Here is a 144179-nt window from a genome sequence, read left to right as displayed (position 1 = left end):
ATACAGCAACAGAACACCAAACGGCCATTTTTCCATTACTGAAAATCTGAAGCCTTCTTCTTTGGTACAGTATTTAATGGATGTTACTGAGCTAGTACTAGATTATTTTAACTCATTTTCATGCACAGTGTCATAGTTCAACAAGAGTTTTATTTCTTCTATACATTCTTAAATGTTGCTAAGCACTCTGAGCCACAAAGGAGAAACATATAAAATAAATTATATGTTTTAAGATGTTTTTAAAAATGGTATACCTAATTTATCTCTTGAAAAATCTAGATACGCATGCAGATTTAGAAATCCTGGGAGAAGCAAAATTTAAGCTTCAAGTGCTTCCCTGTTTCCAACCCTTTGCCAACTCTTCCCATCACTTTCCCAAAAACATCTTAGCAGACTTGAGAGCTAAAACATAAGGACACAAATCACTCTGCTGCAACACTGTGCATGAACACACACCCCCAGTGTTTGTTTGTTTTTAAATTCAGTCAGTGGTTATCACATTTCTAACAGACAGCAAGCTATACAAATATACCTCATATGATGATTGTAACTTTTGGAACTTACATAGTCCTTGTTTGTTATAAAAGATTTCAGACTAAGAAGCACCTCAAAATGTAAGATGAAAAGAAATGTTTATAATATGAAGACTTACTTGTCAAATTTGTGTATTTGTTCTTCATTATAAGGAAGTCCTTTAAAAAAGAAAAATTGGAAACTGAACGCTTAGTTGTCACTCATATTAGTAGCACTTATTTTCCTGAAGATATAGTATAAATTAAAAGTTTTTTTAAAAAAATGTGGAGCTAAATGTTTATTTATTTAGAAAATGTTTGTGCCACCTCTTCAGGGAACCCTTCTGAGGTACCTTACAAAAAACATAAAACAATAATTTTTTAAATTAAAACCAGCATTAGAACTCAGCCAGAGATAAAACCATAAATCACTGAGCAACTTTAAATGAGTTTTGCAGCACACTAATAAAAACAGCGTTAAAGGATCAATCCCCTTAATTAAAAGTCTGGGCAAACAGAAACATATCCAGTCTGGCACCTGCAAGACATTAGTGTAGATGCCAAGCGAGTCTTTAGAGGAAAGACATTACACAGTAACAGTACCACTACTCAATAAGGCCCATCTTTGGTTACCATCCACATCATCTTTGAAAATGGGGACATGGGGCACAGGACTTTTCAGATAGGGTGAACAATATGTGATGAAGCCGACGCAAGAGCTGACACAATATGGGATGAAGTGGGGAAGCTGACGCAAGAATGGGGAAGGCCTCTGAGAGTCAAAGTGGGGGGTGCCCAATTTGGTGCCCCCAGGGCCAGCGTCCTAGGCAAATGCCCAATTTGCCTAGTGGAAGGGCCAGCCCTGAACCCAGGAGTGCAAAAGCAAGGCAAGGATCTCCCCCCCACCCTAGCATTGTGCTGCAGCAGAAGCCTGATCCCTCCATTCTATCCTATGGCCCCATAGGATAGAATGGAGGGATCGGGCTGCCGCTGTGGTGTCACACTGCAGAGGCAGCCTGATTCCTCCATTTTATCCTATGGGCTAATAGGATAGAATGGAGGGGGGCACAATTAGTTAAGTTTTGCCTAGGGTGCCAAAGGGTCTAGGGCTGGCCCTGGCAGTGACATACTCCTCGTCACTCTCCTGACAAAGATCATCAGTCAGGGTGACCAAGGCAATTTCCATCCCAACCTAGCCCTGAATCCAGATGAAATGGGTCTAGGTAATCCATCTACTCCAAGATTACCTGAAGCTATGTAGCCACCACCTTCTTAAGAACTTTACTCAAAAAAAACGAATGCTGGCCATCAGGTGGTATTTTATTTGGTCAGTTGGATCCATCGATCTCCTTCAGGAGGGGGTGTCATAACTGTCTCTTTCAAGGCTGCTGGAACTACAACTACCCCACACAGGCATTTACTGTCTCCCAGACCCACTCAGCCAATTCAGCCCGACTTCATAACATCATCCATCCATAAAGGACAAGGGTCAAGTCTAGACACAGTGGGCCATATACTTCTAAGCATCCACTTAATCAGGCCTCAACAACCAAAAATCACCCATACAACTAGAACCACACTGCATCCTAAGATCGAACTGCACCAATTGGAGCATCTAAGTCATAGCAGACACATACAATTTTATTGGCAAAATGCACTGGAAAAATCACAGCAGGCCAGATTCACTTCCATCAAGTTATGCAGAATTTGCTCTAGAATATTTTCTGTTTGTTCCTGTTTGAAATACCCATTCACTGTTTTTGTAGTCTTGTCCCATCAATCTAAAATATTATAAAATCTTCATAGTAACATTAAGCTAAGCCAAAAATAGATTTAAATTACTCACTTCGTTCAGTTTTGTCTTTTTTGAATTGGTAATAAATATCAGATATAGAACTCAGTAGTACTTGTACTCTTTCTGGACTAGATGGGAATAAGTAAAAGAAAATTATATAAACATTAATACATACCAGGACGTATTACATTAAAAAAATAAAACAACATGTATACTAAGCATTCACTGTGGAACAGTCACTTACTTTCTGTCTTTCAGATGTGTACCTTCCTGATTTGCCCAGCCATCAGACAACTGACCACTAGGAGAGAGTTTGCTTTTAATATCCTGAAGACTAGACTCTATGGTTCCCCGTGAACTGGAAAGCTGTGTGAATGCAACAGATTGAGCTGTATACAATAAATATCACATTTACTATACCTATGAAAGAGGTATTAAGCAGGTAGGCCACCTTTAACATATAGGCCACTTTAACATATATAACACATGTACACTAAGATCATGATTATTAGAAAAGATTGGAAATCAGGGGTGCCAGAGAAGGTGCCAAAGCTGACTCAGAGCACATGCATGTGAGTGCTCTTCCTTTGTTCCTGGGCGCTTTCCAGCTCGTCTTTCTTCCTGCTATGGCCCCTCTGGATCTCCCGCCCAGGACAAGAAGCCTTAGGCGGTGCTCTGGAGGTATCGGGGCAGCTGTGGGGCCCTCTCTGTGAAAGCTGGGGAGTAGCTTAGCCGGTCTCTAAAGATCCTGGGCGGGCTTGTGGGGTAGGGTGGGAGTTTTTCCTGTCGGAGGGCTGCTGGCCCCTCTCTGTGAAGATTGGAGGTGGGGTGTGCACGGTGGAGCTAGGCTTGCTGTCCCCAAAATGGAGATGCTCCACTGCCTCAGGTGGATTCCATTGCATTCTCCCCTCCCTCTCTTCACTGTGGGAATTCCAGAATCCCCTTACCCTTCTCTGTAGCAGAGACTGGAAAAGAGACACACAGACACAGGTGTCCCCCCACCCCGAAGTCCCAGGAGAGAGAGGTTTTAAAAAAAATACCTTATAGAAAAAACAGCCCTCAATTGGGCAGTTTTAAGAGTAGGTGGGCTCTACACAACACTGATGTAAAGACCTGCCATCCTACTAGCATCAGTCAGAGCACTGCAGCCTGGTTGAGCCTCTCTTATTCACTGGCCAGCAGATCCTGTTCCACATTTTCAGCGCTCCTATTCTTCTGTGTGCAGCCTGCAGCCTGCAGCAAGCCTCTCTGGACTCCAGGTAAGAGAGTGAGAGCTTGGGGGGGGGGGGGAGCGGGTTGGCTTCAACTAAGTCTCATTAACAGCATGGCATGGAAGGATAACGGTGGCTTGCCTTGTGAAATACTTGTAAGGCAGCATTGCTAGGATATCTGACTGAGAAGCACTCTGACCCCCCCCCCCTGTGTTTCATTGTGGCCTGGTCTGCGTCTTGTGGGGCCTATATGGCATGGTTCCTGGGCCATTTGGAGCAGGATTTGGAAGCAAAAAGGGCATTAAGCCCCTGTGTTTCTTGGAGGGTGGGAGATGGAATGATTTTTTTTTACTGATCTCCCCCCTCCTTCCTTGTGTTTCATTATGGCCTGGTCTGGGCCTTGTGGGGCCTATGTGGCATGGTTCCTGCTTCAGCTCTAGGCCATCTGTTGTTCTCTTTTCTTTTATAATTTTAAAAAATGAAGTTTTATTACCTAGATATGTACATTTTCTATATCGCACACTTGGAACCTGCTCAACGATTCTTAAAGACCCTCTAAATGGGGCAGTGCATAATTAGGATTATTATGCAAGGGCTTTTCTGCTTATCTGTGGTGGCAGATATCACGAAAATTATGAACCAACCTTTTTTTTGCTCATCAGCTATTGTTAGTGTTCATGTATTTTATGCATGATTCAAGACAATTCTTCTTATTCCAATGTGGCCCAGGGAAGCCAAAAGGCTGGACACCCCTGATCTACACGATCCTTCTAACTGGAGATGCCAGGACCACTGATCCACAATGCCACCTGCTTAAGGGACCATGGGATTGGATCTTGCAGATCCTTTCTCCAGTGCAAGAAGCCTTTGTCTGCTACCTTTCACATAAGTAAAAAGCTCCTTAAACAAGCTGGAAGTCTTGCTTTAGCAATTAAATCCCATGGATTCTATAGGAAAATATTCTACAACCACATCAGGAACTTAGCATGAAGGCCCTTATTTTGAGAAATATACAGAAAGATGCTCACCCGTAATAGCTTTGAATGTATGTCTGAAATTTTATCTCCTTCTGATGGTGCAAGATTCATCTGCCTCATATCTTGATATCTGTTCGCAGGAAACAAAAAATAAGATCAGGAATAATCAACAGTGATGCTTTTGGTGACATTCCACTGTAATTTAAACTCAAAATGAGGATTTTATTCTGCATGTAACCAGGCACTTTAAAAATTCTAGATGCGGGAACAGCTGCAGTTCAATTAGACCATCTTCTTCAAACATTCATAAATCTAGATAAGAAATCTCCAGAGATATAAAACCTGCAGATCTTGACAGAAGCACGCTGAAGGGTTGCCAACCATTTAGGACAGCAAATGACATTATTTACTGATGACTCTCTCCCCAGTGACCTGTCCTGCTGGTTCTTACACTTACTACATAGAGGACCCAAAACATATTAAGATGGCTGGATGATGACAGGTGTGTAAATGGCAATCAATGTGCACTAGTGCTGACTGATTATAGTACAGATTTTGAAGGATTATAACAATAATAACACAATTCTTTTCCGTGCCCATAATGTCTGCCAAAATGCTATCCAGAAGAGCTCCATCAAGTTGAAAAGGCTGGAACAAAATAGAGCAGAATGACTTTATAGCAATCACAGCTCTGAAACCACACTAGAGGAGCTATGCTTTCTGTGCAGTTTCGTATAAGACAGGCATGGGGGTCACCATGATGGTCATTATCACAGTATGAAATATATGAATTCACACCAGATTTCTTTTTGAGAACTAATAAACTCCTGTTCACAATTTTTATTAACTTACACTCAATCAGTAAATTGTTAATATTTACTATTGATATTAGAAATGAAGATCTTTATTCCCAAACACAGCCACTACTCACATTTTTCCAGCTTTCTCTAAACTTCTGTTGCAATATTCTAACTTGATGACAACCTCATTCTTTTCATGCATTGTTTCATTGCAGTCGTCCTTCATTATTTCACTGGAAAGAAAATGAGTACCATTTATATATCATTTGAATATACTGACATAGCAACTCTCACTAGTTTACTGAGTTAATTTTTAAAGTCATGATTCTTATGCAAAATGTTACTGAAAGGGAATATGTACCAAGTAAAGGCTGCAATTTTTTGCACACTTATTTGTGAGTAAGTACAGCACAGTATACTGGGGGATAATGTTAGGTTGCAAGAATGTAATCTTAAGCACCTCTATAATAGTACCTCTTCCTCAAACTCAGGAAGAGTTCCCTTTGACTTGCTGTTAGAACTGCAGTGTTAACAAATTATACAAGCATTCATAAGCAGTAATTTTGTGACATTCTTAGCAGATTCTTATTGTTGATCTTTAAAATGCACTTTCTAAGAAAACCTGAGACTAGAAATGGGCATGGAATGCAAAATGGTGGTTTGTTTCCTGATTTGTTTGATTCCTGACCTGGTTTGTGGTTTGTTTGGTTTGGGAGGTAGTAAATTCACCAGGAGTTTCCAGCAGGCTCTCCACCTCCCACCTTGCAGTTTGGTGAAGACTGGATTTGGAACGTCCAAGTTATAGTCCCCCAAAGCAGATGCCCCAAGAAAAGCTCAGTTCAACTCTCACTGACAATTTTTTGTGCTGCAGAATGGGAGCTCTGTGATCGGTTCCCAGAGCTGCCAATCATACTATGGACAACTGCTATAAGTATTTCTAGGACTCCCAGAAGTTGCCTAGCAATTGATTGAATTAGAACCAGGCTGTCTGGGAAAATGAACTACAAAGATGAAAAAAATGAAGCATCACGGTCAGAAGCAGTTTGAAGTGGTCCACGAATCAGCCTGATTCATGCACAAATTGTGATTTGTGGTCTGGTTTGTGTGAAGTGACATCAATCATAGGTGCATTGTATGCTACAGGTTAAAGACCTTCTGGGGCGACACTGATTATCCAGGATCAGCAAAATACATGAACACAGAAATCACAAAGATTAAGAGAAGGAGTGATGGCTCAGAGATAAAGCATGTGCTTTGCCCAAGAAGGTCCCCTCCCCTGTGTAATACCTGATATCTTCAATCAAATGATTTTAGGGAGCAGATGTTAGGAAAGATCTCTAGCTACCTGAAACCCTTGAGAATTGATGCCAGTTGTAGTTGACAATACTGGTTGATTGGACCAGTGGTATGACTCAGTTTTAGACAGGCTGCTATGTTAAAGGTTCAAGCAGACACATTACTCACATTAACCATCGAATTCCCTTTCGCATGAGTTCCTGGTAAAGTAACAAAGCATGGGCAACTCTACAAGCGTAACACACAACACCTGTCACTATCTGAAATAAAAATAAAAGGCATCAATACTATAGTTATTAGTAATAAAATGTAAATATTTTTGAAGATTTAAACATGGAAAAGTAACTTGTTAAGATAGAGAGAAATAGTGATCAACATATTGCTCCAGGACAACATTTAAATAACCTTTTCTAAATTTTAGATTAGCATTTCACAGTGGCTTAGATCTTATGAAGATCTTCCACATATGGGAGAGGTGATTTTCAGCAACTGCCCACCCCACTGCAGACATTTGACTCCCTCCCCCAATGGTGTTCCCAGGGGTCTTCTTTACTCCCAGTAGCACCACCTCGCAAGGAGAGCAAATGAGGAGATGAGCAGCAGGGGAGATGAGGAAGATTCGCATTGAGAATGTCAATATGGAGCCATGGGATTCCAGAGACCCAACTCTGAATTAGTGATGTACATACTTTTGTCTTGTATTGTTTGTATTCAGTACCATAGATATATTTTACTTCTAGGCAATAGTCCAAGTGTTGGTTTTGAATAAATACTTACTTTAGCCATACTTGCATCACTATCCAAATCATAACGTTGATGGACCTTAGGAAGTAAAACTAAAAGAAAGGGTCTAAATTAAAACATCTATATAAAATATACACAATGAAATAGTTAAACTAAGATAGTTAAGGAAGATAAAATAATCTCCCTTTTCCCCAAAGTAATAAATGTACGTTGTCTAAAAATATAATAAAAACTACAGGAATATGGGTAAAATAAAAATTTCAGTGATCTTTCTCAGAACCCTGACATTTTTAAAAACATCAGAACAGGCACACTAGATACCTTATTTGATTTGAAGAGTATTTGCTGTTCTAGTCAATATTTAAAATTTATGTGTAATTTTTTCAGCTGTGGTAAAAAGCTAAATGTTTTCTATATCATAACAGCATAGAAGTCCTAGTTCTGGGTGGGGTGGGGGGGTTGCTCAGATTTAACTACATCCTTAAAAAAAAAAGTTAGATTCCTTTCTGCCCTTGGAATAGAAGACGATTTCTTTTCTTTCATGCAATACAATTGTGATTCAGCAGAAATTAGTCTTCTCTATTTTGTAAAATCAAACTGTCTACAGAAGCAACAAATAACCATGAATGAATGTATAAAACCATGCCCCCCCCCCGCCCCAAGTTAGTTACTCATCGAAGATCTACTTTCCATGAAGACAGTTTCAGAGGGTGGCCATGTTGTTCTCCAGTAGAACTGCAAGATTCGAGTTCAGTAGCATCTTAGAGTCTAAAAAGATTTTTGGGGTATAAACTTTCAAGAGAAGTAAGCTTTGACTCTCAGAAGCTTATCCCCCCCACCCCCCAAAAAAAATCTTGTTGGTCTCTAAGGCGCTACTGAACTTGAATCTTAACATCTACTTACAAATCTATAAAGGCTCTAAAACAGATGAAGGTTGTTCAATTGTGACTGGCCACACATGTCAGAGCTGAAAAATAGATAATTTCCCATCAATAAAAAGATGGATGAGAATTTTAAAAAATTATTTTGCAAACAGTCTCCATCCCAATAACTTTTCAGATGTGAAAAATTAGCTATTTTTAAATGACAAATTTTCTGAATGTCTAATTTTTCAAAGGTACATATCTAAAAAGCTACTACAAGCTCTCATCCAATTAAACTAATTCAAGACTCTACTGAGTCTTGGAAGAACATTAGATTGCAACCAGATTTAAGCAACCTAATGACTTAATCTGGTCAGAAGACACTTAAAGAACTTAACTATGAAAAGTCACAATTCTAAGGTTGATCCAATGAGGTTATAATAGCAAATGTTTAAATGCCTTTTCTTAAAAAAATACCCTTTCATGATTTAAACAGAAGAATTAGTATTATTTTAAACAAAATATATATTTTGAAATATTTAAAACACTTAAGATTTAAGGAGGGGGGAAAAAAGAGACTCCATCATACTTTCTTCATAGAGTAATCCTACGATGCTCACAGGCTCTCTGCTTACTACAATTATAGGATTTTCTTCAGTAGTTCTGGGGAAATGCTGTGCCAATCGATTGGGCTCCAGTAATAAATGCCGGCCTTCATATATCAGTTCTTGGTTTAGCAAAGCAATCTTTGTCTGCTTGTAGACCAGTTCATGAAATATGGCAGCCCTGTTCAGAAGGGGGTGAGGGAAATCAAACCAGTATCACAGTTAGGAAATAATCCTCAACACAATAAAGCACAATTCCCTGATCTCAAGCATAAGCACTTGTTTGCACCTGGCTCAGAAGTAAAAAGAAAGAGCCAGATTAATTTCTCTCTGACCTTGAGGTCTGAGGTGGCCCGGTGGGAAACTACAGAGTCACTGTTCACTGCTGGTCAATGTAAGCATGTTTGACCAGTGCACTTCTCAGTTTTCCACCCTACATTCCATACATTTCTCTTTTTTTCATGTATTTCTTATTTTAGAAAACTGAATAATAGTATAGAGAGGATACAGAAAGGAATCAATGGATTATGTTACAATTGTATATTTCAAGGATTATTATATATAACAGTATAGAAAACAAAAATTATTTCTCCCCAACATCCACTTCATTGTAGTTTTTGAGACATTGTCTATAGAATACAATGGTCCTTACTTCTGTTGGGGTACATTTATATTCAACATTTTAGATTTCAAATTTCATTTCTAATCTGTTTTGCAACTCTATTATTGGTTTCATCATTACTACATATTCAGTATTACATATTTTTGCCGCTTCTACATGCTCACTGTAACTTTGACAGGTAGGTAATATATCAAAGTACAAATGGCAATCTATTATATAGTATTATCTCATAATAAGAAATTAAAAGATGTTTCTCTTCAACATCCTCTTCCTTATACATTTATACAGAAAACTAGGAATAAGACCTGTTTGGGGGAAAATACAACAGACTCTAGAAAGAGGCTCTGGGTGAGTGTCCTCCACACCCTTGCTGTCTTCCCATCCACTCATCCAAGTTAAGACACTCACTCCCCCCAACACTGGTGTCTTCCCACCCACCCAAGATGGCTGTTTTCTGCAAGGGAACTTATCTCCTCCCCTCAGCCTGCAGTCTTTATCTAAGAAAAGTGGTTTTTCTCCACAGTGTGGACCAAAGCAAGTTACAACATTCTCTTCTTTCCTTTTTGATCTTCACAACAATCTTCTGAGGTAGCTCAGACTAGTTTGCAATCACAGTGTGGACCAGAGCAGGAGGGAAGCGATCTCAGCAGGATATAATGACACAGAATTCACCCTGCACAATTTTTTCCAGGGAAGCTGATCTCTGCCATCTAGAGAGCAGTTGTAATTTTGAGTGATCTCCAGTCTTCACCTGGAGATTGGCAACAATGATTCCCCAGGAGTAAATGGCTGATTTGGAGGACTGAGTCTATGGCACTGTACTTGTCTGAGCTCCCACCTCTCCTTAAGCCCTACCCTCTCCAGGCTCCACCCCTCAAATCTTCATGAATTTCCCAACCTGGAGTTGGCAACCCTATCTCCTTCCTAGCAGCAGTTGCAAGCAGCCAGGACTAGGGTAGCCAACCTCCAAATGGAGGTTGGTGAAGATCTCCTGGTATCACAACTGAACTCCAGACAACAAATATCTCTCCTCCTGGAGAAAATAACTGTTTTGGAGGGTGGACTTTGTGGCATTATATTCAGCTGCAGCCTCTCCCTTCCCCAAACTCTGGCTTCAGTAGACTCTACCACAATAATCTTCAGGAATTTTCCACCAACCTGGAACTGGCAGCCCTGGTCAGGACTGGGCCCAATGAATTGTTCCTCAAAGGCCAAAAGGGGCCTGAAAAGGGCCTCCCCCCACACCTTTTACTAACAGAACTAAGACTAGTTGCCTAGCAACAGCTACTGCCTAGCAGTTTTCCCATTGGCCCAATCTTCATGTCCTGGGGCTGGCAGTAGGCAGGAGAGAGGAGTGGACCCAGCCAATGGCACACAAGTTGAGTGGTGAGTGGTGGTTTATGGGCCAATGGCTGATGTGGCATGTATCACAGCCAATAGGAGAGCCAGAAAGTGCTGGCATATAGGAATTTTATATATATATGATATCACATTCGAAACTTATTCTCATTCTGCTTCTATATTGCAACAGATTTATGTAAATTTTTGAACTGTTTCTCATTCTAAATTTGTTTCCTGCTGTTTCTCAAATTAAGTTGTTAATTTCCTCATTACTGGATATTTGGCAAGTTTATTTTCCCATTCTTCTAAGTGTGGACAGACATCTAGTTTCCATTTTGCTGTGTAGATAGTTCTAGCTGGTGTCACCATGTATCTGAATCTCTCTTCCACGATTTTTGATAATTTCTTAGGCAGAATACCTAGTAGTATATTCTTAGCTTCCATGGGGAATTTAAATTTTAGTATGTTCTGCATTTTTATGTATTTCCTTCCAATAGCTTTTTGCTTTTTTACAAGTCCATCACATATGGAACATGGTTCCATCTAGATCTTGACATTTTCCAGTATTTTCCTTTATAGTTTTTGAATGCTTTCTCAACATCCTTTGGGGTTATATACTATCTAAAAAACATTTTATACCATTTTTCTCTTAACACCTGACTGGCTCTAAACTTGATTTCTTTTTCCCATAAAAATCCCACTTAATATATAGATATCTGTTCTCTAAAATTCTACATCCATTTAATCATACATTTTAAATTGTTCTTCTGTTTCTAGCTGAAATATATATCCATTGTAGTAAAAGCTCTTTTTGTTTTATAATCAGCTATTGAACATATGAACATATGAAGCTGCCTTATACTGAGTAAGACCCTGGGTCCATCAAAGTCAGTATTGTCTACTCAGACTGGCAGCAGCTCTCCAGGGTCTCAAGCTGAGGTTTTTCATATCTATTTGCCTGGACCCTTTTAGTTGGAGATGCCGGGGATTGAACCTGGGACCTTCTGTTTACCAAGCAGATGCTCTACCACCGTCCCTCCCCGTTGCATCTCTTAGACCACTATCCAAGTTGATGATCTTGGCTTTTCTTACTGAATGTGCTTCATAATATGGGCTGCCACCCTGAATTCTGGAACTGGATGCAAGGCATATATTTGAATTAACAAGCAAAAGATCTTTAAAAATGGGAAACAAGCAATTTCAATCAAAAAAAGAACACACCAGGGATGTCATCTGTCACCTCTACTACTTATCCTAGCAGTAGAGATTTTATCTACAAAGATCAGACAACACAACAATACAAGACACAAGGATGAAAGGAATAAAAGTGGATGATGCAGAGTTCAAAATGAAAAGCTATGTAGACAATTTGGTTCTAACACAGGAGTGACAAAACTACAGCTCGGGAGCCACATGCAGCTCTTTCATACATATTGTGTGGCTCCCAGAGGTTGAAGAGAAACTTAATGAAGGCTTACTCTCAAGTAAGCATGCACAGCATTGGGACGTCAGTCAGCATCTGAGTGCTGACCCATAGCAGGTGACTATTTCCACCGTGTGTAAAGCAGGGAAGAAGGGAGAAATAGAAAGGCTTGCAAGCTGTTCTGCTCCATCACAGAGGTCGCCCGGAGATCTAGAGCAGAAAAAAGGAGAGCGCAAGAACCAAGTGAGCCACTGAAAAAAGGGATGGAATAAAAGAGGGCTGTGCAGGGTTCCCCCTTAGCTTCATAGCTCTTGAAGGAGCTGTATTCACTAACTCTGTTGTCAAGGTAAAGAGAGATGCATAATGATGCAAACAGTGGTCAGTGATTTCCTTCTCCCTCTGGTGCCAAAAAATAATTCCCTAACATTTCCCTATGCTGATTTTATGGGGGTTGTTATTCCCAGCTTTTGTTTTTTTAAAAAATCTCCTTCTTGCATGGTAGAGTTGTTAAGTGCATACATATGACTTTTCTCTTTCTGTGCAAAGAAAGTATCAAGAGTTTTAATAAAGATGTGTGTGTAATGTTTGTTCATGTCTTGTGGTTCTCAAACATCTGACATTTATTACATGTGGCTCTTATGTTAAGCAAGTTTGACCACCCCTGTTCTAACAGTCATAGATCCCCCCAAATCACTACAGTACATAATGGAAGATATTAAAGAATTTGGATCCTTTTCAGGATATAAAATCAAAAGAAAGAAGACAAATATTATAACAAAAATTTTTAATGCAACAACAAGAAGAAATTATAAAGAGTACAGAATGCAAGGTAGCCACCAATCCTATTAAATATTTGGGATTAAATGGGATTTGGCAAAATTGTAACCTTTTCAAAAACTATCACCAGAAGACTTAGAAATGGATATAGCAGTTTTGTTTAGATGGAAAAAACTAAAGATCTCAAGACTGGGAAGAATCTCTGCAATTAAAATGAATGTACTGCCAAAATTAAATGTTCTATTTCCTATACATATAGAAGAATATTGAAAGAGACACATAAATATATTTGAAATAGCAAGAAACCAAGAATAAATTGTAAAATATTACAAGATGAGAAAAAAGGAGGAAGATTGACAGTTCCAAACATAAAATTGTATTACCAAATGGCAGGTTTGATCTGGATTGCGGATCTGATTAAAACTCTAAGACAAAGAATAGTAACACTTGAATCAGCAGGCCTAGATGAAGGCTCACACAATTATTTATGGATTAAGAAATCAATTAAAACTATCATAACACATGAAAGAAATTATACAATCAGAGATGGACTTTTGAGAATATGGTTTACATGCTGGAATTTACTAAACTCTCCAAATTCTCACTCATGTCCCCAGTAGAAGGCTATTATGATAAGAACACAAGAAATAAAAATTATTTCTTAATGTATGGGAGTATGATAAATGCTCAGGAGAAAATCAAGTTTTGGCATGGTATTAGAGATGAAGGAACAAACATTAAATGGCTGCTATATTATCAATCAACTTCAAGATTAAGGAAGATCTACATTCCATATGCTTCTCTTGAGTCATAACAGTTCACTTGCTATGGACATGTCCACTGCTAGTTTGTACCAGGGAGCATTTTATCATGTCTCCATCTGAGTTTTTGTTTTTCTCACAGTGAGGTAATGCCTGTAAATAAAGTTAGGCAGGATGGTTCTGCTCACTGATTTATCACTAATGGTGCTTGGACAAAGAGGAGAGACTATGACAGGACAGTGAGCAGAGGTAACTCCTCATAATCTTCTAAAAGAGAGACCACCTTAAGAGGGCTTACAACATTCTGTCTGACAATCGCACACTTAGCTAAGTGGCTCTACATTGAGCTCATGTTGTGGTCTTTTCTGCTTTTCCCGGATTAACAACATACACTCAGACCGATTCCTCATTAGCCTTTGTCCCGGTCTCATTCTCAGCTCTTGAGTTTGTGCAGGGCAGGGAGCAAGAAGGGAACATGAAGCCCTGCTCCAGTGATGCCAGTGTGAAATCCATGAAAGAGCCACTGTGAGAAGCTCTGCACAGAAGGGAGGGAAGTTCTCAGTGTGGAATCAGTCTCTGAGATATATCCTATCATTTCATGGACTGACAGAACATCATGCCATCCCACATGCTGAATTTAATGGAAGTCATAATAATAAAGTTGTGGACTGTTTATACACAGGCTAGTGGGGTCTTTTCTTCCCTTCTGGAGATGCAAATATCAAAATGATATGCGCAAAAACATTCAGAGCTAATGAGAAAAGCTATTCTGTCCACAGGCAACAGGCTCCAGTCAGATCACAGTTACGACTGTCAGGTAGGAGTAAACAGGTGAAAATAAAGGAACACTTACGTATTATAGTTGTGAATATAAATTTTGTGCGCAGTCATTTGTTGCAGAGAGAAGACATGAATAATTATTCGGTGGAGTATATCGCTAGTCTCTGCAAAAAACTGATCAAATCCCCAGCATTTCTCTTGATCTGCTTCAAGAATATTTGCAAGAACAGGTGTGAGCAGTACTTGCAGGCCTCTAAAGATACAAGGAGAATAAATATGATTATTTTACATTCTGAGAAGTATGTTCTTGTGTCTTTCCCCTCTTGCCAATACTGAGTGTATTTATTCTATGTGTGACAACATAGTGATATTTGCAACATCTTGCTGGTAGAGCAGGCAGATAAGGAGCCGGTCAATAGGTGTTCCCACTACCCCACATAAAGTGCATTTTACATAATGGAAAGGGTACCCAAGTTACTCTCCCCTGCTGGCCAGCACGGGCATCAGTAGTGATACTGACCAGCCTCTTTCCTTCATTTTACAGCAGGATATATTGCAGAGATACTGTGGAAAGTGCTGCAGTAAATTTGCACTGCAGAGTCAGACTTCATCACACTAGTTTAAGAACCCTAGAAGGATGGTACATTGCAGACCATGCGCCACTGCTAACCTAATGGCAAAGGCATTTTTGTTTGGAACCCTGTATCTGCTGCTGACATAAACACACTTTAATTCCAAGACTGCAATCCCAAAGGAATTTTTTTTCAAGCATATTCTGGTGAAATCTATGGTACTATCAAGTAAATCTTTACATGAATTCTGGCTTGGATTCCAACTACATTTTTAGCTGGCAGAAGGCACTTCCACCAAGAGAAGGTGAAATCAAGCAAGAGGTGAAAGGTTGGAATATTTTCTTCTGTGACTGCTCTTGTGCCACATAATATAGGATCCAAGCCATAATGTTTACCATGGTTTGTTTCCTAGTAGTAGTATGCTGGATCTGTAAGGTTAGCTGCCATTCAGTACATAAAACCATGGCTTGAAGTGGATCAGGGGTTTTTTTGTAGCAGGAACTCCTTTGCATATTAGGACACAAACCCCTGATGTAGTCCTTGGAGGACTGACTACATCAGGAGCGTGTGGCCTAATATGCAAAGGAGTTCCTGCTACAAAAAAAGCCCTTAAGTGGATGTTTACATTCCAACTTACATAAACCAAGGTTGTCTTTATGTGGATTGAGATAATTCTGACTAATGCAGCTTCCTTGACTGTCCAGTTTTCCAATGCAAGGAGTGCTTACTTTTACCTCTCTCTACATGCTCTCAGAACCAGAGCTTAGCTCTGCAGCTCAGCCATGGTTTCACTATTAGGATCTTAACCAGGATTAAGGCACTGAACCAAGTTATTGCTAACCATGTTTACATTTAGCCTTCACTAGGCCAAAATGTACTCAGTGAGGCCAAATGTGTGGGGAAAGCCTGGATTGCTATGCACTGCAGAATTATTCATCTTGATGTGAGAATCATCAAAATATTCCTGTCTACCCATCTCTTACTTACCCAGTTAGGATAAGCAATAACCAAGCAATAACATTTAAATAATGATCATGCAATGAAATAGTATAGAAGTAGTAAAGAAACAGTTCTTATTCTAAATGTTTATAATTATATATTAACAAAAAAGACTGAGCAAAAATCCTGGCATGCAACTAAAGGAAACAAAGGGGAATATTCATTCACTGTCATTTAAGCAAGTCAAGAGTGCAACACAGCTTACTTAGAGAGACTGCAGGAAACTGGCATATCCCGGCTCCATTCGATTGGACCATTTTCTGCTTTTTGTACTCCAGATATTGCACCAGAAGGCTTTCCAGTTATAATTTTATACCTTTGTGATATAAATCAGTACAGAGTCAATATGAAAACTCAAGAACAGTAAATGCTGTAATGCAGTTCTCTAATGGTAAATGTAGATGCTTATTCCAAATTCTTTCACCAGAATATAGTTCAGGAATGGAGTTGTAAGCTATTAATAATTTTCCAGAAGACCACATGTTTACTATTATTGAAAGACAGTACAATCTGTCCTTAGAAAATAGAAGCTCCCTATACTGCAAAAATTCTTTCTAGCCCAATTAAAATTTAACCAAAAAATATGTTTCTGTAAGAAATTAAAATTACTCAGAACTAATTTGTATTTTTGAATTAACTGTTACCACTAGACCAGAATGTTAGTGCCCATGTAAATAAACAATATGGTTAACAAAAGAACGCTTATTTTACAGATAGGCATACACTAAATTCAATTTAAACTGTGCACACATCAAAATAAGTCCTATATAAAAGATTTTTGAATGCAAGTGTTACCAGTGAACATTTTAAATTAAATTGCACTATCAATAAAGCAAAATTCAATTATTCAGAGTCATAATTTTTTTCAGAGTCACATTCAGAATAAATTTGTATGCATGAATGCAGGAAACAGCTAATGTATGAGTTTGGGGGGAAATTTATCAGTGCAAAATTCAGTAGCATTGCATCATGAAGTCTAATCTTTGACGAAATGCTGTTGATGCATTTTCAGAGTCACATTCAGAATAAGTGTGTACATGAACGGTTGCACCTGAAAAACTAGACTAAGATGCACCTGCCCCCTTCAGGAATAAACAGCCACTTCAGCAGAAGAGAACAGACAATTCCAATGGTGTCAGGGGCAGACAAATCCTTGCAAGGTAGCTACTAGGCAGCAGTAGTAGTGGAAGGTGACACTGATAAAAGGATCTTTCATAGACAATGGCAGCACCATTCCAGCAAACTCTGGTTAGTACTGCTCAGAAGTAGACAAATGGTAAGCTACTTCTGATCCTATCATACGCTGAAAACCCTATGATAAATTAATCCAAAACAAAAAAGATATAGTGCTGGAAGACAGCCCCCTAGGTCAGATAGCACTGGGGAAGAGCAAAGGACAACTATGAGTAGCGCTATTCTTAGTGATGCAACTGGATTAAAATTAAAAGGATATTCTGTTGTTGACGTGAATGGATGCCAAAGGAAACCCCAAAGCTGTTCAATGCATATAACAGGAACATGCAACATGAGAAGTATGAATCAAAGTAAACTCAAAACCATAAAACTATAAATGGGACATTTAAACATTGCAATCCTGGGAACAAGTGACTGAATTAGGAGAATTCAGTCAGAAAATTATGAAGTCTTTTACTCAGGAAACAACAAACACAAAACAGAGTTGCTCTAATAATGAGGCAAAATGTAACACAAGCAATCTAGGAGCTATAATGAAAAATCTGACTAAATAATATCAATCAGACTTCATGAAAAGCCTACAAACATAACTATCATTTAAATTTACACCATGACTACAGATGCTGAAGAGAAAGAAATTGAAAGCTTTTTATGCAAGTGTCCAGAAAGAAATTGATCACACACCTAGGCAAGATGTGCTGATGACCACTGGTGACTGGAACACAAAAGTAGGAAACAGGGTAGAATCAAATATTGTTGGAAATTTGGGCTAGGTGCGCAAAATGAAACAGGAGAGTGACTCAGAAAATTGTTCATTATGAACACATGTTTCAGGCAACTGAACAGATAGTTGCACATGTGGACTTGACCAGTGCAGAATCAAACAGATTATATAATCAGATGGAGAAAATGGAGAAGTTCTATTATCTCTGCTGAAACAAGATCAGGACCTGATTATGGCACAGACAATGAATTGTTAATATCAAAAATTAGAATAAAGCTGAAGAAAACACCAGAACAATTATTAGCGCAAAATGCAATCTAAACGTTTCTGAAGAGTTCAAAGACCAAATAAAAAAAAGATTTGCATTATAAGTTCAAGTGAATAGGAACCAGAACAACTATGGGTTGAAACACCTGCACAAAGACTATTCCTGTAGTAAAATGAAATAAGCTTTGATGGATGACTCTTAAAATTGCTAAAGAGACAAAAAGCAAAAGTAAAAGCGACAGAAATACAGTGTTTCAGCAACTTACACGTTGAGATAAAGAGATCTATTATTACTAGTGTAAAGAAATAAAACAGAATGACAAAAAATGAAAAACAAGAAATCAGTTCCACAATATCCAAGAAATCAAGGGGAAATTTAAAGCATAGTCAGGCACGCAAAAAGATCAATATGGAAATACATTAACAGGAAAAGACAAAATAAAAAAGAGATGAGAACAATAAACTGAATAACTATATAGAAGAAGTGAAAAAAATAACAGATTCCTTTCAACACTATCTTTTTGAAGAACCTTCAGTTTTAGAAAGTGGTGTGAAAACTGCACTCAAAACAACTGGTGAGGGGGATCACAAGGAGTAGAAGGGATATCAATAGAACTATTTCAAGCTACTGAAATGGTTGTCCATCAAGATCTTAAGAATATGCCAACATACATGGAAAACAAAACAATTGCCCACAGACTGGAAATGCTCAATCTACATTCCAGTTCCAAGAAAAAGGAGACAAGGATTGCAGCAACATTGGACCATTGCATTAATTTCTCACACAAGTAAAGTGATGCTCCAAATCTTACAACAAAAACAGTTACTACATAAAGAATGATAAATACCAGATGTTCAAGCTCAATTCAGAAAAGGAACTACAGATCAAATTGCAAATTTATGTTTGTTATTGGAGTATCCACCAGAATTTCATAAGAAAATCAGTTTAGGTTTGATGGATTACAGCAAAGCTTTTGACTGTGTGAAACATGAAAAGCTACGGTTGGCTTTAAAGGAAATGAGTATGCCACAACATCTGATTGTTTTGATATGCAACCTATTCTCTGGACAAGAGGCTACTGCTAGGACAGACTGTGAAGAAACAGAATGGTTCCTAATTGCCAAATGATGTATTTTATCTCCCTGTCTCTTCAATCTATAGGCAGAACACATCATAAGGAAAACTGGATTAGATTTAGATGAAAGCAGAGTAAAAACTGGTAAAAGAAAGGAATGTAAGAATTTGAAATACGCAGGTAACGTTACTGGCAAAACACAGTGAAGACTTTAAATGACTACTGCTGAAGGTTAAAGCAGAAAGTGCCAAAGCGAGACAATGAGGAATCACACAACTTTAAGGTAGACAATGAAGACACTGAAATTATTAAAAGGTTTTCTATTCCTTGGCTTAATCATCAACCAAAAGGGAGACTGCAACCAAGTTATCAGAAGGAAATTCAGACTGGGAAGGGCAGCCATGAAGGGGCTAGAAAAAAATCCTTAAGTGTAAGAATATATCACTGGCAGCCAAGATCAAGATAATTCATACTAAAGTATTCTCCATTATTATGTCTGGGGTGTGAAAGTCAGACAGTGAAGAAAGCAGACAGGAAGAAAGTTGATTCATTTTAAATGTGCTGTTGGAAGAGAGTTTTATGGATACCATGGACTGCCAAAAAGACAAGTACTAGATTAAATCAAGCCTGAACTTTCCGTAGAAATTACAATGACTAAATTGAGGCTATTGTCTTCTTATGATATGGCCAAAGTACAAGAGTCACTGGAAAATACAATAATACTAGGAAAACTTGAAGGCAATAGCTTTCAACTAGCACTGAAAATGGTCACCTTCTTACTTATACACAAGTGAATTTTACATAGACATGTCACAGGCTATACCTTTTAACTCCAAGGTTTACAGTTTTTTCCCTTCTGTTCAGTGTATGTATCTGTCATGTATGCATCTGTCAACTGAGGGCACACTATTTAAAATGGGCTATCATTTACAACAATTTATATCATGATAAATCATGATAAAAAAGATTCCTTTTTTTGTTTTGCTGCATCAGACTGAAAGGGCTACAATTCTCAAACATGCATGGTCAATCATGTACCTGAGTTACAAAAGAAAAATGCTTTCGCTTGTATTTTAATTGTTTTTTCAGTTTCTTGGCTTTGGCACTTTTATTCAAAAAAGAAAAATGTATACAGAGAGAATATCTTTCTAGAGTTACCTACATCACTTCCTTGTTTCTGCGAGGTCCTTCAAAAGGCCGAAAGGGTAAACTTCCAGTAGCAGCATGGTAAAAAGTCACCCCTATGCTCCACAAATCAACTGTTGCACCATATTTCTTTTGGTGCTCTTTCCTCAGTACTGCACGTTCATACATATCAGGGTGCTAGAGAATTGGAAGAAGAAAGCTACATAGGAATGTCAATTTATGAACAATTAAAAATACTATAGACAGGGTGTGTTTTTTGTAGAAAAAGCCCAGTAGGAACTCATTTGCATATTAGGCCACACCCCTGATGTCACCATTGTTTCACAGGGCTTTTTTGTAGAAAAGTCCAGCAGGAGGTCATTTGCATATTAAGCCATACCCCTGATGCCAAGCCAGCTGGAACTGTGTTCCTGCTTTAAAAAAGCCCTGGCTAAAGATGGGAAGCAAATGAGCCCATTTTAGCTCAGAAATTGGGTGGTCTTTCACCTAGGAAATTGGAAATATAAAAATAAACTATTCTACCAATTATGAGAAAGGTCACATAAACTTCTTGTGTATACAGATGCAAGATAACTGGTTTAAAAGCTACCTATTATAGCACTATGAAATCTCTTGAGAAAATGCTTACACAAGTATTTATGGAACAATACTCATGACAACTTCCTTTCAGTCATTGTTCTTCAGATAAAAACCCTGTGTGTTCTAGGTAGCTTTATAGTATCCTTTATTATATAATAAAAGCCCTGTGGTGAGGCCAAATCCCGATCTCCTATTGGCTTAGAGATGCACTCCATAAACCATTGGCCCATCAACTACCACTCAAGGTCTGTTGTGTACGATTGGTTGAGGACTGAGGCACTGCTTTGCAGAGAAGATAGAGAAAGCCTTCTCTCATTTGGCTGATGGAGGGAGCAGGAGGGAAATTGCCACAGAAAGCCTTCCCCCAATTGGCTGAGGGCTCTTGGATCTTCCTGGTGAGCATATAAAAGGAAAGGAAGGGAGCAGAGCCCCTCTGTTTGTTTGGAGCTGCTCTGCTTTCATTTTCCTGTAAAGTTTTAAGAAGTTAGTTGAAATACAGTAGATGGTTCTGGTGAGTAAATTGCTCCAGTGAATAATTGCCCCAATGAGATCACAAAAGTGTTTGCTTGCAAACTGTGTTTATTTGGCTGCTTTGTGTGGGTGAGAGTGTGTGTTCACTTTAATTTAGTGGAAGTGCAGGCAGCTGCTGCATGCAAGGAAATGAAGACTATATTCAGGGGAACAACGATGTTGTATTTCTATTTTTTTGCAGGACGGAATGGGAAAGTTTCCTGGATCCATCCCCAAAATCTCCAGGTATTTTCTGAGTTGGACCTGGCAACCCTACAGCCAAAATTGGTTTTGATCCCCATTGTGGAGCAAGGCAGCACAGAAATGAAAGATGAAATATCCTATTCCAAATACCAAACAAAAGGGGCTTAAAAACAGTCCTGAACTATCATACCCAGTGTGGTGTCATGGTTAAAGTGTAGGAAACATAGGTTTAAATCCCACTTCTGCCATGGCAGCTTACTGCGTGACCTTGGGCAAGTCAAATACCCTCAATCAGAGTTCATACAGCTGTTGTGAGGATAAAATGGAAGAGAGAATGATGTAAATTGCTTTGGGTCCCCATTGCAGTGAGAGGAGGGGTGGGTGGGAAGCAGAGAAAGATAATACAGGGGTTGCCAGGAGGAGGGAAAGAGAAAATTACATAGGGAGGGGAAATATGGGGGAAGTGAGATGCCCCTCCCTGCAAGTCCTTCTAGGTTCCCTACTCTGCAACTAGGCTCAGCCCAAGCTTGACTGGTACCATCCAACCCAGTCAGTGTTTTTCACAGAAGAGGCTACCAAGGCCAAAGGGGAAGGAAAAGAGGGAAAGCTGAAGACTAAAAGAGGTAAGCTGGCTGGAGGGTGGGAAGGGGAGAAGGAAGAAGAATACTACAGATTTATACCCCACCCTTCTCTCTGAACCATAGACTCAGAGCAAGTTTACAATCTCATATATCTTCTCCCCTCCACAACAGACACCCTGTGAGGTGGGTGGAGCTCAGAGGGCTTTCACAGCAGCTGCCCTTTCAAGGACAAATCCTGCGTTAGCTATGGCTAACCCAAGGCCATTCCAGCAGCTGTAAGTGGAGGAGTGGGGAAACAAACCCGGTTCTCCCAGATAAAGAGTCCGCACACTGAACCACCACACCAAACTGGCAGGGGGGAATGGGAAAGTCTCCTGGATCCATCCCCAAAGCCCTCAGGTATTTTCTGAGTTGGACCTGGCAACCCTACAGCCACAATTGGTTTTGATCCCCCTTGTGGAGCAAGGCAGCACAGACATGAAGGATGAAATATCCTATGGGGGCCCCAGGGAAGGCTATGGGGGCTCCGAGGGAAGGGAAGAACAAATTCATGAGAGAAGGAAAATGCAAGTCCATGTAGGTCCCCCTCTTGTTTAATCTAATGCTTTTGAGATTAAAAATAAATCTGGTAAATCAGTATGATGGTGCAATCCTATTTTGTTATTCCAATCTGTGCCTTGCTTTTATAATAATGGTGACATAATGTCTTAAGATATCACTACAAGAAAATGTTGGAAGGCTTGTAGTACATACAAGTCATCACCAAAATATATTCCAAACTTCAAGGATTCTAAAATTAAATGAATTGGCTTACCAAGTATTCTTCTGTACCATAGAGGGAGACAAACTGTTCATCATCTTCCAGTTCCCTAGCAGCCCCAAAATCTGTCAATTTGTAAACAGACTGACCATCTTCACCTATAACACGCATTATATTGCCTGGTTTAATGTCACGATGCACTATTCCATTCTCTCGAAGATGATTCATCCCAGCCACTTAAACAAAGGTACAAAGATAAGTATATGAATATTTTCAAAGAAGCAAACAATTAATTATCAAAGATTTCAGGTTTTCACGGCTGGTAACATCATTAGGGTTTGTAGAATCTTTCGGGATCAAGTGCTGTGTTCTACTGGAGAAAGTTTTCCTTCCAGACGTTTCGTTCTCAGCTGCGGAGAACATCCTCAGCTGCAACGCCACTGAGGATGTTCTCCGCAGCTGAGAACGAAACGTCTGGAAGGAAAACTTTCTCCAGTAGAACACGGCACTTGATCCCGAAAGATTCTACAAACCCTAAACAATTAATTAGTTGAAGCTGAATCCATCAAAGACAGAGGTTCTGTGACTGGGGAGGGGGGGTGGGGACAGGATTCAAATTGGATTGCAAACTCCAATAGGAGTGCTTCAAGGATCTGTCCTGGGACCTGTTTTGTTCAACATCTTTATAAATGATTTGGATGAAGGAATAGAGGGAATGCTTATTAAATTTGCAGATTATTCTAAATTGGGAGGAGTAGCAGATACAGTAAAAGACAGATACAAGATAATCTTGACAGGTTGGAAAACTGGGCTAAAAAAATTAAAATGAATTTAAACAGGCATTAATGTAAAGTTCTGCATTTAGGCAAGAAAAATCAAATGCATAATTACAGGATAGGGGAGACTTGTCTTGGCAGTAGTTTGCACGATAAAGATCTAGTGGTCTTAGTGGTTATTCACTGAACTTGAGTCAGCAGTATAATGTGGTAGATAATAAGGCAAATGAGATTTTGGGCTATATCAAGGGAAGTATAGTGTCCAGATTGCGCAAAGTAATGGTATCATTTTACTCAGCTCTGGTTAGACCTCACCGAGGATATTGTGCTGAGTTTTGGGCACCACAATTTAAGGGTATAGACAAGCTGGAACATGTCCAGAGAAGGGAAACAAAGATGGTGAGGGGTCTGGAGACCTATGAGGAAAGTTTGAAGGAGCTGAATATGTTTAGTCTGGAAAGGAGGCCAATGAGAGGTGATATGATCACCATCTTCAAATACCCGAAGGGCTGTCATATAGAGGATGGTGAGAATTATTTTCTGTTGCCCCAGAAGGTCAGATCAGAACCAATGGGTTGAAAATAAATGAAAAATGTTTCTGGCTAAACATCAGGAAGAATTTCCTGACCAAGTGATTCCTCAGTGGAAGAGGTTTCCTTGGGATATGGTGGGCTCTCCTTCCTTGGAGCTTTTTAAACAGAGGCTAGATGACCATCTGACAGCAATGCTGATTCTGTGACTTAGGCAGATCATGAGAAAGAGGGCAGGAAGGATGGCATCAGTGCTTAGTTCTTGTGGCCCTTTCTTACATGCCCAGAGAAATGCTGATTGCTGCTCTGGTGTCAGTCAGCAATTTTTCTTCAGTTTGGCAGGGGATCCTGGAAGTTTTTGCCATCTTCTGGGCATGGAGCAGGGGTCACTGGGGATAGACATGTGGGGGGGGGAAGTATTTATGAATTCCCTGCATTGTGCAGGGGGTTGGACTAGATGACCCTGGAGGTACCTTCCAACTCTTTGATTCTATGATTCTACCAGTTCTTGACGAAGCACCACTAATACCGCCATCGTCTATCAAACGCCTGGGAGTGAAGCTGGCTCCCTCTTGATGGAAATCCAGGTCATGCACATTGCCAAGGTGGCATTTTTCCATCTATGCCAAGCTTGGCAACTGGTTCCCCTATCATGCCCAGACCTAGCCAGAGTAATCCATGCAACAGTCACCTCCAGATTAGACTAACGTATGCTGGCCTACCTGAGACTGACTCATAAGTTTCAGCAGGTCCAAAATACAGCAGTGCAAGTCCTGATGGCAGCACTACAGAAAGCACATATTCAACCAGTGCTGCGCTAGCTGCACTGGTTCCCAGAGGAGTAGCAGTTCAGGTTATGGTTTTGACTTTTAAGGCCTTAAATGCTCTGGGACCAGTTTATCTGTGGGATCTTCTCTGGTATGTCTCTGGAGGAGCATTACACCCTCCTGGTGAAAACACTCTGGTGATCCCTGGCCATAGGGGAGGTCTGTCTTCGACTAGGGACAGAGCCTTCTCAGTCCTGGACCCAACCTGGTGGAACTAGCTGTCGAATGACGTCAAGGCCCTGCAGGACGTTATGTAATTCTGCAGGGCCTGTAAGGCAAAGATGCTTCTCCAGGCCTTCAGTTGAGGGCAGGGATGGTATGTTCTTGACTGGCACCTTTCCTTTTTACTTCCCCTTCAGACGTTCTTTAAGTTTCTCTCCTCCCACTCCTTTTACTTCCCCTTCAGACGTTCTTTAAGTTTCTCTCCTCCCACTCCCAGCATGACATCCTGGTAGTCTAGGATGCAGAAATCTTATAGGATGCCATCTGAGGTTTTAAAAATATTTTTAAAGTAATTTGTTGTGTTATTTTAACTGTATATTGTCTTAATCTATGTCAAGGATGGCCAAACTGCAGCTCAGGAACGGCATGTGGCTCTTTCACACATATTATACAGCTCCTGGAAGTCAAGGAGGAACTTAATGCAGGCTTACACTCAAGTAAGTGTGCTTAGCATCAGGACCTCAATCAGCCTCTAAGCACTGACTCATAGGTCAGTGACTTTCTCTGCAAGTTTGGCCACCACAGATCTATGTTGTACATTGCCCAGAACCCAGTGACAATCCAAGATATGCCAAAGAATCAGGTCTTTAAAAATAAACTATGCAAACTTATGAAATAAGATATATTCAGCAACTGCCTGTAGTTTTAAACTGTTGATATATTCCCAGCATATTAACTCTAAAATGAGCACTTAGTGAACATGTAAATATTTGAACAAAGCAGTAGACAAGTGCACCTTTAAGACCAACTAAGTTTTATTCAGAATGTAAGCTTAAGCTACCCCATCCAAGGCTGGGAATTGGATTTCCCCTCTCAAGTCCGTGCGACTATGCAAACATACATACATACACATACATACATACATTTTTTGTTGTTGTTCAGTTGCACAATTGAGTCCGACTCTTTGCAACTCAGTGGACAAAGTCACTCCAGGCCCTTCTGTCTTCCACCATCCTCCGAAGTCTGCTCAAATTCATGTTAGTTACATCAGTAACGCTGTCCAGCCATCTCATCTTTTGCCATTCCCTTCTTATTTTGCCTTCTATCTTTCCCAGCATCAGGATCTTCTCCAGTGAGTGCTCCCTTCTCATTTGGTGGCCAAAATATTTGAGCTTTAGCTTCAGCATCTGACCTTCCAGGGGTCAGGGTTGATTTCCCTTAGGACTTACTAATTCGATCATATTGCAGTCCAAGGGACTCTCAAGATTCTTCTCCAGCTCGAAAGCATCTATTCTTCTGCGCTCAGCCTTCCTTATGGTCCAACTCTCACAGCCATACACTGGGAATACCACAGCCATACACTGGGAATACCATCACTTTGATTACACAGACTTTTGTTGGCAGGGTGATGTCTCTACTTTTTATTATACTTCCTAGGTTTGTCATAGCTGTCCTCCCAAGGAGCAAACGTCTTTTAATTTCATGGCTACAGTCATCATCTGCAGTGATCTTGGATCCCAGAAATGTGAAGTCTGTCACTACTTCCATGTCTTCCCCTTCCATTTCCCAAGGGGTGATGGGGCTGGATGCCATGATCTTAGTTTTTTTTGATGTTGAGTTTCAAGCCTACTTTTGCGCTCTTCTCTTTCACCCTCAACAAGAGGTTCTTTAGGTCCTCCTCACTTTCTACCATTAGAGTGGCATCGTCTACATATCTGAGGTTGTTGATGTTTTTCCTAAAATCTTAATTCCGGCTTGTGCTTCATCCAGTCTGGCATTCCGAATGATTTACTCTGCATATAAATTAAATAAGCAGGATAACAATATACGTCCTTGTCGAACTCTTTTTCCTATTCTAAACCAATCAGTTGTTTCATATCCTGTCCTGACTGCTGCTTCTTGACCCTTATACAAGTTTCTCAGGAGACATGTGAGGTGGTCTGGTACTCCCATCTCTTTAAGGACTTGCCACCATTTGTTGTGATCCACACAATCAAAGGCTTTAGCATAGTCAATAAAACAGAAATAGATGTTTTTCTGATACTCCCGTGCTTTCTCCATAATCTAGCGAATGTTGGCAATTTGATCTCTAGTTCCTCTTCCTCTCCAAAACCCAGCTTGAACTTCTGGTAGTTCCCGATCTACATACTGCTGAAGCCTAGCTTGTAGGATCTTTAACATGACCTTGCTGGCATGTGAAATGAGTGCAATGGTGCGATAGTTTGAACATTCCTTGGCATTGTCCTTCTTTGGGACTGGAATATAAACTGACTTTTTCCAATCCTGTGGCACTTTCCAAATTTGCTGACATAATGTGTGCATTACTGTAACAGCACTGTCTTTTAGGACTTTGAATAGCTCAACATACATACATACATTTATGGGATTTCTATCCCACCCATCCCACCAAAGCAAGTTCAGGATGGGTTACAATACTCATGCTATGTTTAAATTTTTTGGTAAATTAATTTCATTATTTCATTCACAATGTCATGTTATCCCAGAGGGTTTCTATAAGATTATTTGGGGAAATTTTTCTATTTAGATATTATCACAGATGCCTGGTTTTGTAGTTCTCAAAAATGTGAATTTGTGTCTGCAGTAGGGATGGGCATGAACTGGACCCTGGTTTGAGTACAAACCGGGCTGTTTTGTGGTTCCTGAACCAAAAGTTCAGGAGAATGTGCCTCCCACGAACTTTCCCCAAACTTCACAGGGAGGGTTCATGCAGGCTCCTAACGTATTTAAATATCTTCTAAGCCTCTGAAATTGAGCTCCAAAAGGCATTTAAATGCCATCAAGAGCCCACCACCAACCCCCTGGCTTGACCTGATCTTGATATCTTTGTTAGTGTATCTTCATAGGTGTTCAAGCAAATACAAGAATACACGTTATATGTTATTGTTTTCATCTGCCTGAGCTCCAAAGGCTTTCGAAGGTCATGTTTGCAGTTCAGTTGCGTCAGCTGGCCTGACACAACTGAGCTCTCAGAGTGAACTATGAAGACTTTTATAGGCCTTCAGGGCCCTCCTCTGGGTGCAGTGTGCCCATACAAGGACATATAAGGCATACAAAAGCCTCAGAGCTCTCTCTCTGAGAGCTCAGTCAGGCCAACCCAACCCAGAAGGCATTTAAATGCCTTCAGAGCTAACGTCTGCCTGGGTGGTGTGACCCAGAAGTAAGATCTGAAGGCATTTAAATGCCTTTGGAGCTCACTCAGGAACTCCCAAACTGGATGAAGCATGAACCAGTATGTCCAGTAGAGGTGTTTGTCCGAGCCACAATGCTCCAATGAACCTTCCTTTTTCCCTGTTTATGCCCATCCCAGGCCTGTACAGATAACATGCCTCTTCTTCACAGCAAAAAATGTTATAAAATAAACATCAGGGTCAAGAGACCTCACCTATTGATCCTCTGCAAATCTATGCACACAGAATCAACCCTTTATGTTGCTACGTTGCAAGAAGTTAAATGAATGTAAGGCTGTTTATGGTGAAACAGGTCTGGAAAAGGAAGAGCTGTTAAGAGCTAAGTGTGTGGAGGGAGGGGCAAGCAGTACAAATGAAAGTGAAACTTTTTGAGTAGAAAATGCCAGAAATCTTGAGATATTTGTTAGCATATCCTCACAAATGTTCAAGCAAATACAAGAATACATATCCTTTAGTCATAAAACCGAAGCCACAGTGGCAAATTCCAGGGTCCTGATTTGTTTCAGTCACTGGGACTGTACTGCAGCAAGTATTGGCTGACACTCTGTCTGTCACCACTTTCTACTACCATTGGGTAGCCTATCTGTCACCCGCCCACTGCAGCCTTCCCCACTTTCTTGCAGGATTGGCTTGCAATCCGTCTCTGTCATGCCATTGGCTGATTCTGCTCTCCCCACCCACTGCTGACCCTGTCAAGCAAGAATACCATTAGATGGCCAATGACCTCTGAGGGAGACTGTTGAGGGCTTACTGATCACTACTGCCTCTCCTCAGGGCCCTATCTATCTTCTTCTCATTTTTTTCTCTCACTCCTTTATCCCCCTCTTTTTTCTATCTCCCCCTTCTATTCTTTTTCTCATTCTTTCTCTGTATCTCTGTCTTTCAGTCTTTTTAGTTCATTCTGTCTACCTTCCTGCTTTTAATCCACCTACACAGTAGCAGTTAACATATCTTCAATAAATGTTCATTCACAGCGGGGAGGGGCCACTTCAGAGGGAGCAAAAGAGAGGCTTGTAATGGCTTTCTTCGCAGTGTCAGCTGCTTGATGCTACCAGCCATTTCCTCCAAGGGAACCACTGTTACCAACTTTCAGGTGCTTGGTGTCCCCCCTGCCCCCCACTATGAAGACAAACCATCCTTTTCCCGTGTAGAGGCTGCCAGGTTGCCAACTCCAGGACAGGAAATTCCAGATGGCAGAGATCACCACCCCCTGAGGTGTGTGTGTGGGAGAATTAATACCTTCACTTGGGTGGGTGGGAAGACAGCAAGGCTGGGGGGGCACCTTTAGAGGCCTTTAGTTGTACCTTTCCAGGTTGGTGGGGAATTCCTAAGGTATCAATACAGGCCTCTGAGGGAGAGGCCTTTCCTTCTGGGAATCACTGTTGCCAATCTCCAGGTGATGGCTGGAGATCTCTCAGAATTACAACTGCTATCCAAATGGCAGAGATCAGCTCCTTTTGAGATGAGAGGGGAATGAATGCCTTCACTTGCGTGGGTGGGAAGACAGCAAGACTGGGCGGAGGGCACATGGGTGGGAAGACAGCAAGGCTGGGGGGGGGCACCTTTAGTGGTACCTTTCCAGGTTGGTGGGAAATTCCTGGAGATTCTATAGTGGAGTTTGGGGAGGGCATACAAGTTAGGATATCAGTGTGGGGTCTGCCAGACACAACTTCTTGCTGTGGAAGCTGACTGGGTAAATTCAGACCTGTCACAGACTTCTAGCCTAACCTGCCTCACAGGGTTGTTGTTCAGATCAAAGAAGGGAGAAGAGAATACTGAAATCTGCTTTGGTCTCCCTCATACCATGAAGAAAGACTGTCTTTTTTGTATGTAGAGGCAGCAGGGAAGGGGAAGATTATGGAAACCTGAAGTCAGAGGGGGAGACAGAGGGATGGCTCCACCTGGGGGTAGCTACCCTACACCTGGCTGCTTGCTACTGTTCAGCAGCCGCCACCCTATGGCAGTCACTGTGGCATAAGAATTAGGGTTTCAGAGTGGGATCTGCTAGACCCAGATTCTTGATGTGGGTGATTTTGGACCAGTCACAGACTTCCAGCCTAACCAGCCTCACATGGTTGTTGTTCAGATCACAAGGGGGGAGAGGAGAATGATGTAAACTGCTTTGATCCTCCCCTCCCCGCACTGTGAAGAAAGACTGTCATTTTCCTATCGAGAGGTTGCAGGGAGGGGAGAGGTAATGGAAACTTGAAGTCAGAGGGGTAGATAAAGGGAAGGAAATAGGTTAGGAAATTCCTGGAGATTTAAGGGGTAGGGCCTGCAGAGGGTGTGGTTTGAGGAGGGATAGGACCTCAGGCAGGTACAATGCTATTTCCTCCTCGGGAATCCCTGGAGATCACTCAGATTTCCAATTGCTCTCTAGGTGGCAGAGATCGGCTCCCCTTGAGGTGAGAAGCCTTCACTTGGGTGGGTAGGAAGACAGCAAGGGTGGCCTCCTTCTAGAGCCCGTTGTATTTTTCTTCACAACGGGCCTTACTTCTAGTACTATATAATGTTATTGTTTTAGTTATGTAAAACAATTAAAATGGTTATTGTTAATTATTATTTTTCTTCCAATAAAGTACAGCAGAAAAAAATGTCCAAATATGAATGATGAACCTATTAAAACTGGTTTCATAATAATATATCTGAAGTGCTAAATAACCAATCATAACATTTCTGATGTTACTAAAATTAACCTAAAAAGTTGTTATACTAAAATAAAACTTTAATCTGGGTTTGAAATATTAAGGCCAGCAAGAATGAGTCTATAAGTAGAAAGTCATTATTTAAATCTACCCTGATTTATAAAATTTAGTGTAGTCATACCATTTTTATAGAAAATATTTTATTATCACCACTGTCTATTGCTGGGATTATTACTATGTGACACAGTTATCTTTCCTAGTCTATAATCATCCTTATCTACCTACAACAAGGGGGAAAATACAGCTATGAGGAGTCTTATGGCACCAGTACAATTTGACTATTAAAAGGTAATACAGCTTTAGACACTTTTAAAATTGAAATTACAGCCTAAAAGCTATTAAAATGTTCAGATTTTTTTTTCTAGATTTATATCTCACACACACAAGGCAAGAAGTCTTTAATTTTGCGAGGAATGCTGGAGAAGGAACCACTAGGCAAGCTACACTGCAGACAAAACAGTGATAGTGAGCGGAAAACAGCTCAGATATGTGTAATGGATATGATGAATATATACAGCATCTCTTTTCAAGACAAGACTTACGCTGTCCAAGAGATAAATTTTCCCCTGCATGCTAATAAGTGAAGCCTGGGTGTTTCCCCAAACTTGTAAGTTAACATAGGCTACGCTTGCACAATCACTGATCATTTGGGGGTTTTTTACCCATGTCCCCATGCTAAACTACTTCCTACAGTATTACTTAAATTACTTCCCTGAAAATTTTAGTAGGACATGCATAAACTGCATCAGTTAATCCTGCTGAAAAAGGCAGAAGTGGAGCAGAAAACATCATGAGTGTTATCTGTATCTGTGTGCCTCTGTTATGAGGCAAAGGGAATGTATTGTAAGAGAAAATTCCTAGGGCATTAGAAGGCAGCCAGATAACTCTGTCTCAAGCACAGAAGGACTTGAGGCCAATCAGGCAGCTTAGATCATAGGGGAGAGTGGGATGTGTGTGTACAAACAGTAGGAAATTCTCTCTCCTTCCCTGGAGCAAGCATAGGGATCTGTTGAGGCTGGGTGAGTGGGCGTCAATGTGGCAGATGAGGTTCAATGTGACCAGGTGCAAAGTAATACACATTGGGGCCAAGAATCCCAGCTACAAATACAAGTTGATGGGGTGTGAACTGGCAGAGACTGATCAAGAGAGAGATCTTGGGGTCGTAGTAGATAACTCACTGAAAAATGTCAAGACAGTGTGCGATTGCGATAAAAAAGGCCAACGCCATGCTGGGAATTATTAGGAAGGGAACTGAAAACAAATCAGCCAGTATCATAATGCCCCTCTATAAATCGCTGGTGTGGTCTCATTTGGAATACTGTGTGCAATTCTGGTCACCGCACCTCAAAAAGGATATTATAGCATTGGAAAAAGTGCAGAAAAGAGCAACTAGAAAGATTAAAGGTTTGAAACACTTTCCCTATGAAGAAAGGTTAAAACGCTTGGGGCTCTTTAGCTTGGAGAAACGTCAACTGCGGGGTGACATGATAGAGGTTTACAAGATTATGCATGGGATGGAGAAGGTAGAGAAAGAAGTACTTTTCTCCCTTTCTCACAATACAAGAACTCGTGGGCATTCGATGAAATTGCTGAGCAGTCGGGTTAGAACAGATAAAAGGAGGTACTTCTTCACCCAAAGGGTGATTAACATGTGGAATTCACTGCCACAGGAGGTGGTCGCAGCTACAAGCATAGCCAGCTTCAAGAGGGGGTTAGATAAAAATATGGAGCAGAGGTCTATCAGCGGCTATTAGCCACAGTGTGTGTGTGTGTGTGTATATAATATAAAATTTTTCACCACTGTGTGACACAGAGTGTTGGACTGGATGGGCCATTGGCCTGATCCAACATGGCTTCTCTTATGTCCATATATTGCAAAAACATTGTTTAATCATTCACAATATAAACACAGGGAAGAGATTTCTTCCTTCTGTTTCCCCCAACTTTAAAAAAACTATTAAGCTACTGCTGAAAGCCTTAGTACTAGCATATGCATCCAATGGTAAAATAAGTCAGATCAACACAATGGTTCGGCAGCACAGACGTACAAACTTTTGAATATGGTACCATAACAGTTAGACAAGCCAAAGAGCAGACAATGAACTACAGAAGAAAAGTTTCACATACCAACATCCTTCAACACAATCAAGAATTCTGATTCTGGCAAGCCATAGGCATTAGATGGCTCTTCTAAAACTGTGTACAAACTGCCACATGGACAAAATTCCATAACAAGAACTTTATGTCTAGAAGTTGTCTAAAAAAGAACAAAGGATTTGTAAATTACATGAATCAAATCACCATCTTAGAAGATTGCCTCAATGGTCAAAATTTTGTACACCACTAGTACTTAGGTAAGAGCCCCGTGGATCAGAGTGGTAAAGCTGCAGCACTGCAGTCAGAGCCCTCTGCTCACAACCTGAGTTCTATCCCAGAGGAAGCTGGTTCAGGTAGCCAGCTCAGGTTGACTCAGCCTCCATCTTTCCGAGGTTGGTAAAATGAATACCCAGCTTGCTGGGGTGGGGGGGGAATGTAGATGACTGAGGACGGCAATGGCAAACCACCCCGTAAAAAGTGTGCCATGAAAACGTTTTGAAAGCAATGTCACCCCAGAGTCGAAAACGACTAGTGCTTGCACAGGGGACTAACTTTACCTTTAGTACTTAGGTAAATCATTCTATGACATCTTTCCAGTGGCTTTCAAATTCAAGTACAATTATCTTAAGCTAAGAAAATATAAAGCTGATCATGTTGAAGTTGTTATCCTTCAAATTACCAGATGGGGGAGGAAAAATTGCTTCCAAAAATTCCCTTTAAACAAACAAAAAGTTCCAACTTTCATCTTTGCTGTCAAAGTTGTCAGATTTTTTCCCCCGTGAGTATATCACACACATTACATGAAGTTCTGCTGTGAAATTTCAAGGAAGGATTATTTTAAGTGAGTGATATTACTTCAACTGACTACAAAAAAGAACCTCTTATATGGGAGATAAAAGAGTTATCTTTAAAAAAAGAGGTTAGATCTAAAAAGCAAGTAACATTTTTCATAAATAGCAGAGAGCACACCATATATAATGATGCAGTTTATATGTTACAGTAGAACATATACACAAAACATCTTACACTGTCCCAGTTAATTACCTCTTCCTCAATGGCAAATAATTTTACAATGTTTTTGTGATTCAATTTCTTTAATACTTCAAATTCTCGCATCTGAACATCAACAGGACGAAGGAAGCTGAAGTTATTAAATACTTTGACAGCATACAAGTCACCAGTTTTCTGTAAAACAAATACTGAGATTATTTAAAAAGAAAATGGGAAACATGTCACAAGTATTTTACTTGTAAAACAAATACTGAGATTATTTAAAAAGAAAATGGGAAACATGTCACAAGTATTTTACTAATAAAATCCTAGTTACCATCCTTTATAAATTCTATAATACAAAATTATAATATTAACTGACAATGGGGGAAAAACTTTTTCCATAGAGGTGATCATGATAAAAAATGGCACAATACATAAACACAAATAATATTTACAACACCACTGTTATTTTATAAAAAGGGCTGACTGAAAAAAGAGAGTCAATTGCATTTTGTAAACCCTTCAGTGTGAATATCCATGACCATTATTGTTAAAAATATCAGTCATTTTCTAAAGGAAAGATCAAACATTTAGCAATACAAGGAGACTCAACAGTTAGTCTACATTAACATAAAACATTATCAAGCATATGGATAGGATATACAAACCTTGTGTCGTCCACGGAAAACATTTGCAGTAGCTCCTTGACCCAGGATGTCTGATACAAGCCAGAGATAATTTGGAGTGCTCTGCATGTTTGCTCTTGATTAGGCGATTCTTACTTAATCTTAACAAGCAATTAAAACATTCTTCAGTTGACAAAATTACAACATAAGAAAATCTGTTCTTTTAAAATTATAACATTGACATCTACATGATGATAGCATAAAAGATCTATATATAATACCAGGGCTGAGGTGGTGGGCACCCAATTTTTTGGCATCTCCAAAAAAGGGTCCAGGCAAATAGGCGTGAAAAACCTCAGCTTGAGACCCTGGGGAGCCGTTACCAGTCTGAGTAGACAATACTGACTTTGCTGGACCAAGGGTCTGATTCAGTGTAAGGCAGCTTCATATGTTCATAAGTAAGATACCACAAATATGTACTTCCATGGCTTTTTTTGAGCAAGAATGCAGAGGAACGATTTGATTTTTATCCACTCTGCTTATAACTAACACTGTATGACACTCTGCTTATAACTAACATTTATTTATCCAGCCCATATGTGTCAGTAGAGCAACTGGAAATCAAGCAGCAGAGGCAAGCATGAGGGCCTCTAGTTTGCTATGTGAACAACTCTGGGGCACAAAGTACCTGCAGTGCAATCCCAAACAGCCTTACACCCTTTTAAATCTATTGATTTCAAAATACTTTGAAGGATATAACTATGTCCGGGAGTGCACTGCTAATCTGTCATTTCTAGTAGCAAAGTCATGCTTGCTCAGGACGCTCAGCTCATTTTTGAATGGTGAGGGCTGCGGTTAAAAGCAGAGCTTTTTTCTCCGTACTATTGAACATTTTCACACCACCCAAAGTATTTCATTTTCCGCTTTTTTGATCCCTCAGCTTTCAGTCACCTATACCAAGGTCCCATCACCGCAATTTTAGAAAGCCTGCAGATGATTAAAACTGCAAGTCACATCTACAACATCTACATCTACAACAGCAGGCAGAAGTAATGGCTACTCCAGTCAAGCCAACCCACAAGCTGCCTCTGCCAGAGCTGGACAAATCCATCCATGTACATGGTAGTGCCCTAAAGAGAAGTCATCTCTCCTGCTGGGTGGTCAAACTGGAGAACTAGTCTGGAAGACTAGACATAACCCAGAACTACAGAAATGTACAGGAAGAGGCTGGTCCTGTTTCCACAGAATTTTTTTTTTAAATGTTAAATGTCAAGTAAGCAATCATTCAGTACTTCAAATATTCATTAGGAAACAAAAGGCTTTGAAGATACTGTAGGTTTACAATGCTTCTGTTATACATACGGAGGTGAACTCCACATTTAAAGAGCTTTTCATAGGAAAGGCCTGAATCTGGAAAGCCTCAGTCACATTTACTTCCCCAGGCCTTGTAAGGCACTGATGATACATGTCAGATACCTGAGGTCTAGAAACAAAACTTCTAAGGGGCAAAAAAGTTACACTGTTTACAGCAAGCTTTTATTCCAACAATTTCTTGCAGCCTTTCCAGGAAATTCAAATATATTATTTCAGGCCCTCGCTTCCCACATTTCTGTAGAAACACCTGAAGCCTGCCCAACCATATCCAAAGGAAGATTTCCAGCTCTGTATTCAACGGACTGTACAAGAGCACCTTTTAAAGTAACACAATATCCAAACCTTAAGTATAATAAATGCTGTATGAGGCATTTTCAGTTTTTTAAAAAAGTTATAATCCAGTTGCAGAGACTGCTTATTCCCTTGTCTGACTCTATAATTAATTCCCAATATAGTTCTGCTACTTGCTGTTTTAAAAAGAGCTTTATAAAATTTACATCTCCACAAAGCTATTTCTTAGATTGTTTTATTGCTGCCATTTTATAACTTTTAAATTATTGATATTATCTGTTGTATTGTTTTAACGGAACCTTAATCCACCTGCCCTATGCTGCAGAGCGGTAAACTGCAATACTGCAGTCCAAGGTCTGCTCACAATCTGAGTTCGATCCCAGCAGAAGCTGGGTTCAGGTAGCTGACTCAAGGTTGACTCACCCTTCCATCCATCCAAGGTTGGTAAAATCAGTACCCAGCTTGCTGGAGGTAAAGTATAGATGGGACGGTGTTAGGTGAGCAGTGCTGGCCCAAGGGCATGTGGTGCCCCAGTCGCTGCCCCCCCCCACAACGCTGCAATGCAGTGCCACACTCGGTTGCACCCAAGGGCACTGCGCCAAGGCACCCGCCCACTCTTTCCCTTTCGGTTGCCTCCCCCTGAGCGATCAGATCATCTTATCTTTTGAAGAAAGACTGGAGGCTTCTCTCCCCTCTTTTCCCAAACGGGAGGGAGAGCCAAGCCTTCTCCAGCGCGTCCTTCAAAAGATAATATGCATGCTGTGTTGCGGCCAGTAGGGCCCAGACGCTGCACACTCTGATTGCGCCGGGGTGGAGGCGAAGGGACGGGAAGGGAAAGGAGGGGCAGGTGGTGGTGGCAGGCAAACTAGGCACCTCGAGGGGGGGAAGCACCAACTTGGCACCCCCACCCTCCCAGTGCCCTAGGAAACTGCCTAGTTTGCCTAATGGGCAAGCCGGCCCTGTAGGGGAGGGACGGTGGCTCAGTGGTAGAGCATCTTGTTGGTAAGCAGAAGGTTCAATCCCCGGCATCTCCAACTAAAAAGGGTCTGGGGCACCTCGAGGGGGGGAAGCCCAACTTGGCACCCCCACCCTCCCAGTGCCCTAGGAAACTGCCTAGTTTGCCTAATGGGCAAGCCGGCCCTGTAGGGGAGGGACGGTGGCTCAGTGGTAGAGCATCTTGTTGGTAAGCAGAAGGTTCAATCCCCAGCATCTCCAACTAAAAAGGGTCAAGGCAAGTAGGCGTGAAAAACCTCAGCTTTAGACCCTGGAGAGGCGTTGCCACTCTGAGTAGACAATACTGACTCTGATGGACCGAGGATCTGATTCAGTATAAGGCAGCTTCATATATGTTCATGACTGGGGAAGGCAATGGCAAAGCACCCCATAAAAAGTCTGCCGTGAAAATATCATGATGTAACGTCAACCCAGAGTCAGAAATGACTGGTGCTTGCACAGGGGACTACCTTACCTTTAATCCACCTAAAATATCAGTACATACAAAGGCAGGATTTAAATGTTTTTTTTAAAGGGGGTTCTTCTATGGCAGGTAATTCAAAGTGTTTAGAAGCATACAGTTAGTTAGGATACACTTCCTTCTTCACAGAGATTGTCTTCTACTACTGCAAAGGCTGAAATGCACATTACAAGTTACTACATAGAAGGGCTAATGCGCATCTTTTTAACTACTTTGCCCTGAGTTCAACAGGATTTCCAAAGCACTTTTTTTGCAACCAATGACCGATTTGAGAATTTAACCTCAAGTCTCTCAAACCCAAAATCAACACTTGAAATGGCAATAGAAACCTTAACACGGGGGGGGGGATCCTTAATCAGTGGAAAGTGTGAGCCACACTGCTCAGTCCATAACAGGAATAAGCAGCGGCAGAACGACGGGAATGCCGAGTCATGCATCACTCGGTACGCTACAACTGAGCCCATACACTACCTCCACTGCAAAACACTTGCATTGGAAAACTGGATGTTAACGAAACCTCTATGACGATTCGTGCAGGCTGCCTCTTGCACGCATGTCTGAACGCTCCCTTTAAGGAAGCGTGGAGACCCGATATGCAGAGTAGCCACAGGAAAGTAGCAGAGGAAACAGGTTACTGAGTCTTTTGACAAGCAACAAGAATGCGGCAGTCATCGGTTTCTTCCAAGTCCCTGTCTTGAACAGTCCCGCGGAAGTAAAAAGAGGGAAGGACGACTGGAAAACTTGACCGACTGTACAACATTGACAGATATTCGTGCAGAAACGGGAAGTTTTTGGCCGCTGTAGGCTGGCTTGGGAAAAGCTGCACCTGCCGGGGACTCCTTCCCTCTAAAACGCGGGAGCGTCTGCTCTCCCGTGCCTTTGGTCACTTCCGCGCCGCGCGCACTTCTTGCTTTCCTTCCCTCCACCCACCGCCCATCTCCGGCCCAACAGCTGCCGCTGCCGCCGCTTCAGAGCAGGAGAGCGGGGAATTCCCCCACCTCGGGCCTGCAAAGGCTGACCAGGCAAGCCTCGAGCAGAGAGGCGCATTTCCCTCCCACAGAGAGTCGTCATGCACTGGCTTTATAAGGGAAATTAAACCGGGCGACATGTCTCTTGCGGGCCTCTCGCTCCGCCTTACCCGCTCCGAGCCCCCCTCGACAGCGAAGGCGGGAAAGACCCTTCCCCAGCCCCGCGCCAGCTCCCGCCGTGGCTCGCCAACCACTTTCACCCGCACGGCTCGGCTCCCCTGCCTGCTTCCGGCTTCCTGACGCGTAGGAGGCGGGCCAGCTCCACGCAAGACCGAGGTGGGTCGCCCGGTTTGGTTCACGCCGGCACACCCCTTTCCACAGACTGCCTACCGCGGAGGGGATCGCAAAGAATCGTCACGTAGACACCCCCCCCCCCCAAAAAAGTGGGCTGGTGAGAAGCAAATGGTGGAGGATGAAAGGATCAGAACAAAGTTGCGGTTTGAGCAGTAGATTGCTGACCACCAGAGCAGGACTCCGAATCAACCGACGGAGTCCTAAAAGTTCTCGTAGCAGTTAGGCCCAAACTAGATTATCTGCCCAATTGTTTGTTTCGCCCTTCCTCCGAAGGAGCTCAGACGTATCAGAATGCACCCATCTCCGCTTCACTTGGTCATTTCAACACTGAGGTAGACTGGGCAGAGAGCATTTACTGGCAAAAGGTCACCCAACGAGCTCCGAACTGAATGCCGATGATTTATTCAAGGCAAAAGAATGTACAGTGCGTGGGGATATGCTAAAATGAATGACAGGAATGCCCGTCGGAAACAATGGGGCGGGTCTGAAAGCCCATTGGATATAATGGAAGCCCGGAATGCCAATTTGTTTGCATGGCTCTATTTAAATACATTACAGCACACAAAAGTTGTAATGAAAATGCAGAATGGATTTTGAGAAACTGGCACTGGATCTAGAATCATGCTTTGGGACTGGAATGATAGCCCTTAGAAGGAAATGATAGTCCCTGGGAATAGTTTACATTTACTGGGACTGGAATGATAGTCACAGAGTGGATTGAAGGTCCCTGGGAATGGGATCACTACTCTTTGAGCAATTACAAACCACAACATGTATTAAAATACAGTTCATTTTAATTGGTATTTCTGGCAGTTGTACAATTATTCCTGAATCACCCATGTCTCAAGTTGGTGTCAAATGAAAGGCAGGAAGCAGAGAACTGTTCACCTTGTCAAGATGATCAAATGGCCTGACATGCTGTAAAGAGATTTCAATATTAAAATATTCATATAAGAAAGTATCCATCACCTAGACTATGGGATGGGATTTTCACAGAGACAGTCTGAGATTGGTGCTAATGGTCAATAGAGTAGACAGAAGTACCCGGGGAACTCTGGCAGGGTGTGACACATAACAGGAGCATGGAGGATAGGAAGGAAACAGACCTGGGCACTGGGATTTTAAGGAAGACAAGAAAGTGGGGGAGAGAACAAACTTTATACTTGTCAACAGAGCAGAATGAAGTGGCTGTCCCCAGTATTGTGACTGTGAAAGGAAACTGAACAGCAAACAAGCGGGATAACAGTTGAGCTGATTTAGGAATAACAACACAACCTCCAGAAATATTTATTTAAATGTAAAGTATTTCATTCTACTGTAAAGTTTGATTGCAGTTGCAGAGCACTGATTTTAACAGGGACTGTTGTTCCGCTCTGTGAGCTGTTATTCCAGTCCCAGGACAGTTATGCTACTCCCAGAGACTCCAATTCCAGTCCCATAGCATTTTATCTTGGCCCAAGGTCTGTCATTTTACTCTTGGGTCTGTCATTTCACCCCCAGAATACTTATGCTATTCCCAAGGACTGTCATTCCATTTTTTGAAAACTCATTCCAGTTCAGAGTCCTTCTACTCAGGAGGCTGTCATTCCAGGCCCAGGGCAGATTTCGCAAAATCTGTTTCACATTTTAATTGCAACTAACTTGAATAGCCGGGATTAGCTTGATCTTGTCAGAGCTGGGAAGCCAAGCAAGAATAAGGGAGACCACCAAGGAAGTCACGGGTAGGTAAGCAGGGCAGAGGAAGTCAATGGCAAACCACCTCTGAATGTCTCTTGCCTTGAAAACCCCCTGGGGTCACCATAAGTCAGCTGCAACTTGAAGGCAAAAAAAGTATTTTAGTGGAGCCCATACAAGTCAATTGACATTCCTGGCTCCCATTACATCCAGTGATCTTTCAGGCCTCTCCTGTTGTTTTCAGTGGGTATTTCTGTCATTTGTTTCATTTAGTGCATCCCCAGTGTGTGACCTTGGAAGTGCAACCGCTACTGTGGTCAAGGTTGGCAGATAAAAACGTAGAGATCCAAGAGTGATGAATTTCTGACACTGTTTTCAAATATCTAGTCAAGTCTACTGTAGCAGAAGTCACCGGTAGTCAGCAGAACTAGGTATAGTCCTGGAGAACAGAACTGGATTTTAGCAAACACAGCAGAATGACAAATCTCCTAGATTGCAGTTTTTGGCAAGTACAGATTTTACAAATTCAGTAATTCTTCATCTATAATAAACCAAAAAGTGATCCATCATTCAGCACATATCTGATGGTCTGGTTTGCATCACGTTACATCCCAGATTGACAGTTGGTTTAACTGCTTTTAACAAAATCCACAAAATTAATTACTAATGTAAACACTAATAGGCATTTTGTAGTAGCTTTTGTAGATCTGGCTCCTTTTAGATGAATGAATGAAATAGTATCTAGTGACAGATACCATCTGAATTTATTCTGGCATAAGCTTTCATTATTGAGAGCTCACTTCATCAAATGCATTGAAGTGAGCATTTGACAAAGTGAGCTTCAATAAGAAAATCTTACATTGGAATAAATTCTGTTAGTCTCTCAAGTGCTAGTGGGATCCTGTTTGTTTTATTGCTACAGACTGAGGTGGCTACCCATCATGGTATACTTGGGAAATATATGTGTATAGAGATAAAAATGTATTACTCTGCTGCCTACATTTATTTTTCTTTAAGCAGTTATTTTTCTTTATCCATGCATCTATAATCTGTGTCAAATGACAATTGAGAATGACATTTCGTGCATCTAACAAGATGGCCATAGTATGGGGTGGCCAATGGTAGCTCTACAGATGTTTTTGGCCTACAACTCTCATCAGCCCCAGCCATTGACCATGCTGGCTGAGGCTGATGGGAGTTGTAGGCAAAAAACATCTGGAGAGCTACTGTTGGCTACCCCTGCCATATTGCATGGAAGTTTATGCCACAAGTTTGTATCATAATATTCAAGTATTTTAACTCTTTTTTTCTCACCAATGATGTGTATATTAGTTGCATCACGCCAAGAGGTTTTTTTAAAGTATAATTTTAACTTTTATTAAAAGGAGAATACTAGAAGACATACAAAAAAGTAAAAACTTCCAAAATCATACACCATTTAAAAAAAAAAACTAAAAGGAAAAGAGGAGGGGAATATAAAATATTTCCAATCTTCTCTGTAACAAATATAAATTTGATTTATAAAATGTTCTTTGCTTATAATCACAAACACGAAATCTGTCTTTTCATTCTCCTTAGGAATATTTCTTAGTCAGAGAAATAAATTTGTTTCACCATATTTTAAGTATTTTAACTCTATTTTTTCTCACTGGTGACCTGTATATTAGTTGTGTCAGGCCAGGTTTATGTTATACAAATGTTGATATGGGCTAAGACTTTGTCTGACCATATCAACAAGCTGAAGATTATATCGATAAGCTGAAGAAGAGTTCTAGATAGATACGACTAACATAGATATAAAATATTTAGAACATACCTTCACCAAGGAGAGCATAAAACACAACTAACATACAGGCTACTCTGGAAAAAAGAATTGTTAACAATAATTTAAATATGCTGAAATGCCTAACTTGAAAAATATCATAGCTAGCAAAGCTTATTCCAAATATTAAGATAGTTATTGTTCCATGATGTTGCGTTTTATTATATTCCAGTCTGTGAAACAGCATTTAAAGTGAAATACTGAAGGAACAATAACAAATGATTCCTATGAGAAGGAAAAATGGGAGGAGTTTAAAGAAGCCAAGATGACTCCATGAACAGTTTTCTAAGAACCTGAGAAATTAAAAAGACTCATTTAGGAAACTGAAGCAGGGTCTTTTAACCAAGGATAATCATAAAAAAATAACCAGTGCTTGTAGAGAAAAAGTTAGAAAAGCTAAAGCTCAATATGAACTTAGGCTAGCGAGATATGCTAAAAACAACAACAAAAGGGTTCTGGGGGGCGGATCGTCGCTTGTGCATGGCGGACGCACTTTGATCAGACTTCTGATCATTCCCCCCTATATCGTCAAAATTGAAGTCACCAGGCTTTTATAATAATCCTACTTTCGATGGGACAGCAAACTAGAAATAAAAAGAAGACCGTTTAGAGGGGGGGGAAGTCAGTTGCTGCTTTCTTCAAACCAGATGTCTCGGGAAAGGTCAGTCGGCCCGCAACCCGCTTGGTATTATTAAACACGGCAGCCAATAATACTACTTCACCTAGCTCTAACATGGATGATGAGGACGCTCCGATCAGCAGGAGAGACCTTAACCTCTTAAGATCGGACATTCATCTCTATTTTAATGAGTCAATCGACACCTTCCTTAAGCCCATCCAGTCCAAAGTTCAAGAGCTATTGGAAGAGCTCTCTGTAACTGCGAAAATGGTGGAGCAATTGACTGAAGTGGCCTTGGCGCTTCAAGACAATGTTAAATCACTCGAGATCGGAAGCCCTACTAGACAATAGAATATTGGTCCTGGAGAACCGTTTTCGGGCTTCCAATCTCAAATTTAGGGGTCTGGAAGAGGGCGAGGAAGGGTTCTCTGATATGGCCACTTTCATGACTAAATGGCTAAAGTCAGCTTTGAAAGTGGAAGAGGGGAGTATGTTAGCAACCGCTAAAGCGCAAAGGCTGGGAGCAATGGCGACGGTGAGAAGAGGGAGACCCAGAGACATGCTTGTGCACTTCATCTTTCCTAAAACGCGAGACCTAATCCTAAAGGAGGCAAGAATGAATGGGGCCCTTTCTTATAAAAGCAAAAAGATTTTGGCTGTTTTGGATTTACCTCCTGATGTACTGGACAAACGTAGAAAATTAAGGCCCTTTTTTCTAAGCTACATGCGGCAAACGTTCGTTTTAGGTGGAGCCCTGCATCGGACATTTTAGTCTACAAAAATGGCTACCTGCATAAAGCGTCAGATATGGATTCGGGCAGGGCGCTGCTTAAAGCCTTATCATTGGAACTAACACCTACTGAAGAGGAAGACTTATTAAAAGCTAACCCACCAGTGGAAGATCTATCTGCTTGGGAAGGAGACTAAATTACGTGCTCTGTAGCCATTGTAGTATGACTTTTCAAACTTGTTTTTTTTTCCTAGTTCCAAACCGTTGCTTCAACGCAAAAACTTTTGGCAGTTTTTTTTTTTTCAAAACGTGTTACACACTTCTTGCATCAAAACACTCCAATTTATCCAGATCCTATTCTAGGGAGGTTGCATAGTATAATTTTTAAGAAGTAAATTGGTAATAAGATGGTGTAAACAGTGACTGGGCGATGCTTTGTCTTTATTTGCATTTTTAATTTGGAGTGTATGTGCGTGTGAGGCGGAGAGGCTGGTATGGGTCCAGGGGTGATTGCCTGAATGTGCTTAGATTGCTAATTGATGTGTCAGAAGACTAGGCTGAGAATGGTTGTATAAAATTGGAGTGTAAAATGTATACGTGTTGCTCTCTGTGGTTATATTTAAAGGATGCAAGATTATTATATGATTTTGCTCTTGGGAAAAGTGGTAGTAATGAACTAGGTGGGATTAGTATGATAGGGGGCAAGAGTGTGCAGGTGACTGTCTTTGAGTGCTAGTATGGTAAAGGTGAATGTGGAATTGTTGTTAGGTATGTATGAATTTAGATGGAATGTGATGGGAGTGTTGATGCATTGGTTTATATTATATGTATATGTATATTATATGTATATATGTATATATATACATACACACACTATATATATATACACACAATTGAATAAATTAGACCATTTTTTACACAAATATATTTACTTTAATGAATTGGTTGTGTTTTTAACTATAATCAAATGCTGGGAAATCAATTGTAAAAAAGAGTTCTTAATGTAATGTTACATCTTGTGCAATATGTGCCCTCTCTCTCTCTCTCTCTCTATATATATATATATATATAGTGTTCATGTTTTTTGGTATTTTTTCAGGATTTATTGGAGTTTCTGGAAATGTTAAATACATGGTTAACTATACTAATATGTTTGTACTTGGTATCTACTTTTATACCCTTAGCTGTACCAGGATAAGTCACACTAAAGTGAGTCTGGTTTTCTCCTACCTTTGCGGGAGGAATGGGTGGCTTGTTCCATTTTTCTGATTGAAAGTTTTAGCATCACAGTTCCCCTGGAAGGTGTTCTTAGTTTCGCTCTAAGGGAGTACTTCGTGTATTTCTCCCTTTCCCTCCTAGTGCTAGGAGGGTTGGTGAAACTGGTTCCCAAGACAGGGGTGTTTTTGCTTAGATTTTGTATTTAATATTTTTTAGACGGCCAGAACAAGTTCTAAGTGCTGATGTCTGCTGAGTGTGGGGGGATACTAGTTGAAGAAAAAACTTGATTGTTTAGTATCTTTAGTTTTCTCCAAGCCTCTAAGGAACTATAACCTATACTATGTCACACAGCCTTAAGTTTGCCTCTTGGAACTGTAGAGGGTTTAAAAATCCCAATAAACGTAAACGGATTGCCATCTATCTTGGGAAGAGTAAATTAAATATTGTGTGCCTACAGGAAACGCACTTAAAAGCCACAGCTCCTAATGTACTCAAATCTCGTTGGTTCTCTCAATCTTATCAGGCCCCAGGCTCTTCTAAAGCCAGGGGTATAACTATTTTGATATCAAAGCATACTCTGTTTGTCTCTCAGCAAAGAAAGAAAGATCCAGGCAGATTTCTATTTGTCAAAGGTGAATTGGATAGTGTTAGTACCATATTGCCTCAATCTATGCACCAAATAGTGGACAGCTAAATTTTCTTAGGGAAACATTTTTGGAACTGCAGACTTTTCAGCATGGTAATGTTCTTGTTGGAGGGGACCTAAATTTTGTTTCAGATCTATAGTGTCTCTCGTTGACTTCCAAAGGAGAGACGTTACACCACACTTGGAGGGGGAAGAGCGGCCCGACAAGTGAGAGAACCTGTCGCCATGGTGATTCCGCCCAGGTGCACGCCATTGGCCCGCTGCCAAGGCTGGGGTGGGAGTGGCACAGGCTTGCATGGGACCACGGGATTGGCTAGCCCATTGCACATGACCGGGCGAGGGGGTGGAAAGCCCACGCCTGAGAGGCCGTCAATCCCATTTCCTCCCGCTGTCAGAGACTCTGCCAATGGCAGGCTGGCGGACAGAGACATGCGCAGACAAGCAGGAAGTGCCAAGTGCAGGAGTTCGCTGTCCTAGATAGCTGCTGGAATGTGTGTCTGGGAGCAGCCAGACCAAGTCCGAAAGACACCCCCTGGAGCCCCCCCTGGTGTTGCCCTGCTGCCGCCCCCTGCTATGTGCAAGGAACACATCCCCTGGGGGCCACAGAACTCAGAGTGCGAGCCACTGGGCATGCATCCACTTCAGCGGCCCTCCTCCTAAGTGCCCAGCGCACAACAGCCCTGTGAGGTTGGGTAGCTCGCCAGCCTGGACAGGCTGACGGGCAGCACCTCCCTGTCCAGCCACATGGGGGGCAGCATGGCAACTCATAGCCTATTCCCCCCCACAAGAACCAAGTCTGCCCACCCTCCCAGGCATTCCCTCAGAGAGGCCACTGACAGGGGTGGGGGGTTGCCCTGGGAACGTGCAGCAGATGCCAAGCAGGAGAGACAACACAGGGCACAGCTCAGACTTTATTTTTCCGGAACAGAGTGCAACAGTCTCCCTGGAGCACGTTGGGCAGTCTTGCCGTGTGCGGGGCGCCATTGCGAGCAGCAGGCAGAAGCAGCTGAGGGAGTGGGGGGGGGGGGCGGTGGAGCAACACACGCGGAAGCCTCTGTGTTGGAGTCCCACCTGCAGAACAGAGACAGAGATCAAGAGCACCTGCAGGGGCGGCAGCTGGAAGAGCAGGCTGCATTTCAGCCGGGCGCTCTCTTAAAGGGACAGTCTCTGACCCACCTCCCCACATTGGGGCAACTGCCACACCCCCCCTCCCGTGCCTTCCAGGGGTTGGGAATGCGGCAGAGGGCAGACCAACGGAAGGGAGCAGGCAGCAGCACAGGGAAGTGGGCTCAGCAAATGTCCCCTGCTGGAGCCCACTGCCGGGTTCAAGTGCCAGAGATGCTAGTACACCAAGCAGTTGAGAGCGAGGGAAGGGGAAGGATGGGGGCGGGGACAGTGGAACTTACCCAGCCATGGGCGACAGTCCTTGTATGCAGAGCCTCCGGGAGCCCGGAACCTGTGGAGACCTGGAAACAAGAGCAGTTAGCACCAGAGGAGAGACTTCTCTCTCCCCCTCACAAGTCAAAGATACTGTCAAAGCAACCGCGCGGTGCAAAACCCGTAACCAACGTGCCTGCCTGTCCCTCACTCTAAGTCTATATGGCCGGGAGCTCGCCGGCGGAACTTCCCACCACGCGAACCTGTCCCTAACAACTGAGTTTTGCGAGGCAGAGCGGAAGTATTTCTAGGAGGGGGGGCTGCGATTGGGCACCGGGGACGGGGCTCACCAGGCCAAGGTACAAAGTGATTGGTGAGGCAATCACGCAGCTCCCTAAGGGGTTTGTGAGCTTCTGCAGCGGCGGAGGCGACCTTTCTTTTTGGTTTCGACGAGTGCCTATGGGACACGCTGCTATTTTTGCAGGTGTAACGCTGCGTCTCTCGGGGGGGGGGTGTCATGGGTCAAACTGCTCAGGAAACCGCCTAAGCCTGGCCGCACCCCCAACTCCACCCCCTCCTCTGCCTGAACGCCGTGCTCTGGTACAGCCCTCAGGTGCCGCTGCCCTCGGGGGAACGGCGCTTGGGCAGCCCCCCGCCCACATAACTCCCCTCCACTGTGGTGGCGCCAGTTGTACATCAGCACAAACCCTTCCTGCGCCCGCATAGTGGCTTGTCTGCTCCCAAAAGACTCCCCCCCCCCCGGATTGTGCTGTAAAAGAACTTGTGGGTGTAATTTCTGGGCCTCTAGCCATTATTTTTGAGAATTCTTGGAGAACAGGTGAGGTGCTGGAACACTGGAGGCAGGCAAATATTGTCCCTATCTTCAAAAAGAGGAATAAGGAGGATCCGGGTAACTGCTGACCATCAGCTTGACATCTATACCTGGAAAAGTTTTCAAACAAATCATCAAACAGTCAGTTCTTGATCATTTAGAAAGGATGGCTGTGATTACTAAGAGCCAGCATGGCTTTCTCAAGAACATGTCCTGCCAGACTAACCTTATCTTTTTTTGAGAAAAGGGAATGCTGTAATTTATCTTGATTTCGGTAAGGCTTTTGATAAAGTTCTTCCACATAATATTTTTTGTTGCAAGTTGGTAAAATATTGGATCGTATTACTGTTATGTGGATCTGTAACTGGTTGACAGATCATACCCAAAGTATGCTTGTTAATGGTTCCTCAACCTCTTGGAGAGGAATAACAAGTTCTTCAAGGATATAGCCTGGGTCCTGTTTTGTTTAACATCTTTATAAATGATTTGGATGAAGATAGGAAGAATACTTATTAAATTTGCAATGATACTAAATTGAGAGGGATAGCAAATATAATAGAGGACAGAGTCAGGATCCAGGATGATTTTGACAGGCTGGGAAACTGGGCTAAAACAAATAAAATGAATTTTTATGGGGATAAACGTAAAGTTTTGAATTTAGGCAGGAAAAATCAAATGCATAATTATAGAATGGGGGAGTCTTGTCTTGGTAGTATGTGTGAAAAGGATCTAGGGCAAGGGTGTTGAACTCATTTGTTACAAGGACCAAATCTGATATAAATGGGACTTTGTGGGGCCAAGCCATGCATGTCACAAAATGTAATGCCAGGTAGCGGAGATATAAACTTTATAAAGGACACAGACAAACACAATTAAATATATTATATTTTAACTTAAGATACAGACATGCTTAAAACTTTTGCAATATTTTTTTAAAATGGAAGTAAAACATCAAGAGAAAGCACAAGGATTACAGCAGAATCTAAAATATAAGATGCTCTGAGCCTAAGAAAACAGGAAATTGCGGGGCATGGCAACCTTCTCTGACCCCCCGGCTCTTCTCAGATTGACAATGGCTCTCCCGTGTAATCTTCCTCTTTGGCTGTGAGTTCCCGATTTAAAGTACTCACTAGGCACCAGTTCTCAGGTCCATTCAGCAGAGACAAGCAGACTGTAAGCACCAACCCTTTATTTGCATGGACAAAACTCCAGGAAGCAACAGCTTCAGCTAGCCATAGGAACACCGGAAAGTGAAACTGAGCTCAACTCCATTGAAACGTTGCAGCACAGACAAAGTTACAAGGAAAAAGTGGAATGGATTTTCCTTTAACGTAATTGGACCCAGATAGACTATCTACTTTGGCACAGAGATCTTAATGGAAAATCCATTCAGCATTTTCTTTGCAGCTTTGCAAGCCCAGAAGAGCTTCCTGCTGCAGCTGGCAAAAACAAGCTGGGAACTTCAGCAGCCTTGGAGATTCAAAGAGTAACGACAGGAGGGGAAGAAAAGAGCCATGGACCTTATTAAAGCTTAACAGTCCTGATCTAGGGGTCTTAGTGGACCATACACTGAACATGAGTCAGCAGTGTGATGTGGTAGATCCAAAGGCAAATGCAATTTTAGATACAAAGGCAAATGCAATTTCCAGATCATCTGAAGAGATGGTATCACTTTACTTTGCTCTGGTTAGACCTCACCTATGGTATTGTGTTCAGTTTTGGCATCACAATTTAAGAAGGATATAGACAAACTGGAATGTGTCCAGAGGAGGGCAATGAAGACAGCGAGGGGTCTGGAGAACAAGTCCTCTGAGAAAAGGCTGAAGGAGCTGGGTGTTTTTAGCCTGGAGCAGAGTCGACTGAGAGGTGATATGATCACCATCTTCAAATACTTGAAGGGCTGTCATAGAGAAGATGATGTCGAGTTGTTTTCTCTTGCCCCAGAAGGTCCAACCAGAACCAACGGGTTGAAATTAAATCAAAAGAGTTTCTGGCTAAACATTAGGAAGAATTTCCTGACAGAGCAGTTCTTCAGTGGAATAGGCTTCCTCTGAAGGTGGTAGGCTCTCCTTCCTTGGAGGTTTTTAAACAGAGGCTAGATGACCATCTGCAAGCAATGCTGATTCTATGTCATGAGAAGAAGGGCGGCAGGGATCGCATCAGTGCTTATTTCTTGTGGCCCTTTCTTACACACCCAGGGAAATGCTGATCACCACTTTGTGCTCAAAAAGCAGTTTTTCTCCATGTCAGTTTTGCCAGGAATCCTGAAGGTTTTTTAGTCATCTTCTGGGCATGGAGCAAGAGGGTCACTGGTGGTGTGGGGGGGAGATATTTGTGAATTTCCTGCATTGTGCAGGAGATTGGACTAGATGACCCTGGAGGTTCCTTCCAACTCTATGATTCTAGTTAAAAGAGCTACTAACAAAAGCACCAGCGCTGAAGTCTTACAGTAGAAAAGAATTAGCAATTGTCAATTGGTATCTGTTCTACAGAATTCAGTACTGGGTGCTGTAATCTTAGAGAAAGGTCTCCCTTTTTTAAAAAAGCTGGTAAATGTTTGGATGCACAAGATTTTATTATCTCATCTATATAACTGTGGAAACATACCACAGCCGTTTATGACAACATTTTGTAAAGATGGTAGCAAATACCAGCCTACTGGTCCTGTATTTTGTAGTAGTTAAATTGGTTTAAACACTCTCAGAAATGGTTTCACAAAAAGCCACTTTGCACATTTTAAAAATGTGAGTTTCTGGCTTCTACATGATGGTTGAAGCTGAGTTTGCTCATCCTTGCATCAGTAAGAAAGGAAAGGTGTTCTGTTTAAGGCACAAACAGGAAATATGAGCTCAGTGTGTAAAAACAGGAAACATCTCACACTAGTCAGTGGTAGTTCTTTAATTTTAAGTATCTTGCTTCCTTCAAAATCCTCAAAGAGCCACAACAATATGCAAATTTATTAATAGAAACAGATTAAATAATGTTAATCAGTGTATTGGTTAAGTGTATGGACTCTTATTTGGGAGAACCGGGTTTCATTCCCCACTCCTCCACCTGCAGCTGCTGGAATGGCTTTGGGTCAGCCATAGCTCTTGTACAGTTGTCCTTCAAAGGGCAACTTCTGTGAGAGTTCTCTCAGCCCCACCTACCTCACCGGGTGTTTGTTTTGGAGGAGGAAGCTAAAGCAGATTGTGAGCTGCTCTGAGACTCAGATTCAGAGTGTGGGGCTGGATATAAATCCAGTTTCTTCTTCAAAGCAGTTTATAAATGCCTTTTCTTTCCTCACAACAGGCGCTTTGTGAGGTAGATGGGGCTGAGAGAGCTTTGATACAACTGTGACTAACCCAAGGACACAGCAGGCTTCATCCAAAGGAGTGGGGAATCAGACTCTACACCTCTCCAGTTCACTGGCTGGTAGAGCCCTTTTGCCTGTGCACTCCAATCCCCACACCTGAGAATTGAGATCCCAGCACAAAATTTCTGGTATATTTCTAATCAAAAATTCTTGCTACTGTTATATGTTAGCCACACGGACTTTTGTGTGAATTGGACCTGAGAGATGCCACGTCAAACTGTGACATGACACTGTCAGATTAATGCCACCTAAAATCGACCATATTATTTTCCTCTTAATCTAGAATAATCTACATCCCTTGTCAAGTGTCATATTGCCAATCTCTGCTAATAAATCTCTGTACGTCACCCATAATCAGGACAGGAAATCCACAAACTCATCCCTGCCCACTCCCAGGATATTTCAGCTGCAGTCAGTGAAGGTTTGTAGGGTTTTGTGTTACTTTTGAACATCTGCCCTTAAAAGCACCATTCTCAGTGAAGGATAGCTATTCCACTCTTTGTGTGTGTTAAGTGCTGCCAAGTCACTTCTGACCTATGGTGACTCTATGAACAAATGACCACCAAAACATCCTATTGTTTAACTCAGGAGTGGCCAAACTTGCTTAACGTAAGAGCCATACAGAATAAACAGATGTTTGAGAGCCACAAGACATGAATATCAGATGTTTGAACGCCGCAAAACAACAACATGGAAGGAAGGAAATATATAGGGAGGGAGAGGTGGAAATAAAGCAACTTTAACTTTAAATATATTCTCTATGCTGCCAGCTGGCTTGGAGAAGTGATTTAAAGAGAGAAATGCCTTCTCCAAGCTGGCCAGCAGGGCAATGGGAGCTTCAAGTGCCACACGATATGTGTGAAAGAGTCACATGTGGCTCCCAAGCTGCAGTTTGGCCACTCCTGGTTTAACAGCTTTGATCAAGTCTTGCAAACTAGAGGCTGTGGCTTCCTTGATTGAGTCAATTCATCTCATGTTGGGTCTTCCTCTTTGCCTGCTGCCTTCAGTTTTTCCTAGCATTATTTGTTTTTTCCAGTGACTCTTGTCTTCTCATAATGTGACCAAAGTACGATAGCCTTAGTTAGTCATTTAGTTTCTAGAGAAAGTTCAGACTTGATTTGATCTAGAACCTACTTACTTGTCTTTTTGGTGGTTAACGGTATCTATAAAACTCTCCTCCAACACTACATTTTTCTTGTCTGCTTTCTTCACTGTCCAACTTTCACACCCATAAATAGAACACCATGGTATGAATTATGTTGTTAAATGGAACACTGATAAGGCAAAAGCACTCACCAGGGAGACTTTTAAATTATGCAAATGCAATGTCCTGATATCTGTGCAAAGCAGCTGTATATGTTTAGTCAGACAGAATGCAGCTGAGCTGCCATGCTAATTAAGCATAGGTAGATTCTTTGTTTGAATGGTAGACTGATGCTATGCAGGAACAAAGTCCATGGCTAAGTGCTTCTGCTTTGCCAGAATCATATAAAGCTTGATTTAAGCATATTTGTGAAAGAGGTGTTTGAGGGGTTTTTTTACAGCAATATATTTTCCTGAGTCCAGTTCATTCATCTGCAGCCACCCTGGGATCAGCATGCCTCACTGACAAAGGAAATGTAAGTGCCCCTTAATAGCTATGGGCAAGTTTCTTCAATGGGCCTTCATGGCATTAGCCAAGTTTCCATCAGGTTTGAAAGAAAGGAGCTTAGCTGGAGTGGGAGGGGGAGATGGATGGGTGTCTGTGAAAGAAGCATCTGTGAAAGAAGACTGAAGGACAGAACACACAGAGAAACAGCGATTGTTGTGAAGGGGGACCCCTGAATAATTAATGAATACCCCTATAATAAGGAATAAAAGCATACTTCTACCTTTAAAATTAAGATGTCTGATGCAACCCTTCGTTAGAAGCACACCGCCCCGAGTGGGTGTGGATTTAAGGTTTTAAATTAGATTAGAGACAGTGACTTCATTGAGGCCTCTGGATGTGTATTAGATAACAAAGAGGCCTTAGAGAAGCTTCTTGCTGAAGCTGATAACGCATGGAGACAGGAGGTATGGAAAAGTACTAGAAATTACAAGGGGGTGGAGAATGTTGAGTCATTTGAAGTTATAACATGTGTTATAGAAGAACATCTGTACCCTTCCTTGGGTAAAACTACCCTCTCACTGTGCAGCTTCTCTCTTAAGTCTTGAGAAACTAATACTTTGTTTTACCAGTGATCCAGTTATTCTCAGTGTCGTGTTTCCCACCTTCTCTAGATTTGTTGGTAATTCAGTAGACAGGATTCCTGAAAACTCTTGGTCTTCATTAGAAATCTGGGCTTTAATAATGTTCTGCATTCCTCAAAATGTATATCTTCATTTGCTCTGTCATTTATAGTTATGTTCCATCTATGAACTGTGCATATCAATCTTCCTATTCAGCTATTTGGTGAACCTCTTACCTGTGGAAAGAGGCATCTATATGCTTATCTATCATATTTTATGCCTCCATCTATAGTATCTTGTTAGAGCTTGACCTTTTCTAAGTGTTTTGTTCAGAAAATCCTTTGTATGTTTCATGTTCTTACCATGGTAGGACTCCAATTCTGCTTGATTTTGTGTTTCAATCCAGTCTCCAGTCCTGGCCAGGCTTGCTACTGGTTAACACATTTCCATTTGCTTGTTTTAAGTTTCTGCCTCTCCGTTATTTCAGCCTTCTTTGTCAAGGTGTATTAACCAGAATTTGCTTTCCAGGATTGTTTTGTTATATAAGGGAAACCCGGATCTGCAATTCAAGTTTAGTGCATGCTCATTATTATATAGTAGTATTAAGAATTGCTGATATGTCTGCGAAGAATTGTTTAAGGATTAACTATTATTTGCTTCTAGGATTTTTGTTGTTAAAAGTTTGTTGAAACCCACTCTCACATCTATGTGAGACCCACAGAACAAATTTTGGATGAGCTGACATGGAGGAAAATGGGGTTCAGTGGGACTTGAACACCCCACTGATTTCCAATGGTTTAAATTCTCTAATCCAGTTCTCTAATCATTTTGGGTCTGATTGCTCGCATACATGTATGTTAAAAGCTGGCATTGTTCTATTGAGGCCTGAGTTTTGTTTTGTGTTTGTTTTTGAAGTTTTTCTCCCCTTTTTGTGACCATTTTCATAATCCAGGGGTAACCCCAACTCTGGTAATCTCTTTTTGGAGCTCCTAATCTTGTGCACAGTTTCATGTTTCTTTTTTTTAGATTCATATCTGTTGCAACAAAGTAAAAAGCCTCCCATGAACCTCTAGGTGCTCGCTTTCTATATGGATGTGCACTAGTCTGAATCATGGGAAGAGATGCATAGGTTTATATTGTGGATTTGTGTTCTGCATAATGTATGGTGTATGAAATCTGCCCTTTAACATTGGAAGGGTAGAGACCTTGTCAAACTGAAACTCTATGTGAGGAGGAAGTCTCCTGTCCAAAGCAAGTGTGGCAATTTAGATAATGTGCAACCCTATCTCAACTGGGTTGGGCTCAAGTTATGGCAATTTGTGGACAGCCAAGGAAAGCTTTAAAAGGAAAAAGCACCTATTATTGTTGTTTTGTTTGTTTGTTTCTCCAAGTATGTTTTCCAGGCTCTTCCATATCTACCCAGAGATCCTGAAATTTGGTCATGCCTCACTGATGTTGGAAGGAAGGCCTCCCCCAGAACCCTATCCAAACTGAGTTGTGGAGAAAACTCATTTCCAGGGAGATTCCTCTGCCCCAGCTGATCACAACAGCAGCCCCACTGCCACTTCCAAGTTGTGCTTCCAGGAAAAGGAATTCCTTTTGGCTGCAATAGAAACAGATTTCCCTGTGAAAAGATTGTTATGCATAGAGCATGCAAACACTCCATGAACTCAAGAAAGAAGACTTTTTGTTAGACTAAGGGAGGAAGGGAACAAGGAATTAGTCAGGAAATGGTTTTTGTATTGTAAATAATGTGGCCAAATGTGGACTGCCCACAGCTGGCAATGTTTCCAAGTATGTCTGAATGTGTGTATCTTAATCACCTAGGCTACAACAAGGTGTTTGCCATAAAGGCACATGAGTTGATTCAGTTTATAGCATGTCATTTGCATATGTCCCTTATGCATTTTAGAAACTGAGATGGGTTCTTGTATTCTTGCATCATAGCTAGTAATGTTTTATTGATAAAGAAATAAGTTCTCTAGGATCCTTCCAAGATCTATGTTCACAAATTTAGACTGGACATACGTAATTATTCAATGCATATACCATGAATGGATTATTTTATATTTTTAACTCATGTATAGCCTATTTTTGGTAGTTGACATTCCTAAACCCTTTTTCTTTGTCCCAATTGTGTCTCAACCCTGGTTGTTTGATGTCTGATCAGCAGTGCACCATGAAATGTGGCACACATCCTCCAAGGATTGGGCGGTGCCAAAGGGGGAAAATTGATAACAGAGTGCTGCCAAATAAAGAGGGTAACCTTAAAAGACAAGGGAGGCCCTCTCAAGCTAGTCTGTGTGCCCAGAAAGGCCCCGTGATGGAGACCAGGAAAACTCCATATTGGAAGGCTGGGCTTCATAGCCAAGGCATGCCTTTGAGTGACCTTCTTCCCCACACACACATCTTCTCTAGATATAAAATACTGGGATGTGCCAGTGTGAATGGATAATCCCATCACTGTCTCTCTTCCTCCCGTGACCCATCTATACCCCATCTCTGTCAATATACTATTTCGTTCCTCCATTATAGTGTCATTTCAGTCTTTCCTGGGAATGTCAAAACCAAATTGTCACCTAGCTGCCCTTCTTGAGTGGTCATACAGAATTAATTTGTATGATGATGGTCAGTCTCCTCCAGACTTAAATAAGCTCTCAGAAGACTGAAAGGAGGGAATAAAGGGGGATCCCCTGAATAATTAATGAATATCCCTATAATAATGAATAAAAGCATACTTCTGCCTTTAAAATTAAGATGTCTGATGCAACCCTTTGCTAGAAGCACACAGCCCCAAGTGGGTGTGGATTCAAGGTTTTAAATTAGAGACAGTGACCTCATTGAGGCCTCTGTATGTGTATTAGATAACAAAGAGGCCTTAGAGAAGCTTCTTGCTGAAGCTGATAACGCATGGAGACAGGAGGTATGGAAAAGTACTAGAAGTTGCAAGGGGGTGGAGACTGTTGAATCAGATAAGCCAGCGCCTGTATGAATAAAAACTGGCTTGATGGGGAATGATTTTAATTTAGTCATTTCAGGGGCTTATGGCCGACTAAGTTCTGCTTTGGCACCAAAGTAAATTTCTTTTCATACCAGCAATGTGTGGGGACCTCATTATTTCTCTGCTTCAGTTGCATGAACTGAAGTGCCTGGTGGGTGTAGGATCGCCTGTGTTTATTTCTGATGCAGGTAGCATATACAGGGTTGCCACTAAAATTTTATTTTTCATTTCCCTGACCATCATTCAAATATAACTACAAGTTAAAAAATGAATATGTCATGTTGCATTAATGGAGGCTTAATGAAATGTTCCACTCTACAACAACTGCAAAAATATTTGTCAAAAGTATGAGATTTAATATCAGCTTCTTTCAACATTAACTGCAACATCATCTGTTTTGCAACTGCACCAAAAATTACACCAAAATACAAACTTCAATTCAAGTAAACTTTGAATGCTAACAAGTAGGAACTTTCCAAAGCTGGGAAAGTTTTACTTTCACTTTCTGATTCCAGAAAGTGTAATGAGCAGATGAGCAGCAAGAAAGGAGGTAGAGTTTTTGCAATCTAGAGCAGCATACAACCCTCATTTGCAAGCTTTATGCCTGGGAGAAGTCAGGAAGGAGGGTGAGAAAGCTAGTACTCTGTAAACTCCAGAAGGAACAAGCAATCAAATTGCAAAATTTACTTTGCATGGTGCAAAGTAGAAAGTGCTAGTAGTCTGTGAAATCCCACAGTGGCAAAACTCATTTGCAACTCTGTGCTGGGTTTAGCAGGAGACAAAACATCCATTCCATACACAAACATGACCCAAAAACATGCTTATCTTTATATGTTAGTTAAATGCAGTACTAGCAGGTAGGGATGAAAACAGATGTTTAAAGTTTGTATACTGCTAAATGTTTAAACTAGCCTTGCTTTGCAAATGCTACAGAGACCTTGGAAATCATGCAGGTATAGAGCTTAACAAACACATTAGGCTGGTTGCTGGGGTGGAGATGAGAAAAAGGTGGAGCTGGGAAAGGTCATCATTAAGTTTTACTTGTATTCTGCTACTTCTCTATATTCCAGTTGCTATAGGAATAGATCATGCTCTTGCAGCAGCAGGCCAAAAATCCACGGCTTTAATATATTTTAATCACAATTTCCCTGATTTTCCCTGACTTTCCAGAAAGTGACAACCCTGCTACCTGTTGTGTTCTGCTCCCCTACCTTTGCATTTATAAATTAAGGAAATAGAATAAAAATGCCCTAAGATTCCCATTCTCATATACCCAACCAGTTAATCATGTCCTTAGGATCCTGGCCTGCAAATAACTCCAGTGCCTACTTCCTGTGAATAGCTAAAGACTAGCCCAGTTAGGGAAGGATGATGCTATTGACTTCTATGCACAAAAAACATGTTCTATGGGTACAACAGCATTCATGGAGGAAGTATATTGTACCTGTGGAAGCTAACATAATGATTTCTACAAGCCACTACCAAAATCCTGCCCAAATACCATGTTTCTTTACAGAGTTACACTATCACACACATACTCTTCTACCCCTCGCTGATTTAAAATCAACACCAAGAAAACAATCAAATGATTCAAGACACTGTGGATTTCATTGAATAAATTTATTTTTGTATAAAAATGTGGAATCAGATCCTATTTTCAATCAGATCCATTCATAACTCTGCTAATAGCATACACTTCAGCATTAAGACCTCTTCAGTAAATGACTATCTACAAAATGGAGTTTGATTGGTTTATTTTATATCACCAGACATGAACAAATTGATTTATTTTCTAATCTGCAAATATTTTATTCCGTATTTAAAAATGTACACAATTTATAACTATTGCTAAGGACTTTGAAGGAATTTATACATTGTTAAACTTCAAAATAAAAAGTATTTCATTTCTGCTGTACTACTTACAGCATACAGTTTATCCTACAGTGTTTAAATAGGTATGCAAGCAAGTTGAGTTTTTCACATACCAAGATGTATCAGCCAACACAATACTGATGTAAGCTCAAAGCAACATCATTCAGTCTGAATGGCACAAAAGTGAGCATTCATATTAATTACTGTCTCGAGTTCCTGATTATGGGAAGCAGGCAGATTCCAATGGACTTCTTAGGGTTTTGCTCTTTGAAAGAATACCTGTTTTCATAAAAATATGTATTATATTAGACTTTAAGAAAACCACAGTAACTAGCAGTAAAGCAATGATCAAACAGGCAATTAGGATGTCAGATTCCAGTTCCCTAGATATTTTTGTGATGGGCAGTAATTGTTAAAGGCTCCCTCTAATTGGGTAGGCAGTACCATTACCCCAGCCATTGTACATTGTTCTAAGAGCCAGACTTTAATAGTTCAGATTTGTATGTGGTTGGCAGTTGCATCTAAATATGACCACACAACCTTGGGGAAAAAATGACAATGCCAAAATCCTGCTGTCTCAGCCAAACACTTCAGGGGAGAGAGACAGAAAGAGAGGCACACAGGATGGTCTGAGTTCACACTGTTAGAGTAAGTTTTCTGCAGCCTAAATTGCCTTGACATACTTTGTTCTGGACCAGCTGGTTCCAACTAGTCAAGACAATTTAGGCACTGGTGCTTTGTTATTCACTACAGAAGAGTTACCCTAATAAACCTGAAGCTAGATCATCTTGCTTCTGCATCAAGTTGTGCAGTTTAATTTTATCTCTAGTTTCTGCACCACTGCTACAGCTTACAACTTTTAGTGGCAGCAGAAAGGCAACAAGGAAGACAGGAGGTACCCACAGAACTCTAACGACTAAGCTGTTTATTTATTTATTTAATTTATTTATTACTTTACATTTATATCCCGCCCTCTCCGCAAGCGGACTCAGGGCGGCTGTTAAAATGTATCATTAGAAATCAGCATGCTGAAGGAAGTTAAAGTCAAAATGTATTCACCCATGCATATATACACACTCGCTTAACAGTACATAAATTTACCTTTAAGTAGTTTTTGAAAACTTTAGCATCAGGCTGCTGAAGTGCTTGACAGAACTCCTATAAAAAGACCAAAGTTTATCATTTGGTTAAATTAGTCTAATTGTCTCCTAGATACTAACTACATTCTTGGAAAGCTGAATGCTTCAGAGATGGCTACTCGAGTGACCAAAGTTAGTTATACTAATGACCAAGGTATTCCTGCACTGTTATCTCAGATGTGCCATGAGTTCTTCTAAACTAATTTTCTCTCACATTGACTCCACCAGGGCAGATGATTAATGCACTCATTCTGTCACTCTATAGTATATTTTGTACAAGCAACAAACTGTCCTTTATAAAGCTTGAGGAATAGGGCGGGATATAAATCTAAAAATTAAATTAATTAAAACCTACTTAAGTAGGCTTCAAGGTTTGCTCAAGTAATCCCAGGTATCAGTTAGAACGAATTCCTACCTGTATTATTTCAGGTGCTACCTGCAGTGAAGGCAGATATTCTTGCTGAAGATAATGAATACATTCAAGGCCCTAGAAAACACACATCTGATGTTTTGAAAGTAGTTCAATGTTTTTTCTTATTTTTAATCCTAAACAATATCATTTTTTTGGCTTGAAAAACTAGAGATTAGGATAAACTAGCCAAATCATAACACAAAGGAATATTAAGAAGTAACCTAGAGATAGTCCCCAATGCAAAGCAAGAAAGAAAACCCTAGATCAGGGGTGTCAAACATGTGGCCCATGGGCCAAACCGATCCCCAGAAGACTTCAATCAGGCCCACGGAGCTCTCTTTCCCCCCTCTCCCCATTCCTGTCATCAACTTGCAAAGCTCGGAGGCTTCCAAGGATCCCAGCTCCTTCTGCCTTCTCTTTGCAGCAGCTAAACAGAAGCAAAGCTGCAATGAAAATGTGGAATGGATTTCACACTCAGGTCTATCGGCAGAGCAGACTGGAATGGGAAATCCACTCCACATTTTCTTTGTAGCTTTGTTTCAATAGAGAGGTTTAACTTACACTAGAGAGTTACTGCTAATCTGAGAAGATGTGGGGGGGGGGAGAAGCTTGCAATGCCTTGCCATTTCATGTTTTCCTAGGCTGAGAGCATTTTATTATTTTTTTGTTTTCTACTGTGTGATCCTTGTGCTTTTTCTTGATGTTTTATTTTTAAAATTGCATTGCAAAATCCCACTATTCCCCTACCTTTCTGTTTTAAACAAAATTTTGCAAGAGTAAGCATGTTTGTATATTAAGTTAAAAATAATATCTTTAATTGTGTTTGCCTGTGTCCTTTATAAAGTGTACATCTCTCTCTGGCATTACATTTTAGGACATGCATGGCTCGGCCCCACAAAGTCCCATTTATGTCAGATCTGGCCCTCCTAACAAATGAGTTTGACACCCCTGCCCTAGATTATATAGGATTTCTTTGCAAAGTTGGTTACAGTTAAAAACTACATACCACCCACACTGTCATCATCTGATTATCTGTCACTTCAAACATTAATATTTGTCAACTCCTCCATAACTAGTAGTCTCACCCCATCCTTCTTGCTTTTTCCAAAGTCTGGAATGCCCACTTCCTACTTATCTGCCTTCTCTTTTTTTGTAACCTTCATGAACTGTTGCTTCAACAAAGCTTTTCTAAGTGACTAGCACTGCCCCTCTCCTGCTCCCCTGACATGCAGTCTTCATCCCCCTCTCCAGCTAATATTCTCTAATTTTTGTCACTGTAGACTACTTTTATGAGCTGCAGAGAACCTCGGACTGTAGTGTTAAATACATGATAATTATGTAGCTTTGTATGCTTCCCTATGCTCAGTTCACTATCATTGCATATGTCCCTTCCTAGCTCTTTCATAGATTATCATAAAGGTGAAGAATTTTAATTCTTCAGGAAGCTTAGATAATTTAGCAACCAATCAATTTATTGATGCATGTATCCAGGTCATATGAATTCTTTCAAGAGTCTGAATTCAAGAAGTTGGGATACAGAAGTCTGACAATGAGTTTGTAGACAAAGCAAAACCAACAGGTCCATCTTTGCTTCCAATAAGGTGTATGAGGTAGTGATCCAAACAGCTGCAGTTGCCAGCCCAAGCTCCATGGATAGATTTTAAGTAAAACAGCCAGCTTTGTACTATCCTTACCCTTTTGAGATGAATTGTTTTTAATGTCACTGCACACTCTGACAAAGCCTATAAAAATGGAACAAAATACCATAGCATGAACCAAGATTATTAGATGCAACATTTCTGCTTTACAAAGTCACTGTTATATAGGCTAGATCCACAAGATTCCTCTTCTAAATTGCAAACATCTCCCATAAGCATAATTTAGTCTGTATGCATTTAGCATGTATCTCAATACAATGTTTCAGAAAACATACCAATACTGTCTGTGCATCTGCTAAGTCAAAAGTTTGCTTTAAAGGTGCTAAGAAACATGCAGGGACAATGTGTTTGTAGACAAAGTCAGCAAAGCCAACAGGTCCATCTTTGCCTCCTATAAAAAAACAGAAACAGACAGCAAACATCAAAGGTCTCTACTCATGTTCTTATCACAAAAGTCCACTCACACATAGGAAAGCCTTGCAACTGGAGTACCATATGTACCAGCAGCAAATACTATAATGTTTGAAGGGGGGAAATAATCAGCAAATAAAGCACTTCATCCATAAAGCCATCATCAGCCTAAGCAAGGACAGTGTGAAGACAAAACTTACCCCAAAGTTCCACCAATTTTGAAAGAATAATAAAGCAAATTTTCTGAGCAATAGGGTCCGGGTAGTCCACAGCACCTTGGATAATTGTGAATAATATATGTTCAACATTCTCTGCACCTAGAATAAAGAAAGTTCAGTGGTAAATCTTATTTGAAGCAAAGGAACAATGAAGAATGAATTCTTCTGACTGTTTGTCTATATTTGACAACAGAAGCTAAATGCAAAGTTGGCCATAGATGTATATATGGAGAAAGTTCCAACCTTATACTTTCAAGTGGTACATAAATAATCATTTTATAGCAAGACTTATATGGTTTTCATCTAATACCAAATCACTGTAATGATTTCCTGCAAGCAAATCTTTTGAGCTACCAAATCTGTTGTGATTTGCACTAGTGCATACTCTTTATGATGGAAACCATGGCAGCCAGCTGAGAAAAGAAGCTCAAACGGATGAACATACAGGGGCCACTCTCACAGTTCACTCTCTAAAACATAGTCTCCACTCACCCCCCCCCCCACTTCTAACCCTCCCTAAGCTCTGCCCCCTCATACCACTGAGGTGCCTGCTCATGCCATGTGACTTATACCCGGTACCTTGGGGAGGCTTCCCTCTTTCCCCCAAGAGGGGAAAAGAGAAAAGTAGATGGGGTGGGAAGAGAAAGTGGGAAGAAAGGGAAACGGGGTGAGAAGGATTGGGAAGCTGGGACACAACCAATACCTTAAAATGTTACAGTTACTATGTACACCTCTCTAGCTAGCCACAGTGTTCTGTTTGCCTCCAGCCAGGGGAACACAGTGGGGAAAAGCGGGAGGGGGCTTTCTGAAGGCAAACAGAAAGCTTCCTGACTGGCTGGAGAAGTGTATAGGAACCCAAGTCAGCTGACACAATGCTAATTGCAGGGGAACTACTCTGAAGCAGAGTGAATACAGCAAGGTCAAGCACAGCAGCTTGCTTATAGACTTATGCTATTAGCAGCTTTGGTTTCCTGCACACCTTTCCCAGTTTTTTATTTTAAGAAGTTTTCAGCATCCTATCCATTTTCCAGGGATATTAGAGTAATAGGCTGGGCAGCTGTTTTGTCAAACAGAGCTTGCTTTTCAGGACAAATGACTAGCTTCACAAGGTGACAGGTTTGACACTCCTGCTATGAAGAATCTAGCTGTATTAAAGAAGTAATACTAAAAGCATTTAAATTCAACTTTAAAATTACTTTGCTTTACAGTCCTTCACATTAGTGGCACATCCAAGCCGAAGAAACCTGCAAATAGGCATTGCTGGGGGGAAAAATCTCTGTGATCATATCAAAATTATTTCCATTTGGGTTTGTAGAATCTTTCGGGATCAAGTGCCGTGTTCTACTGGAGAAAGTTTTCCTTCCAGACGTTTCGTTCTCAGCTACGGAGAACATCCTCAGTGGCGTTGCAGCCGGAGCAGGCGCTCAGACCTTCTTGGCTACTGTGCATTGAGTATTTCCATTTGTATCACTGCTACAGAACTACACTGGTACTGAAACACAGTCATGCATACAGAGTGTGAAATTAACATGAGCCACTCCTCACCCTGATTAGCTATGACTTCACTCATTCCACTGCCAGTAACTGTTTGTAGAAAGGCAAAGTAACTCCTTCGTAACATCTGTTTCTCCAAAGCAGCAGACTGGTCATTTTCTTCTGCTGGGTGGTGCAGGACTTCAAAAATAGCATGCAGCAGAGGCATAAACATTTGTTGCAGAAATGGGGAGACTTGGGTCTATTAAAGGGTGGGGATAGTCAGTTAGTTGGCAAAACTGTAACATACACAAGAGAAAGAAGCTACAATTCTTACTTTGATATCATACTACTAACTCAATTATAAGAAATTTCAATTGAAAAGCTACAATCGTAAGTAAATATATACATCAATAAAACACAGACGTCTCACTTATAATTTAGTTAAATGCAAACTTCTCAAGGTAACACAAACAGTCTAGAATAATTCAATGGATCATACTGGTCACATCAAAATATTCATGTTAGTCATTTCACATTTGTGTGATCCAGCATAAAAATCATGTTAACATAACAGCTTAAAACCACAATAATTTCGCTGAGATAGCCCTAAAATAACTGTTAACACGCATTTTTGTTTTGATTTTCTGTTCAGATTTTTAAACAGCAGCTTACAGTAAAAACTACACAGGACTAGCTAGACTGCAGCTTCAAGCAATCTAGTATTTCACTTTAAGTTACTTCAGACACATAATCTGTAAAGCCCAAGCTCAGCTAACTGAATAGTCAGAATGAATCAGGTTAAGAAAATAATCTGTTTTATCTACAATGGTCTATATTTTCTACCCCTTGGGTTCCAGAATATGGCATTTAAACCAGGTAAAAGTTGCTGTCCAACCATGATTTCAATTAAGAGAACGTTTTCCTATTTGTAACTCTTAAACAACATTTTGTCCTCCCATGTTCTGAGAAAGCAACAAAACTTTGTACAACAGAATCACCTCTTTGTAACCTGCCTCTGCCAACCCTCACCCATTTACAGATAAGAAACAGATGATCAGTCCAAGCCTACTCAGTGAGCTCATGCTCATGTAGAGCCACTCTGGCTTTTACATATGTTTGGCATCCCTGATCCATGTGCTTCTGAAATTTTCTGTATGAATTTTCCATGAATTAACTTGCAGATGCATTTAATCTGTGTATATACCCACAAACCTTTGCTATAAAATAGAAAAAGTACACTGTTCACTATCTTCAAAACAACAGATAATATTAAGAATTAGACCATTAAATTACTATGTTCATTAGCTTGCCAATACTGAACTACCCAATTTAAACCATGTTGGTTTCTAGGTCCAACATAAAACCTAAAAGATATTCTTAAAGTAAGATTATTCTGAGAATTTTATCAACAATTTCATGACCACTTCTGCATCTGAGTGTACTGATTGTATGCAATTAAGCTCAGTAGCAATTATAATCTAATTCCTAACTAGTCTAAAAAGAAAACATTTTAAGGGACTCATAAAAAACAGGTTGCTTACCTGTAACTGATGATTTTTGAGTAGTCATCTGTGCATTCACACTGATGGGGATATAGTGCACCTGCGCCGATCCCAATTGATACTTCTAAAGCCTAGGAAAAAGGATTTTTGTGCCCTTACAGTCGGCATGCATGGTGCCTCCTCCGCGCATGCCCACTGGGATGGGCATGAAGATCCTGCCAGTTCCTTCTTACCGCTGTAAGCCCAGAATGAGGACTGACAGCAGTGGGGAAGGAGGGTGGGTAGTGTGAATGCACAGATGACCACTCAAAGATCATCAGTTACAGGTAAGCAACCTGTTTATCTTCTTCGTGGTCTCTGTGCTTCACACTGATGGGAGATTAGCAAGCAAGTCAGAGACCTACCTGGAGGAGGGTGCTGGAGATATTCAGACATGCACAGCCTGCAAGACTGCTCTGCCCACCGGAGCTTGACTGCAACAAACATCCAAAGCATAGTGCCATACAAAGGTGTGGGGTGTAGCCCACGTAGTTGCTCTGCAGATGTCCATTAAGGGAACTCCTCTGAGTAAAGTAGCAGAGGCTGCTAGTGCCCGAGTGGAATGGGCACATACAGGCCCTGGGAGAGGGCGTTTCATCAGCAAATAGCATAGCTTTATTGTCTTTAAGAACTATTTCAATAGACGCTAGGAAGAGATGCCTTGTCCTAGTGTCTTGGTAGCGTAGGACATGAAGAGAGAAGGGGATTTCCTTGTGCTTTGTGTGTGGTGAAGATAGAAAGATAAGGCCCTGCGCACATCTAGAGTGTGGAGGTGCCTCTTCTCAGCAGTGGCCAGGTTAGGGCGGAAGGTAGGGAGAACAATGTCCACTGATAAGTGGAAGTCTGAGATTACTTTGGGAAGGAAGTCCAAGTCTGGAAATAGGCAGACTCCATCCAAAGTGAAGGAGACGTAGGGTGGGTAACAGCGGAGGGCTCCAAGTTCTCCTACTTTCTGAGATGAGGTAGTCACCACCGGGAATGCCGTCTTCCAGGCTAGTGGTGTGGGGGAGGGAGCATGTGGCCATAGGCTTGAAGGGACTCAGCGTTAGGCGGTTGAGCACTAGTGGAAGGTCCCAAGGAGTGGCTGGACGTCTGCTTGTGGGAGAAAGGTAAGCAAGTCCCTTCAAAAATCTCTTGGTAGATGGATGAGCAAAAATTGAAAACCCTTCTACAGGTTCATGTGATGCTGAGATAGCTTTAAGGTACACTTGAAGTGATGAGAAAGCCACTCCACTGTCAAGTAAAGAAAGGAGAAAACTCAGCACATAGGACTTCCTAGTGGAAGGTTGTCTGCTATTTAACATGACATGCTCTACTGGCTCTGAATGGTCGTCACCTCAGCTGCCATGCCGTGAGCTTCAAATGTGATATGTTGTGGTGGTGAAGGCAGCCTCCATGCACCAACAGAAAGTTGGATTCCAGTGGGAAGTGGTGGAACGTTTAGTTGGACAGGTGGAGGAGGGACAGGAACCAAGGGGGTAATCAGAATTCTGGTAGGTTTCTTGGCGATGACTCTGGTCAAGAGTGGCACTGGGAGGAAAAGGAACAGATGCTTCCTAGAGTAGAATAGAGTAGGCCGTCTCCCAGTGAAGCTGGGTCGCAACCCCCTCTGGAGCAAAACCTCTGACATTTCTTGTTGGCTCTGGTAGCGAAAACATTGATGTCCAGGTGATTGCATCTCTCAAAGAGGAGCTCGAGATACTTCCAGTTGATTTCCCACTCATGGAAGGAGCAGCTCCCCCTGCTCAGAGCATCCGCTGTGGTGTTCTGGATACCCAGGAGGTGAGTGGTTACCGGGTGTATGTCCCAGTGGAGGCAGTCCTCTCATATGTTGAGCGCTAGTTGGCAAAGACTGTGCAAGACCATGCCCCCTGTTTGTTCATACAATAGAATGCTGTGGTGTTGTTGTCTGTCAGGAAGGACACCACCTGTCCACTGAGAAGGCAGTGGAAGGAGCAAAGCACATACTTGATTGCTAGGAGCTTGAGGTAATTTATATGGCAGTTCAATAGGTGAGGTTCCCAAGGGGCCCCTATGCAGAGGTCGCTGAGGTGGGCTCTCCAGCCACAGAGGCAAGCATCCATAGTGACTGTTAGTGAAGGAGCAAGAAGTTGAAACGGTGCTTCCCTTGTAAGGTTGTGTTCTTACTCCCACCAGGTGATGAAATTCAGTACATCCAGGGGTAGAGTCAACCGTCGAGACTGGAGATGTCAGATGGAGGGGTTGACGTCCTGAGGGTGGAGGAATTCCGAGGAACTCAATCCTGTAGCCCTGCTCTATAATGGACAGGATCCACTTGTCGGAAGTTATCCTTCTCCATGCAGATAAGTAGGGGTGGAGGTGGGTGAGATGGGTTGATGACAGGTTGGTCTGAGGGGAGTCAAAGTCCCTGCTTGGGTGTTTTGCTCCCCTTGGTCTTGGATTGTTGTTGTTGAGGGGAGAACTTATGTTCCCATAGGAAGGTCTGGAGTGGCTCTGTTGAGAGCGGTGAGACGAGGTTTACTCTGGAGAGGATTTGGAGAACGATTTCTTGGGCCAAGTCTTGGACCAAGACTTCTGTTTGGGTCAGGAAGAAGTTGAGACTCCCAGGTTCCTGGATATCTTAATGCTTTTATCTAGGTCCTGGCAGACTGTGTCTGTAGTGGAGCTGAATAGACCGTCCCCTTCAAAGGGAAGGTCCTCTAAGGCCCTCATATCCTGGAGTAGAGCTGTGTTGCGTAGCCAAGCATGGTGGTGGAGTGTTACGGCCATGGTCAGTGTTTTCGCAAATACATCGAGTGAATATTTCACTGCATTCACCTGGTGTTTCACTACCAGCATGCCCTCCTTTTGGAGGCACTTGATTCCCAGCGCTTTGTCATCAGGTAGCGACAATAGAAATTTTCTCCCAGAGGGCATATTGCTAGTAGGCCATGCATGCCTCATTAGTTAGCCGTTTCAATCCCCAAAGCTGCAGCAGAGTATACCTTGTGATCTACGGAGTCAAGTGTCTTCCCTTCTTTGTCAGGAGGGGTGGAGTGTGTTTACTCTTCTATGAAGAAGATACCACGACAGAGTTTGGTCTTGGACAGTTGAAAAGGAATCTCGCATCTGTCTCCTGGGTTTTGTACATGTGATCTGTATGTTGGGTGGAGATTGGGGTAGAAGCTGGCTTGGGCCATAGGGCCTTTGCTGCTTGGAGGAGGATGGAGGTCAAAGGTAATGCCACCGGTGCAGATGCATCTCTCTGACTATGTCGAAGACTGTGTCTGTAACTACAGGCTGAGGTTGTGTGATGAGTAGTGACAGTGAGTGTGCAATCGCTTAACAAAATCTCCATAGGCCCTGAGGTCTTCTGAATGGGATACAGGGGAATCCTCCCCAAGCTGTTGAGGGGGAGAGGGTTACGCATTGAAATTCTGATGGTCCAGCTGGTCAGAGTTGGCTTTGGAATGGGAGGAGGTGTCCTGTTCTGAAGGATGCTGTGGAAGACCGGGGGTCTTCGGCCTTGATGGTCGAGGTTGAAGAGGGGTGCACTTTGGGATCGAATCAGTTGGTTTCACAGCTGGGCGCTTCAGTGCTGGAAGGTCTGGGATGCAGTGGGTGTTGCGATGACATGAGTGGCATGATGCCACTGAGTGGGTGTCCCAGTCTGTTGGTGGAGCCAAGGAAAGGAGAATGGCATTGGGTAAGCTCTATTTCCATTGTCTGATTCCAAGGTATCGGGACGGTGGTGGTGGTAGACCACGATCGTCTGGGAGTTTCAGTGTGGGGTTCTCAATCGGTGCGGGCTGTCGAGGTGGAGAGGTAGATCCCATGATCTGGTGGATTTGGTTGAGTTGGAGGGCTTGGCTTGGTGCCCAATGACGGGGAGTGGGAAGTCTGCTGGGTAAGATTGATCTTGAAATCCGACGCTGTGTCTTGAGTTGGTTTTTGTAGAAGTGTCTGGCAAATCGGCGAGGCAAGCAGTTTCAACGGTGGAACCTTGCCCTGCTCCACTACCCACAGAGGGGTAGATAGTTGCTCCAGTATTCCCAAGAGCTTTTAAGAGAGTTTTTTCTCTTTGTCCCTCCTGTGCTCTTTACCCTTCCTGCGTTCTTTTGCAGGAATGGAGGTATTTGAGTCAGAGGCCAGGGTCAGGTGTTTCAGCACCAACCAGCTGGCGTCAGGTCGAGCTGGAGCGGTGGGAGTTAACATGGATGGTGTCAACGTTGGTGCATGTCCCCAGTCAGTCTGGGACTTCATATTTAGAGCGGTGACTGCTGATTCTAAAAGAGGCGTGCGGAGTTGGGCGGGACTATTTTTCTGGGTCTGTTTAGAGAATTTGGCACAATGTGTGCAGGTCTCTGTCTGGTGACCCTCCCCGAGGCAGAGCAAGCAAAGGTCGTGGCTGTCGAGTGGAGGGAGTTTACTTCCGCACCTCTTGCAGCGCTTAAAACACTCCTGAAGTTTTTCCATATGCTGCTCAGTGCAGGGTCCTCAATTCCCAAGGGAAAGGGTGGGGGTCCCCATCCCACGAGGGAGAAGGGGAGGGAGAAAACTCACGCACTGCTAAGCAAGTGTCCATTTGTTTTGCAGGTCGAGAATGAAGAGAAAAAAGAAGAAGCGGTTGAAAACTGATGAAAAGGTAATTTTTAATTTTTATTTTGTTGGACTTATATTCTGCCCTCCCCGCCGCTTAGGGTGGCTCACAACAACGGTACAACTACTGTCGAGGAATGGAAGATCCTATCTGCGTGGTGGTCAGAAAGAAACTGGCAGGATTCTCGTGCCTGTCCCAGTGAGCATGTGCAGGGGAGGCACAGCGCATGCCAACTGGGAAGGGCATGGAAATCCTTTTTCCTGGGCTTTAGAAGTACCGATCGGGATCGGTGCAGGCGCACTATATCCCCATCAATGTGAAGCACAGAGACCATGAAGAAGATTCATGACTTTCCCCCCTAAAGCCAGATGTTCCAAAGATAATTTTTTACTTAATGAAATGTCTTATTCAAGAGGTTTCAGCTCTTCCAATGTTAAGCTTTTTATTCTTGAAATGGAAGTGAACTCCTACCTTAAATTTAGCTGTGATTTGATTTATTAGAGGAATGAACTCTTGAAGGTCTTTTGCTTCACAGTCCTTGAGCATATGTTCAGAGGCTGAAGGAATGAATGGAAGAACTTCTTCCTCTAAACAAATAATCATTCGGTGAAGAAAGGTGCGGACACCACTTCTAAGAACCTCCTTCTGTAAGGGGCAGCTGAGAGCTGGCAGAAATGTTTGCAAGCAGTCAAGATACACTTCAGAGCAACCACACTGTTTTACTGTCTGTTTATTGCTGAAAGCTTTGCTAGTACGGCTGGGAAAACAAAACAAAACCCACCATCAGTCTTCTGCTAACCTATACAGAAAACAAATCCTTAGAAAGTCCTTTACAACAATCCACTTTTTTTCAAGATTAATTTGAAAGTCTAATTCCTGAAATATTTAAAGCAGTTATGCAATATTTTAAGTAATGCCATTATCTACATTTTATGCCTACACTTTGAGTCTAAGGAGACAGTTCTAAAAAGAAGTTTAAATAACAATTTTTTACACTGCTCACAAGTATGACCGGGTAGCTAAATAAATATGACACATACACACTGCAGTAGTGTTTTCTCTAAAATAGACAACAGAAGCCAATTTCCGCAAAGGTGGTTTTTTCTTTGGTAGCTCTCAAACTTGGGAATTATTTTTAAATGAATTCTACTCTCATCAGACCTTTACTCCTTTAACAAAGGAATATAACAGAACCTAATAGAAGAAGCCAGTAGCCAGCAGAAAAATCACAGCTAAGGTATGGTCCTTCATTGACAAATATATGAATATATTAGACTCTGTTATATTCCTTTGTTAAAAGAGTAAAGGTCTGATGAGAGTAGAATTCATTTAAAAACAATTCCCAAGTTTGAGAGCTACCAAAGAAAAAATCAGCTTTGTGGAAATTGGCTTCTGTTGTCTATCCATTCTCACCTGTGCGTTTACAGACTCATTCAGAACCATTACTTTATTTGCAATGTTTCAACAGCACTGCTCCCACCTTGCAAAACCAACAGCATGATTCAAACAGTCAGCCAATGCCATTTGTCTATCTTCATCTTGTGCCATCATGAGCTTTTCTAAGAGTACTTTAAATTTCTCCATTAGAGGAGTCAAAAGATTTCTCATTAAGGCCTGCTTCCTTTCTGCTGAGTAGTCACTGTTCACAATTAGCACCCCAGCTGTCTCATAAATGAACAGTTGGTCATCACTGCTTAACAAAGCCTGGAAGCCGTTTTCCTGGAACCAAAAACAAAACAACATTCAGGTTTTTTTTTTTAAATTACCTCTTTCTTCTCCTTGTAGAATTTTAAAGTGAACAAAAGACTTACTTGCACTACAAATACAACTAATGTTAGAACAAACTTTATCCCACACCCTGCTTCCATGTAGATTTGGGGAGGAGCCTTGGCTCAGTGTCAGTGTATCAGCTTTGCATGTTGAATGTCCCAGGTTCAATACCTGCCATCTCCAGTTAAAAGCATTAAAAAAATGTGATAGGAATGACCTGTACATGAAATCCTACTTACCCACTTCCCATCAGTCAACAAGACCTACTTTCATACATTAGTGATTAGACTCAGTATAAGGTCGCTTCTCTGAGAATATTCATTTTTTTGATGGTGCACTATGGTAACTTTTAATGACAGAGTCATCATGAAGCTGATGTGAAAAGACTTGGACACTCATCAAAGCAGTAGCATGGTATGGTGTCTGTGCTAGTTTATGCTAGATTCTGCATAGCTATCTCAATGCACTGGTAGTAAAAAAGGACTGGATGCCAACTGGATTACAATTTTTCTTCAGATAAATTTTGCAAATGTATTAAAGCTGCCAAAGCAGGCATTTAACTGGGTGATTTCATGGCATTCTGTTTTTTTGAGAAGCTGCCTGAAACCACTACTATGCAGTAATCTAATCTTTAGTATAGTATAAAAGTTTAAGTGCTTAAGATGGTAGCCAGATACACAGTGAATTCCAGATTTCTAGGATATCTAGTTATAAAACAGTGATCAAGCCAGTCTGTAATTGAAATATATATCTGTGGAGGGCCCAGACAGTTTCTGAACTGATGACTTTTGAGAAGCCATCTAACTTTAAACATCTGGATGATTTGGGATGACTCAAGCTGAAGATCTGGAACCTTCTCTATTTTGCAAAATGCAAAGATAATTTTTTAAAAAAGGAATTAATGTAACAAGGCATACCTAAGCATGACAGTCCAGAAGATGTGCAATATTCTCACCTCAGCATTGTATACATTATGCACTTACATGTGTATACATCAGATTCCATATTTTAATAGCAACTCAATGGATTAAGATGCTCATCCCTCCTCCCTCTCCTACCTTGATGGGCCTCAACTGTAGGTTTGCACTGTTAATGCTCAAATAAAAAATACTCACTGGTGGAGAGAGTTCTAGTAGATCTTGTATTCGGTTCAGAACATCTTCAATAAAAGGATTCATTTGCTTGCTGAAGCATAAAACAATTACATTTTAAACCTTTCAATTATTTTGCCTTTATTTTCAAACAAGTTTTAAATGTTAATTGTTCAATGTAAAGAGCAACTATAAAGCTTTATCATCAATAAGAAGCAAACCTCACACTACAGAGCCCAGCATAACACACCCTCCCTTATGCATCCATTCTATTTATTATAATGAACTACATGTCACACAGTGATGTATTAATATAAGACTAAGGAAACATTAATCCACAACAGCTGTAACAAATTTAGGGGTATACATTTGCAAGGTGACACAGATGGCCATGAACCGGCTCACTAGCCAAAATCTGGCATGATCTTGGGCCAGTTCAAAGCCCTCAAACTGATGTTCGGGGAAGGTACCTTCCCTGAACATTTACCAGACTTTTGTCCAGTTCAGCTGTTCAGGCCATTTCATCCTGAGTGGTGCAGGTCTGCACCTGACCTGTTAGGCTGAAATGGCTGGCAGCCATTTAAATCTGCTGGGCAGGTCCACCTGTCAGCTGTTAGGTTTGAATGTCTGTGAGCCATTAAATCCATTTTACTCCTCACTTCAAAGCAGGTAGAAGCAAAAACAGATGGGTTAAATTGCTGCCAGCCATTTAACCCTTCGTGGGTGATTCCCCCCCCCCCCCTTTCTGGCTGCAGCTTTTTGAGAGAAAGGGAGATCTGAATTTGCCAGTTTGGGGCCTTTTGACTCAGTTCAGGGTTCAGTTCTGGGGCTGCCGTGAACCAAACTTTTGGGGTATGTGCCCTTCATTGCTATGCACACCAAAGAACAAGCAAAAATAGTGAACTAGTTGGCATGATCCTCACAGGCCTTTATAAAAGCTCAAGTCAGACTTAACAAACAAGCCATGACTACAAAAATCAGCTTTGGAAGGCCTTAGTTCCTATGCATAAATTAGACTCCAGTATGTAATTTCATCTAACTTGGATATCACAACAACCATCTTTTTTATATATATGGGGAACAGGGAAGGCTACAATAACTGAATCATACTTGAGGATGGGGAGAGAGAAGTGCAGAACCAGAAGATAATTAATAACATTTGAATGAATTCAGGTTCTATACACACTGTTATGAAGAGACCCTTTTCAATGCTCTCCCAACTTCATATAATATTTTGTGACTATGAAAAAAAGATAGCTTTGAGTGGATATTTAAAAAGTGATGTAGGCAAGGCACCAAGTTCCATATTCTGCTTTTTGGTTCAGAAAAAAAACCTTCTCAATTACAGGAAATCTTTTAATTAAGTCACCAGCTTACGTGAGAGACTTTACAAATCTGGAGAAAAGGTAAGCTACTCTGCTTCGAACTTTTGGATTAGTATGGCGAAGACCTCTGTGATCCAAGAAGGCCATCTGCAATGAAGATTGGGAAGCTTCATAAACATTTAATGCCCCTGGAATCTCTTAGACAATGGAACAGCAAAGTATATCAAGTCAAGCAAACAACACAACATTTTTGAGAGTCTTTTTTAAAAAAATCCAGGATAAACACAGTGTCATGGATACCACATAATCTTTTTTTAAAAATTAGGATTCAGTGTGAACTTACTAAAACATTTGGAATGTGCTGAGGTTCAATGGTGAAGAATTTTTCATATCTGACCACAGTCTCAAAGAATTCCAGTGTAACAGATGTATGCTGATAAGCGCTAATACCCGAGGTAACCAACTACAGGAGAAGAAGAAAATAAGACAGACAGGATGAGCACCTCAATTAGCATTTTCCTTTAACAAAGTACTTTATCAACCATGCCTGCTTGTGTCCTACTTACAGTCCGCATCATATCCTGCAGAGCGCTAGCTTTTGTATCACCTGAAAAGTGAGCACCATGAGATACTGGAAGAGCCTCGGCCAACATATAAAGTAGTCTTATTGCTACTTCTAGTTCCATAAATGACTTTGTCTGCCAATTCCTATAAAATAAAACACATCTAAGTAAATGCAGTGCTAATGAACTTGAAATCCCCATTAACAATTCTAAGGATCTTCTATGCTGTAAAATGTTCTTGCCTGCAAACCCTTAAAGAAATGTACAGGCAAGTAAGTGTCAACACATAAATCCTTACTAAACATTACGAAGATTATTCATGCACAATATTTTATTTTTCATATTACAAATATATTTAATCAGAGCTGGAAATGGGTATAAGATTAATACTTTTTTTCAGAGAGTACAACTAGGATAGTAGAAAGTTTGGCATGACTGGTTAAATATGGGGCCAAGAACATAGTTTGAGACCATCAGATACCATTATACTTCTGAAGCCAAGCCAAATGTGGAGCCAAGTGGCAAGCTTGGTGGGAGATACAGATTTCTTAGATCTACATGATGATTTTGGATCAAATTGTTCCCTTCCAGCAACTGAAGAACTCCTCACTCAGTGAAAGGGAAGCAGTGAACTGTATTCTACTGCTTAACAAATGGCAGAGAGTTCTTCCACGGCAAGAAAGCTTCCCTCTGATACAAGCAGTTCCACTGTTAGATACACAGCATGACAGGATACAACCCAAAGGATTAAACTGATAATAAATATTTTAAAAATTGGATATATGCTAGATTTCCTATGAATTGCTGATCACACGCTTTCTCAAGTTCTGAACTCTTATTCTTCATTGTTTTATATACCAGTGAGTTTATAAACATTTACAATGTACCCATTTATTTAACTCTTTCAGTCAAATTAGCAGCAGCCTTTGATTTTGCCTTCATTCCACTCTAGCTAAAACAGCAATGAAAACAAGATAAGGCAGACTATTCCCTTCTCTTATAATAGGACTAAAAATTAGGGTTTGTAGAATCTTTCGGGCTCAAGTGCCGTGTTCTACTGGAGAAAGTGCCGTGTTTCTCCAGTAGAACACGGCACTTGAGCCCGAAAGATTCTACAAACCCTAATGATGTTACCAGCCATGAAAACCTGAAATCTTTGAGGACTAAAAATGATTGCATTTTGTCAGCTTTCCTTTTCTTGGAGCCTAATGAAGCTACATGGATTTGTGGCTTCGTTAACTGGTTTGCAGAAGATACAAAGAGAGTTGCAGAGCAATATAACTTTGCATCCTGCATCAGATAATTGGACTGCTACTGTTCCAACCAAAGTTGCTTACATTGAAGATAAGAACAAGAGGTTTAAATGAACTAGAAAAAGCCCACAAAGGAATAAAACAAAACTTACTGTAGTGTAGTGTTAAAAACACTGCGTACAGAAACCAACAGCAATTCAGGTGAAACCTGCGCAAGCCTGTCCAACAGCAGCTTGAGCTGTTTTCGGTATTCTACAAACATTGCTTCATCTTCACCCTGGCAACATATGCAATAGGATGATATTGTCCACCATTTTAACGTACACTCTTTGTAGTATATGCAAATAAGATACAACCAGTTATTTGACTACTGGGAAAGAAGTTCTTTGATTATATAATAAGAACATAAGAGAAGCCATGTTAGATCAGGCCAATGGCCCATCCAGTCCAACATTCTGTGTCACACAGCGGCCAAATATACACACACACACACACTGTGGCTAATAGCCACTGATGGACCTCTGCTCCATATTTTTATCTAACCCCCTCTTGAAGGTGGCCATGCTTGTGGCTGCCACCACCTCCTGTGGCAGAGAATTCCACATGTTAATCACCCTTTGGGTGAAGTACTTCCTTTTATCCGTTTTAACCTGTTTGCTCAGCAATTTCATCGAATGCCCACGAGTTCTTGTACTGTAATGAAGCAAGAGCTTCCAGAGCAATCTTATCCTTGCCCCAACAAGGAGTGGTCTCCCTTGTTCTGACAGAGGCCAAAGATGTGCCAGTTTCAGGGATCTAAATCAGCACAACAACAGCACTGTACCAACAACAGCTACTGTCAATGTGTCCCTTATATTGGCAGGCCACCAACAGTGCAAGGGAGGAAATGGTTTAATCTCAGGAATGATAAAGAAAGGGTGCAAGTACATGACACTAAATGTTCCTCCTCATATTGTGAAAGGCAGGCCAGCAAGGCAGCCATCCCTCCCTTTGAGAACATCCTGTCAATCCAGACTTGCCTAGTGAAACCGAGACATGACCAGGGCACATACATTCAAAGTTGGGAATGCTTCTGGAGTGCATCTGTGGACCTGATTTTCATAGTTGGCCCCCTTTTTGGAGCGCGACGACCTAGCAACAGTGATCCACGCCACGGTCACCTCGAGGTTAGACTACTGTAATGCCCTCTACATGGGGCTGCCCCTGTCCCGAACTCGGAAATTGCAGCTGGTGCAGAATGCCGTGGCCCGGCTGTTATTAGGTCTCCCAAAGCGGGAACACATTCAGCCGGGTCTTCGGACCCTGCACTGGCTTCCAGTAATATACCGAGTCCGGTACAAGGTGCTGGTTATCACCTTTAAAGCCCTATATGGCTTGGGACCTGTCTACCTGAAGGACCGTCTTTCCCCGCACGTTCCCCAGAGAGTACTGAGGTCGGGAACACAAAATCTCCTTACTATCCCTGGGCCGAAGGAAGCCCGGTTGAAGTCCACCAGAGAAAGGGCTTTCTCTGTTATGGCCCCTACATGGTGGAATCAGCTGCCGGAAGAGGTGAGGGCCCTGCGGGACCTTGTTCAGTTCCGCAGGGCCTGTAAGACGACCCTCTTCCGGCTAGCCTTTACTTAGCTTGAGAATTTTACTGTAACTTGCTGGATTCCTTTTATATATAGCTGAAATATTTATGTGTATTAATAACTAGGGTTTTATTTGTTTTATCTGTTTTATCTGTTTTAAATATGGATCCCTTTATATATGTAATTTTGATGGATCTACTATTGGAAGCCGCCCTGAGCCACTTGTGGGAAGGGCGGGATATAAATCTTAAATAAATAAATAAATAAAAATAAATAAAGCTCTCCCATATTACTGCCTACAAGCTCTGCTCTGCCTCTGTTGGTGTTAAGTTTGCTACGCAGCGTGAATAGTCTGGCTAATAGCATTCAGGGTCCTGAGCTATCAGGAGAAAGGTGGGGTTATAAATATTTTGAACAAATAGTGTTCTGTATTGTTTTTAAAATTTCAGTCCCAAGTACGGTACCTCCCTCACTACATTATGCAATAAAATAATGTAACAAGTTTCACTTGAAGCCAAAGTATATCACACTTGAGCCATCAAATACTTTATAATTTTAGAGGTCTATATTAGATCCCATTGATTTTTTTGGCTTCTTTTCCCCCCTTTAAGGTAGAGAGTAGTCAGGCGGTGGGGGAGGGTGGTGTTCTCTGAGCTCAGCTTCCCTCATGAGGGGAGCTGAGCTCAGAGAAACCTTGCCGCCTGGCTGCTTTCTCCTTTAAGGCGAGAGCAGGCCGGGGGGGGGGGGGGGGCGGCGCCCCGTAGGTGAGGTGGCGCCCAAGGCAGCTGCCTACCTTGCCTACTCCCACGCGTTAGGCATGATGGCCCTACAGCTCCAAAAAGATTCTCCTATCAGTGACTGATACTATAGTATTGAAATAAGTCAGTTAATTTAAGCTTTCTTCGAATCTTGCCAAGACACTTGTACTGTTTCTGTAATGACTGAACTAACTACGAGATCAAGTGGCCAAATGGAACATCTTACCTCGTTTTCAAAGTTGTATTCTTCATCATATCTTAATTTCTTCATAACTGCTAACATAATTGCCTGTGGTAATAAAAACTATTAAGGTTAGCCTTTTCTCATTATCTTGCAAGAAACAGCAACAGGTGAAAAAAAGATTTAATATAATGCCACACTAATATTGCTTGAAGCAGATATGTTTTATTATTAATTCAATAATCCATATCCAATCAAACAGACTACAAGTGGTATTCAATCAGCAAAATCCCCTCAAGGACGAGAAAGGTCCACCTGCACAGATTTGACTGAACTGCAAAACTTAAATTTGCCTTGCATTAAATTTGGGTAATGCTGCATGCTATTCATTATCAAATATTTTGGAAGCATATTCATACTGCTTTGAGGTGCTTTTTTGTGTGTGTGTGGGGGGGGTGCCCTACCACAATGTGGCAAAATAAGTCACCAGTTATATAGTTGGGTAGTGGGAGTAAGGATAAGAGGAAATATTTGTAATTCTTACCTCTACATTAGCTTTTTGCTGTTCTGAAAGCATAGGAAGCTACAAAACAAAAAAATATATACTTTTGAAGCTATTCGCTGAAGCAATTTCCACACATTTCTTAAGGAATCCAACTTGTAACACTGTCAACAGTGTAAGGACTTTAATCTACCTGCTTCAGTATGTGTAGATAATCATAACAAAACCCAATAATATTAGAAGAAATATCATCATCCTCATGAATGAGAAGCTGCAACATGAGGGCCACTTTTGCCTCAATAGCTTGCAGAGTATCTTGAGCATTCTTCATATCTTCGCTCTTCACTAGTTTAGTCCAACTAGCTATCAATGCCTGCCCCATTCCATTGACCAGTTTGGAGAATCTGGCTAGGAAGTCTACATCTTCTTCCTGTGAAGAAGATCAGATTAACATCCAAAAGTAAATGGAACAGCCTAGTTATTTTTAAAAAGACTATAAGTAAGAGGAAGGTCAAATTCAACTTTTACCTGAAATTATACTTTTCTGCAACAATCAGCTTGAAGACACTTAAACATTTTAACTTTCCTGTATGGAGTACCTCTCCAAGTCTACCATACTTTCCTCTAAGCTATTACATATGAGATTTAGAGAGACCAAATAGCTGAGAATGCCATTCAAGTCATCCTTCCCCTCCAGAAATGCCCCATTCAGCCCCTACCAGCCCAGAAAGAATTAAGGATACAAAAGGTGCCATTTATCACATTAAATAATGAAGCACTAAAGCTGTGACCTGTAGGAGCCTCTTCTACTCCAGAAGCCTCTTGAAGCTCTAAGAATCCATCTTTTGCTAGTATCCTTCTCTTGTGAAACTGTCAACTCGTACAGTGCAGGACAAGGTACAAAGCCAAATGAGGGAGTGAATTCCAAATGTCATATTTTTATCCCATCCTTTTCCCAAGAAGCTTGAGACAGCACACGAGGGCCACTTTTGCCTCAATAGCTTGCAGAGTATCTTGAGCATTCTTCATATCTTCGCTCTTCACTAGTTTAGTCCAGCTAGCTATCAATGCCTGTTTCTTGGGTTTGTCTTTGTCTATTTTAGTGTCGAACAACCCTGTGAGGACTGCCCAAGTTGAGTGCAAGACTGGTTCAAAGTCACCCATAATGTTTTTTTGACATAGTGGGGATTTGAACCTGAATTTTAGGTTCAGCTATCTGATAACTAAACAACAGTGGTTAGAAGTTTTTGGAGGTTGTGTAGAAGGCTGAGAGGAAAGAAGAGTAACCTAAGGGAAGTAGTGGCAGAGATAGCCATCTGTCAATCCAGAAGGAAAACTGCATCCAGGCAGCCTTTTGACAGCCCATTAATATATCATTGCCCAGGCCATGCTACTACATTTTCTCTTCCTGTCAGTGTTCTAAATCCAGTGGGACTCTTTTTGTGTGGGAAATAACTAACCTGGTCTATACTGAAAAGGCCTGCAGACTGCAATACTTGACACAAAGTCTCAACCAGCTTTGTTTTGTCAATTGGATCCATTCCTTTATTTACAATTTCATACAAACAGTCACATGCTTCCTCCCGCAGAACCTCTACAGACATGTGACCTAGCAGCATGTTTATAAACCTTAAAGAGAAAGAAAAGTTTGACTCAGTACATGCAAACTAATGCAAAGCATCTGTTAGACCATATATACAGATATCATTTACATATAGTTTGTTTATATATATATATATAATTATTCCTTAAAATCAATTGCAAACATGCATTTCTGCTGTAGTGCTTTAACTACCATTCAGATAGCGAGTCATTTCTGGCATCCTGAAGCATTACTTAAAACACAATTTGCCCTTCTTTAAGTTTTCTCAAGACTGCTGCAGATTGCTATAAACATTTGCAAGAGTGCTCATGCGGTAAATTCAAAATAAATATTACCTGTCGTTGGCGATGAGGCTCAATTCTATCCAAGAGACATATGCACCCACTACTTCAAGGCACTGGCACGTCAGCTCTGAGTTTGTATACTGGTAAGTCTGTAAGATTTGGTACCAGGATTCCACTAGACTTGGAATGCATTGTTCCCTCATGGTATCTTTTAATAAGGTATTTCGCCGAGCCTCCTGTAAGTACATCAAGAGTGTCAGTCTGCAAACAAAATGGTGCTGCTGCTGTTGCACTTTGGTTACAAGTTGGAAGTGTTGGGACTAGGAACAAGACAAGGGCAAGTACAGCAGCCCTTGATCTCAGCATACAACATATTTTATATGACAGAACACTAGGACAGTTATTCTAAATGCAAAGGATTGTTTTCAGCTTTTCAGATGACTGTATATTATGCTCTTATCAATGGCTACCATATAACCAATGTAAAGGAAATAACACATGCCAGTGTCTGGGTTGGATGCCATGGTGAATTTTCACAGACTGGGGAGGGGGACTTTTCTGCCTATTTACTATGCCAGACTTCCGAGTCCACCACCCTCTATCCTCTGGAAGCATCCCAAAATTCATCATTTTGAGCTGCTGCATGAAGAGGCATAACCCATAGACCCAAGCCACATTATGCACCAAAACCAGATATTAGATATAAGAACACCAGGAGGATCTTCGTAAATGCTTTAATATTAAGGCTTCATATAAATTATTGGCACAATTATGTTGGCAGATAACTGTTCAAAACAGAAACATTCTATATGCAAATTTGTACTATAAAGAAAGTACTTACCTCAGATGTGTGAACAACATCTCTGTCTACCAGTTCAGCATCAACTGCCATAAGGATTCTGAGGTACAGATCCACTCCTCGAGGATTAAGGCCTACTACTGACAGAATATCAAAGAAGAACTTGGGCCATTTTGTGATATATTCAGTAACAAACAGCAAAGCAAAGACTTGAGCTGCTTTGTTTCGTATAAATGTCTTCTCTGGTTGAGAATTCACCATCTAAGGGAGGAAAAATTATACTTAACTTCAAGAACCAGACTATGTATAAGAATATATAGGAAATATATTCACATTAAAAATTTGGGAATAATTAAAAACAGATACTTCATGACAACCTAATACAAATAGCTACAAAGACTCCTCAGTGTTAAAACATCTGCTTTGTATTTTATGTTGGTAGCCGCCTTAAGTCTTTGTAGAATGGGTGGGATATAAATCTAACATAATAAATAAATAAATGGTCCAAGGCTCCTTATATCTCCAGTTTAAAGGCTTAGGAGTATGCAGTGTGAAAGACCTCTACCTAAAACCTTGGAAAGCTGCTTCCAGTCAGAGTAGATTATATTGACCTTGGTAAACAAAGGGTCTGACTCAATATAATGCAGACCTACCTGAGCTTGAAGCCATGTTATGAGTGTTTCCCTAATTAGCTGATGTTGTACTTCAGTTAACTGAGGATACCTAAAAATAGATAAAAAGAATACTTAGCTTCATTTCAGCTTTAACAAATTTAGTAGACTATGGTCCAGTCCAGTCTATAAAAAAGGATTTCTTTCAAAATTAGCATAGTTACTGCCAAAAAAACTTCAGCATCATTGCTCAGGCTGTTATGAAACTGAACAAAGTCAAAAGATGAACCATTACTGATGATTCTATGCTTAGGGAGGATATAAAATATGTATTACATGTTTTGTCACAGCAAAATAGTTTAATATAAAACACGCCCAAATAATCTCACAGAACTAGATTGTCAAGACTGGGACCTGGGAGGCCTGAGTTCAAATCACAATTATGCCAAGGAGCTTACTGGATGACCCTGGGCCAGTCACTTTCTTTCAGTCTAATCTTCCTCACAGGGCTTTTGTGAGAATAGGAAAAGTAAAATGGACTTCCCCCTTAGTAAATTCTGACCCTATCCCAGTAATTAGTCAAGCTCTGATAATTTCCCAATCTTCTTCGTGGTCTCTGTGCTTCACACACATGGGATATAGCGCCTGCGCCGATCCCCCGAATCGGTACCTAAAAAGCCCGGGATTTTTTGCGCTCAGCACCAGTGGGCATGTGCAGGCGTCCCAGTACGCATGCTCACTGGAGCCAGCGCGCGGATACCGCCAGTTCCTTTTTGACCGTTGCATTGATAGGATCTCCTTTTGATTGCTCCGGTCGATATTGTAATCCTTTGGATTTTTTCCTTGTTATTTAGCCCGTTTGTTGTTTTCCTAGTTAATAGTTTAGTGTTATACTTCGTTGTTGTTGTTTAAAAGAGAGACTTGTTGTTGGACATTGCCCTTTGGGGCTTTATTTTCCCCCCATTCCCTCAGAGATCGTTCTGTGTGGGTTCCGGTGCCTATGGAAAGGCGTTGGGGGTTTTTTAAACGTTGCTGCAGGTGTGGTAGCAAAATTGCACCTCCAGATGGTCACTCTCTCTGCTTATTGTGTCTGGGCGAGGGATACCGAGTTGATTCGTGCCCGCATTGCTCGAGTTTCTTGAAGCAAACCCGCAAAAACCGGGCAGCAAAGCTATCGCTGGCACTTGTAGAATCGGCTCTTCGGCCGCCGAAAATGGCAATGGGCCCATCGGTATCGATGGGGGAAGCCACCCTGGCCCTGACGGTTACATCGGTCGATCCATCGTCACCGGTGCAGACTGACTTGCCGACCGAGCGAGGCCAACCCACAAAACGACCCTCTGAAGGGTTAGCGGTGACTCTGGCCAAAAAACGTCGGGACGATTCAGGGACCCAATCGTCCCTCCCAAAGAAGTCTAAGTCGAAGAAGAAGCGGAAGAACAGACTTTCCCGCACTCCTTCTCGGGATACTTCAGTATCGACGCAAGCTGCTCCATCCCGGAAGATCCTGGCGTCTCCGCATCCATGGAGTCCTTGGTGTCGAGAAGCAGAGGTTCGCAGCCGATCCGTCTGTTGGGGTCTGAGCAGGCGATAGACCTTACCCAACGCACCCATTCATCAAGATCCCGTCGTCGGAGCGATAGTGATTCGACATCGGAGATTGAAACTTCAGCGCTGAACGAACCCCTGGCAGCTCGTCCACCGACCATGGGACGGAGAGAGCTTGAACTGGCTATGGTTCAATGTTTTCCGCCATCTCCGCTGTGGAAACAACGTCAGTGGCCTTGTTCCTATGGCTACCCGTACCCGCCATACCAGTGGTACCCTCCACGTGACTTCCCAGAATGGGATCAGCAGTCGGAAGCCTCGCATCTCTCAAGAGTTTCACATCACTCCACACATCGTGCATCGATCCCTCCTGAGAGACACAGAGAGCGGTTGGAGGAAGTGCAAGTGTGTTCGTTGGTATCGCTCCGGTCACTTGAGTGCACGTCGACCCTGATACTTGAGCACTCGGTGAGAAGAGACTCTTCGTCATCGGACTCTGAGGTCGGCACCAATGATCCTGACAGGGCAGTGGAAGCTTCGCCAGAGTCGCATGTTGCTGAGGACCTTCCCATATTTCCATCGGAAGATCTGAAGTCTTAAGCGGACCTGGTGAAGCGGATGGCACACTCCCTCTCCCTCACAGTGGTTCAACCGCAGCCAGTTGTCGCTGACACCATCTTTGACATAATGCAGAGAGACACATCAACGGCTGTGGCCCTTCCAGTAACCAAAGTTATCCTGCAAGCGGTGAAAGAGCCCTGGACAAAACCAGCGTCTGCACCAATCTTGTTGCAAAGACTGGACCATATGTATTGCGTCCAGGAGGCGGGTGCTGAGTTTTTGTTTGCCCACCCCAAGCTCAACTTGGTGGTGGTCTCCTCGTCCTCTAAGGCACGTAAGACCCATTCTTCCCCACCTGACAAAGAGGGCAAGAAATTAGACAATGCAGGCAGAAAATTCTATTCAGCTGGAGCATTGGGAGTGAAGGTCACATACCCGCCTCCGTCAATATCTTCCGGCTTGGGAGTCCATCTCCACAGACAGGTGGGCTCTTTCCATCATTGCAGAAGGATACAAGATAGACTTTGTTCAGGTTCTGACTCAGTCAGTGATTGTCACCACACCCCCTTCTCCACCTCTGCTGGCGGAGGTGAGCAACTTCTTGCAGAAACAAGCCACAGAACCAATCCCCATAGAGGCCAGAACGGTGGGGGGGGGGTCTTTTCTCGTTATTTCCTGGTTCCCAAGTGGGATGGGGGATTGAGACCAATTATGGACCTTAAGAATCTGAACAAGTTTTTTGTGTACCAGAAGTTCAGGATGTCCACTCTGCAAACAATTCTTCCCCTCATCAACCAAGGGGACTGGACGGCACCGTTGGATCTCAAGGATGCCTACTTCCACGTCAGCATCCATCCTGCGTACAGGCATTTCCTTCGTTTTGCAGAAGGTTCCAACCACTTTCAATTCAAAACTTGCCCCATCTAAAGCTGACGGCGCGTGGTTCATCGACCCTGTGAGTTCTCCAGCAGAATCCAACACGTCTGGGGGAAGTTTCTTCAATTTTTGGCTGACCCTACAGTCTCACCCCAACGGGTGGGTCTATCGGTGATTTTTGATTTTCTGTTATCTTTGGCGGATGCTTGCTGGCAAAGAAGCCGTTGCCTGGGCCCATTCGTGGACACTCTACTAGAGTGATGGCGACGTTGGTGGCATTCCTGAAAGGCATTTCCTTGACGGACGTGTGCAAGGCCGCCACTCGGTCCTCTCCTCATGCATTCATGAAGCATTATGCTCTGGATGTGCATGCCCAGCAGAGGCCTCGTCTGGGAGCTGTGGTGCTGCAAGCTGTTTCTTCTGGTTGACCATCTTCCTTCCTCCAGGTATGTCTTGCTTGCTAATCTCCCATGAGTGTGAAGCACAGAGTCCACGAAGAGGATAGACAGGTTGCTTACCTGTTACTGTAGATCTTAGAGTGGTCATCTGTGCATTCACACTACCCATCCTTCTTCCCCACTGCTGACGGTCTCCCTGTATTAGAGGCTTCCAGCGGTCAAGAAGGAACTGGCGGGATCTGCCCGCTGGCTCCGGTGAGCATGCATACTGGGACGCCTGCGCATGCCCACTGGTGCTGAGCATGAAAAATCCCGGGCTTTTAAGGTACCGATTCGGGGGATCAGCGTAGGTGCTATATCCCATGAGTGTGAATGCACAGATGACTACTTGAAGATCTACAGTTACAGGTAAGCAACCTGTCTTTCTAAGCTTCTTGAGGGGTGCAATTGATCATGGTTGGATGACTGCTTAAGGAATGAGCACCAGTCAACCAATTTATTGCCTTTTCACAGCATCTGTTACACAGCTAGAACTGCAGTAAATGCAACTAAATTTCAAGTCATCTGAATATTGAAAACTAAGTGATAGAAAATAAATGACCTCATATACACAAATAAATGACCTCATATACCCCCTCTTAAATTCTTTTTTCATTCACTAAAATTGTGCAGATATGAGGAAGACTTCTTACTTGTATTTAATTTGATGCTCCAGAATTTGAAAGCAGAAGAACTTGATGTGATCATCACTGGAAAAAGAAATGCAATACAATCAAAACTACTGATAAACTATTATGCAGGCTTTATGTGCATAATTCCTAACAAAAGATAGAAGCACTGTTAATTCCTAAAAAATCCTAGAGACTCTAGTTGATATCTTTTAGCACAAAACTGAGCACTTAAATTTTAATTCTTGCCTTGGACAAACACAGAATTAGATACTGGGAGCAGAATCCTTAAAAATGAGTTTTGTATAGCTTAAGCTATACTAAGATAATAAAGTGTAAGAGTATACAAAATGTCAAAACAATCTAAAATTGTACCATCACCTGGTGCACCAAATTGGCCCAGGTTTGCTTATAACAATAGAGTGATTAACGGACATTCTCAAATTTTGACACATTACTGTTTTATTGGTTTCTCACGCTCATGTTAACCAGATCAATGGTTTGCTCAATTTAATTTTACTATGCTGTTAGTTTTACTATTCTGTCATTAGATCTTACATGTGTGCCATTTTGCCTTCTAAACCACTGCCTACCAGCTATATGTAGCTCTGCTCGCTGTATCTGATTCACTGTACCTGATTCCTAGTCTGCTGAAGTGTGCTTAGAGCACATGAAAGCTTACATTCTGAATAAAACTTTTTTGGTCTTAAAGGTGCAACTTGACGCCTACTTTCATTATTATTTGTTTATTTATATTCCGCCCATTCCCCCATTGGGGGCTCAGAGCGGAGTAAAGCAAATAGAAATAAAATCACAATAAAATCATAATAAAACCAATTACAACATTCATCAAAGTGCAACAAGATGATTCCGCAAGATGACATGACAGCAAGGTGGTATAGCACAAAATAGTACTGCAATACAGCATCACAGTACAGTAGTGCAGTAGAGCAGCAGAGCAGTAGCGGGGAGGCCAACCTATCAATAAATAGATGCCCACTGCCTCATCCAAAGACATGGCAGAACAGCTCCGTTTTGCAGGCCCTATGAAAGGCCAGCAAGCCAGGTAGGGCCCGGATCTCCACAGGGAGCTGATTCCACCAGGTTGAGGCCAGGACTGAGAAAGTCCTGACCCTGGTAGAGGCAAGACGGGCATCTCTTGGGCTGGGGACTATCAGAAGATCTTGGGAGGCTGAACGAAGCGACCTCCGGGGTGTATATGGGAGGAGACAGTCCCGGAGGTATGTTGGTCCCAGGCCGTGCAAGGCCTTAAAAGTCAAAACTAACACCTTGAAACAGCTCCAATACTCTATAGGCAGCCATTGCAGGTCAAGGAGCACCGGCCATATGCTCATCCATACAGGTGATGCAGACAGCAGGCGAGCTGCCACATTCTGCACCCACTGCAGTTTCCAGATCAGTTTCAGGGGTAGGCCAGCGTAGAACAAGTTACAGTAGTCCAGCCTGGAAGTCATCATTGCATGGGTTACTGTAGCCAGATCTTGGGGGGATAGGTATGGTGCTAGCTGCCTGATCTGCCGTAGATGGAAAAAGGCAGACCCAGCAGCCACTGTGATCTTGGCCTCCATAGAGAGGGAGGTGTCCAGAATCACCCCCAGACTCTTAACCTGCTGGGCTGGTACCAGAACGGCACCACCCAGGGCTGGGAGCTGGATGCACGAACCCACTCCCCTCAACTCAAGTACAAGACCTCCATCTTAGTTGGATTTAACTTAGTTCTAGTTGGATTTAACTTAGTTCTTTGTTTTACGGCTTCACACCAACACGGCTGCCCACTTGGATCTATGTAATACTTTTGAGAGAAGACTAAACTTGTTTTCTAGTTTAATATCAAATGCATTATTTATAATTTGGAATATCAATGGAATTTAAAGAAATAAGTGCCCTGGTTTTCTACAAGAAAACTGAAAATATTCCTCGCTTTCAGATCCCTGCAACAGGCTGCAGAATTTTTAGCTTATCCTTGTGAACTATTTTAACATCTTAGCCTTAAGTGCACGCAGCCATATGTACCAATCAGAAACAATTAAATCAGACAGGAAGAAACTGCCTTTCCAGAAATGATAACAGCAGCACAACCTGTGTGCTACAGTTTAAGCCGTGCTGATCTCCTGTGTGTATTTGTGAGGAGGGGATTTATAGCATAACATGAGCATTGAACCATTTTCTTGCACACACAGCACTCCCTGAAGCCACCTAGACATTAAACATCTTCCTCCTCCCACTTTACAAAAACCTAGCACAACAAGCCTCATTTTAGACACCCAGACTTTACAGGTGTAATATCTACCACAATATTAAGCCATTACCTGCTTTCTCAAAAAGATTTCAAACATGATAAAAAAAAACATTTTAAATTCATTCTCACACCCACCCACCCAATATGCATCTAGAAAGAAAAGCATAGTTCTTCATACATTGTTTCAGAATGACTAGAAAGGTCTGCTACATGAGCTTAATATTTAAGGCTACCCAACAACCACCTGACCTGGATAGGCCAGGCTAGCCCAATCTCATTAGATTTTGGAAGTTACGCAGGGTCAGCCCTGGCTAGTATTTGGATGGGAGTCCACAAAGGAATACCAGGGCTGTGACATGGAGGCAGGCAATGGCAACCCACCTCAGAATGTCTCTTGCCTTGAAAACCCTGCAGCATCACCATAAATCTTGACAGCACTACCCCCAACAACAAACCCATATCATATGGTTTTAAACAGCAACATTTACTTGGCAGAATTTCCATTACCAAAAATCTTACACTGCAAAACACTCCCAAATAAAAGAAAGCAATTATTCGAAATGTTCTACCTGTAAAGCCTTTGGGCTAAAGCTTCGGCACACACCTGCCAAGCATCTGGAGAGATCTTCAGCTGCTCAAAATAGGCTAATGCCTGAAATTATAAATATTTTTAAAAGGCTTCCTTCAAAATGTAGCAGAGTAAGGAAAGTTATTAGAGTGGTATATGATGCTATCTAAATGCTAAAAAAAAAAGGTAACGGTAGTCCCCTGTGCAAGCACCAGTCGTTTTTGACTCTGGGGTGACATTGCTTTCACAATGTTTTCATGGCAGACTTTTTTTGGGGTGGTTTGCCATTGCCTTCCCCAGTCATCTACACTTTCCCCCCAGCAAGCTGGGTACTCATTTTACCGACCTCGGAAGGATGGAAAGCTGAGTCAACCTCAAGCCAGCTACCTGAACCAGCTTTCGCTGGGATCGAACTCAGATCGTGAGGAGAGGGCTCCGACTGCAGTACTGCAGCTTTACCACTCTGCACCATGGGGATCTTATCTAATTGCCAGAGACTATTATTTTACATACTATGAAATAACCAGGATGGGACAGATAATAGCATAGAAACGGCACCTTTTTTGAGGCAATTGAAGCAAAGAAATAAAAATGAAAAAGAAAAAGAATAAAAACAGGTAATGGTTGAGAAGCAGGAATACAAAGGAAGTGATCCTGGGAACAAGTTGAAGAAAGGCCAATAAAAAAGGAAATGGGGGAACCTAAGGGACTACAAACACGCTGTATGGCATGCTATACATAGGAAACAGAAACAAGCAGACAAGCACTGTGAAAACTCTAGGGCCAGAAAGTGATGCATTTAGTGAAGAACATGGAGTCCAGAGTCAGGGGTGAGGGGAATTAATGAAGTGGAAAACAAAAACTGTCACATACCACTTTGAATCAGCTTTCTAAAACTCTGGCTACAGGTCTTTATTACTTACTCTGACCTTGCATTCACTAGACTAATTGTAGTCACGAATTAAACTTACTCGTTGCCTGAAGTCTAAATCAGCATTTGGATTTAACCCCAGAAGAGCTTGTTCGTCCATTTCTACTGCTATGCTCCAGCTTCCTTATCTTTTACAGGATTATCCCATCCACCTTTGGTAGAAACTGCATACATCTGCAGAGGAAATGAAAAAACAGCAAGAAGTCTGCTTAATTAAAATCAATCATTATTTTTGCTATATTATTCTGTGTAAAGTTATCTAGCCATAGATAAGTCAGTCAGTCAGTATTGTATAGCACACAAGCCACACAGAAGCAGGAAAACACTACTGAGTTAATTACCTATGTAAAACCTCTGTGTACATCATTCATTCTACTATATCTACTAATGGTTAACATTCAAATAAATTTTATACAAGACATTATCCCGGCCTGTGTTTTCACTACTGAGAACAGAAATTAGCCATGTTTATGTCAATTGTTTTTGATGTTATGCATCAAGCTTTTCATTCTTATGAAAATGTCTCTTATAATTTGTCCAGAGATGAAACCCAGCATGCTCTTTATTATGCAGCTGGATGTTACCTTCTCCCTGAATGCAAGGGCAGAAGTGTCCCCAGTCAAACAGTGAAAATCAGAAGTCTTGTAGATAGTCTGGGCAATATCAGCTGAACAAGTTGCATTATTTATTTATTTAAACTACTTAAATGTCTACCTTTTCCTGAGCATCTCAGAACCAAAAGCAAGTAATAGCAAATATAAAAACAATGTTGTAAAGCAAACATTAAAACAGATATGAAAACATTAAAACCAAGTCAGAATTTGTAATATTTTTACTCATTTCAAAGGCTTGTCATTATTGTATCTGATTCAAGCCAAGTATTATTGTGATTTATAAATCTTTTTTATGAACAGTCCAAACACAATATGTTGTTGAAGGCCTCTTAGCTTTCTGGTAAGGCTGCAAAACAGCTGTTCTGTAGAGCTTGAGAGGAAGTATGAACCAGGGTAGATGGGGCACACATAAGGTGTGTTTGGATTTGAAATTACCTGCCTACCATCTTTGACCCAGAGAGAACTCCAGTTTTCTGGGTTTTACCTCTGAGGATGCCAGTCACAGATGCTGGCGAAACATCAGGACTCACCATGCCAAGATCATGGCCATACAGCCCAGAAAATCTACAACAACTAGTGAACTCTGGCCATCAACCAAGGGAAGAGCCTCAGTCAATGGCTCTGTGGCTCCTGTGCGATTGAGCAAGCCATGCAAAGAAAGCTGTGATGCAGAAAGAAGCAAGAGAGGGGGGAGAAAGTAGCAGATGACAGCCAGTTGGTCAGGGGCCTGATAGGAGCCCTCTGGGGGCCTGATTTGGCCCCCGGGCCACATGTTTGGCACCCCTTATTTAGACACTGCAGCTGGCACAAAATGTGGTGGTTTGTCTGTTATCTGGGACAGGTGATGTGACCACATCATTCCTATTCTGAGATCTGGCTGCTGATTAGTTTCTGGATGCAATTCAAAGTGGTGCTGCTTACTTTAAAGTCCATCATGACCACAAGTCCGCATATTTGAAGGACTGCCTCTCCTTGCACATCTTGTGAGGTACCTTTGTTCTTCCCAGCACGGTCTGATGTCAGGACTCCCCTTGTCCAAGGTATGTTTGTGAGTTTTCTCAGTAGCTGCCTCTTGCCTCTGGAACAGCCTCCTAGAAGAGGTCAAGCAGGCTCTTGTCCCCCTCCTGGTCCCCTGGGGAAGGAAGGAAAGAGCCAGAGTTTCCTTTACCCAGTACCCTGGATAGGTACACGCATGGCCCGGCCCAACAAGATCTCATTTATGTCAGATTCGGCGCTCATAACAAATGAGTTTGACACCCCTGGTCTAAATTATCTTCAAGAGTAGCCCCACATACAGCATGTTACAGAAATCTAGAAATGAGGTTAATGAAACAGATCAGAAGGTCCAGATCAGACATGTGAAAAAAGGGAACCATCTTCCTAACTAGATACAGCTGGCGGGGGGGGGGGGAAGCATTTTTCTTTACTATCATGGGCACCTTTTTTCCAAGAGGAGACCAAGATCCAACAAGAGACTCCCAAGTCTCTCAAGAAAGCTGCATTCCAGGGGTGGCCAAATTGTGGCTTGGGAGCCACATGTGGCTCTTTCACACATATTGTATGGCTCCTGAAGCCCCCAGCACCTCATCAGCTGGCTTGAAGACATTTGTCCCTTTAAATCACTTCTCCAAGTCAAGCCAGCCAGTGACTTGCAGAATACATTTAAAGTTAAAGGTACTTTCTTTTCACCTCTCCTTCCATCCCCACCTATTTGCCTTCCTTCCTTGCCTCCATCCTGACTTGCGGCTCTCAAACATCTGACATTCACATCTTGTGGCTCTCAAACATTTGACATTTATTCTTGTGTTAAGCAAGTTTGGCCACCAATGCTATATACCAACTATGATGGGAAGAACAATCCTGTTTAAAGTAATGGCCCTTCCAGCCACCATCACCACCACCTTATCTGGACTCAGCTTCTATTTGTTCTCCCTCAGCCATCTTGATTACTGCATTCAGACACAGGGCCAGGATAGAGATTGCAGGTGTAGGTGTATTTAGACTAAAATATAGGTGGGTGTCATCAGAATATTGTCAGCCTTCTCCAGACCTATGGATGATCTCATTAAGGGGCCTTACATAGAAATTAAACATGGGAGGTAAACCAGAGGACTTGTGGCACCCCTCCTCCCAGGGGGATGGTTAAAATATCTCACGGCAATCCTCTGTAAGCAAAAAGACTGGAGCCATCTCCACAATGATCTGCCCAGCCCCCTACCTTCCAGGTGCCTTCAAAGGGTGACTCTCAACATCACATATATCATGTGACAATCTGAAAGATCTGAGAGGTTGCAGAACCATTGTTAGGCTATTTCCATCCTTAAATGCTACATGACTGGGTAACACCAGGTTGTGTGAACTGCAGTGCCACCTTAAGCAGAGCTACACTCTTCTAAGCCCATTGAAATCAATAAGCTTAGAAGGGTGCAGCTCTGCACAGGATGGCACTGAAGAGAGAACTCTAACAGAACACCATCTGAAAACAGGCTGCTGCTGTTTCCATGCCCTCAATACAGCATCAATGGAATCCAGTATACCGAACAATACTGCCTTTGCTGGATCAGCCCAAGATTAAGGGCAAGTTACTTGAGGGCTGCCAATGTTCGTGCTCACCATGGTTATGATACACAACACCATGGTTATAATTTATTCTAACCTTTGAGCTCAGCGTTAATTAGTGTCTTGTACACTGCAGCAGGAATTTTTTTTTAAATTGATTTTAACTACAAAGAAAAGAAACACAAGCAAAGATGCATTAAAGATGGGGAAGGGTGGATACAGAGTGGGAAAAACAGAAACAAAAAGAAATACAAGTATATCAGTTACAGTTATACCTCCAAGTGAAATACCCCATTCTTTCTACCCGCAAGTATAAAATTCTCCCCATATATTTTACCAACTTTATCTTTCATTATAGCTTTTTAACTAAACTATAACTTAAAATACAAGTACAAACAATTCTTCAGCACATATAGAATTGCATATAGATGTAAAAAAACCAAAAAACCCAAGCAGTCTCAACACAGAGCTGGCTGGCTACACTTAACCATATTGAGAGCACAGACTAACTTGTGAGTTTAACAATATCATCATTAAAATAAACGTATGCAACCAATATCTTTTATCTTTAACAAGCTAAAAATAAAATATACTAGCTTGACTATCTCAATATTGACAGTTTCTCCAGACAAACCTTCTAAGAGCAGATCTACCAGATTAAAAAATAGTTGTGTTGTCCGCCCTCTTAACAATTGATCCAAAATTAACTATCTAACATTTTTTGCAAAACTTTTCCATCCTTAGAATTTCACTTGACCTTTTAAAATCGCATATCAGTTCTTATTAAAAATTCCATATTTAGTTACCCACAGAGGAAACAACAATTCTTCCTGAAAAATTCTCACGTCTTGATTTTTGCTGCTTAACTCAATCATACTGAAAATGCAAACTAGCTTATTAATTTAGTATCATCATTAAAATAAGCATAAGAGGCAAATATCTTTATCTATTAAGTGCAGATCTACCTAGTTGCAAGATAATTATGTTGTCTACCTTCTTAGAAATATACCCCAAAAATCTCACTTAGCCTTTTAAAATCATATATCAGTTCTTATTGGGAATTCCATGTCCGACTGCCCACAAGATCTGCCCAGTTACAAGTTAATTACATTGTCTGCCTTCTTAAAATTTAATCCAAACTATTTATTTACGTAAAATAATTTTCAAAACTTTTCATTCCTTTAGTTCTTATATCCATATTACACTAGAAGAAACAATATAACCCAAAAATTTCACTTTGCCTTTTAAAATTGCATGTCAGTTTTAAAATTGCATGTCAGTTCTTGCTGAAAGTTCCATATCCGACTATCCACAGAGAGAGAGAGAGAGAGTTCAAAAATCCTTCTTCCTGAAGAATTTCCACATCTTGATTCTTTGGCTAAAATGCACCTTCTCGCTCCTTAATGCAGTCCTCCCTCTCAGTAACAGCAGGAAGAATTCCACGCCATTTGTTCCTCTCAGCAGAACTTCAATCAGTCTTGATTTCCGGTCTTGCTTTTTAACTGCACCATAAGGCTCCATTTTGATTTTCTTTTGTTTCTCAGCGGATCACTCTCCCCTTCCAATTCGACAGACGTCACCAGGATCTCTTTAACACTCTGCTCATGTAGATTTGAGATTTCGCTAGCTTTCAGCATCAAAGCTCCCATTTGTTTTTTAATCAACTCTGTTAATGAACCAAGATCCTGCTTCAGAGAACTTATGTTACATAATATGTCTTTTTTATAAAACATTTCGCTTGGCAATGCCATTTTTCTCTGTCAGCAAACTCAGTCTATTAATCCAAGTTGAAAAGCAGCTCAAAGACCCAATTAGTCCGTCGTTCCAAATCTCCTCCAGCTGTGATTTTGAATGTTATTTCAGTTGCAGTCAGATGACAGAGACAACTCTCTCTAGAATATATCTTGTTTGTTTTTTTCAGACCATATTGCAGCCAAATAATAGCCTCTTTAACACATGTCCAATTATAATCCGGGTCAATTTGAGTATCTGTATTCCATCTAATTCAAAGTGTTGCCAATGCTTAAAGTTGCTCTTTAACTTTTCAAAGCCTCATTCACTGGAAAAGTAGGGGTATAATCAACCTCTTTCCCTTCCTTTAAGCTGACCCGCTTGTTATTATGTAAAACAACCGATTAGCCAGTGGTACTGAAAGCACACTTACTTGTCAAGTAGAATTGCCATGCTCGGGGTAGAGAAGCAATACATCAGAAGCTTATTGAAAGGAAAGAAAGTGTTCAGGCATTCACCTTTTTCTGCTGCATTAGCTATCATGGCGGTGAAGCTTGGGGCATGCAAGAAGGACAGAAACAGACGCCGCTATGCCCTGGCTTCCTGCAGAAGTCCCATGCCAAAAGGAAACCCCTCCAGGGTCTCCTTATGGGGTGCCGCATCAACTGCCTGATTCAGAGGGGCTGCAGGAGGACGATCCGTGGACCCCCCTGAGCTCAAGGCGCCATAACCCGGAAGTTAACTGCAGCATGAAATTAAAAGTTATGGCAAACCTAGGACATATAATAAAAAGCAGTGACATCACCCTGCCAACAAAAGTCCATATAGTCAAAGCTATGGTATTCCCAGTAGTAATGTATGGCTGTGAGAGTTGGACCATAAGGAAGGCCGAGTGCAGAAGAATAGATGCTTTCGAGCTGGAGAAGAATCTTGAGAGTCCCTTGGACTGCAAGAAGATTGAATCGGTCAGTCCTAAGGGAAATCAACCTTGACTGTTCCCTGGAAAGTCAGATGCTGAAGCTCAAATGCTTTGGCCACCAAATGAGAAGGGAGCATCACTGGAGAAGATCCTGATGTTGGGAAAGACAGAAAGCAAAAGACAGAAGGGGACGGCAAAAGATGAGATGGCTAAACAGCGTTACTGATGTAACTAACATGAATTTGAGCAGACTTAGGAGGATGGTGGAAGGCAGAAGGGCCTGGTGTGACTTGGTCCATGGGGTCACAAAGAGTTGGACTTGACTGTGCGATTGAACAAAACCATTTATTTGGTGGTGTTAAAAATCACCTTTCTTTAGCACACCTTAGAACAATATGATTTCATGTGGATTTTGACTCTACATGAGTTTCTCTCAGGTCTGTTGAGATAGGTTACATTTAGTTTTGAAGCACAGAAATCAGTCATTTTGATGCTAAAAGCTGTACTCTGCTCTTACATAAAAGAAGGTCCTCAAACTTTTGTCTTTCACCATGAAAACTTTGTTTTAGGGGATCAGAATCATTCCATCTTGCTCCGCAGTGCACAGGCCATCAGATGGCCACCATCTAACTCAGCTCCTTGTCTGGTGCTCTCTTTTTAAATTTGTTTGTTTTCATTCATTTTATTTGATTTATATCCTGCCCTACCCCACCGAGGCAGGCTCAGGGCGGCTAGGCACTTACAGAGGTGGAACTTAACACAAATCTGAAGCTTTTTAAACCAGCTTTCCTCACTTGCCCACTGAACTCCCCACTAGGAATCATAGAATTGGAAGGGTCATCTAGTCCAACTCCATGCACAACGCAGGAAATTCACAAATACCTCCCATACCACACAATCCCAGTGACCTGCTTCATGCCCAGAAGATGGAATTACTATTATTTTGAGGATAAGCTGCCAGAAGCAAATAAAGAGAGTGAGAAGCACATACACTTTTAGCTCAGCAAGCTAACCCAAAGTCCAACTAAGCAAACAACTGCAACCTTGCCTACACAAAATACTATAAGTAGACAAAAGTTTGTTCTGTGTTATAATTAAATGTGCTCGTGGTATTTCTTAAATGAAGAAAGCAAATACACCTGAATCTATTATGGTAAAAAAAAAACCCTCATACTGAAAGATTCAAATTCTAGTTACTACTGCTTGCAAGACACTTTCATTTAAGTTGTTCAGCATAGTAACGTAACAAAACATTATTCTAAATTTCACATTTTGTTTTTTGCATTTTACTGCCTACTTATGGAATTTTATCAGTACACGCTGCTTTAATCTACTTCCTTTAAAGATGACATTCCATTTAGTTCCATATATTCTTCTAAGTAACCCATTTGCTATAAATTGCCACCAAACCTCAAACAGGTCTGCATTTCTACACTCACAATAGAATCCATGGATGTCAAATATGACTGTATGGCTTCAGAGATTCTAGGAAACTGTGTATCAGAGGTACTTACTATGCAGCTTGTGGACAGACACATTTTCAGTTATCAGCAACCAAAAGAGCCACCTTGTTACTGTGTTCCCACTGAACTAACCTAATCATACACATATAATACAAAATATAACTATTAATATTTCCTATAGAACTGTAGCTTTTTAAATTACCAAGTAGCTCTGAGCTACTGAGGGTCTCCTCACCCTACCACAGCTGAATCAGTGTGCCTTTTACATCCCTCTCTGCTTCCTTGCTGTCTCGAGCACAAGGCACAGCAGCTCAGGTGAATGAGAGAGACCACAGCATCCAGAGAAGACAGCAAGATGGCCATGGAGTATGTGAAATAACAGCACTACCATCCACTGTAGCCAAGCTGCTCTTTCCTTAGGTGGCTGCCATGTGGTGGGAATGGTTTTATGCTTTCTTCTCCACAGCAGCTTTCTCTGCCTTCCAGAAGCTGCCTGGGTGCTTGGATGAGAGAACAGAGACTGCAAAGAAGAGATATATAGAAAACATGGACCCCTCCCTAGCACAGGGCCCACAGATCAGGAAGGCTCACAGTTTACCCATTCTCCAATCACAGTGGCCATTTCAAGATGAGAATTGCCTGCCAACCACAAACTTCTCAGAGGGAACCACCATTGGCTCATGAGCCATTCAGTGAGAATCACTGCTCTACATGAAGAACACACAGACTATTTACCTCCTTGCTGGAAAGTCACCCCCTTATATGTGCACATGACACTGTACCTTTGCAACTGAAGTATTTACACAAAGCGGAACACATTTCTAAAAATGCAATGCATTTTTAATGATTGTGCTCAAACCTGATTATATCTCCTTTATTTCCAATATAGTTTTCTCCTTTATTTCCAGTACAGGTGTCACAGTATTAAATAAAGTGGTAAATACAGACAGATGAATCACACTGTGAAGATAGCTGCTTTTAGCAGTTATCACATTCTTATCTTGTTTATCAACTTTCTATAGAAAGAAGCTTTCATTCTAGTCCAAAAGAACGTAGGGTTATAACCTTTTTTGGCAATATCTCTAAAGAGAATATACGCTTTGGGTTATGTACAACCCTTTTCTACCTGCTGAAGCCACACCTTGATATTTTAGCTGGATTATCAGTACCACACTAGGCTAGAAAGACCAGCTGCTGAACAAGAGCAAACACTGTTATCCCAATATGCCCAGGTCAAACCAGAAATCTCTCCATTATCACAGAGGCTGTTCCAGTATGACAAGCTCTCTTTCAGTTCTTGGCTAAGTAAGCTCACTGTGGGGCAAAACCCAAAGATTTGTATATAGATGCAGCAGAGAACTGCCATTTGAGTATCTTACTACTATAGAGTTCAAAGTCTGCAAAACATTCCACACGAGACAAACTCTTCTAGCACACAGGTCCTTGTATAATATTACTGCACCTACATGCTGGGAAGAAAAAAAGAACTACACTTACACTTTACAAATTTTCATGGTAAAGTCTGAAGATAGAATTTTCTGAACATTATAAATATTTATTTTAGAAAAGATGTTATTTATTACTTCACATCAAAAACTTTCAAAAAGACTAATGAAATGCAAAGGCTTTGACGGTGATCTTTTTCACACAGCCTAAGTATTCCGGTATGGCAGCTGGTCAGTTACTGAACAGTAATGGGTTTCTGTTGGCATTTCAGACAGACCCGATTCAGTAACTGGCTGCTACCGGAATACTCTCACCTTTTCACACAGTCCCGCGGCTGTCCCGGTAGTGAGGCATGCCTGAGTCGTTACTAACAAAGAGCAGCTTCTTCCACTTTTCAACCCCTCCTTCCGGGTTGAAATCGCTATGGGGTGCTGTGTGAAATGTCCAGTATCTAACCCGGGAGCAGTTTTCGCGCCCTTTTTCACCCACTGGCGCGCGATCCCCGGCTTTTTTTTTTTGGAACGTCGGCTAAGATCGCTATAGTGCTATAGCGACATATCACAACAGCATCACCATAGGGATGCCTGGGTTCCATTAAGATGCCAGAGATCGCCGCCATTGAAACTTGGTAACTTATCTCAATGGAGCCTAGCCATCTCTATGGTGGTGCTGTTGTGATACAACGCTATAGCGCTATAGCAATCTTTGCCGACGTTCCAAAAAAAAAAAAAAAGCTGGAAACCGCGCGCCGGCAGGCAAAAACAGCTGGCGCTGGTGGAAGCAAGATAAAAGCGGAACAGTGTGAAATGGCTTGCTTCAATCACGGAACCCTACCGGGGAAAAAAACATGTGTCTGAAAACTCCCATCCCTGTCTCGGATTACTGCAAGGCGGCACAATACCGACTCCCTTCCGGCTTCCACTGGTAAGTGTGAAAAGGGCCATATTTTCCCACCAAACTTTTTTCTTTGAAGCAGCACCATCATTTTCAGAATAGAGTCTAGAAAAAACAGCTTTAATCCAGAAGTAAATCTTAGAAAATGCCCCAGCATACTGTATTAAGATATCCCACTAAATCAGCCTTCACACAGAAGAGTTTTCAAGAAGCAGCTTTGACCTTCTCTTTCAGAGTCTTCATAAGAAAAACAATCTGTAGACACTAGGCTGATTTACTGTGCAATCCTTTGAAGAATTTCTCTACTCTGTACCCATTTAAATCAATGGACTTAAAGGAGGAAGCAACACTGCATAGGATTGCACTGTTAACTAATACTTCACTATTAGTGAGATGATGAAACAGCAAAAACATGCATACAGAAGGTCACACATTTTTACTCCATATTATATACTTACAAACAGCTTTAATTGGGCTTCTGTTCTAAAATTAAACATAAGTAACACGAATAAGAATAATGGATAAGAGTGGTATGAACAAAGTAAATGCTTCCGTGTTAACCAGCCTATAAATTAAACCCTCACAACCACTTAAGATGTATGACAACTATTTCAATAAGAATTCTATAAACCTCAAAAGATTATCTTATACAAAAGTACTTGTGCACATAGGAACATGCAGTATAAATCACAAAGAACAGGGAATCCCAATATTTTCATAAAACTTCAAATGTCCATCAAGGGTATTCTATTTTTCTAAAGGGAATCTAGTATCTTGTATCAGTCTTCCTCAACAACAGTTTCCATAATTAAATCTTCCATGAACACTCAAGAATTGCCTTTATTGTAAAGTATCATGGTTAAAGGGACATGAAACTATATTCGATGGTCTTCTCATAAATGTAAATCATTACTAAGGCAGAGGTACCCTTCACCAGTGATGGGGAAACCTTCTGGAGCATGTTGTTAAGATCACTAACAGGTTATGAAGCATGTTCTAAGCAACACTAAGAAGCTAACAACTTGTTCCTACATGGTGTTAGCCACACCTAAGCTTCTCAATAAGCAACTAACTCTGCAAAGGATCAGACTATACAGATCCTACAAGTGCATCACCTGATTATACCATCAAGTGACTGTGTGAACAATGTATCTTATCACTACAGACACTCCTGTATGATGTCAAGTGATAAAGCATGCATGTATGGATCATTTCACATGCAGAGAGAGGAATCAGTGGGAACCCAAGAAAAGATTCCAGGCCAACTACCGCCTCACTCGAGTGAGAGGCTACCCATGTCCCACTCTGCATGCAACATTTTCCAAGCACAAAGATGCATTGCAACTAAGTTATTTTTCAACTTCCTCCATCATCCTTAAACCTGGCTGGCTAAAACTTTCCCCCACCTAGCTTTTCTCATGGAAACTTCAGCACTGTTCACATGCACAATTTGTTTATATGCACACTGTATAATTCTCATGTTATATTAAACGCACGTACAACTAAACGTGTGATTTAAACATCACACTTATCCAGGTACTGGTCCCTGGATTCATTTCTGTGATGAACGCACGGCACACTGTACATGCAGGACGTACAGGTGTTCACCGTAACATGTACACAGGGCTTGTCGGAACAAGGGGTGGGGGCTGTACTGAAGCGGAGAGTGGCATCTCCCCCCCCCCCCCAGTCAATATCATCATGGGGGAAAAGAATAAGAAGGGTAATCTTCATTCTGCGTACCGGCCGGCCTTCCTGGGTTTTCTCCATGGAGAGAGGAAACGCGACCCCCCCCCCCCCGGACTGCTAGCCAACATCTGGAAGCACGAGGCAGCCTCGCACTGTCCGCTGGGGCCTGCCGAGCCAAGTGCCCCCGCCTCCCCTCTCGCCCGTAACCTCTTAAACAGGGTAGCCACTACGCCTCACTCGACCTCCTGCAAGTTGGGCTACGCCGTGGACCGCCCTCGGCCACTCCAGACCGCCTTTCATTACCTTCCCCGCTAGTCCATTCAGGGAGGGGCTCCTGCCTTCCCACACTGCGGCCACGGGGCAGCACTGAGGGCGGCTGCCGGGTGGAGAATCCACTGGCCGGGAAGGGTCTTTCCGGGAAGGCTGCGTGTCGAGGGGGAGGGGAGACAGGCAGCGTCCCCACCTACCTTCTCCTAGTTCCGCCCTTGATACGATCCTCTTCGGACTACAGCTCCCAGCATTCCTCGGAACAACCTTTAGGAACAGGGCAAGGATTCACCCTGTCGTAAGGATGATGCAAGGAATACCGGGATTACAGAAACAGGAGTTTTCCGGCATTTACCCCAACTCTACCAATCAGGGAACAGAAACGCGTGGGGGAAGCCGGGAAGAAAATGTGGTGCGTATTGCATGGTGGGACTCGTAGTCCTCCTGCAGATGCCATCAGTAGCCCTGCCGCGTTTGTTTAGATCCGGCTAGCTTGAACGTGGAGCTTTGATCATGTTGACCTTTTATCTGAGGCCTAAAGGTCTATTAAATGGAGTGCTCTCCCCTAGAACCGGTTCAGTCGTGCTAGTTCCACACCAACCTCATGTGATCTGCCAGCGTTTGCAAACATTTAGACTTACCTGACTTCCTTAAAGGGACGCTGGGAATTGTAGTACTGGGCTAAGACTCGTCCCACTAAAAGCCGCCGTAAAACTAAAAAGGGTACGTCTGATGATCACATTTGAATATTTGTTAGTCTTTATTTAAAACCTGTTAATCCTCAAGATAAAATAAGGCTCTTTAGTTATATCAGACTCTGATATAACTAAAGAGCCTTATTTTATCTTGAGGATTAACATATATTAAAAAACGTTAGTAGCTAGGGTGCCAGAAGAACACTCTTACATATCAATAAAACATTCTCACCCTACTTTCTTTAGAGAACAATTCTAATAGTTGAAAGAAGGCCCACCAATTTCAGTGGAACTTCACTGGTGAGGTAATATACATGGAATTGCAGGTTTAAACTGATCTAAAACTGGCCCAAGGGGCTTCAGCTACAAAACAATGCAAGGCAAACTTGAGGCTAGCATTAATAAGAGTTTATTGGAGGGCAACCAGAGGGGTTTCCCCCAGTAGTCTTGCCTGACATCAGAAAGCCACATCACACTCTGCTGAACTTTGTGATGCCCACACCATGCTAATCTAAATAGTGGGTTAACTATAATCAGATTAGCAACTGTCACAATCCAAAAAAGTACCAGCAGCATAAATTACGCCAGGACTAGTTAGAACTACTTCCTAGGGATTCCATCATCTGTCCCCCATGTCTAAACACCAGCTAAGGTGTCTTCTCAATTCTACCCTCCTTCCATAATTTTGTTTACATATTTTAGAGAGCAGTTCTAAGCAGCTCTGCTTCAGAATCCAACCAAGTCACATGAATTCAATTGAGAATGTTCTTAGGACTGCACTGCTAAACGACCACATTAAGAATCTTATTATTCAGCAACATGAGGAAATATTTAAGACTTAACTGTGTTCAAGCTTACAGTTGTTAGCTGTGCATTACTTATGTTTAATAGCACAGATGCAAACCTGTTAGGGGAATCATAGGCACAAAAAAGCTTAAGACACACAAGATTGTTTCCCAGTCGTGCAAATTAAGGTATTGCAGATTTAACCCAAAGTAAAAGAAGTTTCTTAAATCCAGATTGTTCCTCTTAGTACATAGTAACGTGAAGTGTGGTTCTGACTCTGTATAAAGAGAACTGTACACTGATTTTAGTCAGCTGTAGATTAAGAGCAAATCTATCACTCTCCCTCAGGCTTTTTTGAGGACACCTGGCCAGTCTTGCGTGAGGCTTGCATGCTCTTGTGTCTTGGATATGTATTCAACTGGAAGACACATGGTATTAAAATGAGAGTTTTATTACACCTAGAGTAAAGGTGACAAATTACATGTTGCATGTAACCTATCATGCTATTACTTACTGGCTTTTCCTCTTTAATTTACCAGAAAAACTTGTTTGTGTTAGAAGTTGCATAAAATCATCACAGACCAAGGCCCTTCAAAATTATTACCTATGCCATATTCATAAAGCTATATAAAGCAGATCCCATTTACCAAGCAGAGAATAATCAAGGAGCCATGCTACAGGATTTAGTTTCCTTTGGATGAAAGAGTACAGCAATAATTGTTTTATTTACAAATAAACATGGAAAGTACACTGGAAACAAATATACTCCTGTAACAGGCAGCAAAACCTCTAATTATGCATCAGGTTCCCAAAGAAAGCAACTGTTTGGACCCTTGCAGTCCCAGTTCAGATTATTAACAGACTTTAGCTTGTAAATGTGTCATGCAAGCAGATCCCCACTAATTTTAATAGTATACAGCCTTTGCAAAGGCAAGTGTATTTTGCATAGTTCGACAGCAATAAGTTATATTACTGTGACATTGTTTCTGCTAGCCTAACAACACTTCTCTGGGAGTAGGATCCTGATCATATTGTTTTACAATTTCTCTGTATTACTTTTCAAATCCTTGTACAGAATACAGAAAAGAAACTCAAACAACAGAAGTTAGCACTGCTTTTTTTTTTTTTGCCGAGGACCTGCCTACCTTAGGGACCGTCTCTCCCTATATGTGCCCCAGAGAGTACTGAGATCAGGTGCACAAAATCGGTTGACAATCCCTGGGCCAAAGGAGGCCAAACTGCAGAGTACACGTGAAAGGGCCTTTTCGATCGCAGCTCCACACTGGTGGAACCAACTACCGGATGACGTGCAGGCCCTGAGGAGTCTTGATCAATTCCGTAGGGCCTGCAAGACTACCATTTTCCAAATGGCCTTCACTTAATGTGGATTTAGTCTACTATATCTGGCCATCATAAACTACTGAGGAGAACATCTAGAATATAGCACTGTAAATGTTAGTTTTAATTGTAATTTTGATGGTTTTAATTATAATGGTTTTAATTAGCAAATTATATATATCATACTGAGAAAATGTTTTTATATTGTAATTTGTAATTCTGGTGGTTAAAACAATTTTATTTGGTAACAAATTATATTTCTTACATCATTAATAACTTCTTTTATCTATCCCATATATTACTTTCTACCCACCCCTCCCCCCGTTACTTGACCCCCGCCAGTGTTATTTACTTAAAGTACTAATGTTTAAAGGTACCCTTAACTAATACAAACAAAAATTAATATTCTTCTTTTTTCTAAGACTTAATCATTATCAAAAATTGTCCAATGTCCTTTTATTTTCCACTCTTTTTCTACATATCTTCTGAACTTTTTCCACTCCATCTTAAAAACTTCTAAATCATAGTCTCTTAAAATTCTTGTTAATTTGTCCATTTCACTCCACGTCATAACTTTTACAATCCAATCCCATTTCTCTGGTATTTTTTCTTGCTTCCACAACTGCACATATAATGTCCTAGCAGCTGAAAGTATAGTTCTATCTTCTTTTGGAACTTTTTCCATTTGTAATCCCAACAGAAAAGTCTCTGCAACTTTCTTAGATTCATATCCCAAGATCCCAGAAATTTCGTGTTGAATCATCTGCCAATACTTTTTTGCTCTTTCACAAATCCACCACATATGGCAGAAAGAACTTTCATGTTTTTTTACATTTCCAACATCTGTCTGGCATCTTATTATTCATCTTTGCCAATTTCTTAGGAGTCATATATCATCTATACATCATTTTAAAACAGTTCTCTTCAATACTATGACACATCGAAAGCTTCATAGAGTTCTTCCACAAATATTCCCAAGTTTCCATCTGTATTTCTTTATTTACATTAATTGCCCACTTAATCATTTGAGATTTCACTACATCTTCCGTAGACCATTTTAAAAGTAATTTATATAATTTTGAAATTAATTTTTTGTTGTCTCCAAGCAGAACTTTTTCCATTTGTTTGCTCTTTTCTTATTCCTTCAGTTTTAATGTCATTCTCCGCCAAGCTCTTTATTTGTTGCATTTGAAACCAATCATATTTATTATTCGGCTCTTCAGCAGTTTTCAATTCTATTTTGCCACTTTGTATTTTTAATAGTTGATTATATGACAACCACTTTTCTTCACCCATCTCAGCTTTATTTTTATCATTTTGGCTGGCACTATCCATAACGGTTTTCTCTCATCTCCATATTTCTTATATTTCATCCATGTATTTAGCAAGCTGTTTCTTATATAATGGTGAGAGAAAAAGCTGTCTATCTTTTTTTCTTCATAATACATATAAGCATGCCAGCCAAATTTATTTCCATGACCTTCCAATGCTAAGAGTTTTTTGGTTAACAACATTATCCATTCTTTTATCCATACTAAGCAAACTGCTTCATGATATAATTTTAAGTCTGCTAATTGAAATCCGCCTCTCTCTTTTGCATCTGTTAAAAATTTTCATTTTAATTCTTGGTTTCTTCCCCGCCCACACAAACTCTGAAATTTTTCTTTGCCATCTATTAAATTGTTTACTGTCTTTCACAATCGGAATAGTTTGAAACAAATACATTATTCTTGGTAGAATATTCATTTTAATTGCGGTTTTTCTACCCAACAGTGACAAATTAAGTTTATTCCACTTTAACATATCTTCATCCATTTTACACCATAGCTTCTCATAATTATTTTTGAACAAATCAATATTTTTCATTGTTATCTCCACACCCAAATATTTTACCTTGGAGGTAACTTCACAGCCCGTTAGTCTCTGCAATTCTTGTTGCTTATTTATTTGCATATTTTTACATAGAAGTTTTGGTTTTTCTTTATTAATACAAAGTCCTGCCAACTCCCCATATTCTTGTATTTTGGCTAACAACAAAGGTGTGACTTGTATGGGGTTTTCATTTATAAACATTATATCATCTGCAAATGTTCTGTATTTGTAAGAATCCTTTTACTTTTAATCCTTCTATTTCTTTATCTTCTTGAATTTGCATCAGTAATATTTCAAGAGTCATTATAAACAACAGTGGGGAAAGTGGACAACCTTGTCTTGTACCTTTACTATTATCATGTCTTCTGTAAGATCAGCATTTATACATAGCCTTGCACGTTGTTGAGTATATATTGCTTTTATTGTTCTTATAAAGCTTTCTCCCAGCTCCATTTTCTCCATTACTGCAAGCATAAAATCCCAATTTAAATTGTCAAATGCTTTCTCTGCGTCCGCAAAGAATAATGCTACTTCCTTTTCTGGATGTCTTTCATAATATTCTACAATATTTACAACAGTTCTGATATTGTTTCTTATTTGCCTTTTGGGAAGAAACCCCACTTGATCTTCCTTTATAAAATCTATTAAATATTGTTTAAGCCATTCTGCCAAGATTCTTGTGTATATTTTATAATCATTATTTAATAATGAATTTGGTCTATAATTCTTTACATTCGTGACATCTCTTTCTTCCTTTGGAATCAACGAAATTACAGTTTCTTTCCATGTATTTGGTATTTTCCCATTTAATCTTATTGCATTCATCAATTTTTGACGTTTCAGTACTAATTCTTCTTTAAGCTTTTAAAATTTTTTTGCCGTATATCCATCTGGTCCAGGTGTCTTTCCAATTTTCATTACATTAATCGCTACTTCAATTTCTATTTTTTCAATTGGATCATTCAAATTTTTTTCCATATATTCATTTAAGGGTGCTATTTTGAACTTTTGCAAATACGCTTCGATTCTTTCTTTCTTTACTTTAACTCCCTTAAATAATTTAGCATAATACTTAAAAAAATCTCTCTTTATTCCTTCTTGATCTACCACCTCTTTTCCATCAGCCACAATTTTATTAATAATTTTACTTTCTCTCTTTTTCTTCAATTGCCAGTTCAAGTACTTTCCATTGTTTGTTTGCCCCCTCAAAAGATTTCTGTTATAATTTTTTTCAAATTCCATTCCATTTCCTTATTTAACAAATGACTCATTTGTGATTGTAATATTGTACTCTCCCTTATAATTTTCTTTTTTCCTGGCCTTTTTCTTAATTCACCTTCTTTTTTCTTAATTTCATTTTGAATGTCCAACATCTGTTTATCTTTTGCTCTCTTATCTTTATTATTTAATGTTATTAATATTCTTCTCATTACTGCCTTGTAAAAATCCCATACCGTCTGAAAATCTATATCTTCTCTATCATGGAAGTAAGCTTTAGTTTCCTTTTCTAAAGATGTCACTATTTCTTTATTTTGTAGTAAATCATTTAATCTCCATCTTCTCGACTTTTTGGACAATTTTGTAATCCACATTATTGGGTTATGGTCAGATCCTATTTGGGGTAAAATCTCTATCTTCTTTATTATAAGTCCCAAATCTTAGGTACCCCACAACATGTCAATTCTAGAAAAAGAATTATGTCTGGCTGAAAAAAAGTTATAGTCCCATACTTCAGGACTGAACTTCCTCCATATATCCTCCAAATTCTGTTGTTTAACCAACTCAAAAAAAGACTTTGGCAATTTCCCTTCTTTATCAATTTTTTTCTTCCCAGATTTATCTATTGTGTTCTGAATTGTTCCGTTAAAGTCCCCCAACAACAAAATTTGCCCATAGGTCACTTCATCAAGATGTTGCATAATATTTTTAAAGAAAATGTCCTTTGCACCATTTGGAGCATCAAGTCACAAAAATAAAGGGGTTTTTTAGCAATCAATGTAATTTCCACCGCTATATACCTTCCATCTTTATCTTTAAAAACCAATTTCAGATCTAATTCTTTTTTTAATATAAAAAATTACTCCTCTCTTCTTCTGTTCAGCCAATGTATAAAATTCTAGTCCCGGTTGTTTATTCCATAAACATTTATAATCCTTTTGTCTAATGTGCACTTCTTGTAAACAAACTATGTTACAATTTTGTTTTTTATCCAATGAAATGTTGCCCTTCTTTTTTGTGGTGAATTTAGTCCATTTACATTCCAAGGTATCAATTGGTGCAAATTCTTTATTTTCTCCATAGAATCTACGCAATTCCTGTGTGTTTGTAATTATAATCCTTTTCCCTTGAAGTTCAAAGCTCAAACCTTCAGGTATTATCCATCTGTATCTCATTCCATTGTCTGTCAGTTTTTTATATATATTCCTGTTAGTTAACACTTGTCTTGGCAACTCTTTCATAATTCTTATTCTACTACCTCCCACTTAATTTTCAAAAATTTTGTTTATGATTTTTCCCATTTCTTTTGTCATAAATCTTATGACCACATCTCTTGGCAGATTGTTATTTTTTGCATAGAGCGAATTCATTCTATACATATAGTCATACATATTTCTATTCCCTTCAGGATCTTCCTCCAAAAATTGTGCAATTATTTTTATTATGTATTCTTTCAGATCAAATTCTTCATCTTCTGGTACACCCCTCAGACGAATCTGTGTCTCCATCAACTTGCAGTCATGTATCATCACCTTTTCTTGTAATTTTAACAAGGTGGAATCATGTGTTTTCACTCTCTCTTCCACCTCTTGTACTTTTTTTTATTACTACAGTCTCATTTCTGAGATTCTCTATTTCTTTTTTTAATTCTTTTTTTTTGAGTCCTCAATATCTTTTCTTATTTCTTTTTTAGAGGCAGTTATCATTTCTTTCCTGCAGAAAAAAGCCCTGGAAGTTAGAAAAATATTCAGAAAGTAACCTGGAAGTCTACAGAGCAATGTGAGATACATTCTTTTGCTTTTTATTTGACCAATCATATAACACATTTACATGTAAAAACATTACATGATACAATTCAAAAATACAACTTCGCTATTTGTATGTATTGCTGAGTGTTTTTATTGTTTTATGTTGTATTATTAAACTACCTTGCAGTCCATTAAGTCTGGAAAATGCCGTAACCAATTACTCTTCAAAAATTTGATGGCTTTACAAGATTATAGTTTCAGACAGGCAATGTAAATCTCTAATACTAAAAAAACAATCTGTGGGTCATATCAGCAGTCTGAGTTGGCCTTCAGTGTGGGACAAGCCATATCCCTGTTTGGAAGATTTCTGCAGCGCTGAACAAAGTAACTATTCGTAAGACTTGGCAATTATAGGGAGGCAGAGTCCAGTGGCACCAGTTAAGACTGACAAATTTAATTCTGGATATAACCCTTTGGATCTGAAGAAGGGTGCATGCACATGAAAACTTATACACAGAATTAAATTTTGCTAGTTTAAAGGTGCCACTGGATTCAAACTTCGTTCTTAAGACAAACACGGCTACCCACATGAATTACAGGGAGCTACACCATAAGGTTGATGTGGGAAACTATATAACCGGCAAACACTAGCACAGCAGCATCAAACAATCCTAGAGGAACCGTTGAGATGGGAGCGGCGAGTTTAATTCCCTACTAAGCCATTAAATTCATCTTGGGTTATTTATTTATTTAATGATTTATATCCCGCCCTTCCCACCAAGTGGCTCAGGGCGGCTTACAGCATAAAATCCCACATAAGTTAAGTTTAGGTATTTAATACAGTTAAAATATTTAAAACATTTAAAACATTAAGAGCAACAGAAGTCTAATAGAACCACACTTAATTTCTTGTGCCGGTTAGTTATAAGCCAGCCGGAAGAGGGCTGTCTTACAGGCCCTGCGGTTAGCCTAACTCCTCCCCATCTAACCTCCTTCAGGAATGTTATAAGGTTAAAACTGAGAGAGTGGGAACTGTGCACTAACCCTACTTGGAGGAAGCACAGATTAAAAACAACAGATAACGGGTTTTTCAGAGGCTTCGTTCCGGGCGGGGTGAGGCTAGCCTACGCCCGTAGTTGTGAACACGAAATACATGCAGTTGTCCTCTTTTTTAAACCTGAAAGGGAGGATTCCTCGTGTAGGACGCCTGAGTTCTCTTTCGCTCGCTGACACGCAATTCCCGCATATTCGAAAAGGCGGGCCCGAGCTCCTCTTATTGGCGCGCAGATCACTCTATCACAACCTCATCAAATCATAGACCTGACCCGCCTTCGTGGGCATTTTCCGGTGTTCGGAAGAGATAACCAATAGACGGGTGGCTCGGAAAGAAAGATAAATTTGTACCTATTAAGAATGCTCTGCTAAGAAACCAATGGCCGACGGCTACTCCCAGGATGGGCGGTCCCTCACAATTGGAGTTGGCCATGCGAGGGTATCGCGCATGCGGCTCTTCCTTTCCTAAGTGGCGGCGAGAGAGGCAGCACCATGAAGGCGTCGGGCACTGTAAGGGCCGGTGGCCTCGGCTGCTTGTGGGGGGCTTTTGCGACGGGGCTTCCGGTAGCTGGAGGGGAGCGAGCTTGGTAGGAGAACAGAGGTCGGGGAAGGAGGGCCCACGGGGGCGGGCGTCAGCATTCTTCGTTCTTTTTGTCACGAGCGAGCGCTCAACATGGCGGCCGCAGCGCTTGCTGGCTTCTAGCGCGAAGCCTTGCAGAAGAGGGCCTTGCCCCAGTCTTCTGGTTTGTTCTCCCGGCTGTGCGTTTTTCTGGGCTCTTAAGTTGCCTTTTACACTTAGGAGTAGAAAAGGTGTTTCTTTTTGGATGGATCTACGGATCTCTCATTTCTTTTCTTTGAAAGCTTCTTAACTAATGGCAGGATATGTCTTCAGAACCACACAGAAACAATGCGCTCGTCTCCTTCCGCTTCAACAATTAAAAAAAATGTGTAATTTTTTTTAAAAAAAATGCTTAGCTGTTCTTTTAACACACTTTAAAAAGTTATTCAGTATCTTTTCCCTCTCCTTCCAAGCCGGTCAGCGTGGTATACCTCATTCTCCCTTTCTCCATTTTATCCTCACAATCTGTAAGGTAGAACCAAACGTGGCAGGTTATTTAGCAAGTTTTGTGGCTCGTGGGGTTCAAATCCGGGATTCCCAAATCTTATAGCAGTACTTTAATCACTACATCACGCTGGTTCAATTATCGTTTGTTGTAACTACTCTAAATTAGGCTGATAGCATCTTATTACAAATTCGGCAGGCACAGCACTGAGGCTGAATGGTAATTGATGGAGTATTGCCTAGTGAGTGTGGTGGCTGAATAAAAATTAAAGCAGGAATCTCTGTGTGTGCCCATTATTAATTATTGACACACTTTATCATCCTATTACAGTACAATCTCATATTAACCAACCCCATACTAATTATTTTTCCTGTTGTCTTTTTAATATAGGGGATGAAATGAAAGGTCAGAGGCATTCCTAATATGACTAAAGTTCTTTATGAGAATAATGATAACTTAGATGCTGTGGTAAACTTAGGTATACTTTACATGCAGAAGTTAAAAGTATCAATAAGGTACTTCAGTGGGGGGTTTTTTATTCACTTGTGCTCTTATAGTTTTGTAGTACTGTAACAATATTTTCTGTTGAATGGATTTTCTTACTTTGTCTCTCTCCCCACCCCTTTCTTTTATAGCTTAGGGAATACAAAGTTGTTGGGAGATGCCTTCCTACTCCAAAGTGTCCAACACCACCTCTTTATCGCATGCGCATCTTTGCTCCTAATCATGTTGTGGCAAAGTCCCGTTTCTGGTACTTCGTTTCTCAGTTGAAGAAAATAAAGAAATCTTCTGGGGAAATTGTGTACTGTGGACAGGTATGAGGAATGCTTATAAAAATTGAAAACTGTTTCATTTTTCATTTGAAGCATATGATTGCGTGGTCATGACTGTTTTCTGTTACTTGGACCATGTATATGAAGACTTAATTCAAAATGAAGAATATTAACCTGTGTCCAGCCAGCATTGTGTGGAAGGTGATGCAAGTTTTCCTGCTTTCCTCTGTTCATGCAGCCCCTTCTGATCTCTGGAAAGATCATGTAGAACTAGGGTTGTCAACTTCCAGGTGGTGGCAGCTGGTGATCTTCTGGGATTACAACTGATCTCCAGGTGACAGATCAGTTCACCTGGAAAAAATGACCGTTTTGGAAGGTGGACTCTATGGCATTATACCCCATTGAAGTCCCCCCTCTCCCCAAACCCTACCTTCCTTAGGGCTCCACTTTCAAAATCTCCAGGTATTTCCCAGCTTGGAGCTGGCAACCCTATGTGGAACGTTTATGGAGGAATAACTTTAGGGGGGTAGAAAGAGAAGGAGAAACAGGAGGAGTGATTTAATGTCTATCCTTGTTTTCATTCCAGGCTCACATGAGTGTTATTTACCACTCTTGCATTCCTTTTGAATTTTGTCAAAGTATGCTGACAAATCATTGTTCCATGCATGCAAACTGTTTCCTAGTTTCCAAAATGCTGGTTCTCTCAAGGTGTTTACTGCTGAAACTAGTATCTTGGTGATTTTCTTTATGAAATTTTTCCCATTTTATTCATCTGTTTCTGTATTGCAAGGCTATAGCTGAATGGGACAAACTTTTTTCGTGGTTTTTGCAGGGAAATGACAGGGGGCAAAAGACGCTCTCTGATTTTAAAATATGGACTTACAATAGAAAGAGGAGATTTTCTCCCTCCAAATGTTAACAATTTCCATTCACCTCACTACTTCATGATCTGAGCATAGTATAGATGTTTGTTCAAAATAATGAGATGTGTTTGTGGAAAATAGATTGCATAATGAGTTGTGATTGATACATGGAAATTTCTCATATTTAGAACATACATACTTTGAAAAGCAGATAGCTTGGCTTGGCAATTGTTGTGTCGTATTGGAAAAGATAACTGATGCTGTGATTTTAAAGCAGTATGAAGTATTCTAAAATGGTGTATCCTGGAGAGGGTGGAGAGAAGTAGGGAAGTAATGTACAATTTACACTTAACAGAACAATGAGGCTCCATGTCTAGCACTTTCAGAAATCTTTTCTTTGTACAACAGTGTACAGTTAGCTAATTAATTCTAGGCCACTTGTTGGCTCTTTTACATGAAACTGGTGGTTTCTAAAAATTGCATTCCTTTGATGTTGATTAACCATAGGTTTATGAGAAGTCTCCCCTGAAAGTGAAAAACTTTGGTATCTGGCTGCGGTATGATTCTCGTAGTGGAACTCACAACATGTACAGGGAATACAGAGATCTGACAACTGCTGGAGCTGTTACACAGTGCTGTAAGTAGACAGCGTTTGGCATTCCAAATTTCTTGTTGATGCTGTAAAACACAGATTCCACAGCATGAGTGTGTATCTTCTTTGTATTAAACATTCATTTCTGCATATTTTTGTATTCAACTAATACGATTTCATAGCCATAGCTTTTACAGCTATGACTGAGATATGGCTGAATTGTGTGTTAAAATCAGTTGCTTTTCATTTCACATAAACACATGAATTTGCCTTGTACTGAATTAGACCATCAGTCCATCAAAGTCTGTATTTTCTGCACAGACTGGCAGCGCCTCTCTGGGGTCTCAGGTGGAAGTCTTTCACAACATCTACTGCCTGGTCCTTTTAACTGGAGATGCCAGGGATTGAACCTGGGACTTTCTGTATGCCAAGTAGATGCTCTGCCACTGTGCCACAGTCCCCGCTCTCAGTCATTGGAATGATGAACTAAACAGACCTGTAATGTAACGTGAAATCTGCCTGTTTAGTAGCAATAGTGGAAATGTGAAAGTCTAAACTGTGGCTGGTGAAATGTTTTTAAAGTATGTGAACTATATGGTTTGAGTTGTGTATATAGTTATTTAAAGATTCTCTCCCCCCCCCCCCCAAAAAAAAAGATTTTTCTTAAACCACAGCATTTTGCACACTGAGTGTAAACAATGTTCAATGGAAGCAGATTCTTGGGTCTTAATGGACTTTACTTTATGGTAATGGGTTGAATCCAAAGGAGTCTTTCTGCAAGCAAAGGGGCAGTCTTTGGATTCAGTCCACTGGGCTACTATATGGTGTTAGTGGCTATGGATTTCCCCACATCTGGTTTGTCCAGCAGTCCTTTTGCTCCCCAGAGAGATGATGCATGGAAACATGTAAGCAAAAAATGCATGTGAATTGGGAGGCTGCAGTGAGGAAGAATTACCTTGCAGGGGTCAGAAGTGTTTGTTGGAGGAAAACAAAAGCAGTGGAAATCTACACTCAGTGTGCAGGTGGTAGAATACTTCCCATTGTGTTTAGGATTAGTTAAAAACCTATAGGCTCTACTTGATCAAACCAGTTGTCCCTAGTTCAGTAACCTCTTTCCCATGGTGGCCAGCCTGATCCTCTGGAAGGCCCTCAAGTATCCAGGCCAAAGCATCTCCCCCTGGAGCAGTGTTCACTGTTATGCTACTTCTGACCACAGAGAATGCATTTCACCATCATGGACCTGTTTGTGACCTTTTCTGGTCCATCTAAGTTGCCATCATCACACATTCCATGGTATTGTGGTCTGCAAATTAACTGCATTGTTTGGAGAAGTATTTTGACCTGAATCTACTGCCTGTGAGTTTCATCAAATGCCACTGATTTCTAGTGTTTTAGGAAAAGAAAACATCCTCTCTGTCTTTCTCCTCTCTTTTATTAATTTTATAAAGTTGTATTGCATTCTCCCCTTTCAGTTTTCTGGTCTTTTGATCATTTTGGTTTCCTCTTTTCAGTTCTTGGATACCCTTTTTTGAGAATGGGAGACCAGTACTGTATACAAAAGTGGTTGCTTTTATATAGAAGAGCACCATTTTTCACATGGTGGTGTAAGAAGGTTCCTTTATAAAGATTGTTGAAACTGCAACAGTCAGTTTCAATGACCCAAACTCAAAACATATTTGTAGAATAATTGAAATCTATTCTTTAGCTCCTTTTATAAATTTTCACTTGGATTTAGAAAATTCATTAAGTTGCTATGTTGAGAAATGTAAGTATAAACAACGGTGACAGCTTTGCAATGAAATTGCAGCTCTTTCCTAGCCTTTTTGGCTCTTAAATGAAACAAATGGCCATTGGGAATACTTTTATAGTTGGAACTGAACTCTAAGATTAAAGTAATCCACAGTTGTACTATGGTGCAGAGACTGCTTGCCACTAAATTAGTATGATGGTGAAAATTATCATCTGTGCTGTTTACTGAAAGTAACTATTATTATTTTCCATAAACTATTTTTTTTGTTCTTGGAAACTTTACACAGTTTTACATAATGAAATATTTAAGCATAATGTAAACCATAAAATTGTTATGAATCTTGCATACAAACCCAAAGAGCATTGTTTTTAATAAAATGTTCTTGTCATGTGTGCATATATAAAGTGTACCTTGTCGCCTTTCAAGATCTGATGTGTCTTTGAAAGTGAAATTTAAGGTGCCACAGGCAAACATCAATGGATGTCCTGATACCATGCCATAGATCTGTTTCTGGTCCCTTTTGCTCAAATAGTGCACAATTGTCTGGTATATTGCAGATCGTGATATGGGTGCCCGCCATAGAGCCCGTGCTCATTCAATTCAGATTATGAAGGTTGAGGAGATTGCTGCTAGCAAATGCCGCAGACCAGCTGTCAAGCAATTCCATGTATGTAGAACAAAGTTAAATATATGCTTTTGACAACCTACAAAATTTGAAGGTGGAATATATTTAATCCCTGTGATGTCTGTAAAATAGTTTCCATAAATCAGAAATACCCTTTGATATAAGTATATTAATATCAAACAGGAATTGTTCCAAAGTATCAGGTAATGACTTTGATGTAAACATATCCTGTGTACCTGTTGATATTCAATTAATATTATTATTTACTTTTTTAAAAGGTTGCATGATGGTTGAAAACTTAATTTTGTCAGTTAGCTGATAAATATTTCACTCATCTTTGTTCTTCTACCTACAGGATTCTAAAATTAAGTTCCCCCTGCCACACAGAGTTCTGCGTCGCCAGCACAAGCCGCGTTTCACCACAAAGAGACCAAACACGTTCTTCTGAACACAGGCTTAATTCATGTGCTCTGAATTTCAATAAAGTTCTTTTTGAACACTTGATTGTTGGTTGCCATTTTAGAGTAAAACCTAGGCTGCATCTCCTTTCCCCTGCCAGACACCAGGGATAGAACCAGCAAGGTGCAGGCATTATTACTGTTATACTGCTTTCCACAGCTTAGTGCTAACAGCGCTTGCTGCTTTGCTTGTAGACAATTTCTAAAACGTTATTCCTGTTTTAAACTGGGCTGTTGGTTTTCTCTCAGTTCACAGGGAGAGCATAAGCAAGTGTTATTTATTTAGTGGGCTTATATTCCACCCTTTCCCATAAACGGGTTCAGGGTGAATCACAACATACAGTAATAACAATAAAAACCTACAATTCAGAGTTATAACAATACATTAAAATTAAACAGGTAAGAACAATAAGTACTGGTGTTATATCTTGGAAGATCCCCAACAGCATCATTTCAAAAGTTTTTGGTGCTGTTTTCTCCATTCCTGCCATAGAATTCATAGATCCAAGGTTAGAGACAAAGCATATTAGAGAATGCAGGATAAAAATGATGAAATAATAATGTAACAGTTAGCTTTCAACTGATTTTAGACAGTTTCCCACACAGCTGTCTTTTCCATACCTTTCAACATTTGACGGCTGAAGAGAGCAACAGGCTTATAACCTTTTTTTATGTAACAGCTGGCGGTTGGATTCTAAACTCCCTTTTACAGTTATTCCAACTTGCTCTCTGGTGTGTTCAGTTACTGTTCAACAGCCTGCCCTTTGGTGATTTAAAATCAGATTTTATTGGCATTCAGGTTTTGTTTGGCTGATTCTTTGCCTGTGGGACCCTTGAGATGCTGACAAGACCACTACTTGTTCCGAATTGTGCATACAAGTGCAACCCTCTCCCCCTCCTACTTTGGTTCGTCAGAAGACCAGCATCTTCACAGGTTGATGTGGTGGGCACTCAAATCATAAAGGCTTCATACCCCTACTTAGATGTCAATATTCACATGTACTTACAAGATGAGATCTTGCTGTGGATTTCATGTCTGATTAATCTGAAGCCTCCGGCTATGGCAAAAGAATTAACAGTCCGTAGCATCTGATTGGGGAGAGGGGAATTGTTACAAGAAGGCTCCCCAGAGATTGTGTTCATGTACTTACCTACAGCATTGTTAAATTCTGGGGAACAAGTAGAGGGGCACAGTGAGTTGAGCTCTTTAAGAGTGCCTCTGCTTTCATCTGTGCTCTTAATTTATACATAGAGCAAATATAAAAATGACACAAATGGCAGTGCTTTCTCTCAACCCCAAGGGGAATACTTGCAGGTAGATCAGACCCTAGAATTCCTCACCACTTGCAGCAATGGGGAAGAGTGAAAAAAGTACAATGTTAGTACTTATTTAATTTTCAGAAGTGCTTTTGAAGGAGCTGAATTCTGAAAAAGTTTATTATCTCATACAGCATTTTGATGCTATCCCAAAAAGCAGAATTAGGACAGTGATTTGGGGACAGTTTGGGTCAGAGGTGGCCAAATTTGCATAGAATAAACATCAAATGTCTGAGAGCTGCAAGACATGAACTTCATGTTTGAGCTGCAGGGAAGGAAGCAAGCAAATAGATGGGAGGAGGGAGAGGTAGAAAGAAAGCAACTTTAAATGCACTCCAAGCTAGCCAATGGCATGGTGGGGATTTCAAGAGCCACACAATGGCTGATACAGAAAACACTGGGCCAGAGACGCCTCTGAAGTCAGCCAAAAAAATCCCTGCATGCAAACATCTGCCAGGGGTCCTCAGCCTGCACTCACCCTGTCCTTCAGGCTGCTCCACCCGGCTCAAATAGCTACCACTTTGAAAGTGGTAGCAAATATTTGAGCCGGCCATCAGTCGCCCCATTGCCGTCTGGAGGGGGAAGGGTGCACAGGAGGCAGCTTGGTAGTCTGGAGCTGTCAAGCTGCCCCAAACTGTTCCATTTTTTTAATGAAACTAAGAGCGCTGGTGTGCTCATGTGCACCAGCACCCCCCCCCCCAAAACCCCCAAAAGAGGCTGGCTTCTGAGTCGCCTTCCTGTGTGGCAGCGCCCAGCTGCCTCACAGACGGGATACTGGTGGCATGCGGGTGAGTGTGGGGAGGCACCAAGACAGCTCTTTTTGAGCCATCCCAACTCAAGCCGCCTCCCTGCCGCCCCAAAATGCCTGTCTGGTATCAGCCAATGTGTGTGAAAGCCACAGTTTGGCCACCCATGGTATGGATACATGCTGCTGTGATAATGGTCCTCAAATGTTTTTTAAGTGGGACCCCTTATAAACAAAGAGCCCCATGGCACAGAGTGTTAAAGCTGCAGTACTGCAGCCCTAAGTTCTGCTCACAACCTGAATTCGATCCCCAACAGAAGCTGGGTTTTCAGGTAGCCGAGGTCAGTAAAATGAGTACCCAGCTTGCTGGGGGGAAAGCATAGATGACTGGGGAATGCAATGGCAAACTACCCCATAAAAAGTCTGTCGTGAAAACGTGAAAGCAACGTCATCCCAGAGTCGGAAGCGACTGCTGCATGCACAGGAAACCTTTCCTTTCCTTGTAAACAATATTCTGGAGTCGGGTGAGCAAAAAGTCTACTTTGTGAGCTACTGGCATTAAAGTTGTGAGCTACTAGTTGTGTTCTGGGTCCATTTTTCCTGAGCTAAGACAAAATGTGTGAGTTGGAGGCTAAAACACAGTTCATGTGCAGCTTGGAACGCTGCTTGTAAACTGCTTTCTTGAATCTGTGGCCTTATTGTAGTTTTTGGAACTCATCTGCAAAGGAACTCTACTCTCTTTCCTTGCTAAATACGTATAAATAGTAGTAGTACTCAACAAGTTTTACCTCAGCCCAGTATGAAAAGGAGAATCTAAAGTTGCCATCCAACTTCAATAAAAAGGATGGGCAATAAATAATGGAAAACAAAATAGAATATTTTCTCCTAGCTCAATGTTATGTATGTGGACTCAAGAGAAGACTGGATATTCCCGTCGGACTCATTGGAGCCTGGCAGACTGAACTTGGGAACAAAGGGCTGCAGGATCCAAATCCCTGCAGCCCTAGACCAATCACAAGCCCCCACCGGTTTGAATGACCCAATGATGTGCTAGCGCGGGAATCCAGACATGTATATAAATTGGGCCGGCAGGCCCCATCCGCACTCTTGTAATGTAGTCTATCTATATCATATCTATTAAAGAGCTTGTTGTCACTTATAAGCCCCATGGCGCAGAGTGTTAAAGCTGCAGTACTACAGTCCTAAGCTCTGCTCACAACCTGAGTTCGATCCCCAGTGGAAGCTGGGTTTTCAGGTAGCCAGCTGAAGGTTGACTCAGCCTTCCATCCTTCCGAGCTTGCTGGGGGGAAGACGTAAATGACTGGGGAAGGCAATGGCAAATCACCCCATAAAAAGTCTGCTGTGAAAACATGAAAGCAATGTCATCCCAGAGTCGGAAACGACTGATGCTTGCATAGGGGACCTTTCCTTTCCTATCACTTACTCTGAGACTCTGCAATGCATAGAACCCACTATATTATAGTGGTGACGAAGGTGGGATCCAGATGAGCAAGGTCCAGGGCAACGCAGCACCGCCAAGCTCAGCGAGCTCCAGCACTGCCGCGCTAGAGGCACTGCCACCCAGCCCAATCATGGCCGCCGCATCTGGATCACAAAACTCCATTCCGGAGTTCGACATGGCACAGCCCAAGGCCTGGGAAGCCTGGGTCAAAAGACTCAAGTACCACCTTGTGGCGCAGAAAATCAAGGATGATGAACACGAAATCAAGAAGGACATCCTGCTGAGCAACTGCAGCATCGCCACACTACAGCTAGCAGAGAGTCTGGTCGCGCCGGAGACCCTTGAGGCATCTACCTTCGACAAGATCATTGAGGCGCTGACCGGCCATTTCATCCCGAAGCCTACTCTCCTCACCCGGAAGCTACAGTTTCTCGACAGCTTCCAGGAGCCGAATGAGACCGTCGCAACCTTCCTAGCCCGCCTGAGAGACCAGGGCAGGAAAGCGGAGTATGGTACACAACTGGAAGAGGCCCTGCTCATGAAGTTCACTCATGGCCTCAGGGACATGAAGGCACATCGAAAAATCACGATGGAATCAAAGCCGACCTTGGAGAAGGGCCTACAAATAGCCACCGCAGCCAAGGATGCGCAAAAGGAGAAGGTCTGCCACCCAGGAACCAGTGCTCACCAGCTGCGACCAGCCACAGAATCGGACGACTCAGACGGAGATGATGCCCTCAAGCTGCACCAGGTGGGCCAACAAAAGCCGAGGCCACGAGCGACGGAATCGACCACCCCCAAGACTTGCGCCAGCTGTGGGGAGCCACATGAGCAGCGCACATGCAAGTTCAGGCGCATAACCTGCCATACATGCAGGAAGGCTGGGCACAAAGCTCAGGTGTGCCGGTTGGCGGCGCTGTGCCCAGGAAAACTTCCTCGCCAACAGAATGGCCGCCGCCATGAGGTCGCACTCATGGACGACATCCAGGCACTCACCATGTCGACGACCCAGGTATGCCAGTTGCCCATCCCCTTCCTGGATAAATATTACGTGACTGTGTTCATGGAAGGCAAGTCCTGCAAAATGGAGGTAGACTCCGGGGCGGGCCAGACGGTCGTTTCGGCCCGCACTTTCAGGGAGATGTGCCCTGGGGGGAAAGCTCAGTTAAAACCAACCTCATTCATTGTCCGGGACTTCCAAAAGCGGGAGGTTGCAGTCCAGGGAGTGGGCCAGGTCCACATTAGGTACAGAAAGTTCAAGGGCGAGCTCCCCCTCATCGTGGTATAGGGTGATCTGTGCAGCCTTCTAGGTCGATCCTGGTTCCAGGCCCTGGGCATCCAAGTGACGGGGATCCATTACATCCCCATTCAAAGAGATTTTCAAATGGTATGCAGAGTTCCCCGGGGTTTTTGACGAGACTTTGGGGACATACACTGGGGCCTTACAACTGGATCCCAATGTGCAGTCCATATGGCTGAAGGCCAGGAGTGTGCCACTAGCTCTTAGGCCAAAGATCGTAGAGGAGCTTGACCGCCTCGTGGCCCAAGGGGTTCTGGAACCAGTCGCCAATGCGAAGTGGGAGACTCCCATAGTAACCCCGATCAAACCCAATGGCAGCATATGCATATGTGCTGACTATAAATGCATGATTAATAAGGCGTTACAAGGCCATGCATACCCCGTTCAGGTGGTGAGCCACATGTTAGCATCCTTAGTGGGAGCAATTTTTTTTTTTTAATTTGGTGAAGGCATACCAACAGCTCCCCGTGGGAGCCCAACAGTGGGAGTCCACTCACAACCCCTGGTCCCACCTGCACCTCGACTTCGCGGGGCCCTTCCAGGGGCATATATTCTTCCTCATTGTGGACTCCTATTCCAAATGGTTAGAGGTACTGCCAGTAGCCTCAACCTCTTCTTGGGTGGCATTAGGGGCGCTCCGCAGGGTTTTTGCCACACATGGCCTCCCAGACACGTTGGTATCCGATAATGGGACGACCTTCACCTCTGCCAAGTTTCAGGATTTCTGTGGCCGGAATTTAATAAAACACATAAGGTCGGCCCCCTTCCACCCAGCCACTAACGGCCAAGCGGAAAGAATGATGCGGGCTACGAAGGAAACACTCCGCTGCATCATATATGGGGAGTGGGAAGCGCGCCTCGCCGAGTGCCTCCTAGTGCAATATTCCACCTCCAGTACAATCACCAACTGCAGCCCAACAGAACTTCTCATGGGCTGGCAGCTGACAACCCTCCCGGACTGCGCTCCCAACCTGCAAGATGTACCAGAGGTGGTCCAGGCTCCCCGGGGGTTCGACACAGGGGACTTGGTGTTTGCCAAAAACTTTGGGGAAGGGCCAGCATGGATACCAGCACAAGTATCCCGTGTACTTGGGGCCGTCATATACGAAGTCATCTCAGAGGGGGGATTCACATTAAGGCGGCACATTGACGAATTATGCGCGTGAGGGGCACCCAGGGAGGGAAGACGAGGATGAGAATGCAACCACCCCGGCGCCGGATCTAGGCGAAACAACCCGAGCCGGAGGAAGCGGAAGAGCCCGCAGATACACCAGTACCAGCACCAGCGGAACAAACAGGACCACCCTCAGTGCCAGAGATTGCAGAGGACCCCCTCCAGCCAGCAGAATCCCCCTCAGCACCAGGACCTCCGCCAGGAATGCCTGGTGCAGAAACTGCGTCGCCGTCAGCTCCAGGGCTCAGGTGGTCAACATGAAGGCACCCCAAGCCTGCATACTTTAAGGACTATGTTCACTAGGTCTTGTGAACTAAGGGGGGGAGGGATGTTATGTATGTGGATTCAAGAGATGACTTTGGATATTCCTGCCGGGCTCATTGGAGCCAGGCGGACTGAACTTGGGAACAAATCACAAGCCCCCACGGGTTTGAATGACCCAATATGCTAGTGCGGGAATCCAGAGATGTATATAAGTTGGGCCAGCAGCCCACATCTGCAGTCTTGTAATGCAGCCTATCCTATATCAAGTCTATTAAGAGCTTGTTATCACTTACTCTGAGACTCTGCCATGCATAGACCTCACTATATTATACTCATTATGGCCTTAAGATCCAATTGCAATGCGTGAAGATCTGTTTACACAGTGGGAGATTATTCAGTTTAGTGCATATCCCTCCACAGAATTTGTTTCATCTCTTAAGTGTGCAATGTTAGTGTGTAAGATCTTACGTGCTCTTGGGTCTCCTTTTTCTTGCATTTATATAACGGCATAAATACGATTGTCCCCTCCCCCTTTTTTTTAAAGCCGACAATGGGAACTGCCCAAGAAGAATACTCTTTCCTGCATCTCTCCTAGGAGCAGGCCAGCCTAAAGTTACTTTGCCGCTTTCCCAACTCCTCTTCCGTTCCGTTCTTTGATTAGCCCACGTGGTTATGAGGTGTCCCGGTCCTCGCTCCGGGGATTGGTTCCTGAGTGGGAAGGGGCGGGGCAGCGCACAATTTCCCCCTTACCTCCTCATCATGTGACTGTTGTGTGTGCGAGAGGGAAGGCGAGAGCGGGGAGTCTGTTTGTGTTGCGGCGGCCGGCGAATGGGGGAGTCAGTCCCTCTGGGTGCGCCTGTGCCGGTGGAGCAGGCAGTGCTGGAGACCTTCTTCTCTCACTTAGGTATCTTTTCCTACGACAAGGCCAAGGACAATGTGGAGAAGGAACGCGAAGCAAACAAGAGCGCCGGGGCCAGCTGGCTTTCGCTCCTGGCCGGGCTGGCCCACCTGGCTGCGGCGGAGAAGGCCTATCACAGCATGACCTTCTTGGGCCAGAAATTAGGTACTGGACCGCGGCTGGACTGCTTCGGGCTTTCCCACGCTCCCCACCCGCATTCCCCTCTCGCTCTTTTTCCTGCTGAGGTTTGCCTTTCTTCTGTGAGAAGGAGCTCACCGCCCGCCTTCAGTCGTCTGTGTGACAGAGGAGAGAAAGACAGCTCTCTTCTGTTTACAAGGAGTCTCAACTTGTTTGCTTTCCCAAACAGTGCTGAAAACATTTTGCTTGATCCTTTACCTTAGGTCCAGGATTGGCCAGGCATACACGGCAGCTGAGGCTCCATCCCATAACTTACCTACCTACCTACCTTCCTGCACTGTCTTAAAGCGTGTTTAGAAAGCCCGATTTAGAAACACCTCTGGAGGGATGCTGGAGGGTACAGGTTGCATACAGCCTTAAACTCCAGCACATCTTTCCAGGAAAGACTTTCCTTTTCTCTCAGGCTGTATCCACATGCGGTTCGATGCTGTACTGCTATTGTAGTTGTTCACTTCCTGAGGTCTCTTATCCACATAGGAAGATTGGATTGCTGCAGCACAACATCTAATGATATGTGGATGCACCCTCAGAAGTTAACCACAAAGGATTGCTTAAAGGTACCATTACTGACCAGGTGCATATGTGGCAGAGAAATCAAATCTGCCTTGCTAAGGTGGCTGTTAATGAGTAACACATTCATACATCTTGCCCAATAGGTAAGAATTACAATAAGGCTTTCACCAATGAGTTTGAGCCTAGGAATATGAGAACTTTCCATTTGGGAATGGAAAAAGACAATTCCAAAAGAGGAGAGTACCGATCAAAGGTTTATGAATGAGGGAGTAGGCATGATACTATGCTGTAAGTGTTTCCATAGAGTCTGCAGTGAGACAGCATTCTGGCTGATGTGTGTATATAACTTAATGTTTGCAAATTTTTGTGGCTCTTGCATTATATTTTTGTTGTGCTCCCTCCTGTTATATTGGTGGGATTTGGTGTTGGCATGGAATAGCTTGAAAAACCCAGTATCCTTCTGTAGTGATTTGCGCTGGCTGGTATTTGGCCTGGCTTGACTGTAAAGCTGACCTAGTTTCATTCTTTCTGTTCTAAGAATCTGATAAATCTGTTGCCTTTTCTTAATAGTGCTTGGCAGTCCCTTCAACTGTGGTGAGGCAGTTGAGAAAATGCATGCTGGTGCTTTCCTGATTTTTAAATAATGTACGATGTGCTTGTTTGTATGCTTTAATGGACAAATGAGCAGCTCTTCAAACTTGTATGGATAGCAGTTCTCACTGGACTTGCATCTAACTGGTTTTTGAGCTGGGAAGCTCTGGTATATGTATGACTCCATAGTTCATATTTCTGTGTCTTGTTCAAAAACAATATAAAAATCTAGAATTATTAATATCAGCATAGATGATTAACATTTCATAGTGCCTTTGTTGTTTTAATTCTGCAGGGAAGAGGTTGCTTCTGGGCTCTCGATGTTCTTACAAAAATAAGAGAAAAATTAATAATTCTGAAACTTTGAAAGCAAGAATTGGGCAGTGGGATGAGATGAAAGAATGTTCTTGTTGAAATGAAAGAATGTTCTTGTTGAAAAATTATTGGGAGTGGGAACCAAATCAACCAAAAAAGTACATATATGTTATGTGACTGAGTAGTGAGTACTTTTGTTTTGAACAGGTGGGCAGTCATTCTTCAGCCGAAAGGATTCCATACGCACTATCTACACTTCTCTGCATAATGAATTGAAGAAGGTGGTAGCAACAGGTCGAAATGCATTGGGAGGAACAGCCCCTCACCTGGAAGAACTGCTCTCTCACCTCTCTGAGCAGCTCTGTTTTTTTGTTCAGGCTCGGATGGAAGTTGCTGACTTTTATGAAAAAATGTACAGCCTTAGCACTCAGAAGTTTATCAACTCTGAGGAACTTATAAACATCTTGGAAACCATATTAAAGAAATATAGTTCAAGGTTAGTCTATTTGCTGCATATATTGTAGTTGTTTTTGCTCTAGGCATATGATTGCCAGCTCTGGGTTGAGAAATACCTGGGGATTTGAAGGGTGGAGCCTGAGGAGGACAGGATTTGGGTAGGGGAGGGGTTTTAATAGGGCATTATGCCACAGGGTTCACCTTCCAAAGCAGCCATTTTCTCCACGTGAAATGATCTGTGTCACCCAGAGATCAGTTGTGACTCCAGGAGATCTCCAGCTACCACCTAGCAGGAGAACTGAAACCTTATATAGATAGGATTTTTTCAGAGCAGTGGTTATTTCAGAATGCACAGAAGTAGGGACACTGAGATCCAATGTGGTGTAGTGCAAGTGTTGAACTTGGGTCTGGGAGACCCAAGGTCAACCCCCCCTCCCTTGCCATAGAAGCTTGCTGGGTAATCTTGGGACAGTTACACACTCTTAGCCGAACCTTCCTCACAGGTTTGTTGTGAGGGTAAAATGGAGATGCGGAGAATAATGTAAGATGCTTTTGGTCCCCATTGGGGAGAAAAGTTGGGTATATAATGAAGCAGATAATGTTTCATAAGTTAAAACAGTTTGAAGAAAATAGCTTTGGTATGAACAGTGTTTATGAAAGCTTCTGGAATTTGGGTGTGGCATACTGTTTGCTATGACTGGGATAACTGAATTTTCCCGGCTGACTGTTGAAAATTATTTTACTTAAGAACATAAGAACATAAGAGAAGCCATGCTGGATCAGGCCAATGGCCCATCCAGTCCAACACTCTGTGTCACACAGTGGCAAAAAAAATTATATATACACACACACTGTGGCTAATAGCCACTGATGGACCTCTGCTCCATATTTTTATCTAAACCCCTCTTGAAGGTGGCTATGCTTGTGGCCGCCACCACGTCCTGTGGCAGTGAATTCCACATGTTAATCACCCTTTGGGTGAAGAAGTACTTCCTTTTGTAGTACTTACTTGTTTTCTTTTTAAATATTATTTTAGTCATATTGCCTAGAACAGGTTTGCTCTGGAGAAGCAGCATAAAAATATGCTAAACAGGTTAGGAAACTGGCTTGATGGTATTGCTCCCTGCCCTGTTAATTAACTGTCATGTGAATTATCATTCTCCTCATCATTTCTCTTGCACATTACTTTTTAAAAAAATATGGGACCAGGAAGGAAGTTCACTAAATCAGCATGTTTACACACATTTGCCTTACTGTTGAATATAATTGCAGAGTTGGGATGACCACAAAATTGAGTAATGTCTTGGGCCTTTGCAAGATTATAGAGCCCAAGTCTCCCTTTCAAACATGGGAGGAAGATAATCCTGTTTTTTTATTAAATAACATTGTGTTCTTGATTACCTTTCTACATGTGCAATATAATCATTTTTTAGAAAAAGATCTGTTAAATGAGTGGAGTTGACCAAACAGTTTAATCTTTTATTTTTCATCAACTGTTGTCATTATTATTATAAGAGGTGATAGGATTTTGCTCCACCAGTGTTTATTATATTGAATCAAAGTGAATATCAGTTTGAGATGTGTATCATTTTACTGTAGAATCAGAGTGAATGTTTACAGTTTGAGTACTTCTTAGCTGCAACCTAGATCACTACTTTTTCAGATTTTTTAACCTGAAAATAATATGGAAATTAACAACTGCTTCTGTAACACAGAAGAATAAGATCTTCATCTAAAATAATACAAATCCAGACTTGTATTATTCATATAATTGGTTGCTCGAAATCAGTAGATTTGTATGCACTCTTCCTTAAAACCTGCGTCTGTATCATGGCTTTCCTCAGACTTAATTCAATCCTTACTTAAACAATTTTGTTTTGATAGTTCTGCAAGGTTTCAACCTATTATAGATGCTGTATACATCAGTAGATACGGTGCTGATGCTTTTGCAGGAAGGCCAAGTCACAAAGTGATACACTGCCATATGGAGCAAATATTTGTTTTGCATCTAAGCAAAGAGCTGCAGAAGGTTTAGAAATAGGCTGATACGGAAGATAACACAAGAGTTTTAAATACTGGCATTCTCTCGGTTTTTGTAAAAATTATTTTCAGTGTTCTACCATACATTTTCTAGGCATGTCTCTAATGCAGTTTCATTAAAACCAGTGTTTACTGTAAATAACTATCAACTTATTTTGTACCTAGAGTTCTTTTGGATTTATGTTAAGATACCTATTTTTAGATTAGAAGACTTTAATACATTTTGCCATGTAAAAAGACATGTGTAGGCAACCATGATATGGCAAGGAAAGAGGAAGTATGAGGTCATAAGCTATAACTTTTTCCTACAAGGAGATAGCTTAACCCATTTAATGCAGTCATCTTCTTTGATTTATCTATATCACTTTTGTATATATTGTTATTTTCTGACTAGCTTGGAACACTTGCAGCATCTTAAAATAGATTGATAGAGTTCCCTGTATGTAATTATTATGTAATATATTGAATTATCAAGCTTTCCAGGTAAGTATTCCAATCAGAGTTTCCAGTGTCCCGTTGACCTCTTACATGTCAGTGTTTTCAGTGCAGCCAGATTTAGTCTAGGACATGACAAAAGGAGGCAAATATTGAATTCTGCTCCCAGAAGCTGAATCTATGCCAAGCTTTTGACTCAAACTGAAGGACTTGTACATCTTCGCAAGATTTTGGGGCTAGACACCTCTGTCCCTCAGTATGGTAGTATCACTACTAGAATGTGTAAAAGCTGTAATGCTCACTGCTGTAAAGAAAATTTTATTGTGTGCAAGTAGAACCCTGAGGCAATACTTGAAAAAAGGTGTATTAAATTTAAAAAGAATGCTTCAACAGACTCAGGCTTTTTAACAACCCAGGAAACCCCTGGCTGAGGCACTTAAATTCCATCCTGACGGTATACCCACTAAAATAGATTAAGGTGGATAGTTGTGTTGGTCTGAAGCAGAGTCCAGTGGCACCTTAAAAGTCCAGCAAAGAATAAACCTTTATTGGTCTTAAAGGTGCCATTGGACTCAAACTTTATTATACTCAGTAAGTTTTTCAATAGTTATTGAGATCAGACTTTGTTCCTTAAGGAAACCTTGAAATTCTTTTTATTATTTGGGGCCTTTGCCTTAGACTAGTCTTTATTATTCAGATTTTCCCCTTAAAATGGTTTCTGACAGGCTTCTAAGCACTAGGCTAAATCCTCTCACACCCAGCAAATGCTGATCACATCAGTCTTCCCCTTCTCTAGGAGTTGAAACAAATTATTACCAGATCTGTTCCTCACCAGAGACAAACTTAAAACTAGATACTCTGTTCTGTCTTTGATTTATATTCTGCCGAGACCATTTTGGATTGGGCGGGAATAAATTGAAAGTAAATAAATAAATAAATAGAGCGTAACCACCCTGCACTCTTTTCAGGCAGTGCTACTCACCAAACTCCCTGCTCTCTTCTTAAGGTGGACATGAGACTGTCAGTGCTACTGTCCCCTCCCCATTCAGTCACCTTTTTCAAAGGTGATTAGATGTTAGAGCAGCATCCAGATGGCTTAGGCACTGATTAACAACACCTTTCAGGGCGGGACAGGCTCCTGTCCATCACAAATCCAAATCAGTATATGTCCATGACCACACCACTACTTTTCCCCATAGTTCTGTCAGTCATGGGGAAATATAACGAAATATACTTTGCAACAGAATTTTTTGGTACAGCTAAAATTTGCCCATCTTTTCTGCTCATTAACAGGCTGTCTTACAAGTGTATCAGAGACACATTGCCTCATATCTCCCCCTTGCAATATCAATCTATTACTGATGCTTTTCTCCTGCCTCTCAAGTGCAGCTTCTGGATCAGATAGGGAGGTGGGATTTCATAGTTGCTTCTTAGAGCCTTAGAGATGGAGTTGTTTGGGGGAAGCAAGGGTATAGCAAAGGGTTTCATGATTGGAAAGAGCACTACCAGAACTGAGATGGTGGTTGTGGATGGAGCAAAAAACAGTGATAAGGTTACTGAGTGTAGAATGGAGGAAGCGTATTCTCTGCCTGTCACATCATTTTATAATAAAATAACAATAATATATTAATGCCTTACACTGTGTGTAAAAAAACCTCAAAAAATTGTATAATTTTTCATTATGAGTCTTTATAGTTACAGTATATACATCTATTGATTAATTTCAAATTATTCAGATTGCAGGACAAAACAAATGCTTATTTGTCAGTGTACAGGATAGTGAATTTTTTACAGAAAACAAGCTATGGAATCTGTAAGGACATATGTGATTATAGTAATTAGTTTATTTCTCTTAGCATTTCAAGCAGACATTCTTGCACTACAGTAGAGACATATATCAAGTGTTCATACTGTACACTTGGATTGATGGCTTAATTTGTCATTTAGGCACTGCACATTTTATTATCTACTGCTTTTATGATCTACCGTGGCGCAGAGTGTTAAAGCTGCAGTACTGCAGTCCTAAGCTCTGCTCACGACCTGAGTCCAATCCCCGGCAGAAGCTGGGTTTTCAGGCAGCCGGCTTGAGGTTGACTCAGCCTTCCATCCTTACGAGGTTGGTAAAATGAGTACCCAGCTTCCTGGGGGGAAAGTGTAGAGGACTGGGGGAGGCAATGGCAAGCCATCCCGTAAAAAGTCTGCCATGAAAACGTTAGGAAAGCAACGTCACCCCAGAGTCAGAAACGACTGGTGCTTGCACAGGGGACCTTTCATTTCCTTTATGATCTACTAGCTAGATTATCTATCAAAATGAATATTTTTTATTTTAAAATTTATTTATTTTTGGAAAAAAGGAAATGTAGAAAAGGTAATTACATGTAATTATATCAAAAAGTAATTATATATAATAATGTATAAGAAGTAGGAAATATTTCTCCCCATCACCCCCTTCATTAAATTGAAAGGTTTTTGGGACACTCTCTATAAAAAATATAACAAATAAAACTTCAGTTGGAATATATTTATTTTCAACATTTTACATTTCAGGTTTTGTAACTAATCTGTTTTAAAGCTGAACTATTAATTTCACTATTGCTACATTCAAGTTGCTTGCAGGGGCTCGCCCAACCACTTGCTGTTTGGACCTGTGCCCTTTATGGCTTATCAAAGCTGGCAGTAGTGAAGGGTTATGTTATACCTTGGGGGTCATCGTCAACAACTCTCTCTTGGAGGGCCTTTTTCCCAGCAGGCTTAAGGAGGCAGTGGTTTGCCCTCTCTTGAAGAAAATCATATTCTCAGCAGTCCATCTCTGATTATATGATTTCTTTATTGTGTTATGATTGTTTTAGTTGATTTTTTGATCTATAAATAATTACATAAGCCTTCATCTAGGTCTGCTGATTTTCAGGTTATACTATTCTTTGTCTTGGATCTTTAATCCAATCAACAATCCAAACTAGGCCCGTCGCTTGGTAGTATAATTTTATATTTGGAACCTCTAATCCTCTGTTTTTCTCATCTTGTAGTACTTTAAAACTTTTACTTAGTTTCTTGTTATTCCAAATAAATTTGTTTATCTGTCTACCATTCTTTCAGTGTTCGTTCTTCTATATGTATTGGTAACATTTGAAACAGAAAATTTAGTTTTGACGGTACATTTATTTAAATTGCAAAGATTATTCCCAGCCATGAGACTTTTAATTTTTTCCCATCTGGGTGGATCTGCTTGTATCAATTTCCAAGTCTTCTGGTAGTTACTTTTGGAAATATTACAGTTTGCCCAGTCACATTTATTCCCAAATATTTAATGGGGTACTCTATATAATATTGTGTTAAAATTTTTATCATTTTTGTCTTCTTTCTGTTTATTTTGTAGCCTGAAAATGATCCAGATTTTTCAGTCTCTTCTGTTACATACTATAAAGAGTTTTAGGGATTCAAGACTGTCAGAACCACATTGTCTACATAGCTTTGAATTTTAAATTCTAGTTCATCTACTTTTATTTCCTCAATCCTGGCATCTTGTCTGATCTTTGTAGTGAGAAGCTCCATTGCTAGGAGAAATAATAGAGGTGACAAAGTACATCCTTAGTGTATGACTTTTTCAGTTGAAATTGCTTCTGTTAGTTTCACGTTTATTAAAATATTCACTTGTTGATTTATATGTATACCATGCATCCAGTTCCAAAATTCAGGGCCACAGCTGAATTCTCTTTGAATAGGGGTGTGCATTCAGTTTATCTGAAAAGAATCCCTCCCCCCTCCCGCCCGACACCTTACCTTATCTGATTAGGCTGTCAATATAATGGAGCCTGGATAAAAGCTGATATAATTTGAGTTTTGTTTGCGCACAGCTTTTCGCCCCCTTTTGAAAACACTGCAGGATGAAGGCACCTCCTTTGGGGGCCCATGGAATTGGACTCCCTGGTCCAATTTTATGAAACATCGAAGCTCTGCTCCTCTTCGCTAAGGCACCTAAAATGGCAGGTGCCGAACTGGTGTGGGGAGAGATCCTCCCATGAGTCGTATTAAGTTGTAGCACAACTCTCCCAGGTAGGTTACCTTCTCAGCTCCCATTTACTTTTAATTATCTGAAAGAATAGCACAGAGTATTTAGACATGTTTTCTAATTAGGTTTCTTTTGAAGTAAGTTTATTCTTGGATGAATGGCTGAAAAGTTGTAATGCACCCAATCAAGGGCTAACCATACTGTGTTAAGCAGAGTCATACCCTAAACTCATTGACATGGATGAATTTAGAAGGATGAAACTCCACTTAGGATTGCACTGTTAACCTGTTTTTTTCTACATGCTACTCATATTGATTTGAAGAACCTACAATGGAACTTTGAATGTAAAGACTACACTGGCTAGAAGTCTTTCTTCTGCTTTCTTCTGCCAGTCATATCTGAATGAACCCATAACGTTGTCTGATGAAGTGTGCTTTTGACATACAAAAGCTTATATTCAAAAGTCACACATTCCAGGCTAGCATCAACCCTGACACTGAAATTTTTGTGTTGCAGTTTGGTGGACGTTTATAAATCACATTCAGAACATTCTTAACATTACTGTTGGGACTTAACAGCAATAAACTATTATGTCTCTCATGTAACTAGAAAGTAAATCAATTTTTAAAAAATAGGTGTTTTCCTCAAAGGTACCATGACATATGAAGAGCAAGGTCAAGGGTACCGCTAAGTAGAAAAGGTTGGAAAACACTGACTTACACATGCATCCTGTATTGTAGTGTCTGCTTGCTTGCAACATTTTTCTAAGTTGTGCAGGAGAGTGGCTATCAAGGAGAACTGGTTGCCTGGTAGTTATGGAAACAGCTTGAATTAGCAGGGTAACCATGAGCACCCAGGGAAGACATCTTGTGCTTACATCAAAGCCTGGAAATTATAATGGCCTTTGGGGGAGCTTAACTTTTGTGCGCCTTTTTTGTTTCCTATATTATTTGCCTTGTCTGCATGCAAATTATTCTCGTCAGTGGCCTCTTGGCAGAAGGTCATTGCTCTGTACCTGATCTCCATTAAACCTTGACCATATTCATGGTGGGTAACTTGGGTAGGTAACTGGCAGAATCTTGGGTGGATAACTGGATGAATCTTACATAATGATAATGATGATGATGATATTGGATTTATATTCCGCCCTATACTCTGAATCTTAGCGTCTCAGAGCGGTCACAATCTCCTTTACCTCCCCCCTCCCACAACAGACACCCTGTGAGGTAGGTGGGGCTGAGAGAGTTCTCTCAAGCTGACCTTTCAAGGACAACTACAAGAGCTATGGTTGATCCAAGGCCATTCCAGCAGCTGCAAGTGGAGGAGTGGGGAATCAAACCTGGTTCTCCCAGATAAGAGTCTGCGCACTTAACCACTACACCAAACAGGGCAACCTGCAATACAGTGGATGTACGACACCTCAAACTATCCAAGGACAACTCCCAGGCACTGGAATCCCCGGGTGTCCTCCACAAGGAGAGAAGAGGATAAGCAGGAGCGCCACCAGAGCTGCTACCATGAAGGTGGTGCTCTCCCTGAAATAGCCAGCTTGGGGGGCTGGCAACTGGACAAGGGAGGTGAGTCTGACAAAACAGAATGCAGCAAGGCTGAATGCTGGGCTGGGCAAGGATCCTCCTACAAGGACCGAAATGACCAAATGGCAAGAAGAAATTAGGCAAGAGATGCTCAGCTTCATGGAGTTCATTCAGCAGGTGGTCCAGAGGGTGGTAGCAGGAGGACTGCACCCCCCACTACCCCAACCTCTGCTGACCAGGGGACCCTGGATGGTCAGTGACTCCCACCCGGGCAAGAAGGTGGCCATTGCTTCTGGAATGTGCTGCCACATCTTCCAGACATGCCAGCACAGCTGCCTGAAGTGCCAGCACTGCCACCTCTCTTGGGCCAGTGCTGTAGGCCAGTTGTACCACCTCAAGGCCCAGTGGTGCATCACAAACTGGAGGTGAAATTTGAAGGTGACCCAGAGGAGCTGGGCTTCTTCACAGTACAAGCTTGTGAGTTCCTGCGAGAGTGGGGGCATATCTTTGCATCAGAAGCGAGCTGTGTGAACTTGGGCTCCCAGCTGGGGGGAACTGCAGCTAAATGGTATGTCACCCTTTATGAGGCCAAAACAGCTGAACTCTGAACCATGAGGGGTTTTCTGAAAGCCTTTAGAGAGCAGTTTGAAGATGCCCTGGAGGGGGAGAGAGCCTACACCAAGCTATAGAGAATACACCAGGGGAGTTGATCAATGCATGAATATTCAGCAGAATTCAAAGTGTATGAGGCCAAAATTCAGGACTGGTCAAAAGAGTAAAAATTGAATTCTACAGAGCTGGCCTGAACCCAGACCTAGTGATGAAGGCGATGGTGCAAGATTACCCATGCACCCTTATGGGATGGATACAGTTGGTGTGTGAAATCAAGAACTGGGAGCAAGTGGTGAGACTCCTGCATCAGCAGTACCAGGCTGGCCATGAGAAGAGTAGCTAGGAAACCTGGGGAGAGAAGTCTCAACCCAAGCTCGGAGGCAGAGAGAGACAGAAGAAGGAAGCTGGCCTGTGCCTGAAATGTGGGGCTGACAATCACTTTGTGACAAATTGCCCAAAGGTGCCACTGCTTGCTCTGGACCCAAAAAGGAAGCTCCAAAGAAAAGCTGACCTATGACAAAGCCCGGTGGTCGGTAGCCAGTGCCCTCAAAGGAACAGTGGTGGCTAGGCCACAAGGTGAACAAGCAGACAGACAGCCAAGCTCTTCTTTGTTGAACAACAGCAAGAGATCACCACTGTTGGGAAATGAGCAAGACCTGCTGAGAACGAAAGGAACTTTGTTTTAAATCCCTGTCACCCTGGTGAATTCCAGGTTGGGGACCAGTGTCAGAGTACGTGCCAGACTCAGGGTATAGCCGTGACCTGATAGCACCTACAGTAGTTATGGGACTGGTGTGGCTCCAGGAAGTTATTAGGTCCGGACAGATGGATGGAACCCCAATGCGGGGAGACTCCTGCACCCTAGAGACTGAGTCAGTGCCAGTGGGGATGGGGCATCACTGGGAGGAGAGAACATTTATAGTCACTCCAACTCCAACAGCTAGTAGTATTGGGGGTGTGGTGGTTGGCAGATCACGACCCCTACATGCAGTGAGGTAGACAGAGACTTTGTTTTGCTGATGAATTCTGCAAGACCCATGTTTGGAATGCAGACTGGGGGCAGACCCACTCCTCATACCTATTGAACCAAGTCAGTTATTTAGGGTAGGAGACAGTACTGCAAGTGACCACTGCCCTGTAGCTCTTACACTAAATTTTAATATTGGGATTCTTTTAATTTCAACATCTGAACCCAACAAAAATGTACTTCCAGGCTTTAGGAGAAGCAGATGGATGGCACAGCTACAAGATGTAATAGTTCAAGCTCTTGAAACTGCAGATCTAAAAGCCAGATGTCAAGATTTAATTCAATCTGATACAAGTATAATCCAGAATTACGAAGAATTAGTCCAAATCTCAAACCATTATTGCTTAATAATAGCACTTCCAAACTGCAATACAATCTGTCCAATGGCTGGTCCGAGCAAGAATACTGAATTAAAAAAAAAAAAACCTAAGCAGATGAGGTCAGCTTGGCATAGCAAAGATTCCTGCGCAGTCCAGCAATTAGTTACGTGCAGAGTCCAGTATAAGAGTCTACTTAAAAATAAAAGATGGCTCACACTAAGCATCTATGGGCTGAACTGGCTCAGGCAGTTACCAGAAAAAAAGAGTCTCTTTACTGCACTCTGTAGACCATCAGAAAATATCCTGTTGTATGCCGACAATATGGCAATAATTTCCCCCAGAGTTCGCCTTAAAAGACTTAGCTCTTAAGATTGCTAGAGCAATAATGAGATTTTGTTACACCAGAGGTGGCTTTCTTACAGAACCGGCACTGAAGGTTTGCAAGGTCATCCCCCACTTACCATATGGGATCAAAGTTTGGGGCTGGAAGGAACAAATTCTCAATAGTTTAGAAACAATTTAAATAACTTTCTGAGATGCATCTTAGCATTACCAAAAGAGGGAAGCCAGCAGCTTGGTTGAGGTCAGAGCTTGATCTGCCCTCAGTCAAGGCCCACACCCATTTTATAATTCTAAAATCATGGAAGAAAAACCAAGTATCTAACACTGGCACATTCAGCAATTTCAGCTTTCATATTTTGTTACACAGGAATAGGGCCCATTCTGATATTTTGTTTCTAGTATGCTCGTTATGCCCTCCCAGATTATTTGCTCCTAGCTACCAGATTTGCAGGAATAGGTATTTAAAGGGGCCTCCATAATTGATAACTCCTCAATTATGCACCAGAAATTTGCCCCATAGCACAAAACTATCAAGAAAGATCATTTTAGAGCTTCTTATCTGGTCAGCATAACATCTCATAACTTGAGCAGCATTCACAGTGTTGCAGTTTCAAACAGTGCTAGCCAAGCTATTAACAGGTTGTTATGCCAAAATTCCAACTGATCAACAAATTTGCCCATATAAAAGCTCTGTGGAAGATCTACCACACTATGTTCTGACCACTCCTTTGTATCTGGGGGCCAGCAATAAATCCCTGGCCATGATTTTAGCTGATCAGTCCTTTTCAGATCCTGAAAAATTAGTTTCTATGCGCTCCAACTTGGAGCCCTCTGTTTCCTACAGATTAGCTCTTTTTGCCCTGGCTGCTAAGAAGATTAGAACGAACTTTGTTTTTAAGATAACTCTATCTGAATTGTTTTGGTGCTATTGTGCTGATTGTTTGCTGAGGTTTTAGAATTTCAGCTTTGGGTGCTTTTAATTTTGTTTTAGATATGTTTTAATTGTGAAGGCTAATGGCCATGAACAATAAATTTATTGATGATGTTTATATAAATAGCAACTCCACACTTTTTTTTTGAACTGAAGTAATATATACTTTACGTATTTTTATTATTTAGAATATTTGTGTTTCTTCTTTATATGCGTTTTGGGTAGACATAAAACACCTGCATTTTGCTTCCTTTAGGGAAAATAAAAGCTTTATTTGGCTTGGTTTAATTCAGTTGATATTTCCACTTTGCTTTTAAATTGATGCTTCCTTAAAAGACCAATTAGATGCAGTTCAGTAATATATCTTTATATTCACATAAATCTCTTGGTGATTATCCGTAAATCATAGACCATGAATTTTCAGGAGATCTCCTCTTACCGGGAGCAGATACAGTGTAGGTGAAGTTGAATGCTGCTGGCAGCCTGCCAGTGTTACAAGTTTTGCTGCAATTATAAGTCCACTGAGTTCTTGTTATTAAAATAAGGCCAAAATGACAGTCTTTAAAAACTAGCTAAAGATGAGAGGAAATCAAAGCTTGTTATTTTTTAAAAAAGAAACAATGACAGCTTTATTTAAAGATGGAAACCCTGCTTTTTCTCTGTTGTCCTTGGTGGTATCAGAACCCACTGGCAGTTGATAATCAGGCCTCCCTTGGATTTATCTATCAGTTGGGTCTCCCCATGAGGGAGAGTTGAATACAGAAAGATAAGTTGTCCTCTTGTGGCACAGGGCACCCCACAATGAGATAAGTCTGGAACCTTTAAGAATGCTCTTATTCAGGTTGCCATTTTCTCTGAAAGTCCAAAATGAATATTTTGAAAGCAGCAAATTTGTCTCTCTATACTGTAGTTCTGAGCCAGTCTTCCTTTCCATGTAATCCCAGCCACTTAGCTTTATTATCCCTGTTTGTCTTTCAGATAATTCAAGAAATATGTTATGATCGAACCCTGAAAGGTTACAGCCAGGTTTTGCACTATGCTTTTTTCTTTAATGTTAGTGATTCGTTTTAATGTTGTGAGCCGCCCTGAGCCCGCTAGCGGGATAGGGCGGGGTATAAATAAAAAAATTAAATTAAATTTATTTTGAACAGATTAAGAAACATGAAGAAGTATAACATGGCATAATTTCTACTTGAATTTGATATGCTTGAATCATCACCTATCTGCCCATAGTTTCTCTCAGCTGTTTACATAAATGCTTAGCTAGCATGTTTTTAGAATTATTTTTTCACCCAGGGAGTTTATTCAGTTGACATTCTGCTGCTTTTAAAGTATGTGAGCTGAAAAGCTTATATGGAGAGCTCAAGGCACATTTTATCTGTTTTCAGGCACTGTAATGGGAATATTCTCACTAGGGGAGTTCTCTTTATTGCTAAGAAACTCACACAATTTGGTGGGAATCAGGTTGATGCATCTGTGTATAAGAGAGAGCCATGTGTAGATGTATTGTATAATGCAGGTTTTTTTAAAAAAAAAGAGTGTGACCATTTTGTGTACACACTGAATTATTGAAAGGCTAGTGAGACCAGCCCCAAAAGCCTGCAATGACACAGATTGATTGGGGGGGGGGAGTGTTGTGTAAGGCACAAAGGATCTAACCTATCAAAACTGGGAAGTTTTCTGATTTCTTTAGTTTTTGTTTAAGAGTTAGAGCCATCATATTTTTGTCAAACTTAGCTATGAGGACAAGAAGCCTGTTTTTAAAAGTGAGATTGGTAGAGTTCTAGATTTATACCTGTGTAACACAGACAATCTAGCTTCATTATATTTAAAATATATAGCTGTTCTAATGATCCTTGTACAAATATAGAAACATTCAATCCCATGTGGCGTTAAGTATTTCAACTCCAGTGAAATATGCAAATTTTAGAATAAACCAGATCTCTTCTGTTACATGACATATCCCTAGAGGCAGGTATATGTAGCATTTGGATGATGTACACATGGTGAGTGGGTGGAAGGTGGATATTGGTTGCTATTTCAATTTTATTGGCATATGATTGTAATGTTGATTTTTGTTAAGTGGCAAAATCTTTTATTCTGTACATAGAAATGTGTTAATAGAAGGGCCAGCCCTAGACAGGCGTGCCCCCGGGGGCCCTAGACAGGTGCGCGTGCACACACATCCCGGCCAGGCCAGCCCTCCTCTGCTGCTCCCTCCCTCTCTCTTTTCCTCTGTAGCACAGCAACATGGTGCTGCTCTCTGCTGCTGCCCCCCCCCGGCGTGCTTAGAAGAGCACTGCTTCGAATTGATGCAGCTCAGGCATCTGAGTGTTCTCTTAAGACAGCGCTGGAGGAGGCTTCTCCCCCTCCTTTCTGGAATCGGGAGGATGAGCAAAGCCTCCTCCAGTGCTCTCTTAAGAGAACACTCAGATGCCTGGGCTGCATTGAAGAGGGTAGGGCTGAGCCTAGTGGCACTCCTCTGAGTGCGCTGGTGGGGGCAGAGTGCAGTGCTGCGCTGCGTTGCAGAAGGGGAGAGAGGGATGGGCAGTGGCAGGGGGCATTAGGCATTTGTCTTGGGCACCGACGGGGGAGCCCAATTTGGTACCCCCCTCCTGGCGCCCTAGGCAAATGTCTAATTTGTCTAGTGGGCGAGCCGGCCCTGGTTAATAGGATGGGTAAATAATGTTTTTTATCTTCTTAGGAACATCTCATTATCACATTTTATTTAGGTAAATTATTCAAATACTTGAAGGTCATTAGAAGTATCTGGATTAAAAATCTGAAAACAAAATCTGTGATATCTGCATTGCTGCCAGCATCTAGATATTATACTGTTAAAACCAGAATTGTCTTGTAGTGATTGGTTCTGTTTTTTCAACATGAATGCCATTTCTTTTGGTGAATAAAAATTGAAAAGGTAGAAAACTGTAGCAGACCCAGACCACCATAAGAGATGAAGGATGGAGATATAGTGGCTGAGAATCCTTCATGAGGTGAATTGGAAGCTTTCCCCTAGTCCTTTGCATGTGTAAGAGGATGCAGTGGAAGGGAGGACAAAGTGCCCTGGAAAGGGCCATGTCTCTGTCTCCTCATCTGAAGTGATAGCTGGAAAGATAGCTGGAGTTTTGGAGGAGGTGAGGTTGTTTGTTTTGCTAATACTTTGAATGATTTCAGTGTTTTGGCTCTCCTGACTAGCGGTACAGTGAAATCTCTTATATTAATAGCGTGATCTTAATATTTGAACTGACTGTGATTATTGTGGATTTGTTTCAAGGTTTCACATTTATCCATAATAGGAGATCCAGTATGATTTGTTGCCCCAAATGTGTTTTTCTTGACATAATGGTTTACTGTGGCTGTAGCCTTTTTTTAGTTGTTGCATGTAGTAGTTTATTAGGTGTTTCCATTTTCAAAACTACGCTACTATTGTAGTTTATGTGTAAAATTACTAATCTCTGGTTTCTTCATGTTTTGAGATTTTTTTGTTAGTTGCAACTTAAATATTTATTGGTTATGTCAACAGTATTATTTTTCATCGGTCCACAGTAATTAAAGCACATACTACATTACATGAAATGCTGCTTTGTGAAACATTTAGGATTTCTGTGAAATAGCATTATGTGAATTTCATAATTTTTTACTTGTTTGGTCAGACAATAAATTTCAGTAAAAGTAATTATTTTAGAAATTGCAGCATTTTGTATACATGTAATAATTGTACACTTATGCAATATCTATCACATGTATTATAATCTTTTTTGTTTTTCTAGGTTTCATCATCCAATTCTTAGTCCTCTTGAAAGCAATTTCCAGTTAGAAGCGGATGTGCTTACCCATCTTTTGAAGGCTCAGGCACAGATCTCAGAGTGGAAATTTCTCCCATCCTTGGTCAACTTGCACAATGCTCACACAAAGTTACAAACATGGGGACAGATCTTTGAGAAGCAGCGAGAAACCAAGAAACATCTGTTTGGTGGCCAATCTCAGAAGGCTGTGCAGCCTCCACATCTTTTCCTTTGGTTAATGAAGCTCAAAAATAGTCTTCTTGCAAAGTTTAGCTTTTATTTTCATGAAGCCCTTAGTCGGCAAACAACTCCATCTGAAATGAAAACTTTGACAGCAAAAGCCAATCCTGACTATTTTGGGAAAATTTCTAGCTTCATCAGAAAATATGATGCTGTTAATATTTCCTTAATCTTTGACAACCGAGGGTCAGAGAGCTTCCAGGGACATGGTTATCATCATCCTCATTCCTATCGGGAAGCCCCAAAGGGTGTAGATCAATATCCAGCAGTAGTCTCTCTGCCCAGTGATAGGCCTGTGATGCATTGGCCCAATGTCATTATGATTATGACTGATAGAACCTCTGACCTTAACAGTTTGGAAAAGGTGGTCCATTTCTATGATGACAAAGTTCAGAGCACATACTTTCTGACCCGTCCTGAGCCTCACTTTACCATTGTAGTTATTTTTGAATCCAAGAAGTCAGAGAGAGATTCTCATTTCATTTCTTTTCTCAATGAAATTTCACATTCCCTTAAAAACTCTAAAGCTTTTGCAAGTCTGAAGCCTGGATCCAAAGGATGAATAACTGCTACTGTTAAAACAGTATACCAGACTGCAAGGAAATGTGTTCCATCTGTTTTGTGTGTGTCTTTTTTCTTTTTTAAATATTTAATGTTTAGTATTAATATTTAATATTAAGCATTTTTGGAATGAACAGCCAGAATGACTTATACAAAGGTCAATGAAAAAGTGAAATGAAAACTATTTAAACACAGTGCACTAAAATCAGAATTGTGTTTTGCTCAACTACTGTATTTTTAAAATCCATGACACTTTGATGTGCTTATCTAAATGGAATATATGCACTTTATCTTTTTGCTGGTCACACACTTATAATCTGTTGAATGGATTTTTCCTCAGAACTCCTTCCTTCTGTTTTCAACAGTACTGCTCAGTCATACCCACTGGAAAATGTTAGAGCTCTTAACTAATTGCAATAAATGCATCGTGCAGAATATGTTTCTTTGGCAGCTATGATTTAGCTTTAAAGTAAGTTTTTGTAGTGATGCTGCTATCTATTTTTTATAAATCCCAAATAAGATCCTAAATTCACATATGTTAGAATCTTCCACTAATGCATTTTTGTATGGTTTAAGATTCTTCCTCAATCTCCTTTTGTCCTCAAGACCAGCTATGCGTGTGTTCTCAAAGGAAGAGACAGCCTGGTGGATGGTGTGCCTCCATGCTTTGCGATCTGAGGCTAGGTCAGACCACTGGTGATGGTTGATGTGACAGGTGCTAAGGGATTTCTTCAAGGAGTCCTTGTACCTCTTCTTTGGTGCCCCTCTATTTCGATGGCCGGTGGAGAGTTCGCCATACAGGGCAATCTTGGGAAGGCGGTGGTTTTCCATCCTAGAAATATGCCCTGCCCAGCGCAGCTGCGTCTTCAACAGCAGTGCCTCGATGCTGGTAACCTCTGCCCGCTTGAGGACTTCAGTGTTGGTCACAAAGTCACTCCAGTGGATGTTGAGGATGGTGCGAAGGCAGCGCTGATGAAAGCGCTCAAGGAGTCGCAGGTGATGACGGTATAAAACCCACGATTCGGAGCCGTAGATGAGGGTTGTCATCACAACCGCTTTGTAAACATTGATCTTTGTGCCTTTTTTCAGATGCTTGTTGCTCCACACAAGAATCGCACTGCTACAGCACCAACCCTAAATCAGACTTTTCCCTGCAGCCGCTGTGGCCGGACCTGCCTGTCCCACATTGGTCTTGTCAGCCACCAGCGAGCCTGCAGCAAACGTGGACTATTGCACCCTTCTTAAATCTTCGTTCGCGAAGCCAAGCCGAGAGAAAAGATCTGAACATGTGTTGAGATTTATGAAATTAAGTTTTTAAAGGTTCAGATTTGTTCGCCTTATAATCAGTTGTCATCATTAATCAACTCTATTGTGGGGTAGGGATTAGGGAGTACACATTCATCACTGCCAGAAATGCCAGTGGGCAGGGAAATTAATGCACTGAACTGGAATTAGAAATGCATCTGTAGAAGGGAGACAATGAAGAAACTCAAAATGTGAAAATGATTGTACAGAGGCAGTGAAATGGATTATCTTAATATGGGCTGACGTGTGCAAGGACAGGGATTAGGGTTGAGAACCTAAGGAATATTTCAAAAATGCTTACTATTTAAACTCAAGATATTATGTCTCTATATTATTTATAAATATAATGTAAAAATAGCCCTGCTTCAGTAGACAAAGAGATCTGGGCCACCATCCAGTTTCCACCTGTGGCCAACTAGATAATTCCAGGAAGTCCACACGCAAAGTAAGAAGATAGAAGCCTACCCCTATGTATTATTTTGTTTGCCTCATTTATAGCCCACTCAAGGAGGATTGCCCCTGTTTGCCCCTACAGCAAAAGGTATTGAGCAACTTGTTGCCTTTGTATAGGAGTGTAGCTATTATAGCTAGCTGCAGGTGACAGACTATTTAAACCATTGGTATTTGCATCTTTCTTATGATGCAGTACTGAAATTTCCCTTTTTATATTGTTCTTGCAGTTCATTATTAATGTTAGACTCACCCATGTCATCAGTATTAGCAGCACATCCAATGAATAACAGGCTTGTAGTAATGTAATCAGGAGCCCCGTGGTGCATAGTGGTAAACTGCAGTACTGTAGTCCAAGCTCTGCTCACGACCTGAGTTCGATCCTGCGGAAGCTGGGTTCAAGTAGCTGGCTCAAGGTTGACTCATCCTTCCTTCCTTGCTGGGGGGTAAAGTGTAGATAACTGAGAAAGGCAATGGCAAACCATCCCATAAAAAGTCTGCCAAGAAAACATCGTGATGTGGCGTTACCCAT

The 144179-nt window shown here is 41.4% G+C and overlaps 4 protein-coding genes and 1 non-coding gene across 6 annotated transcripts in view; 3 read left to right on the top strand and 2 right to left on the bottom strand.

Moving 5' to 3' along the window:
* TBK1 (TANK binding kinase 1) overlaps positions 1-39458 on the bottom strand; it is a 48917-nt gene extending 9459 nt beyond the window's left edge. The window contains exons 1-16 of the mRNA XM_060244986.1: positions 39322-39458; positions 35087-35205; positions 34470-34610; positions 33456-33585; positions 23174-23355; positions 20502-20662; positions 16284-16394; positions 14581-14760; positions 8788-8984; positions 7369-7427; positions 6760-6851; positions 5427-5528; positions 4547-4625; positions 2552-2673; positions 2359-2435; positions 653-692 (exon numbers count right to left, since the gene is read on the bottom strand). Of these exons, the coding sequence (XP_060100969.1) occupies positions 653-692; positions 2359-2435; positions 2552-2673; positions 4547-4625; positions 5427-5528; positions 6760-6851; positions 7369-7427; positions 8788-8984; positions 14581-14760; positions 16284-16394; positions 20502-20662; positions 23174-23355; positions 33456-33585; positions 34470-34610; positions 35087-35173 (1760 nt within the window). The 5' untranslated portion in view covers positions 35174-35205; positions 39322-39458. The remainder of the gene's footprint in view (positions 1-652; positions 693-2358; positions 2436-2551; positions 2674-4546; positions 4626-5426; positions 5529-6759; positions 6852-7368; positions 7428-8787; positions 8985-14580; positions 14761-16283; positions 16395-20501; positions 20663-23173; positions 23356-33455; positions 33586-34469; positions 34611-35086; positions 35206-39321) is intronic.
* Positions 39459-58595: 19137 nt separating this feature from the next.
* XPOT (exportin for tRNA) lies at positions 58596-102205 on the bottom strand. Of its 2 annotated transcripts, none has more exons than XM_060245003.1 (25): positions 102185-102205; positions 90443-90576; positions 89473-89555; positions 86668-86724; positions 82635-82704; positions 82024-82242; positions 81234-81418; positions 80756-80924; positions 79489-79725; positions 79338-79376; positions 78839-78901; positions 76433-76557; positions 75031-75172; positions 74808-74927; positions 74517-74611; positions 73164-73233; positions 71759-71997; positions 70750-71035; positions 64246-64435; positions 62683-62799; positions 62347-62462; positions 62108-62155; positions 60417-60488; positions 59964-60020; positions 58596-59141 (listed from the first exon to the last, which is right to left on the bottom strand). In XM_060245003.1, exons 2-25 carry the CDS (start codon positions 90500-90502, stop codon positions 59115-59117), a joined length of 2886 nt encoding a protein of 961 aa, XP_060100986.1. In that variant the 5' UTR covers positions 90503-90576; positions 102185-102205; the 3' UTR covers positions 58596-59114. The 2 variants fall into 2 exon arrangements, with proteins under 2 accessions (XP_060100986.1, XP_060100985.1); XM_060245002.1 differs by lacking the exon at positions 102185-102205 and adding an exon at positions 102021-102176.
* An 8736-nt stretch (positions 102206-110941) lies between these two features.
* On the top strand, positions 110942-116865 carry RPL18A (ribosomal protein L18a). The gene is made up of 5 exons (XM_060245005.1): positions 110942-111204; positions 112394-112573; positions 113902-114031; positions 116294-116403; positions 116717-116865. Exons 1-5 carry the CDS (start codon positions 111187-111189, stop codon positions 116807-116809), a joined length of 531 nt encoding a protein of 176 aa, XP_060100988.1. The 5' UTR covers positions 110942-111186; the 3' UTR covers positions 116810-116865.
* On the top strand, positions 116076-116204 carry LOC132576729 (small nucleolar RNA SNORA68). Its single transcript, XR_009555780.1, has one exon. It is a non-coding gene; the product is annotated as a small nucleolar RNA SNORA68 (small nucleolar RNA).
* A 6786-nt stretch (positions 116866-123651) lies between the features above and the next one.
* On the top strand, positions 123652-142327 carry KICS2 (KICSTOR subunit 2). The gene is made up of 3 exons (XM_060245004.1): positions 123652-124144; positions 125804-126092; positions 141077-142327. The coding sequence occupies exons 1-3, from the start codon at positions 123910-123912 to the stop codon at positions 141891-141893; spliced, it is 1341 nt and encodes a 446-aa protein (XP_060100987.1). The 5' UTR covers positions 123652-123909; the 3' UTR covers positions 141894-142327.
* The last annotated feature ends 1852 nt before the right edge of the window (positions 142328-144179 follow it).

This window comes from Heteronotia binoei, chromosome 8 (genome assembly GCF_032191835.1).
Source record: "Heteronotia binoei isolate CCM8104 ecotype False Entrance Well chromosome 8, APGP_CSIRO_Hbin_v1, whole genome shotgun sequence".
In the NCBI taxonomy this organism is placed as follows: Eukaryota; Metazoa; Chordata; class Lepidosauria; order Squamata; family Gekkonidae; genus Heteronotia; species Heteronotia binoei.
This window is presented reverse-complemented; position numbering and strand designations above follow the sequence as displayed.

Bases quoted from the DNA above. Each gene is read 5' to 3' on its own strand.
- XPOT (XM_060245003.1), bottom strand. From the start codon at position 90,502: ATGGACGAACAAGCTCTTCTGGGGTTAAATCCAAATGCTGATTTAGAC. The intron at 89,556-90,442 runs GTAAGTTTAATT...TTATAATTTCAG, and splicing joins ATTTAGACTTCAGGCAACGA to GCATTAGCCTATTTTGAGCA. The intron at 59,142-59,963 runs GTAAATTTATGT...TTATGAAAACAG, and splicing joins TTTTCAAAAACTACTTAAAG to GTATTCTTTCAAAGAGCAAA.
- KICS2 (XM_060245004.1), top strand. From the start codon at position 123,910: ATGGGGGAGTCAGTCCCTCTGGGTGCGCCTGTGCCGGTGGAGCAGGCA. The intron at 124,145-125,803 runs GTACTGGACCGC...TGTTTTGAACAG, and splicing joins CTTCTTGGGCCAGAAATTAG to GTGGGCAGTCATTCTTCAGC. The intron at 126,093-141,076 runs GTTAGTCTATTT...TTGTTTTTCTAG, and splicing joins TTAAAGAAATATAGTTCAAG to GTTTCATCATCCAATTCTTA.
- RPL18A (XM_060245005.1), top strand. The intron at 114,032-116,293 runs GTAAGTAGACAG...GGTATATTGCAG, and splicing joins TGGAGCTGTTACACAGTGCT to ATCGTGATATGGGTGCCCGC. The intron at 116,404-116,716 runs GTATGTAGAACA...TTCTACCTACAG, and splicing joins CAGCTGTCAAGCAATTCCAT to GATTCTAAAATTAAGTTCCC.